Below are 119,991 nucleotides of genomic sequence, written 5' to 3' on the forward strand. Positions count from 1 at the left end.
AGGTTCCAAAAGCAATGGGTGTGTACGGCTACATTAAGCTGCATATATGGACAATGCCCTCGTTGACCAAGTCGTCATCCTCTCCTCTTCTTCTCTTGCTTTATTGTCTCAACTTAAACCTGGATCAATTTACTGTGGATATATATTCAAATATTTACTTTAACTCCGAAATGCCTCTTTCATTAAAAATTATCACATGATTGTCACATAATTAACTTTAAACCTTCTTAAGACTATTTTACCTCGATTTTAGATGAAAAAAAAGAGAGACTTTTGAAAATGAGTTACTTGAAGTCTTCAGTCTAACACCTAATTCACACTATGTGAGAGATATGGTTGCAAATAGCAAAATATCACAACAGGTAAATAAGGTGGTCTATGCAAAGATTGACTACAATTCAAGGGGTTTAGTTATAGTTAACCCCATTTAATAACTTTTAAAACTTTCTAATATCACAGATTAATGAAGCAGACAGGAATAAAGGGACGTCCTATGGAAGAATCTACAAAGCAACACACATAAATTCCTTATTCATTCTTATTCTCTCTTCTCTGGTAAGAGGAGAATTTTGCATGCACTCGCGAAGTTGTGCATCGGAAACCATTCCATGACCCACGCACATAAGCATATTTTTTATCTGATATGTCAGAGATAAAAATATAAAATAAAAAAATTTATTTAGATGGCAGATTATCGGCATGACTTAAAAGACTCATTCTTGAGATATATCCCACATATATCAAGAGATCATACTACAATTAATGGAAGAAAAAAGAAGAAGAGAGGAGCAAATCAACAAAAGTACCAACTGTTGCGTCCAATTTTGAGACATATATCATGTCTATAACTATTGCTCATTCTTGGAAAGGTTCTTTAACTAGTCCACTCTGTAGTTATTACAATTTTGAAGACCTGCGAACTGTGTTTATATTGGCTGATCCTAATTAATAGGTATTTGTTTCTCAACATGATATCAGAGGTAGCTATACAATGTGTCTTAACTAAACCCAGAGAGCACCAGCATTTCGAAGCATAGGAATTAGATCGCCACTGAGGTGAAGGGACATGATCTTATCGGTGGAACCAATCAGCTTCCCACCGATGAACACCGCGGGCACCGGTGGGCTGTGACCGAGAAGCTTTACGAGTGCCCTCTCCATCTCTCTCCCCTTTGGATCCTCATCAAGCTCATAGACACTGGGGTTGACACCAAGCTCATGGAAGAGCCTGATCACAGTGTGGCACATGCAGCATGAGCTCATGCTGAAGATCACCACCGCCCGTTGTGCCGCTAACTTCATCACCTTATCCATCACAATTCTATCTTGGATAAGCTAAAAGTTTGAGATGAAGTAGTTGAGAAGATTTTTTTTATGAAGAAAAGTGAAGGGAGACTTAGAGAAGTGGTGGTCTTGGAGTTGTGGGGATGACTTGCCTATATAGTGATCAAGAGGATATGTTCTCTCCTATCATTGCTTTGAGAGTGACATGAATGGAACTTTAGTACTGTGTATATTTGTCACACACATTTGAATAAAGTTGGTGTAGTAATTGGATAATCTTGAATTATATATCTTTTTCAGCTGTGGACAGAGATAAGAGCTATGGAATAAGGAATATATATTTGCATGCATGCCAACCCACAGCTAGCATCAAGTTGATTCCAAACAGTGATCCTTACACTCTGATAAGATTTGAATCTTTTTATAAGTCTTTTTTTCTTAAAGTCAGTGTAGGAAATCATCTAAACATCGACTTCTAATTCTTTTTTACATGGATTAATTATATATTACTTCTTTTAAAAAATGGGGTACCCTTGAAGATTTGAAGTAGACCCTAGTTGATATCTCTCTCTCTCTCTCTCTCTCTCTCTCTCTCTCTCTCTCTCTCTCTATCTCTCTATCACACAACCCCCACTTGTGCATAGCATAAAATTCTCCCGAAACTAGAGGAGGAGGAGGAGGAGGAGGAGGAGGAGGAGGAGGAGTATAGTAGGATTTGATCCCAAAGTTTGTGATAGTTGCTAATCTAGCATAAGACTTTTCTATGTATGGTATCTTGACAAATTGATAAGTGATTCCAAAGCAACAGTATAAAATGCCGCACTACATGCATGCATGACCCATGGAGTCAATAAAATGACATAGATTTCCTCTCTAGCTAGCTCTTTTCCTTGAGCTAAAGCTTGGAATTAATCTCTAAAATGGGTGAGGAAAAGGAAAAGATCATCCATTTCTGCACATTTATATTGCATCATTAGGATCATGTGATGCTGCAATCCGACTATGAATTCTATCTACATTTCTTCAAATTGGATAAGAAGCACTTAGGAATATGACACGATCATCGTTATTGCCAGAGAAGCAAAGAATAATATTAAAGAAGCACGCACTTGAGTGGTAATAGAAATCAATGCATCATTTCTGTGGGTATTTTTCATAGAATTATTGTGATGCAATAATTAATTAAGTCCCGAGCTGCGACCTGGCATCATTTATATCCCATAAAGAAAAAAAATTGTAACATTAATACTCTATAAACTATTCAAATATTTGAAAATGATCATTTGTTAACTTATCGTTTGTTTTTCCATCTAAATTAACTCGTGCAAGGCAAGGCATATGACTAATTTTTGCTCACATTTATACTGAAATTATCCTCGTCTTCCTCTCTAAACATGTACTAATATATTTATACTTTAAAACTTTTGAATTGAGTTGTATTTCAAAGTTTATATCAAACGCCCCACCTCTCCAATTATTGATATCGGAGTCTATGGTTCGACAACCCTGAACTATACATTTCATACAGCAGTTCATCTGAGGTGTTCAGCATGAGAAGAATTCCATCTTCTTAAGTACAATAATTAAACCTTTTTTTGTGCAGAAGCAGACAGTGGAAATGATGGTGGCTTCTCCTTGTGTGGAACTTTTAGAGATACCCATCAGCTAGTGGATGAGAGAGAGAGAGAGAGAGAGAGAGAGAGAGAGAGAGAGAGAGCGGGGGAATTAAACCAGAGATTATTCAACATGCGTAGCTTCCACTTGGTGAAGTTTTTATTGGATCAATCTCTTATCTCCTTATGGTAGGATGAAGATTCCAATGACATAATATGCTTGATTTGCCATGTTATTCCTCTATTCTCTTGCTTTTATATGGACTTAGGATTTAGAGCCGTAGACTAATTTATTTGTTGTATTTTATCTATGCTCTCTGGTATAATACTTTGCTTTTCTAATGTTTGCCATAATATAAGACTTATATCAAAAGGATCATCACTCTATTCCCTCTCTCTTTTCACGTATTAAGTCCTACGGACCTGTCCTAAATAAAACTTAGAACTTAGAAACTACTACGTAGCTTCGGATGCCCATTGTACGTTGCAGTGATCATTGACGTTTGACATGATAAGAGAGATCGAGATATATATATATATATATATATTCTTCTGCATGATTTGATCAGAATGAGAGATAATCCGGAAAAGCTAAGAAAATCGATCTCAAAACAGGCGAATTTAACGTATATCATACAAGGATATGTGCATGCATTAATGCATGCTATATATCACGTATGCGTAGATACTTAAATATAAAAATTAAAGCCATTAGTTTACGTTGACGTATACAATACGATCCAAAAGTGGGAGAAGGTTGCATGGTCGGATCGCGGCATCCCACAGATGCTTGTGATAGGTGATGAGGTGAGACTTGATGACGTGGTCCAAATGTGGACGCACGATGACCCTTTTCTCCTTTATTCCTCCTAATGTCTCTTTTTTTTTTGCATAAAGATTCGGATTCCCATATCACATTAATATGTTTTTTTAAACTTTTATAGCATGTATGGCCATACATATCCAAGTTTTTTTTTAATTTTTTTTATAGCAAAGTAGGCTTCCTTATAAAATTTATCTAACAAATTGGTTCGCTCACAAAATTTTAATATAAAAAAAGGCCTTCTCCGACTATATCAGCGGTCATATCATAAGTTGTCCAATAAACCTCTGAATTAAAATGGAGATTATCTCGAAATTATGTCAAAAGTAATCAAGAGAGTATGTCTCTATGCTTGTCATATTCTACTTCTTTCTAATTTCCGGCCATAGTTATTCTTAAGATTATTACCCATTTTCACATAAATTTTTCTTTTCTTTTATTTTTTATGATATTTTGATTCTCTCAAACTATCTAATATCGCTCTAATGTTGTTGATGGGAAATGTCAAATGATCTTCTAAATCTCAACTTTTTTTCTTTTCCTTTTCTCTAAAATAAGAGCAAAATGGCCATGAGAAGATTTAAAATTAACCACATGATAGTCATATAATATTTCCTAAAGGAAAATCCACATATATAATTAATGGGATGGACATTTCAAAAATTTTACATACTTAAAAAAAAATCAATAAATAAGGGTCCATGTAAAATTGGGCAATTATTCATATTTCTAGGTTTAATTATCACCTGAAAAATCTAGCTAGTGAGTTCACAAGCCTGGCATCCAATATAGGTTTCTCTCTCTCTCTCTCTCTTGGTAGGCATGCATGACATGAAAAAGGGAATATGATTGAGTAATCCTCAAGTAATCATGCATTCATTGCTCTACAAGATTTTGACCAAACTAAGTTTGTAGATCAAAATATGCACTCAAGTTGAAGTTAAAACTTATTTACCTGCTGATTAAGCATTATTTTAGCTGATATGGATGCTCAGTTTTATGAGTCCATCCAAACTACTTTTATAGTTTGCAATTTAATTTCATAAAAGTAGTTTTATGAGTACTTATATGAGTACAATTATGGCCATCCAAACTACTTTTATGAGTACCTATAATTATAATGCAGTAGTTTTGATTTATGGAGAGGATATGTGGTGTTACCTTTATTTATAAAGGATTTTCTATGTAAAGATCTCGTGGTCTTTGTTGTGATCACCATGATTTTTTATATTTACTTTATTATTTATTTTACACTGTAATTTGTGTAGATTGACTTGGGAAATTGTATTCTAGGTCCACCTATTTCTAAATTTGCTTTTTTAATTGATATCAAAGTAGATCTCTCTTATCTTATAGAGACATCCTTTTTGGAGACAAATCTTTTGAGAAAACCAATCTACTAATAAATCTCACATGATTTTTAGAGTGGATAGGAAGAGAGAATCTTTCACCACTGTAGTTGATTTTGAGAAGAGGAGAGGACCAACTCCCAAGCAAACCACCTATGGAGCCATTAGTGTCCAGCCAGGCCCAAAAATCTAAATGATCTAACGCCAAGGGAGGTGAAGAAAGCTTGCTATAGGCTGGAGAGTTTAGATTCCTAGATACACAAAATATTACAATGAGAGTTTAAAATCAAGTTTTTGATGCGAATCAAGTTAGATCAGATCGCATCATGAGGGCATTGAGCTCGATAGATCGAGCCTATTTATCTTTTAATTATTTCATGCTTATGTAAACTTTTAAGACAAGTCTAGTTAAGTCAAATAAGTCTTTAAAGCAAGTCCAATTGAGTCATGTAAGTTTTTAAGACAAATTCTAATTCGAGTCATGTCAGCCTTTAAAGCTAATCTCAGTAGGACTCGTTGTAACTTACCTTTATATATAGAGGGATTGGGCTCCTTGTTAAGAATCCAAGCATCTAAGCATTGAGAATTAATTGAGTTTAGTTTTTTTTATTACCGTATTTATCGTTTTATCATAGCCGTTAGATTGTCTTTACCTTTCTAGGAGTAGATCATATTCGTAAAACCTCCAAAGCTTCCAAACCCTAGCCACCACCTTACTCCAGCAACCACCCTACCCTACGGTCGTCTACCACTACCTAAATTTTTATAATTTTCTTACGTCCGAATCAGTTCAGATCTGGTTCGTAACATTGGTATTAGAGCTGACGTTTGTTAGACAATGCTGAACATGTGATCCAAAGCTGACCCAGGGGAGATCGCTGCCATGGAGGACCAAGAACTCGTCTCCATTCCTGTGGAGAGTTCCTTGTCACCACTAGCAACCCCCGATGACGAGCCACCAGCATAGGCGAAGGTGTTATTCAAAGAACTTTTGGCCAAATTGACGAGCCACCAGCAACTGCCAGTGCCGTTGGCCACAGTGAAACCAATCTCCCCACGGCATAAAAGTCCAAACCATGAGGGAGGGGAAGTGCCAGCTGTAATAACGACCAAAGCACCACCTCTGGTTGTGGTGGAGCTCCTACCATCTCTACAAACTGTTTCCACCACTGACGTGATCCCGATCGCGGTGAAAATGAAGGTCGAAATCCTAGTCTTCCACCGATGATGATCCAAGAACTTTCGATCCAAGCCACCACTGTCGGCACCTTCCTTGGACCATCCACACCCGAGCCATGGCCTAAACCACATGTACTAATACCTTAGCTCAAATCGCTCATGGCTAGCATTTGGTCCAAGTCAATCATGACTAGGGCAAATTATGGCTCGAATAAGTGGGCCATAGAGTAGAACCTACCATGGGGTCCTCCTCCTCGTTTTAAACAAGACCCATAGGGAGATTGAGGACATGCAGTTCGAGAGCGGTGAAAGGTATGAAAACCACCATGGGCACCTTGAGGATAAGGTTGTCAGAAATGTAGTGGATTGATGCAAACTGGGTTAGATCGGATCACATCATGAGGGCATTGGGCTCGATAGATCGAGCCTATTTATCTTTTAACTGATTCATGCTTATGTAAGCCCTTAAGGCAAGTCTAGTTAAGTCAAGTAAGCCTTTAAGACAAGTCCAATTAAGTTATGTAAGCCTTTAAAATAAGTTGTAATCCGAGTCGTGTTAGCCTTTAGACCTAGTCCTAGTGGGACTCATTATAACCTACCCGTATATATAGAGGGGTTGGGCTCCTTGTTAAAAATCCAAGCATCTAAGAATTAAAAATTAATTCAGTTTAGTTATTTTTTTATTATCATATTTATCGTTTTATATAGCTGTTAGATCATCTTTACCTTTCTAGGATTATATCATATCCGTAGAACCTCCAAAGCTTCCAAACCCTAATCACCACCTTACTACAGCAGCCATCCAATCCTACAGCAGTCTACCACAACATAAATTTTCATAATTTTTTTATGCCCGGATCTATTCAGATCTAGTTCGTAACATTGGTATCAGAGCCGACATTCCTCGAACAATGGTGAACACGTGATCCAAAGCTAACCCAAGGGAGATTGTGGCCTCGACATTCCTCGAACAATGGAGCACTCCCCGTCGCCGTCGAGCCCTCCTCCCCTCTTTCTTTTTTCTTTGCCTTTTTTTTCTTACCCCTCTCGGTCGCCGTGCCTTACCTAGTCTCGTGGCTGCGCCGCCGGCACCGCGACCTCGTGGGCCCTTCCCTTTCCCCCTTTTCTCTCCTCCCTTGGAATGAGATAGTGAGGAAGGGTGGGGGTTTGTTTAACCCCCACCCATCCCTTGGTGGGCTGCGGTTCAGACCGCAGACGACAGGCCCTCCCTTGGTGGGCTGCGGTCCAGACCGCGGCCCACTAGGCCTGGGTTGGGTGGGCTGCAGACCGCAGCTCACCAACCAAGCCTTGGTGGGCCATGGTAGGACCCCTAGCCCACCTTAGCCAACCTTGTGGGCTGCAGTTGGACTACAGCCCACCAAAGCCTTCCTTGCCTATTGGGTTAGGTTTGAGCTCAACCCAACATCCTAGCCTAGCTTATTTGGGAGCATTTTGACCCTATAGCCTAATTTCTTTATTCCACCTGATTTATTAGCCTAACCACTCCCTAAAGATAATTTATTATCATCTAAATAGTGTAAATTTTATGATGACATAGAACTCACCCTAGGGGACCCTTGACTCATGTATATGTCTAAACCTAAATTATCTAATAAGGTAATTAAATATATTAATTTGCTAATTTTACGTATGACTTTACTTGCGTGAATTAATAGGATCGATACTGCGTGAGGAGAATTTTGGGATTCCAGAAGAGCCGGCTAGCTGAGGGAACTAAAGTACTATGGAGACCCCCTAAGAGAGTAGAGTTTATACAAGTATAGAATAATGTAGTTACAGCTATTATACCTCCCATGACACTGTAGAAAATGTTAGTATTAATATATGCATCTAGTGTACCATGATATATCTTGACATGTGCAGTTATTGATAGTTTACTTATCATGATATTATGATAATGTTAATATTAGCATATGCATTAGTGTAACAATGCTCTACGTGTATCATGTATAATAAACTCTTGCATGAATATCTATTATGAATATAGAATATAACGATCATGATGACTATCACATGACTTATACACTCATAGACACTGCACCACTTCTACTTATCATTAGTAGTCGGGTTCTAGTAGTCGGGTTCTGACTAGGCAGTACCTCTACTCACTTAGTCTGAGGTTATGGGTAGAGTGTATCATATATGATTATACTATTAGTGGCGTACATCTGAGGTCAGAAGCCTGTGTGGCGTTCAGGTAATTATATTACATAGTCAAAACTAGATTATGATGATAGAAAAATATGATTGTGAGGCAAAAATATATCTCTAGCGGTACCCGACGACGCAGGGTTAGGACGTCTATTGATAAGCCGAGGGCTCCCAATTCTCCCGCTGAGGGCGGTGATGATTTAGAGAGAGTGAGATATGGGCTCACGACCGGGGTCCTTAGTCTGATTGCCAAAAATAATCGGTTACATGTAGTGTCGCCATATATGTTTGGGTGGCATTACCGCTAGATGTGTATATATTCCTTCTCGATATATGAGATGATGGATGGTTATGTGATGAATACTTTTTTTTTGAAAATATCTACACTGTGTAGTGAATAGCTCGATGAGCTATGATAAAACATGATTAATGAGCATGAAATGACAAAACTACTCTTTTATTTCTAAGCATAACATGTAAACACTATGATTGAGATTTGTATAAATAAAAGATTGTATCAAACTTTATACCTGTGTAGACTTGTTCTGATATGATTAGGAGTTGGCATATTCAAGGATAGTGACGTGTAGTTTTTATTGATTGCATTGATTTAGTAACTCATAATAAGTTATTTAAACAAGCATATTATTATTGCTAGCAACTATAGACATGCATTGGAGATGCACTCTTGGTGGCATCATTTCAGAGCTAGGGGAAGCAGGTGCAGGTAGCGAGGAGTAGCTGCCTTTTTATTTCAGTTATGTCTATGTCTATTAGTTGTATTGAGCCCTACGAAAGCGTTATGATTGGCATTATATTTTGGACTTTAGAGTTGTATTTTGGAGGTTTGGGTGTTTCATCAATGATGAGCCGCCAGCGTGAGCAAAAATATTTTTTGAAGAATTTTTTGTCTAGTCGAAGGAGATCCAAATTGCCCTCAAGGACTCAATCCAAACCATCCTCAAGGACTCATTTCATGCCTTGATAGAAGTTCTCCTAGCCGACTACGACTAGCCCGCACCACTTGTGTCGTCGGCTATCGTGGAATAGGCACCACCTCCACTTTCAAGTACTAATAATGGTGAAATCGTGAAGACCATCCAAACCGCGGCAAATATCCCTTCTCTGGTTGCGGTGGAGCACCCTCCATCCTTGCAGACCAAACCCTTCATTGTAGCAACACCAGAGCAGCCCCCAACAACAGCCCTATCATCATCTTCCCTAGTCGAGATGTAAAATAAAGGTCGAAACCCTAGTTTTCCACCGATGGTGATCCAGACACTTTCGGTTCAACCCACCACCGTCAGCACCTTCCTTGGATCAGCCACACCCAAACCATGGCCTAAACCGCATGCATTAAGACCTTAGCTTGAACCACCCGTGGCTACAATTTGTTCCGAGCCAACAACAGATAGGGCGAACTATGGCTCAAACCAGCGAGTCATGGAGAAGAAACCACCATGGGGCCCCCTTCCACATGGTAGAGGGGACGCATAAGGAGTTTGAGGACATAAAATTTGAGAGCGAACACCACCATGGACACCTTGAGGACAAGGTGATCGGAAGCGTGGTAGATTGATGCGAACCGAGTAGATCGGATCGCATCATGAGGGCATTGGGCTCGATAGATCAAGCCGATTTATTTTTAATTAATTCATGCTTATGTAAGCCCTTAAGGTAAATCTAGTTAAGTCAAGTAAGCCTTTAAGGCAAGTCCAATTAAGTCATGTAAGCCTTTAAGGCAAATCCTAATTTGAGTCGTGTCAGCCTTTAGGGCTAAGTCCAAGTAGAACTCATTGTACCCGACCTCTATATATAGAGGGGTTGCGCTCCTTATTAAGTATCGAAGCATTGAGAATTAATTGAATTTAGTTATTTTTTTATTACCACATTTATCGTTTTATCGTAGCCGTTAGATCGCCTTTATTTTCCTAGGAGTAGATCTAAGTTAGAAACCCTAATTCTACCTCCAACCCATTGCCACCATCACCTCTAGTAGCCACTGTACCCTATGGCTGTCCATCACCACCCTTGGCTGTTCGTCACCCTCTGATGACCGTCGCAAAAAAATTATCGTTCTTTACCGTTCTGCCCCGTTCTGACCTATCTCCACTATTCATCTTGACTTCCAATTTAGGTAAAACTAAAGTCATTAGAACCCTAACTCACGAGGCTATCACAATTAAATTTTTAAAAAAATTCTTAAGTCTGGATCTGTCAAGATCTGGTTCGTAATAATTTTTTAAGGAATATTTTTCAAAGGAGAATCTGAGGCCTCTAACTTTCTAGGATTTAATAATCATATACCAAAAGAGACACTAAAACCTTGTAGATTGAGATCATTAGAGCTCCCCAAAATTGGAGCTTCTAAGTTTGAAATCATCTTCCATAAGGTGGAGCTCCTTGTGGGACACAGATATCTACCAACTCCTTCAGTGTATTGATTAATAGATAGTGGGAATTCAGGAGAGACCAAGTCGAAGAAGGGATCTATAGGCGTAGGGAGGGCGATTGGAGAAAGTTGAGCTCTTCTAACCATAGTCGGAGTGCGAGCTCATCTATTGTAGACAATGGTGGGCTGAGCTTGCTTCTCCAACAAAGCCCCAAGTCCAAAGGGATCTAGAGACAATGGCTACTATCTGAGGGCCCCTAATGAATAAAAGTTTGGAGGGCTCAAGAACTAGAGGGGTTTGACCAAAGCAATGAGCAGCTTACATCATGAGTTAGAGAGTAAATGAGGGCAAGGGTCAAATGGGTAGAAATAGAGCTTGATCCCCTGGCAAGCGACAGTTGGTCGAAGATAGCCCCAAAGAGGGGGATCATGGTAGATCAAAAGCCCAGAGGATCGTTATCTATCAAGTCTCCTTGAATAAGAGGGTTGATGAATCATAGAACTGGCAATAATAAAAAAAAAAGGAATGAGATATAGCATAAATTCAATATGATGGGGTTCACTTAGCTCAAGAAGGAAGCATATGATTCTCATGCAGAATCAGAGACATGGAGCTTCAAGTGAGCATATCCATTTGGAGACTATTGTCATTGCTCATGGAAAGACCCTCATGCAAGGTGGTTGCAATAAAGGAGGTGACAGCCTCATTCCTATTCGGGTCGATAGCTTGGGCATTACATTCTCTAGCAGCTTATGTTTTCGCCTTTGTGGTCTCTTTGTACTCAACATAATCACCCCAAACACTATAACAATTAGCCAAATTGATGTGAGGGTTTTGATGCGAGTGATGACTAAGGGGATAGAGCCCTACATCTAGAAAGTGATGATAATATCTATTGGATGATTGTGACCTCTCGCCCTGTATCTAAGAAGTGATGACAATATCTACTAGATGCTTGTAACCTCTTGCCACCACCAAGATACACTAGGGTTAGATCGGATTACATCATGAAGACATTTGGCTCAATGGGTTGAGTTTATTTATCTTATCTGCTTAAATAACTTAGTTAAGAGTCTTAGTATGTTATAATTTTATTTAATTAGCTAAATATAGCTCGGCACAGTTTTAGAAAATTATTTAGAAGATATTTGTTAAATATCTAAATATTATGAATTGAATAAGATTAATAACCTCAAGATTTGCAACTTTCATATTCAAAATTTCTCTAAATTCAGACTCTATCTGCGGCAAAATAAAGGAATAATCCGAGAAGATAAGGAAGACTAGTTTAGTTAAGTTTATTTAGGGCTTTTTGATTTAATATCTAAATAGGGCCTTATGGCTTGTATCTAAGGATTAATAAATAATTAATGAATGATTATTTCTTTGCTGCCCCCTATCTCTCTGTATCTGTAGGCCGCTGATCACCATCTTCCTCCTCCCTCCTTGCCAATGGCACCACCATCTTCTGTTGGATCGATCTATACTAGCCTCTTGTCTCCCTTTTCTTATCCTCTACTTCTCCTTCAATCTATATTCCCTAATATTCATTAAAGAGCGAATTAATCTCTGCACTAATCCATCCATTAAGGGAAACAAGGTGCAATAGATCCAAGTAGATGTGATCTCAATTAATCGGGTTGTATCACCGTCGATCTTTGTCCACTATTCCAACAATATCTTTCAATTTAACCATCCGATTGGCGTGAAATTAGATTTATTGGAAAGATCTCTCTAAGGGCTAAAACATCATAATTTCACGTAAATCTAATGGCTAGATCCATTGTAGAATCTTTCGAAACTTTTGTGCTTAATTCTGTCTAGAACCTGATTTGAATTGGGTCAAAGCCGGTTTGTATTAGGTTTTGGGGAGTTTGGCATAGGTGTTCTCATTGTCGGGGAAAAGGGGCAGAGAGGAAGATAGTGGGTTCCTTTGCTCATTTTAGGGTGGAGAAGCTAGAATGGGAAGTCATTCTACAAGACTAACTGTGATGATATACTAAAAGCTCTATAGTTGGAGTACCCATAGCAAAAATAATATTTTACTCAAACGGGAGAATGGAGGAGGAAGGGGAGAAGAAAAAGGATGAGGAGAGGGAGTGTCTTCCGCCTTCCATTTCTCATAGAAGAAATAACTTGTGAAACTGCAGGGAGGCAAGAGAGACGAAGGGTACATGGTCTGCGAAAGAGAGCTTCTTTGAAGGAAATGGGGAAAGGAAGCAATACTACTGAGTGGTTGGTTGGATGTCCCGTTAGACTAGTGAGAAGTGACGGTTATGATTCTTCATTGCGTTTTGAGTCCTACTAGAAACGATATCCCAAACTTCCTTATCAAAATGATTATGCCACTCAATTGTAGGAGGAGAGCGAGCTACTCCATAGTTGGTAGCTTGAGAGAGCCAAGCCTTCTGCTAATCAGTGACAGACTTCTAGAAAAGAGAGCTGCTCTTTGAGGGCATGGCATCTTGTTTTGACCAAGCACACCCCAGGTAGGTCACCGAGGCAGAGAGACACTGAGACACGGTTTGCTGCAAGTTTTTGACCAAACTAGCCTTGTTACAATTTATTTTTACTGAAAATAGACTAATCTTTTAACTTATTATGAAATGAGGTCTAATTTACTGTAGCCCTAATAAAAATGTTAAACTAAATAATGTTTTATCTCTAATTTATCTCTAAGCAAAAATGAATAAGTTTAATATTTTTGTCCGATCCTAAAATGCTGAACTGATTAGTGTTTTATGTATATAAATCCTTTTAAATTAATCTTTCGACAGAATTATCTAGTGATAAAAATGCTAAACTGATTAGCGTTTTAAAGAATATTAATTAGTTTAGTATTTTTATTAGGGCTATAATAAATTAAATTTGATTTGGTAATAAGTTTGAGAGATAGTCTATTTCGGTAAAAAAAAATATAGTTTGATCAAAAACTCGCTTACCGCTGCCCCAAGCCATTCCTAATGTATTATTGAAAAAAAATTCTCTATTTCATCGGCTATTATTAGATGAGAAAAAAAACCTAGTAACAAGGGAAGAATGAAGGGTGTTTATAACAAATTTCTCAAAAAAGTTAAATACCCCCTCAAATTAGCATATGTTAGAGGTGATCTAAAAAAGATAGTGGCTTATCCATTTGCCCACTGCATTTATACAAGTGTGAAGTGATAGGACATGCGAAGGAAGAGATGTATCTTCTTACATGCATGAGTTTATTCTTCTTTGGCTGGAGTTGATCACAATGAATAATTGATCATCTCATGTGAAAATTGGATTCAGTTTGGCCCCACCATATCACAATCTCAACATATTCCATGTTTTGATCATCTCTAAGCTTTTCCTTTTTCAACACATACTCTCAATGATCTAATCACTTGACATGAACTAAGCCTCGACAGAATTGCAACATTTGATCCCTATCACTATCAAAGTTACTATAAGGAGTACAAATATTCATAGAGAGCAAGCATTCCTTTCCCCCAGTCGATTCCATTAAACAGTTGTAACATCACACTCTCTTCATCTTTTAGGCCTATATAAAGGGGTTGCTATGAACTTTTTAAGCTCATCAAAATCTAAGCCTTTCTTCGTATATATTTTCTCTCTACTTTCTAAGAACTGATCTAGATGGAGACTGTGATGAGACTAGCGTCAGAGCATGCTGTGGTGATATATAGCTTGACCTCGTGTTGTATGTGCCACACCATCAAGAGGCTATTCTTGGAACTCGGTGTCAACCCCTCAATCTGTGAACTAGATGAGAACCCTAAGGGGAAGGAGATGGAGAGAGCACTCGTCCAGCTCCTCGGTCGTCGGACCCCTGTGCCGGTTGTGTTCATCGGTGGCAAACTAGTCGGATCCACCGACAGGATTATGTCCCTTCACCTTGCTGGTAGCTTAGTCCCTTTGCTTCGCAATGCTGGTGCTCTATGGCTCTGAGCATGACTACTATCCCCCTGCTGTGATACCATGAACAAGGTTTTGTGTAGCAAAATTATAAGAAAATCTGGCAAGCTAAACATATGCAATGTCCTTATGTGTCATTGTCTTTTATGGGATTTGTTTTTCTCTTTTGTGTGAGAATAAAATGTATCAGATCTCATAATAGACTTCAGTGCTAAGTACAACAAAGAATAACAAACATGATTGAGCTTGTTTGATACACATGCAATACAGAATGGCTGCTGTGATAAAATCTAGATCATTTCGTTTTACTTTATAGATGAATATGATTGATGGGTATATGCATGCTATTCTTCCTAAACTATTCAGGTCATCCACAAAATGATACATTAATTCAAGAGCATATTTGATGATCTCCCAATAGAATTCTAATAAGTGAATGGTGGAATGCGTTTTCATGTTGCAATAAGTTGAGCTATTCATGAACAGCTTGGGACAAAGCATAAAGTTTATTAAAAAAAATTCTTTAGAAAGAAAGCATAAAGTTTAAACTTTCAATTTTTATGTCCAAAAACTTGGAAAGTAAACTCGAATGGAGTCAATTTGAATTCCCGAACAAGTATACATCGATTTTCTGACATAAATACGTGACATACATAACAAATACATACCAAATTACAAGATACTTGACAAATTTTAGGTTTGTTCCTTTCCTTTTCCTGCATTCCAAGCATTAGTCAGGCTAATGATGAAGTATATAGTTGCTCTTTTCCTGTTAAGAGACTTCATTTATCTCATATTTAATTTCCAACTTTTGACTTGGAACCATATCATCCCTTAAGAGGGAGAAGCTGCAGATTTAATTCATAAGCTGCAATTCACACACATTTGACCTACAACATTTAGTGACTGCAGGTATAAAAGAATCGCAGCAGTTTAACAAGAACAATTGTTAACACTATTATCACATGCTGTAAAGAAATTATTTTCACTTATTTGAGAATCAAACTCTTCTTTAGTATGTTCATATTAATCAAGGCCTGAACCTGGACAAACTAAGTCGACTCTAATAAAATATACTTGACAAAGATGAATTCTCCAAGTACACAGGGTTTACACTCAAATCATTTACTCCCTACAGAAAACATGCAGAGATGTAGGAAACAAGTTTAGATAAAATCTAAGCAGACTAATCATTGGGTAACTGGGTCTTTTTCTATATATATCAGGTGCCAAAAATCAGGTTATTCAATACAGTTACATTGTTCAGATCCATACCAGACATCCCTCTCACTCTTCAACTGGTTCTTCCTCTTCCTGGAGGAGGTTCTCTCTGTTGTCGTGGGCCCAAAAGCCGCGTACATCTATCAGCATACTGGCAATGGTACCACCTTGCTTGCAGGAAAGAAGATCAGCAAGTGTTATCCTCAGAGAGTCAGCTGGTTTGACCATGTCCCAGATTTCATCCCTCACATCTTCGATACAAAGTTCATAGTTACCACCCTCGATCCATTTCTGATGTACATCTCTGCACAAAGAAAAACAAGGAAGATACTGGTCACGAGATGCGTGTAAAGACAGGTAGAAATCATACTGTTACTACAGTCAGTGCACTACAATATGACAGCAAAGAGCTTGGCATGCTGATTATATACTGGTCAAACTAACAAATCAAGAAACCTGACATCAGAACAAGCAACGTCCATAGGTATATTCAAAGATAATATGCAGCTGTATGATCGGTTCAAGCCATTTGGAAGGAAGTTCTATTTGTACATGATCCTATCCAAATATGGGGGCAATATTGTATCATATCCATAGTCTAAGCAGATAAAATCAGAGATGAGAGAAGATTGCGTGAACGGTGATACAAACAGGACTGGCACACAATAATTGCAGTTACGATTGCACATAACAGTGGCTGATTAGAATCATGCAACTAGACATGCTGTTAAAAGTAATACTTCACTGTGCAGCATCAATCTTATTCAATATTTTCATATTATAAGCTGCAATTAACATGAGATATTCCACTGGCAATTATTGGATAGGGGCCCTGCCAATTCAGGATTTGTGGAGACACCGATGTACTTAAGCTCGCCCCTCTTACTTAAGAAGCTCCTTTTCAACTCAAATGACAATTAAAAGAGATATTCAACTCACTGAACATCTTCAAAAATGTATTAGTTAATCTCAAAAGTTTTCATATCTCATATAGAAGAGTGGCTATGGTTTGAGTATAATATGGAAACACTTCTTAATGTCTTGTCTCTTGAGACCTGCAGCATGTTCTAGTAGCACCACAAGCAGGAATTGACAAATTTAGTGTAGGAAGACTGTATCGGGTTTACATACTGGCTCTCATATGTCACCCTTCTTTTCTTCCAAATGAAGATTAGTTAAAGAATAGGATAGCAAAAGAACACAGAATAATTTTTTATAAACTTCCTGATAAAATTCAAGAGTGGAAAAGGAGTTCAAAAATTAAAAAGGAAAAAGCATGTTTAGGTCAAAGTGAGGGAATCCACTCGAGACTTGAACAATTTTCATTCTTGATCCTTTCCTTTTCTTTATAACATGTTTATCTCAGTAAATTTAGGAGAAATCACTCACCCCAGGCAAGGCCAGGTCTTGATAGTGCCAATATTTTTAGGCCAAGCTGGACCAAACTTATTGGCTCAGGCCAAGGTTCTTAGGGTCAAGCTAACCAAACAATTTGGGCCAGTCCAGCCACTTGACACTCCTAAGCAAACTAGAACAAGATATCGATAAAGAGATCCTAGAAAATTAGAGACAACATCTGCTAAAGAAGCAATAGATGGCATAAGACTTATACAGGGAGGAAGAGAAAGAAAACTTAAACAGCAGTCAGTTATCAAATTTCCCAAATGCCCAAACCTCATCTCATTTAATCATCATTATCAGTTCAACACCTTCATTGCTAGCCTAACTCTGTCCCCATATCTAACAATGAGAATACCTCATCTCATTAAGTCATCATTATCAGTTTAAGACCTTCATTGATAACCTAACTTCTGCAAGCTAACTACTATATTCTCAGTCATGCATTTAAACTTTTTATACAACACTGAGGACATATATACCTATGACTGATTGACTGGCTTGTACAGGCACATGCAGATCCAAATTTAAGTGTATGCATGATAGCATGTAGATGCCTAAATGTATACAAGTGCTTGTAAACCCAACATGTCATTATCAGACTATCTCTCAGCATCAACCTATCAAAAATTAATTATCAAAAGTTTACCTAAATAGGGTATGAATATCAGCTGTCGTAAGAAAACCCCTTCCATGAAGATCAAGGCATCTGAATAAGTATGTCAAGCCTTCCGGAGTGTCCTTGTTTTCTAGAGCTAAAACAAAGTCAAGAAAGCTTTCGAAGTCCATCTCACGAGCTTTTCCACCTCCCACTTTACTCCGACGCACGTGCTCATCAAAAACTGAAGATGAAATCATATTTGAACAATTGTTAGAAGCCAAGCACAAAATTAAGATGCCATGTAGCTAAGAAGTTAGATGTGGCATATGGTATGGGATAATAGACTAACTCTAAGTTGTACCTCGATTAAGTACTATGTAATGCAGAAGGCACTTCGAAACTTGATGAAAGATGAAAGGGATGGACGTAACAGTATAAAACTTTAGGAGTATTGAAGAAATAATATTGCAACTACAGTATATCATGAAGAATGATGACTGAGTAGGGGTTCTGTTGTCTGTATACAGAAGTACCTTAATCAAACATATAAATAAAATTACAGGCCATAGACATAAAGATTGATTATATGACTAACATTTACAATGAAAACTTTCATCGGGCTGGCAGAATTTTAGGAATGAACCAGATTATAATTTGATCAGAAAATCGTTGTCAATACTAAAATGAGTGAGAAGTTTATGCTAAATGCTCAAGTGTTCCTCATATTAAGTATTAGCTTATACTATTGATATGTCAAAATAAACTGACTAATTAAATGCTTTCATTTACCTTATTTAAGTTGATAGACATGATCAATTAGGATAGGTCAATAGCTGGACATTCAATTACTACAAAAATTTGAGGATCTAAATGCTAATCCTATTCCATTTCACCTCTCCCACAGCTACTGTTCATCAAAATCAGCATTGCTCAAAGTGGCTATGCTTGTTTACAAATTATATACCACCACAGATACTACAACACAGTCTTGACACAAGCACATTTTACTTTCCTAATCCTTTAAGTTTTTTTTTTTATTTCTTGACATTTCTTTTACAAAAAGCCCAAAGAGGATCCACACTTCCTTTTCTCCATGTTTACAGCTTTTCTCTCAGATAATTGGATGTAGGAATAGCCATTACCAAATAAAAAAATTTGCCAAAATCCTTCCTTCCCCTCTTCACCCATGGCAAAGTTATCAATACATGATGTATACCAAGAAATTAAGATCATCTAGAGCCCAAGGTAAAGGTGCAAAGTGTGATTCATTCCATCAAAAGTTCAAAACACACATTGTCAAGAAGTTGTTAAAACAATATAAAAAGTAAATGTTGGCTCAATTGAATAAAATAAATATGGATGCATGGAGAGTGAGCTTGCTTTAACTAAATAAAAACTAGATATTGGATGCTAAAGAATACTAAATAGAGAAGTAAAGGAAGAAGATGCAATAGCATGTCATCAGCTCCAGATGAGAAGAAGAAAAGCAGGATTAAAAAGCAAGCGAAAGAAGCACAGCAGCAATTAGAGACAATTAAGTATTCTTAATGCTGAGAGTATGATGCAAGGCATGCACCTAAATACACATTTTCAGACCATTTTCCATGTCAATGAACCTTCTAAGTCTAATATTAAAAAGTCGGCCTTGTTGTACCTTTTGGCACCCTTCAATATAAAAGATCGGACACATTCCCAAGTGTTATTTTTGGCTTGTTTATATTTAGGTCAATGTAATCATGAGCTTTGAGGAGCTTCTTTTTATCATTCCCTCTATGTAATGATAATAATTGCTGGGTTAGAAAGGCTGATCTTTTACTCTCCTTGATAATTCAAGTGACAAAGTCCTCTACATGCCTGATCCCTCCCTCTGTCCTCTTAATTCAGGGAGGATACAGTCAATGGTAAATAGACAGCGCTGCCTACACATGAATTAGCTTCCGATTATCCTCTAATCGAAATACAAGAAAGATGCTAGCATTAATACACTTATGAGCAGCATGGTTGTGGATGTTTAAGGAAACTAAGCAGATCTCCTTAAATCAATAGCACACATTGACATACTTCCCTCATTGGCCCACCTCCCTCCTTTGTCTAGGCGCAGTTGTGGATTGGTTAGAGTATGGAAAGTGGAAGAACCACTATACAAGAAAAGTTTCTAGTCAGGTTCAAGGTAAAAGGTAATCATTGAGCGGGCCGAGCCTATCGGGCCAACCGAGTTGAGTAGTCTATTCCAGCTAGCCCACAAGTGGATTGGACCAAGCTGGGTTCGAGCCAGTCTAGAATAGTCTAGTCCGTTACCACCCACCGGCCCATGAGAGAGTGGGCTTAGGCTGGGCGGGCCGGATCGGGCTTAATGGGGACAATTGGGCAAGATGTTAAACGACAGAATAAACCATCCTCTGTCTTCGTTTCTAGGCTTCCCAGCCTTGCCACAAAGACCAAATAGGGAAACAGGCTGGGCGCCAACGATAGTGGAGCCCACGTGGTCACACCTCATCAGTGACGAAGATCCCTTCCACCTGACCGTATTCATCACCACGTAGCCCACATGGTCGCACCTCGTCAACAACGAAGATCCCTTCCACCTGACCGGGTTCATCACTACCTTCCCCACTTGGTCCCTCAAGTCCACCCCCGTCTTCCCTCTCTCATACTCCTCCACACACCTCATCGAGCTCGAGCTCACCCTCAGTTGCAACCCTAATTCGTCCTTCACAAATTTGTCCGGGCCTCATGTTTCTATCAACAATTTGAGGGCTTACCTCCAAATCCTTGATGTGGTGTCTATTCTTGGCTTGGACCATGGCATCGCTGACCATACTTTTGAGCTATTTGAGGATTCATTCATCCACTATTTGTTTGAGGAATAAGAGTGTTGAGGCGATTGCTACACCAGTGCTCGTGCAGGCTATTCATGAGGTGCAAGAGCCAAGGACTCTTTCTGCTATTGTCCATGAGTGGTGGAGATAATTTCACATCCTATGAGCGGTGGAGATCAAATTCTATTTATTTTTTTCAAAATAGGAGTTGGTGGAGTACTAGAGTTAGTGGAGTTTGAGGAGATTAAAAGAAAAATAAGGAAGAAAGCAATACCAATCGAACGTTGTTGATCAAAGGAGTGGGTGGAGATCAAATGAGTTATATAAAAAATATATAAAAAAAATGTGGGCTTCATGTTGGGCTTTCGAATAGGGCCCATTGGCAATTTGGCTTCGGGCTGGGCCGACCTCAAACCAGGTCCTAGCCAGACCGGGCTGGGCATAGGCGGGTTCGGCCATATGATCACATCTACTCAGGGTTGGACTTTGATCAAGTTAAGACCGACCTAATTATGTCTCCTTCACATTCGTTCTGCGAAGCACTGACATACATTGTCCACACCTCTCCCTCTCCCTCATTCCCACCCTCCCTCCAACACCTTCCCTCTGCTCCACCTCTTATTGAACCATCATCGTATCGTTATGTCAGCAAAGCACATATGCCTAGCGATCAATTGACCCTGTCAAGACATCACAATTGGCATGACCCAAAATGTCACTGTGCCATGATCTTTAAAACTTTTCTCTAGAGTAAAACAGCCACAATTTCATCTTCGATTAAAATAATGCAACAATAACTTCCAATAAGACTGATAAATCGGAAGACAACATAAATGCATGAAAGAACTGCACAAATAAGGGAACTATAATAGTTAGTATATTTAAGGATTAATTACTAACCTCTCTCAATAAAGATTTCAGTCAATGTCCCATCTGCATATTCTTTAAGCTCTTGCTTGCTCAATGTCCCATTTGTATCTTTATCTAGTGCAAGAAACATATCTGCACAAAAGTAATATAATAAGCAAAACTCCAATAATAAAACTTGTGTAGATTGCCTTCATCTCTTAGGAACTTCGAACTTATTCGAGAAGAAATATTGGACATTAACATTACATTATGCAGGCTCTTTTTCATGGCAAATATTTGGTCCCTTTGAAACCTGCACATCCTAGATCAATATATTTTTGAAATCAGGAGAACAGGAAGCTAGACCATACACACATAAGCAGAAGAAACGTGTGACTACTGACACACTTCTTGCTTTAGAAACCAACATGATAATCTGACAGCAGGAGGGAAACATATTTGCTATCATCACCCAAGAAAACACATGCATCAGCAGCATCACAGTCAACAATAAGGAAAACATTCTTTTGGATGAACTTCCTAATGATCACCAAAAGTTGAGCAACTAGTTGAAGAAGTGCAACAAATATGACACTATAACAAATGTGTTGCTTCATACTATTTTATCCAACTGATACCAAAAAAGGTTCCAAGTCTGGTTCCTTCTCTAGAAAATTCATTGTGAAGCTATCACTCATCACATCACAGGCAAAATATAAGTGCATGTAGTTTTACCTCATACAGCAGAAGTTAGGTACCTTTTGCCTCAAGAAGCAAGTTAAAATACCAAGCCGGAAATAACTATTGCAAAGTGAGGCATCATTCCCTCGTAAACAAAAGATACAGATGCTTGCAATCTATACCCTCTTGGGAGGAGTTGAAATGAGAGGGAGCCCAAGATGGATATCTAGATGGGATAGCCTAGGGAAAAATATTTGCTATCATCCCCCAAGAAAACACATGCATCACAGTCAACAATAAGGAAAACATTCTTATGGATGAACCTCCTAGTAATCACCAAAAGTTGAGCAACTAGTTCAAGAAGTGCAACAGATCTGATACTATAACAAATTTGATACGTTGTACTATTTTATCCAACTGACAACAAAAAAAGAAAATCCAAGTCTGGTTCCGACTCTGGAAAATTAATTTTTGTGTTGTCACTCACTAATCAACATCTCAATTACCTTTAAGTATTGGGCCACAAATGTTTGATTCCAATACCAAAGGCAAAAAATAATGTTCAATTAGATAGGAAACCCACTTTTGCATACAAGCACAAGAAAACGTAACTTGAAATTGAGAAAGTAGACTATAAATTATCAACAACAACAAAAATTCAACATACCACATATACGTTGGGCAGAAGTCAAAGAGAACCAATTCTCTGCCTGCTCAGTATCGGTGACTTCTTCCTCACTTTCCTGAAAATAAATACATGTTAACCACTATCAAAGGATTTTGTTGATTTAAAGAAATAAAAATTCACATTGTCACATGTCGTGTCGATCCCCAGTTGGTACACCTTTTGCACACCTCTAATATACTTTTTAGGGTATTTACTATCTAGATAAGTTTTCTGCTTAAACATATGTATTAAAACCTATATTAGAGTTTTTATCTTTAAATAATATTATGAAAGACCTATTTTAAAAAGCAATAGCAATAGTCAAGTAGAAATACAATTCAAAACATAGTACGATCAAATGTATTCACTAATTGACAATAGTTCAATAATTAATATCAAAACTTAGTTGAATATAGAATGAAGATATGGATCAAAAAGTTCATTTACCAACACACGGATGATACAAGAAACTTGCATCAAATGCTATTGATAATTATCAAAACACATTCATTGATAGTAATACTCGTATCGTCTCACATACATATGAGAATTAGAATTTTATTTTATTTTTATTTTTTCATATGTATTTTTATTTACAAATTTTGGTTTGATTTTAGAGTATCCAATTTGGTTAAAACTCTTAAAAATCTAGGAGATTTGATTCTTAGTTTGTTTTAACGTAAGTTAATTAGGATTTGATTGCTTTTTAAGTTAAAAGAGTCTAATTTAGCTATATATTAAATTAGGTAAGATCTGAATAAAATCAATTTGTGATTTGATGTAATTTCATCATCCCTATCTATAGAGGTGATAGGAATTCCGAAAAATAAAGAAGAAATGCTGAAAATTTAAGAAATAATCTTTTGTGGAGGATTCCATATTTATCCTTCTTTGCCTTCTCCTCTCTTTTCTCATTCTCCCTTCTTCTCTCTTTTATGGTGGATTTCACGCTTTGATTGTCCTCCACAATCTACATGGGTTTGATTTTCTTTCCCCCATGATTTGGTAGGTTATCTTCTATCTTTCCTATCTATTTAGCTATGCTAGTACAAAATAGTACTTTGAGGCAGATAAAGAAATTCACAGAGACCCTATCTTTTCTACTTGAGAGTGAATCTAGGAACCTCCTTATCTTTCTTCATATCGGCATGTTTTTTCATCCCTAGGCCACAAGAGATACTCTTCATATAAATATAGAGTTTATAATTCTTGTGTCACGTGATATGCATATTAAATATGCACGGGAATGACTAGCATAGCCATACCATAGCCATATGCAGGTTATGGATATCAAAATTTTCCTTTGATCTGTATATTCTAAAGAATATATTTCATTGATAAACTAGCAACAAAATGATAGATCTTTGTAGAAAGATTTACAAATAATAGCTCTAGTAAAATTAAGCTAGGTAAATCATTTGTAAAAGTGTAAAAAGAAAAAAACATAAGAGAATTTGGGGGAAATCAAAAATTTTTTTTGATTCCTACATTTTAAAGAGCATTTTCATAAATATAGCACTAAATATTAAATCTATATAGAAAGATCCTTACAAATGGCAGACCTAGCAAAATTAAACTATATTTGTTGTTTGTATACCCCAAACTAGGTTTTAAAGTGTAAAACAAAATGGTTGTTAAATGTAAGATTCTTTGTGATATGGATCCCTTTCATCTATTCAGCTCCCTTTAATGTAAGATTCTTTGTTAACTGGAGCGTCATCATGTCTATTCTTATTACTTCCTTCGACATCAATTTGGTCTTCTTCTCCCTCTTAAAGGCACCTTCACTATTGATAAAATCACATATCCTTACTGGTGTATTTTACAGTCTCCATTGAACTTGCCCGAGCAATTTCAATGGAAATAAAGGTGGTTTTGTCCTCTCAAGAAGAACGTCAAAAAGAGTGGAGACAGGGTGCTAAAATATCTCTTGCCGAAATTTTTTCTAGATACAGGAGACAGATGGTAAAAAAAGAAAAAGTAATTCCGTATGCAGCTGCAAACTTGCAATGTTTCAATTTCAACAGTTAATCCTAGGGAGAGTATTGAATAAACACAAACTTTTAAGGTTACTTAAGGCCCCTGATATAATAGCTTAGCCTATTCTCAGAATAGCTTTTGGTTCAAGTTCAATACCTCGGTATAGGTTTCAGGTCCACAATAAAAAAAAAGTGAGCATGGCATCTCACCAACACGAAACATGCCACCAAACATACATAGTGCCCAGGGACATAAATCCTTGATACCAGTTATAGCAACATAAATGTAACACAACAGATATACAATATACAATAAGAATAGAATGACGACACAAATATTTGTAGGTCAGCTGCATAAATCATTATTTCTCCAAACGTTGGGTCAACCAAGAATTTACCTGGTGCAGTTCCATCAGTTCCTGGAGACAGTTGCTAAGTAACACCTTCTTTATGCATGCTTTGCCTATGAACAGTAAACATAGTGAACGGTCAGTCATTCTCTCTCCAACTGCCTCACAAGAAAATCTCAAAAATAGCTTTAGTCCTTTTCCATATGTCAAAACTCTTAATGGTTTATCTAATTTAGCCTGAGTTTAGTGGCATACCTCGTCTATGAGGATCACAAAAGAAAAAGAACTTGTGAGCAGCTATCCGACAATACATCTGAACAAACGCTGCAGGCATATCACGTAGCTGTGCCAAATTAGGAATAAGGCCCCTTATATATGCTTCCATTTCCTGCAGTTACATAGTACACCTTATTTCAAAGTACTATAGTTTTAATAGCGCAAAGTGTAAAAGGAGTTCCTACATGAGGTTGAAGGAAGCCATCGGAGTCCTCATCAAGCTCACTCATATCAATTCTTGCTTGAGTAAGAGAAACCTGATGAAGACAGAAAATCATACTGAGCAGACCAGCAAGTAGATGACACTTTTAAGAGATACAAATTGGACTAAAAGTATTATCCAAGTATAAAGAGATGAGTGCTAATTACATAATTACATTACAATTCAATTCACTAAACTGAAAAGTGTAAACATGTCATACAAGACTGATTCAAAAAATCCATATAGACACATTACCACAGGCATAATCCTGTGCATTATCAATACCTATGACAAATGAAAGACTGTCTGACAGGTTGAACTACTATCTTTCCAAGAGCTTTTGTAACCGCATACCACAAAACTATTGAATTTTTAAGCTTGAAGCTTTAATATTGACAAGAATAGGGCCATTGTGACATGTCATTTTCTTAACCCAACTCACATAAAAATGATATCAGAAAATGTGATGAGAAAATAAGAATTTTATGGAATGTCAGTCTTGAAGTCTTCAGTTTAGAACAAGTTAAGAATTTTAAATTGCAGAAAACATTTACTAAAAACAATGCATCATCAATTTCTAATTTATCCACTATATCCAACAAAAATTTGAAATGGCCTATGTAGGAATACAACCCCTTTCATTAAATACGAATGCCAGCATGTTAGTACTTACAGAATCACCAGTGCGTAATTTATAAAAATTATGGATAATAAAAGAAAAGGGATGTTAACAGAATTTGTGAGTTAGGGACACCTCCTCTTGTGGTTGCAAATGTAGGAAAGCAGATAGTTTTCAAATAATATAAAATTACAACCGACACATATTCCATGTTCAGGATCAATGATCTGAGGCAAATGTCAAATGTACTTGGCTCTTTGCTGCAGACTATTTTGGTATAATAAGCGTGTAAGCGTGTCTGCTACATATAGGAAACTGAAGCTTAATGTGTCTGTTAAAACTTGGAAAATGCTTAAGGACAGGTAAATACAGAAAACCTATAATGTGAGGGATTCTTGCAAATATTGAAGAATGCAACATTACAGATTTCCTAGAAGTGCATAATGCAAAGAACTCATGATACTTCACAGTAAAAACTTTAAAGATTTATAATAGACAACTAGCACAAATCTACTTGATACCTTTAATTTCTTTTTATGTGATTATAAATCAAATTAGTCTCTAGTTTAAACTTTAAAGATTAACGATCAATGACTTCCGTCAGATACCCATGTATCAGCTGGGTGTAATATGGATGAAAACAAATAGCTACAAGACAATGACTTAGATATGCATAAACAGTAGAAGTCATGCATGTCATCATTCACAATCAAAAGAAAACAAACTAAAAGAGGTTGTTTATTGGCAGGAAAGAAAACATACCGTTCTCATCACATAGAGGTAGAATGGTAGGATAGCTATTCTTCCCGATTCATCCTTCTCAAACTTCATAAAATTTGAAGGACTGAAAAAGCGGCGACATTTTGGTCCGATTTGCTCTGCACAGACGGATGCAATGTGGCAAAAATCTTCATAGTTCATCTGTAGTAGTTCATGTTAAGTTAATGAGCAAAATACCTTAACAAAAACAAATAAATAAATAAAAGGCAACATGCTTCCAAAATGCACAAGGATCCCAACAATGTGGGATAAGCGGGGGGCCCTGTGAATGCAGCATTTTAATGAGAGAAATGAATACTCCAAACCCCAAACAACAGTAGCATCAGAGACCAGGACACCCTACTATGAGCACCCACAAGGAAAGGAACCAATCACATCACAATTAAGCTAATGATATCAAAGTTCAGCATGATGTGAGTCCTGCACCAATAATGTTCCATTAATAATAAATCTGCTATAACATATTGAACAATAAGATTGCTTCCACCATGTGTTCAAAATATCCAATAGGTTCTTTTCATTAGTAAAGCATATCAAAGTATCAAATTATCTGAGTTGGCATCAGGATCAGTGGGGTTAAGACATGAAGAATTATATAACCAATAAAGACTTAGTCAGGTAATTATTTCCAGGTATGTACTGCCTTACTGGACAAACCCAAGACTAAGTCCAGAAAATAGCACATGGCATAACAAACTAGATGGAACAGATGCATACAAACCTTTTCAGCACCAGTGGCGTCATCAATAACACAATTCTCCCTCAGACAAACCCACATAGCATCTAGATCATCAGCATTAAGTAAAAGCTCTGATTGTTTCTGCAGTTTGTTTAGGTGAGTGCATATAAGACAACATAGTCAGCAAAAGAGAATAGAGAACTGAAAATATAAGAGCAACTCCTGGAAATTGACAACCACAAGTCAAAAGATTCAGTTATGCTCATCCCAATACCTTTAGAAATCTGTATTTCGCCAACCTTTGAACCCTATGACTGATTGATCCTTCGTCAGGTTTCTGGTTGACAAATAAAAAATACTCAGAAAAATTATTCGAGAATCATTAATAACTGCTTGCTGAAAGTACGGACAAAATAAAAGGTAGTAGGCATCACTTGCCAAACAAAAGCAGCTCCCAGTGGCATGAAGTAATTTAACAAAGACCATCCTTGAGGTCATGTGTAAAGTCTTTTACTTAAGGTTGAAAAATATGGAACAAACACATATACCCCCAAGCAATGAAGATAGTAACATGCCTTTTTATAGAAGCTAGGAATGGAACCAGCTTGAGAATTTTTCTGTTGCCGTTCCTTAAATATCTCAAGCAAAATCCTTTTTGTCTCAAGCTCTGCAAATTTTAAACATCACATTAAAGGATGAAGCAGAAGTAGTAAAACCAATACATCAAAATACACAAAGAGAAGATAGATAATCTCAACAAATAAACCTGGACAAAACAAATTCTATAGTTCTATTACCTCCAGGAACAAGCACAAAAACAGACAGACTTTAATCTATATGAATTTCTTCATTTGAACTTTCTTATTATTCATCATGCTTCATGTAATAACTCAGAATTTCAAAAATAAATGAATAAATAAATAGAAATAATTATTTAGATAATGACGGATTTAGTTTTATCCTATATATTTTAGGATTTGGATTAAATCGAATTAATTTTTTAGGTATATCTTCAACTAAGAAAAGATATTAGAATCTTTATTCTAATAGGACTCTTATTATATTTTTTTTAGCTATAAAAAAGGAGGCCTAGTAGAAAACTGTAGCAAGGCTATAGTACCAAGAAGGAAAAAAAAGAGATCGTACCTAAGAGAGATTAGAGGAAAGAGAAAAGGAAAGAAAAAGAAAACAAAAGAAAGGGCATCAGTATTGTAGCGATAAAAAGAGCTAGGTTTTATGAGCAGTATTGTAGAGATGGTAGTACCGATATACTACAGGGTCATCTCCTACTTCCTCTTAATCTTTTATTTCTACACCCTTACCTCGTCAGAGCCACCATCATCAGATCTAAACATTGAGTAGTCATTGGAGTGAGAGAACAACACCAAAAGCATCGCATGAGTGATTTTTTATTAGCACGTAGAGTAGAGATTTCAATTATTTAATCTAGACTCAGGTGAGTGGATTTACTCATGCATTTATTTTATTTATTCGTTTTGTATTTCTTGCTTTTTATCAAATCACGTATAATTTAGTGTAAATACATTATTATATTTTTGTGTGCAAAATATAAGACTGAGTGCATTGCTATACTTAGTGCATATAGTCATTTATATAATCATGAATATTAATAGAAAAACAAAATTGGTATATAGTAGGACTTTGAGAAGACACATGCTAGATATTCTTCGTGCATCTCTCTGTGGTGACTCAAGACTATATTAAAGTCCAGGAGACAGGCCTATTCATGATCAACATATGATCCGTTTAGGTGACTCTGATATAGTTAGAAAACAGTTCATGAGACAAACCTATTTTTGATTAGTATATGATCAATTTATGTGACTCTGGCGCGATTAGAGAATAATAGATCATGAATCTCTCTGAGATGTATATTTCTCTATGATTAGTAGGAGAGACATGTTGCATTTATCACATAGTGACACCTCCTACTGACTCTTAGAAGAAGAGACATGGTGTGTTTATCATGTAGTGACACATCCTAGTAACTCTAACTGGATTATCTATAAAAAAAATACTCGAGCACATCTTGTGGTAACTTTTAATGGATATGGATCCTCGGGCACAGTCCCAAATTAAGACATTTGACATTAATATTAACATTGAAAGAAATTCAGCATATTGACACAAAGCATATTATGAGTTATGATTTACGTTATTATTACTGTTGCTATGAATATGCTTAGTGAGATTGTCATTTTATATTGCTAAATTTGGATTTATTTAAAGTTATAAATTTCATATTTATTTGACTTTTAAGTGGATTATACTCACTGAGTTATTGTTGTGGACTCATGAAATTTCTCTTCTGATATTTTAGATTCTGGTCAACATGGCAACTTGAGCTAGATGCACCGAGACCCCACGTCCACTTAGGATTTTACTATTTTATTAATCGGTTATATTAGACATTCTATTCTAAATCATATGTTATTTTAGTTTAATTGGAGATACATTAATGATGACATTGATCTTTTCTTTATTGTTGGATTATATTTATTTGAGTTAGTTGTTCATAATTAAATTCTTGTCATTTTGAGACTTAGAAAAATATTAGTTAAGGCTTCTTGTATCTCAATTATATTGAGATACATGGCCAATCATGATTCTAATTTTATATCGTGACACCCTATACTATCAATACATTTATTTTGTCCATAATGTTCCTGGGTTAGCCTTTCGAGGTTTACTAAATTCTCAAAATAAAAACTAGGACTTGTCTACTATTCACATGTAGGTATACCAAACAACCCTTTTGTGGTTCTTGACGGGCTATTGATTACAAGGAAGACAAATATTGTCATGAGAAATCCTACCACTACATGTCATGTCAGCAAGGGATGAGTGGTGCATGATTATTGAAAATGGTTTGGATCCCTCAAACTGCCTAAAATGAGGTCTTGCCACCCTAACAAGGTCTGCCAATATGGGTTTCCTACAAGGGTAATGCAAGAACAAAAAACAAAGAGGGGCTACACATGTAGTGCACGTGCACCCCCTTCTTTCTCCTTCGCAGTTACACAACGAGAGGAGTGGCTGTGAGATTTTCGGCCACTCCAAATCTGAGTTCATCCCAAATAAAGATTCAAAACTCATATGTAAATCAAAACCCTAACCCTATTATTTTCCTCTTATGCCTCTCTCTCTCCCCTTTCAGTCGGAGTACCTATTGCGCTGGAACACTGCCGGATCAATTGGAGGCCACTCTATGACTCACCAATCAGTCATCTCCCATCCTTCATAATCAATTTAAAGTTTAATAACTTAGAATTGAAATACCTATTTTTAGGTGAAGCGGCATCATTGGTGGATCAAGCCGATCGGCGACTTCGGGTTGCTGCTGCTTGTGTGCTGGAGTTTCACGATGTTGGCCTTGTGCCACGATTGCCTTCAGGGAGAGCCCTCGTGGCTCAGATTGCCATGGCCAAGGGATAAGATCATTGATCTTCGTCGGTAGCCTCTCCACCTCGTGTGGTCGATGTGGTCGCGTGGGTGACGGGAAGCTTGGGGGTGTGGCTGGTGGACCGCCGACGACGGTTGTCACCAATGGACTCTCTTTCATTTTTTTTCTTTTTCTCTTCCTCGTGTCGATCTCCTCGAGGAAGAAGAGTTGGTTGGGCTCGGGTTAACCCGCACTAAATGAATAAATGGTGGGTTGTGCAATTCTATTAGTCAAACATATTCCCGAAATCTAGAAGTAGCAAATGTTCAAGTATGCATCAATCAGGTATCAAACTACTGAAATTATCAAGTATTCACACTAATTTCCCCCTCTTTACTATTAATTTCTAACCAAGCCCTAATTGGATCAGAGATGAAAATCTCATTGCATTTGAAAGACCAGTAGAACTGCTAGAATTAACAGATGGAATGAAGGAGAAAAGAATAGACCTTATCACATATCTTAGCAAGTTTATATCTATCATATCATTCACTATACTCAACTTGGAATAGACATTATTATATGTCTTAAATCTAGCTTAACACCTTTTGGGCCAAGCTCGCAGCCCAGTCTATCGCCTATTACTAGAATTGAATGGGTTGTGAGCCAACCATAGCCCAGCCCAATTCAATGGGCTTAAATCAACTCATTTTAGTCATTTATTTAGTTTTAAAATTCAAAAAATTTATTAGTGATTAAATTGAAATTATGTTATTTCTTTATTATTTAAAGGTGGTGTTTTGTAGCACGTAGACTAGAGATTAAATATTTCAGCTGTTTTACCTAGACTCAGGTGAGTGGGTTTACTCAGATATTTATTTCATACTTTTTATCAGACCACGTATTTCTTTATGTGCAAATTTATTATTATATTTTTGTATGCAAAATATATGATTCAATGCATTGCTATATTTCATTCAAATAACAATTTTTAATAAACAAAAATATTAGTGGATATTCTTGAAAAAAATATAACTGATATTTGATATGACTTAGAGAACAGTCCCGATATAGATCACCTGCCACTTTCCGTAATGACTCAAATCTGCCTAGAAGTCCAAGAGAAAGTCATATTTTAGATCATTGTAGTGACTTTCTTATATGACTCCGGCAGGATTATAGAACAATCCCAAGTTAAATCGAAAAATTTCCTAAGATGACTTTAATCTCTCTCAACGATTAGTGAAAAATACAGAATGCGTTTATCACATAATGACACATCCTGGTGATTCTAACCGGATCAGCTATGAGGAAAAGATCTGAGCACCATCTCGAAATGACTCCTACTTGATGTGAATCCACAGGGCATTGACCCAATTGAGACAAATTGCATTATTATTATTAAAAAAAATTTAGTATGTTGGAACTGAACATGCTATTATGAGATATGACTTACTCTGTTATTATTTATGTCATTATTATTGTTACTATAAGCATGCTTAGTGAAATTATCATCTTTATATTGTTGGACTTGAATTTAATTCAAGTTCTGTTTATGGATTCAAATTTATTTAATTTTTGAGTGGATTCTACTCACTAAGCTATAGTTGTTGGCTCATGGGATTCCCCTTATAATATTTTAGGTATTGATCAACGTGACGACAGAGCAAGATGCACCAAAACCCCACCTCTACTTAGGATCTACTATGTTTACCTTTCAATTCTTTTAGTCTTTATGTTTTAAACTATCTGTTTATTCAGTTTGATTAGAGGCACATTAGTGATGACATTGTTTATTCCATTCTTATTGGATTAAATTTATCAAAGTCAAATTTTCCCATTAATTTTTGTTATTGTGGACTTAGAAAATATGCTTCATGTATCTTAAGTGTATTAAGGTACATAGCCGATCATGATTCCAATTTCGGATTGTGACAGACAATATAAAGTTTGTAGGCTCAAATAGAGACAAAAGGAGATTGCTCACAAGAACCATTTCTACCTGTTATCATTCTAAAGTTCATCAAGTAATACAGGGCCTAAACCTGTCATTAGTCATGCAGAGACGATTGATTTTTATAACACTAAGCTTAACTGGATAGATGATACTACAACCAGCTTTTAGACGCACTGAGAAATCTACCAGAACCAATGTCCTTGAAGTTTTCCCTAGATAGTATAACAGGTTGCACCACTGCAGTGAACTAGAGGATATGTCTCTACTCCATGAGATAATAAAAGTAACCCAACACCAAGGTATGTCCATATGAATGGTATAAAATGCACTCCCCCTTTACCATGAAGGTAGTAGCCACAATTATTACCAAATGGAGATCTGTAAATTCGATCCATTGAGTGTTTACTATTTAAGACCACATATTTACAGAAATCAAACTTAGGTTTCAACAATGACAAAACCTCAGTGACTCTTGGTGATCTAAATCAGAGCAAAATGTTAGGTTTGACCACCAATCTTATCTATTTTCTTATACTCAAAATCTCTGACGGATTGCACTCCAACTTCGCCTAAAAGATTTTCTTTTTTCCCACTCCTAAGCGTTACAAGAAATTACACAAAAATTTAAGAATAAAACGATGAAAAAACGAAGAGAAAGAACCAGTATAGAACGGAAGAGGAAAGGGGAAAGAAGGGAACTGACCCATGAGAGCTTCGGATCCGAGTCCGGCGCCGGATCCGACAAAGCGGCGGAGATTCCTGACCCAGGGCATGGACGACGCCGGCGGGATCTTCTTGGGGGCGGCAGCGGAGGCGGCATCGTGGCCGGACTCGCCGTCGCTGGAGGCTCCGTTCATCGGCTCCGGCAGGACGAGACGAGCAGATCCAAGAACAGGGAAGGATCGAAACCCTAGGTTCTACAAATGGGAGAGCTTTCTCCTCGAAGCTGGGTCGCTTTCGAATCAGAGACTCGGAGAGGAGGAGAGCAGAGAGATGAAAAGTAAAAAAGTAGAATACTACTACTACATACCACGCGAACTAATGTCTCTCTTGGAGCTGAGATAAGAAGGAATGGACGGTCGTGATTTCATCCTATATAAACATTTAATGTGAAGCACGAGCAGTTCACAACTGTTCGATCAAATGTCCCTATGCCCGAAAACCTTAGACGAGTACTCTATCTCCAAATCCCTCAAGGCCGCTGCCTCCCTCCGATCCCCAACCAACTTCAAATCTCTCCATGCAACCATCATCAAATTGGGCTTCTCCCGCTTCACCATTCTCATGACAGGATTGGTCGATCTGGTGCTCAAATGTGGTTTCTTGGCCGACGCCCAGAAGATGTTTGACGAAATTCCTGACAGAGATGTTGTTACTTGGACTTCCATGATAGTTGGCCATGCCCATCAAGGATTCTACCATGAATCGCTCTCTTTGTTTCGGAGAATGGTTTTATCAGGTATAGTGCCAAACGGGTTCTCCTTTTCTGGTACATTAATAGCTTGTTCGGGCCTCGGCATGCTGAGTTATGGCAAAGAAATTCATACCCAGGTGGTAAAATCAAGTGCAGTAAGGCCTTTCGATAATGTTGTGCAGAATGGGTTGCTTGATATGTATGCTAGATGTGGTAGTCTTGTCTCTGCTCGGAGACTATTTGATTTGATGCCTGCAAAAGGCATCATCTCTTGGAATGAGATAATGTCAGGATATGTCTATTGCGGCCAAGCTGAAGAAGCTTTGATGCTCTTTTCATCAATGGTGTCTAGTATGTTGGGGCCTGATGGATTTTCTTACGCTATATGCATTGATGCATGTGCTGCTTTGGCCTCATTGAAGCAGGGAATCCAGGTTCATGCTTGCATTATTAAAAATGGGTTTGACTCAGATTTTGTCATTATGAATGCTTTAGTGGACATGTATGCGAAGTGTGGGAGTATTGATTCAGCAGAACTTGTCTTCAGGTTGTTGCATTCACGAGACGTGGTTCTCTGGACAACCATGATTTCAGCATATGGGAAGTCTGGGTGGGTTTGCAATGCAGTTGAGATGTTTGAGAAGATGATTAAGTTGAAGATGAAGTGCGACGAGGTAACTTATCTTGCTGTTTTATCTGCTTGTAGCCATGGTGGTCTTGTGAGGGAAGGTTGGCATTATTTCAGATTGATGTTTGATGAAAAACAGAGAGTTGCAGTGAAACCTGAACACTATGGATGTATTGTAGATCTCTTATGCAGGAGTGGTCATTTAGAAGAAGCTCTTCATTTCATTGAACAGATGCCCTTAAAGCCGAGCATTGCTATTTGGAGTGCGTTCCTTAATTCATGTCGGATCTATGGTAATACTGAATTTGGTCAACTTGCAGCATTTAAGCTTCTTGAGCTTGATCCAGATAATCATAGTAATTGGGTTGCTCTCTCAAGAATGCATGCAACAGAGAGCAAGTGGCATGAAACATGGAAGATCAGGGAGACTATGAAAGTTGAAAATGTGAAGAAGGAGCCTGGATGTAGTTGGATTGAATTGAATGATGGTGTGCACATCTTTCTTACAGCTGACATATCGCATCCTGAGTTGTTTGAGATCCTCCAAACTCTTGATGCATCAAAGAAGGATTTATAAATAATGCCTTCTAAGGATCATCAGAAAAATTAACTGTCACTTGATTCAATGCTATTCAAATTGTCCTCAGAACAGCTTCATGATTGAAGATAATACTCGATAACATCATCTCAGATTCAGGAGTAATCCTACTCAAGGTTGTGAGCTCGCAGATTTTTCATTTTTCTGAATGTGAATAGTTGAATAGAATAATTGATAAGGGTCTGATAATTGGAAGAGCTATCCTTATTGTTAAAAGCATGGTGTTGGAAGTGAAGTTATCCAATTCAGTTATTCCTAATCACATATCTGCTATCGGAAGCTGACATTTAGGTGTGTCCATGATTATCCTTATTCTGATTGCTTGGAAATATTTTGTAAAATTCTTTTTGATTAAATATATTTCTCACCAGAAGTAAAATAGCATGCAATTTTTTTCTGAATGAATAGCATTCTTTTGCTTATCCTATTCATGTTTCATTGGAACATTGTAGTACATGCCACTTCTCAATTGTTTTTATGTCAGCTACACTTGGTTAATCAAGACTTGCATGAGTATATTATGTTTCTTAGTCATTGCCTGCTTGAAGAAGAATGAGGAAACAATAGAGACTGATATGCTGATATTCTGATCAATTTCCTTTATCTTGTTGAATGAAACTCTGGAATCTGTTGTTGAGCTATAACTATAAATATTTATTTGTAGCTGATCAAATGTCTTGTATTGGATCAACAGACTGCTCATTTCCCAGTCTTTTCTGAATGTAATGAAAACATATGTAGCACTCTCATCTGAGAGTATTTTATCATCACATACATTTCAAATTTTCAATCTTTCTAGCTCAAGTATTACTCCACTGTCTTTTCACTATGATGGACAACTTACTAATTTGGATAACTTTGTATGTACAGAAGGTGGAAGCGAAACAAGATTGGCATGCCATATTTCATCTTGAACAGTAACTGTTCTTTACACACAATGGATGTGAAGTAATCTGATTAATTCTTCTAAGGAAAGTGGTATACTCTATGGCCTTTCTCTTCAGTAGGAGCAATAACTAAACAACACAGAGCTTGATAGATCTGGAAAACTTATCATCTAAAGATTGCAGCCCATTTCTTTTAGCAAAACCATTTTTGCCATTCACTTTAGACTTATGCCGAAGGGAATATCGCGTACTGTGGCAGTTAGGGCTTACCCATCCATGCTGTTAGCATGGATTTGAGTTGAAAAAGATTTCTCTAGTAATGAATAATGCTGCACTATCTTGCTAAGACCATGCAGATGCTTGTGCACTTAGATGCTTCTTTTTCACCTTTGCTATAAGTTAGTAAAAGGAATGTCATCAAGTGTATTGTGCTGTTCTATATTAGGAAATAAACGGGTGTCAAATATTCCCCTTAAATGTAGATATGCTGATCTACTATCTTTGTATAGCTTTATGCTTACCTTGAATAGATCTAGCCTCTAGGGGACCTCTTATTTAACATGGGCTAGTCAATCAATGAAGTCAAGCTTTGAATGCAGAGCGACCTTGTTTTTAAACATGGTATCAAAGTTTTCTTGATCTCTTTGCTCTTGCAAAATTCTTGGTCTTGGAGATTTTTTTTTTCCTGTGCTGGGTTTTTTTTTTTTTTGGTTTGTTGGTGCTTCTCTATTCATGGGTTACTGTCTTGGTTATCTTACTCTTAGATCGGTGCTTTCAAATCTGTTTTCTTGTTTCATTACTCTTAGATTTGTGTTTCTTGATATCTCTTCTGTTCCTTATCATGTCTGACAAGGGTGGTTCATTTTCTGTTTGATTTACTGGGAAGAATTACTCAGCTCAAGAGTTTCAAATGAAAAATGTTTGTAAATAGGGAGCTTTGGGGTCACCTTGATGGTTTTACCAAATATTAGGGTGTCGAGACTCATAATTATTAAAACTCGATTAGATATTGATCCGATTAAGGGTTGGGTCACTGGATTATTGGTTCAATCGGTAGTTTACTTGGGTAGATCGCTGGTTTTTAAAAATTACTTAATAACATATAGATGGATTTAAACAATTCTAAAAGTAAAAAAAAAAAATTTATAAAAATAGTATAATTATATGTATACCCCTCAAAACGTATGTTACTTATACTGATGCCCTCATGGTTATTTTCAAGTTAAGTCATTTAAGATAAGAATACTATTAATTAAGAGAAATACTTGAAAACAAAATTAAGAATATTTTTATCTTTTTATGTTTAAATTGCTCAAATTTTAATGGTAGTTTACTCCAAGTGGTATTCATGCAAAAAATAAGGATTATAAAAGGTATATGTGCAAATTTTTTATATTTTGAGATATATACATATATGTGTGTGTGTGTGGAAATAAACGACTTTTTAAGGGTATATCCGGAAAAAAAAACTAATTTTAAAACACCAAATATGTTATAAACTAAATAATTTTAAAATTATAGAACTAAAATAACATTAGGAGATAGAATAATTAAATATTAAGGATAATTATGTAACTTCGCAAAAATAATTAACCTGATTGGTTTGCTAAAAACTAGTCGGGTTGCACTGTTCATTAATTCAACCGTTGATTAGTCGGTTTTTACTAGGTTGATTACTTATCCGGTCTGATAATAAAATCAAACCGGTTTAGTGGTTGGTTCACCGGTCTGACCACTCGATCCAGTTCAGTTTTGATTATTACGCTAAGACTAGCAAGGCCTCATGAGAGATCAAAGATGCTAGGGTTGTTAGCTGAATCTTGAATTCTATGGAGCCTCATGTTACTCTTAGTCAGCATTCTTCTAAGGGCATGTGGGCCTATCTGAAGAGGGTCTATAACCAAGAAAACTATGCTCATCATTTTCAATTGGAATTCGAATCTGTAGGGTTCTCACATGGAGATCTCCATTCAAAATTTTTATTCTAGTATTTTTAATCTTTGGACTGAATATTCATACATCGCCACCAGCAAGTATTAGGTGAATCATTTGTTGTTGTTCAAGCGATACATGAGATTAGCAACTGTGATCAATTATTGACAAAGTTATTGATAGATTTCAGGGAATAATTTTTTATCAACGTTCCTTTATTTGTTATGAAATATCATATACAAAGTTAGTTGTAAGAACGAGAAAAAAAAAAGTTAGGGGTTGAGAGAGGAGGGTGCACATGCAGCCCCTCCCCTCCTCTCCCTCTTCGACACGTGACGAGGTACAGAGAGAAATCACGCCTAATCCGAATCAGATTAGATCTGGATTTTTCTTTAATCTATAAATTAAAACCCTAATCATCTCTCTTTCTGCTTAACTACCTCAGCCCCCTTCTCTCTCTCTTCTTCCTTCTCTCTCTCTCACTTTCTTCTTCCTTACTATCGGAATCGCAACGTGGGTTCGGCCCGTCGGAGCTTCGCCGGAGAAAATTGGGACCACCACACTCCTCCTTAGTGAGCCATCTCTCATCCCTCTAGTTTAATTTCGATTTAATTAAGTAAATTAAAAATACCTAATTTGGGGGTTCTTCGGCTTCGCCGGCAAATTAGGTCGGCCGGCAGCTTCGGGTCGCTGCCGCTCCATCTGGAAGCATTTTGCTGTTGGCCTCGTGCCGTGTGCGTTCACCGTTGGAGCCCTCGTGGCTCCGGTCGCCATCGACCATGGGATCGATCGCCGTTCACGGGTTCTCCTCCACCTCGCGAGGATGGCGGCACCGTGTGGGTGTTGAGGAGCTGAGGGTGCGATCAGCCAACCGTCACCGCGGTGGCCGCCGGCGTCTTCCTCTTTCTCTTTTCCTCTCTCTCTTTTCCTTTGTCTTCCTCTCTCTCTCTCTCTCTTCCTTTGTCTTTCTCTCTCTCTCTCTCTCTCTCTCTCTCTCTCTCTCTCTCTCTCTCTCTCTCTCGGCTTGGAGAAGACAAACTCGGGCAACCCGAGTCTAGCCTTCTCCCATCAAGTGGTTGGATTCGAGTCGGGTTGGATCCGAATCCAAGGAACCCGACCCGGTTCCATTAGTTAATTGGATTGGGCCTTAGGCCCACTCCATTTAAGTGTGGGTTGGTTGGGTTGCAAGCCAATTACAGCCTAGCCTAACTGATCTGGGCTTATTTTGGCCCAAATTATTAATTTTTTTTAGTTAAATTCTATTAATTTTTTATATACTTTTTTAATTAAAAATATTATTATTATTTATTATTAAAGGTGGTGATTTTTAGCACGTGAGTTAGGGATTTGAGATTTAACTGTCTTGCCTAGACTTAGGTGAGTGGGTTCACTCACATATTTATTTTATTATATTTCTTATTTTTGTCGGACCATGTAAATTTTCTGTGTGCAAAATTATTATTTTTATCTGTACGTGCAAATTTAATTGTTACATTTTTCTGTGTGTATTTAATCATTATAATCAGTGCAACACCATACTTTGTGCAAATATTGAAATTTGTGAAAAAAAAATGAGACTAGCATTTGTACGACTTTGAGAACAGTCCCGATATAAATCACTTGCGATTTTCTATGGTGACTCAAGTCTATCCGGAAATCCAGAGAAAAATCCTAAATCAGATCACTATGGTGACTTTCTTAGGTGACTCTGGCGGGGTTAGGGAACAGTCCTAGGATTAATGAGAAATTCTTAGGTGACTCTAACTTTTCTCAATGGTTAGTGGAAAAGATAGAATGTGTTGATCACATAGTGATACCATCTGATGACCCTAACCGGATTAGCTATGAAGAAAATTCTCCAGCGTCATCTCGAGGTGACTTCTAGTTGATGTGGATCCATAGGGTTTAGACACATTGAGACATTTGACAGTATAAATATTGAAAAGATGTTAATATATTGAAATCGTGCAAGGTTACAAGTTGTGATTCTCTCTATTATTATCATTGTTATTATTTAAAGAGCATGCCTATTGCATATTGCTATGGATATTATTGTTTTTAGTTTAATTTTATTCAGCATTAATATAATTTAAAATTTATTTAGTTTTCGAGTGGATTCCACTCACCGAGCTATAGTTGTTGGCTCATGGATTTTTTTTTTGTATTTATTTATCTATCTCAGGTAATAGTCAGCGGGGCAAGTGAGCGAGATGTACCCGGACTCCACCTCCACTTAGGATTCACCTATTTACTTTTCCGCTCTTTTAGATTTTATGCTTTAGATTAGAAGATTTATTTATTTCGTTAGAGACTCAAAAACAATAACATTATTTTATCTTTATTGTAATTAGTTTTAAATTTTAACAAAGCAAATATTCATTTTTAAATTTTAACAAAGCAAATATTCATTTTATTTATTTAATTGCCATCGTACTCGTAGAAAGTATTATTAAGACTTCGTATATCTCAAGTATATTGAGATGCATGGCCGGTCATAATTCCTATTTCGATCGTTACCATGATTTATGGGCTGCTCCATAGGGGAAACTAACTGAATTAATCTAATTCTAGGTAACAGAATTAGTCAAATTCTAGGGATACAAGTTATTACAAAACTTCCTAAACATCTAACTATATATTACTATGAAACATTAATGTTCATCATTCACAGCTTGGATACAATACTATGAAATATTGACTTAATCTTTTAGTAAGCACATCCACAAGCTGGTCATGTGTGGAAACATACTGCATACAAATCAACGCCCTCTCTAACTTCTCCTTAAAGAAGTGTCTGTCAATTTTTTGATGTGTTTCATTCGATCGTGTTGTATTGGATTGTGAGCTATGCTGATTACGGATTTATTATCACAATAAAGTCTCATTGGGCCATCTCATTTAATCTTCAAGTCTCCTAAGATAATATTTAACCAAAGTAGTTCACACATACCTTCAGCCATTGCTCAAAATTCTGTCTTGCACTAGATCATGCTACCACGTTCTGTATCTTCTCCAAGTTACTAGATTATCACCAAGAAAGGTATAATATCCAAAGATTAATTTTCTGTCAACTATAAACCCAACATAATCAGCATCTGTGTACACCTCTAGTACCAAACCTCCATTCCTTTTGAACATAATACCCTTTCTTGGTAATCATTTTAAATATTGTAATACTCGCTAAGCTACCTACAAATGAACTTCTTTTGGGCTCTGCATGATAACTAATCACGCTCACTACATATGCTATGTTTGGTCACGTATAAGACAAATAAATGAGTCTTCCTACCAGTTGTTAATATATCTCTCTATCTAATGCCATATCTTCCTTTGCCTTTCTTAGTTTGAAGTTTGGGTTTATTGGTGTACTTGCTTTGCTGGTTTACAAGCTGGCATGCATGTTTTCTTAACCAGATCTATAACATAGTTGTGTTAAGAGATAATAATTTTCTCCCTAGGATGAGCCACCTCAATCCCAAGAAAATACTTCAGCCTCCTAATGCTTTGATCTCAAAGTCACTATCCAAACATCGACTTAGAGACTGTCTCCCGTTGTCGTCATTCTCAGTCACTATTATGTCATCAACATAAATCGAGTGTTCTGACTCCTCCTAAAGATGTGTGTTTAACAATGTATAATCCCCTTGGCTTTATTTATACCTCATAGCAATTATAACTCATGCAAATCTGTCAAACCATGCTCGTGGGTTTGTTTAAATCCATACAAGGTTTTTTCAACTTACAGACAATTTGATCGATCATATATTATTCCCATAACTTGGTGGAATCGCCATATAAATTTCTTCATTTAACTCGCCATGCAAAAAGACATTCTTCACATCAAATTATTGTAACTCCCAACTAGTTGTTAATGACAATAGGATTCTGACACTATTTATCCAAGTAATCGATCATATAAGTCTAAACTATAGACCTTGGCTACCAACCTTGCCTTGTATCTCTCTCTATCGATCCATATACTCTATAGACACATTTACAACCCACAAGTTCCTTCCATGTTGGCAAATTCATCAACTCCTAAGTTTTGTTTTTCTCCAATGCTTTTATTTCCACACTTATAGCTTGCTTCTCTTTCTCATTGGACAAACCCTAGGATAAAGTGGTAGGAGTAGGAATAGTATTTAAACTAATAAGAAAAACTCCATGGGAACGCGAAAAACAGTTGAATGATAAAAAATGAGTAAGATGATATAAAGGTCATTTGCCACTCTCTAGTTCCTTTCCTAATAGAAATAAGAATATTTTGGTGATTATTAGTCTCATGAGATTCATATTTAGATTGCAATGAAGAGTCACACATTGTTACCTCAATCTCAGGATCCGAGGCTATTTCTATTATTTTTACTAAGCCAATTGATGTCCCAATTCTCGCAGTTACCTCCCTAGCTTCCACCACGGCTTGCCTAGGTCCTATATGTAAGAACCAGAAAAAAAATATATTTAGGGGTTGAGAGAGGAGGGTGCACGTGCTCTGCACGTGCAGCCCCTCCCCTCTCCCTCTCTGGCACGCGACGAGGCGCAGAAAGGATTTTATCTAATCCGAATCGGATTAGATTTGATCCTCTCTTAATCTATAAATTAAATCCTAAAAATTTGTCTCTCTCTGCTTAATCACCTCAGCCTCTTCTCTCTCTCTTCTTCCTCCCCTCTTTCGCCTTCTTCTTCCTCACCGACGGAGTCATGCCGTGGAATCGGCCTACCGGAGTGCCGCCAGAGCCAGCGGAGATTTTTAGTATGTGAGCTAAAGATTTGAAATTTCGGTTGTCTTGCCTAGACTCAAGTGAGTGGGTTCACTCACATATTTATTTTATTATATTTCGTACATTTGTTGGACCATATAAATTTTCTGTGTGTAAAATTATTATCATTTTTATCCGTACATGCAAAAATTTAATTGTTACATTTTCTGTGTGCATTTAATTATTATACTCAGTGCATCACCATACTTTGTGCAAATATTAAAATTAGTGAAAAGAGAAACGAGATTAGTATTGGTACGACTTAGAGAACAGTCCCGGTATAAATAGCTTGCAATTTTCTATGGTGACTCAAGTCTATCTGGAAGTCCAGGGGAAAGTCCTAAATCAGATCACTACGGTGACTTTCTTAGATGACTCTGGCGGGGTTAGGGAACAGTCTTAGGATTAATGAGAAATTCCTAGGTGACTCTAACTTCTCTCAACGGTTAGTGGAAAAGACTGAATGTGTTGATCACATAGTGATACCATCTGATGACCCTAACCGGATCAGCTATGAAGAAAATTCCCCAGCGTCATCTCGAGGTGACTTCTAGTTGATGTGGATCCATAGGGTTTAGACCCATTGAGACATTTGACAGTATAAATATTAAAAAGATGTTAATATATTGAAATCGTGCAAGGTTACAAGTTGTGATTCTCTCTATTGTTATCATTGTTATTATTTAAAGAGAATGTCTATTGCATATTGTTATGGATATTGTTGCTTTTAGTTTAATTTTATTCAGCATTAATAAAATTTAAAATTTGTTTGGTTTTCGAGTGGATTCCACTTACTGAGCTATAGTTGTTGGCTCATGAATTTTTTTTGTATTTATATATCTATCTCAGGTAATAGTCAGCGGGGCGACTGAGCGAGATGTACCCGAACTTCACCTCAACTTAGGATTCATCTATTTACTTTTCCACTCTTTTAGATTTCATGCTTTAGATTAGAAGATTTATTTATTTCGTTAGAGACTCAAAAACAATAACATTGTTTTATTTTTATTGCAATTAGTTTTAAATTTTAATAAAACAAATATTCATTTTATTTATTTAATTGCCATCGTACTCGTAGAAAGTATTATTAAGGCTTTGTGTATCTCAAGCATATTGAGATGCATGGCCGGTCATGATTCGTATTTGGGGTCGTGACAACGTTGGTATTAGAGCCTAAAATTTTGTCATCCTAAATCACCCTTAGAGTTGTGTGGAGGTCCGGTGGCATAAGCTTAGGTTCGTTATGAAATTTTTATTATATTTAGTAAAATTATTCTTATCTCATTTATAAATTTTGAAGGGGCAATATGTATACGTGTCGTCGTCAACGAGGAGCTGCGGCCCAAAGTTTATCTCCTGACATGAGTAGGGAGCAAGAGCCAGCTCCTGCTCAAGCGCCAGCTCTTGCACCAACTGCTATTCGTAGTTCGGGATCAGAAACTGCTCCTACCCAAGCTCTTACTCCTATCTAGACTCCTACCCCTGCCTAGATCCGCACTCCTGCCCTAGTTCCTGCTACTCATACAGTGGTATCAGTGCTACAGACCTTCTTCAGACCATTGGAAGACAGTCATCGCAGACTCCGACTACATCAGAGTCAAGGCCCCTTAGTCTAGATAAGGGTACAGTGTTTGAAATTTTTTTGAAGGCATCTCCACTTGCCTTTAGAGGGACTACTGATCTGATTGAAGTAGAGGCATGGCTACTGCGAATCGAGAAGATATTGCGAGTATTGAATTATTTAGAGGATCAAAGGGTTGCCTTGACAACCTATATGTTTGAGGATCGGGCAGAGCATTGGTGGCAGATAATTGAGCGCCAGTACATTGGAAGAGAGAAGGAGCTGTCCTGGGGAAACTTCAAGAGGATTTTCTTCGAGAAGTACTATCCTCGGGCTTTAAAGAAAAAGAAACATGATGAGTTCTTTGAGCTGAGACAGGGAGGCATGTTTGTGGTGGACTTTGAGGCGAGGTTCACCGAGCTGTTGCGATTTGTTCCACATATAGCAGCGAGCGAAGAAGAGAAAGTTAGCTTCTTTGAGGGTAAGTTGCGGCCAGCCATCAGAGATAGGATATCACTATTCCAGTGTTAGACACTTCTAGAAATGGTGTCTAAGGCACTCCTCGCCGAGAGAAATATTGGGGAGTTTCGCCAAGAACGAGAATAGCAGCATCCATAGAAGAAGCCGAAGAGGTACCAGGAGCAAAACAGAGGAGGTGGTCAGTCATCTGGACAGCCCTTGAGGGTCGGGAGTGGACCAAATCCTTCTTGGGGAAGTACCAAACAAAGTCAGCTCAAAAATTATACGAGGTGTGGACGCCCCCATTCGTCTAGTGTTGGGTGCAATGGAGTACCCCGAAGCTGCTACAACTATGGAAGACCCGGCCACTTGGCGAGAGATTGTAGAGCACCACGTGGGGGATGGCGTCCGACTTCTCAGCATGATCAACAACATCGACCGTTCCAGTCTGGCACAGCGAATAATAGGCCTCCAGCAAGTAGCGGAAATCTAGGAGCGAGGCCAGAGAATAAAGGAAGAATTTATACTTTGACGCAAGAAGAGGCTGAGCACTCACCATTCGTGGTGCAAGGTACATTATCTATTTCTTTCGTTCCAGCTAAAGTCCTTATAGACTCTGGAGCCTCACACTCTTTTGGTTCACCTGATTTTCTTTCCTTATTACCTATTGCACCTGAGATTATGGAATCATATTTAGCAATGACTACACCCATAAGGAGGACCATACTTTTAAATCTTATTTGCAGATCTTGTTTAGTAGAGATAGACGATCAGAAACTTCCAGTAGATCTTATTTGTCTAGACATGCATGATTTTAATGTTATACTGGGTATGGATTGGCTATCTGCACATCATGCTATAGTAGATTGTAGAATGAAAAGGGTTACATTTTCTATCCCGGAGAAGCCAGAATTTTTCTTCCAGGGTGAGCGAAAGATTCCTACGACCAGTATTATCTTAACACTTCAAGCAAATCGATTAATGAAGAAAGGATGCTCAGGCTTTTTGGCATCGGTAGTGGGCGTGGAGCGCACAGTGCAGGAGATTCATGAACTTTAAGTGGTAAATGAATTTTCAGATGTTTTTCCTGAAGATCTACCTGGTCTTCCACCCGATAGAGAGATAGACTTCACCATAGATCTGCTCCCTAGCACTGAACCAATATCAAAGGCACCCTACAGGATGGCACCAGCAGAACTTAGAGAGCTGCAGACCCAACTTTAAGAGTTGCTAGATTTGGGTTTTACTCGTCCGAGTGTATCACCTTGGGGAGAACCAGTTCTATTTGTAAAGAAGAAAGATGGATCGATGCGTCTTTACATTAATTATCGGGAGTTAAATAAAGTCACTGTGAAGAACAGGTATCCACTACCCTAGATCGATGATCTCTTTGATCAGCTGCAAGGCTCTCAGGTCTTCTCAAAAATCAATTTGAGATCTAGTTATCACCAATTGAAGATCAAGAATGAAGATATTGCAAAGACAGCATTTAGGACTCGCTATGGCCATTATGAGTTCTTAGTGATGCCTTTCGGCTTTACAAATGCACCTGTAGCTTTTATGGACTTAATGAACCGGGTCTTCAAAACCTTCTTGGACTAATTTGTTGTGATATTCATTGACGATATATTGATCTATTCCAAGAGCAGGGAAAAGCATAAGGAACATCTGAGGACAATACTTTAAACTCTTCGTGAGGAAAAGCTTTATGCAAAGTTTAAGAAGTGTGAGTTTTGGTTGGATAAGGTGACTTTCTTAGGACATATAATCAACAATGATGGAGTCAAGGTAGATCAAAAGAAGATCGAGGCTATTAGCAAATGGCCGAGGCCCACTTCAGTATCTGAAGTACACAATTTCCTTGGATTAGCAGGCTACTATAGAAGGTTTCTGAAAGGATTTTCATAAATTGCCTTGCCACTTACTCACCTCACCAAAAAGGGGGTGAGATTTGAGTGGTCAGATGATTGTGAAAATGGCTTCCAAGAGCTCAAGCAGAGATTGATTTCAGCTCCCATCCTTTCACTTCCGACAGAGGGCGGCAACTTTATAATTTACAGTGATGCATCCCGACAGGGTCTCGGTTGTGTTTTGATGTAGCATGGAAAGGTACTCGGGCTCCACCTCCACTTAGGATTCACCTATTTACTTTTTCGCTCTTTTAAATTTTATGCTTTAGATTAGAAGATTTATTTATTTCGTTAGAGATTCAAAAACAATAACGTTGTTTTATCTTTATTACAATTAGTTTTAAATTTTAATAAAGCAGATATTCATTTTATTTATTTAATTGTCATCGTACTCGTAGAAAGTATTATTAAGGCTTCGTGTATCTCAAGCATATTGAGATGCATGGCCGATCATGATTCCTATTTCGGATCGTGACACTATAACTCTTGAGATGATTCAGCAAATGATAAGTTCTGCCTTTTTTTGCTTTAGGCATCTCAGGTAATCATAAACCTTGGTACTTTGATTCTAGTGTATCTAATCATATGACATTTTCATCTTCGTTTCTCGCATGTCAAACCTTATAATGGTAACTTTCTTATTCAAAATGCCAATGGGAGTGTTGTGCTCATTATTGTTGTTGAAAATCTAACTCTTGTGTTAGACAATATTTTTGTCTCTCTCGACTCCTGACTTGTCAACTAATCTTATATCAGCAAGCAAATTAGTTAAAGATAATTGAAATATTCACTTTTCTTGTGTTGGTTCCCTTGTGTAGGATCGAATGTCTAAGATAGTAATCGCGAAGAGACCTAAAATGGGTAGTTTGTTTCCATTATGCACTATCATTCTTCATTTCCTATCACTAATGATGGTGTTAATCAGTTGTGCATAACTGTCTTGGTTACCTAAATTTTTATTTTTACTTGATTTACTTAAATGTGCTTTTTGGCATTAAAATTTATGGTTCTATTTCTAATGTGTCTTTTGATTGCACTACTTGTAATAGGGCAAAAGTAAGGGCCTTTGTTCCTTACTTCAATATCATTTATAGTTATTTTGATATTATTTATTATGATGTGTGGATGTATTGCTCTGATAGTATCCTATGGACAATACATAATTTTTTCTGACATTTATTGATGACTCAATCATTTTAGTTGACTTTACCTCCCTAAAATCTAAAGTCAATGTGTTTGATGCTTTCTAAAAATTCTTAGCTCTTATCGAAAATCAATTCTCCCTTACTATTAAGGTTTTATAATTTAATGATGATAGTGAATACATCTTTAATGAGTTTCTCGAGTGCAAGAGATTTAATTCTCAAAAGTTCGTCCTTAGACTCAACTGAGCGAAATAATATATACATCTTTTAGATATCGTTCGAAACGTTACTTTGGGAATTTAATCCTCTACATTTTTGGGGTAAGGCTCTTTCTACAATAATTAATTTAATTAATTATTTTTCTTCACCCATTTTGCAGCATGTTTCCCCTTTCATGTATATAATGACCGTCCTAATTATACACATCTTCGTAAAGTCTAATTATACTAGACTTACTGCTCAGGAGTCAGGAGGTCAAATATGCTTTCTTAGTTATTCAATGGCTCAAAAGTTCTTTCTTTGCTTTGATCTATCTTCACGTCTTAGTGTCTCATAATATTATTTTATTTGAATCTCAATTTCTTTCAATCACATATTGAATCGTTCCCTCTTTTAGTTTCCTCGCCTGACTTCTTAGAATTTGAGTGCTTTAAGGCTTGTTATATATGTGCAACGTCGCCTAGAGAACACTCATGATGTTCCTCCTCAGTCTTTTCCTAATCCCCAACCGGTGCCAGAACTTTCTCAATGCTCCACTCGCCCTCTCAACTACCTGAATGTTTGGTTTTCATTTCACCTCTTCTAAAGTGCCTCATGTTCTCTCTCTACTATGTTAGCTACCACTACTATTCCTACTTGTCATAACTCAGCAGTGCATCATAAGGGTTGGCAGTATGTTATGCAAGATGAGTTGCGTAATTTTGAGGAGAATCAAACTTGGAATATTGTGTCTCGCCATCCAAATGTTAAGTCTATTTGTAACAAATATGTATACTCACTAAAACTATGCTCTAATAGGTCTTAGACCGTATAAGACTTATCTTATTGCTCTCAACAATAAATAAGAGTATGGGACTGATCATGAAACTTTTGCTCATCTCACCAAAATGATCATGGTTCTCACTCTTTGGCTATTGCTACCTCTTGATCATGATCTCTTCATCAGATGGATGTGAAGAATGTCTTTTCTCATGATGATCTCTAGTCCTTCTCTAGATTATGTTTCTCGCTTGATACATTCCTATTTTGGACTGAAACAAGCATCTCGTACTTTGGTTTATGAAATTTCCTAGTACATCACAAACCTTTCAATTTATACAAGGTAGTTATGATTTATTAATTTGTCAGACTTTGTAGGTTATGTGTTTTCATTGGTTTATGTGGATGATATCATTCTTATAAGGATGGACAATCATGATTGGTCATCCTTATAAGAAAGATCTGGGTCCTCTTCAATATTTCTTGGGTTTGGAATGGAAGTTCACATACTGTTGATCTTATTACCATAGCACTCTTACTCATGCTAAGTTAATATGCCTATGAAAATGAATCTTAAATTGCGCAAATATGAAGAGGCGCTTCCTCGGGAGTCCAAAGGTGTAGGACTTGAAAGGTTTATCACTTAGTACAGGTTCAAGAAAATTGGAAGCCATTACGTGTCAAAGGCAAATGTTGTGGAGTCCACAAAGGACAAAAAAAGGAAGCATACCGGTGAAGGCTCTAAAAATGGCAATGTAAAAAAATTCAAAGGCAAATGTTATGTCTGTGACAAGCAAGGGCATCGTGCTCAGGACTGCCGCTTGAGAAAAAAGAAGGAGAACTCAAAGAAGGACCTTCGTTCTGATGTTGACGACATGCATCTCTTTGCTATTGTCTCGAAAGTAAACCTATTGGTGGTAATCCTAAAGAATGGTGGGTAGACACTAGAGCTACTCGACACATTTGTGCCAATAGGTGGATGTTTTCGTCTTATCAAACTGCAATAGATGAAAAACTTTACATGGGCAATTCAGCAACTTCCAAGGTGGAAGGAATAGGGAAGGTTGTGTTAAAATTGACTTCAGGAAAAAAACTTACTCTTAATGATGTAATGCATGTGCCCGACATTCGAAAGAATCTAGTTTCAGGATCATTATTGAGTAAGAAATGTTTTAAGTTTGTGTTTGAGTCTGATAAGTTTGTACTTATCAAAAATGGCATGTATATTGGAAGGGGCTACTTGTCAAATGGCCTCTTTAAGATGAATGTAATGAATGTAATGAATTTAATGACTGTAATGAGTGTAACTCCAAAAATAAATAAAGAGGAATCTTCTTCTTACTTGCTTGAGTCTTGTGAAACTTGGCATGGTAGATTAGGACATGTTAATTATGGTACAATGCGTAAATTAATTAATCTTAACATGTTGCCTAATTTTCAAATTGATTTAAATAAAAAATGTGGAATATGTGTTAAAGCCAAATTGGCTAAGACTTCGTTTCATTCTATCGAACGAAGTACAGAACCTCTAGAACTTATACATACCGATGTATGTGATTTGAAATTTGTTCAAACCAGAGGTGGAAAAAATTATTTTATTACTTTTATTGACGATTGCACAAGATATTGTTATGTGTATTTGCTAAGAAGCAAAGATGAGGCATTAGAAATGTTTATACATTTCAAAATAGAGGTTGAGAATCAACTTAGCAGAAAGATTAAAATGCTAAGAAGTGATAGAGGTGGTGAATATGAGTCACCATTTGCACAAATATGTGCAGAAAATGGAATTATTCATCAAACAACGGCTCCTTACGCTCCACAGCAAAATGGTATTGCTGAACGTAAAAATAGAACTCTGAAAGAGATGATGAATGCCATGTTAATAAGTTCTGGTTTACCCCAGAATTTGTGGGGGAAAGATTTGCTTTCTACAAATTACATTCTCAACTGGTTACCCCATAAGAAATTGGATAAAACACCTTATGAGTTATGGAAAGGTCGAGAACCTAGCTATAAATTCTTAAGAGTGTGGGGGTGCCTAGCAAAGGTTGCAATTCCAGTTCCTAAAAGAACAAAAATTAGACCTAAAATAATTGATTGTATATTCATTGATTATGCTCATAATAGTAGTGCATATCGATTCCTGGTTCACAAATCAGATAATTCTGAGGTACATGAGAATACAATTATTGAGTCTAGGAATGCATCATTCTTTGAGAATATATTTCCATATAAATTTACATCTGAAATAAGTTTTCTCAAAAGAACTTATGAAAATAAGCAGGACCAAGAGTCCATGCAAGAAGGAAATGATAATGAACCTAGACGACGTAAGAGGGCAAGGACTTCTATGTCTTTTGGTCCAGATTTTCTAACATATTTGTTAGAAAAAGAACCTCAGAGTTATAAGGAAGCAATGTCTACTCCTGAAGCTCCTTTATGGAAAGAAGCCATTGATAGTGAAGTTGAATCCATTTTGCAAAATCATACCTAGGAATTAGTGGATCTTCCACCAGGGTGTAAATCTTTGGGTTACAAATGGATATTCAAAAGAAAGATGAAAGCAGATGGTTCAATCGACAAATACAAGGCGAAACTTGTAGTCAAAGGATATAGACAGACAGAGGGAATAGATTATTTTGATACATATTCACCTGTAACAAGAATAACGTCTATCTGATTAATAATTGCTCTTGCGGCATTATATAATCTGGAAATACATCGATGGATGTGGCGCATTCTTGAATGGTGAATTAAATGAAGAAATCTATATGGAACAACCCGGAGGGTTTGTGGCTCCAGGACAAGAGAGAAAAGTGTGCAAATTAGTTAAGTCTCTTTATGGGCTTAAACAAGCACCTAAACAATGGCATGAAAAATTTGACTTAGTTATGATGTCAAATGGTTTACACATTAATGAATGTGGTAAATGCGTTTATATGAAATGCACTTCAGATAATTATGTCATTGTATGTCTATATGTGGATGACATGATAATAACTGGTAGCAATATTAATGTAATTAAAGCTACTAAGAACATGTTGGCTAACAAGTTCGATATGAAAGATATGGGAGTTGCAGATGTGATTCTCGGTATAAAGATCACTAAGGCAACTGAAGGGTATGTTATATCTCAATCACATTATATTGAGAAATTACTCGATAAATTTGATAAAAATAATAACAATATAGCCAAAACACCTGTAGATGTGAATCTTCATCTCACAAAGAATACAGGTGAATGTATATCTCAGTTAGAATATTCTCGAATAATAGACAGTTTGATGTACGTCATGAATTGCACTCGTCCGAATATTGCCTACTCCGTGAGTAAACTGAGTTGATATACGAGTAATCCAGGCAGTGATCACTGGAAGGCGATAGTTAGGGTACTCAGATATTTGAGATACACCACTAACTATGGAGTGCACTATTCAAAATATCCAGCAGTACTTGAAGGGTACAATGATGCAAACTGAATTTCTGATACAAAAGATACCAAATTCACAAGCGGATATGTCTTTACACTTGGAGGTGCATCTATTTCATGGAAATCTTTTAAACAAACATGTATAGCTAGATCTACTATGGAATCTGAATTCATAGCATTAGATAAGGCTGGAGAAGAAGCAGAATGGCTTCAAAATTTCTTAGAAGATATTCCTATGTGGCCAAAACCTGTGTCCGCAATTTGCATACATTGCGATAGTCAATCGGCTATAAAAAGGGCACAGAGTCAAATGTATAACGGTAAGTCATGACATCTACGTCGTAGGCATAATACGGTGCGACAATTGATCTCAAATGATATAATATCCATTGATTATGTAAAATCAAAGGATAACATCGCGGATCCATTAACTAAGGGTTTAACAAGAGATCAAGTATATTGTTTATCGAGGGGAATGGGTTTGAAGCCTATCAACTAGAGTAATGACATAACGGCAACCCAACCTAGTTGACTGGAGATCCCAAGATCTAGGTTCAAAGGGACAACCGAGTTGTGGGGGCGTTCTCTGAAATCACTAAGGAATTAAATGACAGGGTGTTATATATAAATTTTCATAATTTTTTGTAAATCACTAGTGGTGTGTCCCTTCGATAAACAGTTAATCAATCAGTTAGTTGGTTGAACCCGACCCAAATGGTGCATCTCTTCATAGTGTAACTATTAATTAGTTTCAGACCCAAAATGGTGTATCCATTCAGTGACTTTTTGCATCTTTTCGTCGAGTCTGTTTAATTCTATAAATAGGCTGTCAGTCAGCATAATTAAATATAGAAAACTTGGTTCATTCCTTCTAGAGTCGAGTCTTTAAGTTTGAGTCTGCATCCGAAAGAAAGTACAGCACGGTTTAGATTCAATCAAGGCATTAGAAAGCTGCTTCCTTTCCAGTGCAAGACAGTCGTTGTATCCTGGGAGATCGACGTCTATTGTTCCAGAAGCAATCAGTGGAGGACGAATTGGTCTTAAGGAGATAGTGTCCAACACTAGACTCGACTATTCAGAATTTTATATTCTGTAATCTGTAAGTTTATTTTGATTGGATTTTTTTTTTGTGACTATTTGGAATCAAATTGTTACCGCCAACAGGAACACTAGAGAATCATGGAAGAAAGCCGGGCATTTTGCACCCAAAAAAAAAAAATTGTTTAGTTTTTAAAATAGTAAAAATAGTTTTTGTGTGTATCTCTTATATATAAATTATCTATATTTTATTATAAAAATATATGCATCTAAGTATAAAATGTAGAAAAATTTGTATATAATACTCTGTTTTATAACGTTATTATGATTTACATCCTACATTTTTATTATTTTCAAATCGAGCTTTATAATTTAGCGAATAAGTGTAAAAAATACTCGAATTAGATTTGAACTAACTCTATGAATATTCCGTTAAGTAAAACTATTTTATTTCTAAAATAACTAAAATACTCTTATTTCAAAAATAACTAAAATGCCCTTAGTATGATTTGGTTGAGGATATTTTCATAATTTTCTGTAAATATTTGCTAAATCATAGGGCTCGATTTATAAATACTGAAAATATAAGGTATAAACTATAATTTCATTAAAAGACAGGGTGTTATATATAAATTTTCCTAAGAACATAAATTAAGAGCCCAATTTTAATATTACTAAAATCTAAAGACTTTTTTCAGCGAATAGTCCAGAAGGAAGCTCTTATTGCGAAAGTTTTTCTCAGTGAACTTTCCTTTCTCCACCATATATAATTTGGAATTTGAATCTACACCCATCATTGCAGACACAAACGAAGACAAAAGTACAAATGAAGGTTATCAATCTCCTCGTAATTAATTCTAATGTTGCTATCCTTGAGATCAAAGGTAAACAAGTTAACTACCAAAAGCCATATCCTCCAGTTAACCCCTAAAGAATATGGTTGTTCAAGTTTAATTATTGTACAATTAAGCATAAACTGGACTATTACGATTGAACTAAGAAGGGAACTACCAATCATTAAAGTAATGCAACAAAAAAAAGGATAAAATGTCACTGCCAAAGATGTAGAAATTAGATGGCAAACTCTGGAAACTCTGGACTACATTAGGTAATTTAGTTGGTACAGGAGTTCAGAATGTGTGCAAATCCACTCTGTTCCACTTATCTATATCCTTCCAGTGACACATAGAGCCCATGTATCAATTCTTGGGAGCTTACAGAAAAGGAAAAGAAGAAAAGGAAAAGGAAAAAACTCAGACAACTTTTAGAGAAGCTTCTGTTTAAAGACTGGAATACTCTTCCTCAACGGAATGAGAAAAAGGTAGCATACGAAGATAAAAGGAATCGAGTAGAAAGTGTTCATATATTTATAAGATTACAAGAGAGGAATTTAGCTCTCTGATGAATCTTCCATGTGATTACCATTCATGTCGATATGACCAAGAAAAATCTGCAGCTTAGTTAGATAATGGATTACAACAGCCAATTTTCTCACACTAGACAACTGAAAATTTTAGTAGTTTGACTTCACAAATTTCCACTCCCTATATCTAGTTAGAGGTATATTCATCTTTTCCATAAATAGCATACACCCGAGGAAATTAAGTTGCATACGAAGAACTTCATAAATAGTGAGAATTGATTATTACCAAAATGAAAGAAGTGAAAAAGTTGAACATTCTTCTATCCATGACCCTCTCATCCAAAGAATTCATCATGAAACCTGCAAGCATTGTGGGGAATTCTTAAATATTTTGATTAAACTTGTAGGAAAATTGAAAATATCTTCATCCCCCGAATATTGAAACAGAGGAAAATTTTCCCTAATAAATGAAGGGAAAATTTGAACTATTTACATCATAAAATAACTAATATATAGAAACTGACTCTCAGACTCGAGGCAAAATGAGCTCCAAAGTGGAAAAGCACAACACAAGCACTTATACTACCTGCCTTGTCTGCATATCTTGCATGCCACTGGATATTTTATGCTGGCCCGCCATTGACTTTTTTCTACAATCGTTGCTAGGTGGAGGGAGAGTGCATGGTTTAGTAGGTGAAGGTGAGGCATATGATCTTTCGAGGAACTGCCTCTGCTTACTGTTCGCAACACATAGAAGTGAGTCAACACAAACTTCTTGGGCAGTTGAAGGTGGGTTCGGCTTGAAGTCCTGCAATTTTGAGTACTCCATGATGAGGTGATACATGTACTCGTACACCTGATCCATGTTCAGGTCTTGCATTAATGTCTGACCCCTTTTTCCTATAGCCTCTGCCTGTTGTGTTTTCATCCAAGCAATACATCAAAATTGGTATAGCATTTCAAAAATAAGATAAAAGAAGCTACTTCAATGAACCAAATGTGTGTGTGTGTTGTGTTGGGGCGGGGATGAAATTTAGCTTCTAACAAAAAGCAAAGCATGATGCAACTCAAATCAACTTGAAACAAAGAAATTCATTAAGAGCGCCCCCTCCAACAGCCTACGAGAAGTGGACGAGACTGCAAAATGCGGAACAGCTACGAGTTTAACATGTGTTACCTCAGATGGGTGTTCATTTCCCCAGTCTACTGCCGATTTTATAGATTGGCACAAGTTGGTAGAATTGATGGGCCAATAGTTGTGTTTTGGAATGAGACCACGGCTGAAGAAGTCTTCATACTGTGGATCTACTATGAAGGCTAGAGATCCACAAGACAAAATATATTTCAAGCTAACTGACCATGCAAAACCCTCAGCATATATCTTATAACTACAAAAAGACCATAAACAAATAAGATCAGCCATAAAAATGTTAATGAAATTTGTACATCAGTATAGTTCTATGAATTATCTATAACCAACCGGTGGTTGCACTGACTTGAAAGGTTGGAGTTCTGAAAACCAGAGCTTGATTCTTCTACCCAGTTCTGTGAAGCAAGACAAAGACACAAATATGTCAACATATAGAATGATCAAGTAGGTCAGCTTCTACAAAACATTGTAGTTACAATAACATATTAAGATACAGTTTTAATACCTGACGTATAATTTGCGCTCCCCATTTCTTAGAATCATTACAACTTAACAGTGCCATCCTGATTGGAGAATCAACATCTGGATTTCCCTTCCAGTATGCAGTTTTAGTTTTCCTCTTCCATTTCACAGCCTGAGCACCTAATTTGATGCTTCGAAACTCTTCAGCCCAGGGCTTTATGTTTATCTCAGGCCTGCAGTATATATATCAGATGAGTACAAAATATTTTCCTACTTTGTAGCTGGCGAAAGATATATTGTGTAAAAATGGATCAAAGGACTGATCCAGGATAACTTTCTAGGCCTGTTATTTTTAAGGACGAGATATTATTGGAATGAGCAATAAGAAAATGCTTAAATTCTAGGTTACTTATCGATTAAATCTAAATCATCTAAAGTAGAGTAGAAAACATACATGAGTAATCAACTTAGTTGTTTTCCTTTGCCTTGTGACCTTGTCCAGACAAGACTATTCTGCTACAGTTTTCCTATTAGAATACCTGAGAAACCCAATGTAAGCATCACGATACAGAGCATTTCACAACTTGGCATGCATCTGCTGTTATTGACTCATTTTCGCTTACCAATTGCCAAGTTATATTAACCAACACCAATATGCCTAATTCCCCAAATCATCAGAAAGGTGAGACACCAATCATTCACCACCACGATACATAATTTCCTTAATCACTGCATCATTTAATATACCTCAATCTTTTAATGGACAAATGATATACAGGTATAATATCAATCCATTTTTCATAGCAAACAGCTACATATCCAGTCAAGCTATAATATCAATAATTTCAATTGAATACACTCAAAACATTCGATCAAGAATTAGAGAATCTTACCAACCCCAGAAGGACCAATCCGGGAAAGGTATATCCCAGTGTTCCTTCGTCGTACAATACCGGAACAACGGCGGCGGCGGCGTCATCCCCTCCCCGTAATCCGATCGATTAATCGCCGGCCGATCCATACAGTCGAAGACAAGATCCACGTCGGGGATCATCCCCGGATACCTCCGCATCAGCTGCAGGATCCCCCACACCGTGAACAACGCCCTACTCTGGACGCACGCGTAGTACAGGTCCACGAACAGCCGCGTCCCGCCGCCGGAGACGATGACCCTCATAGCGGCGTGGCGCGCCGCCGCCTCCGCGACGAGGGAGGCGGAGATTCGGGAGCGCCGCCACGGGGCGAGGTCTCGGTGGATGGAGGAGAAGAAGGAGGGGCATGAGGACCGCGTCTCCGCGAATTCCGAGGCGGGGAAGGGATGGAGGTTAGGGTTTGGGCGACGGCGGCGGAGGAGGGGGCAGGAGAGGTAGGTGCAGCGGAAGACGGCGAGGACGGGGGTGTGGGAGTTTGGGTGCGGGAATCGGTGCCACGGGGTGGGATCTAAATTGTGGCCCACCAGGGTGCGGGTTCGAATCACCGCGTCCCAGATCGCCTGCAAGGAACTTTACGGTTTACACCCTCTAATTTAATATTTAACATTTGGCTCAGCTTAGCCGAGGTGCTTTTTCGAAGATGCAAGTTAAAAGATAGTTTTGCAAATAACTACCTATATTTTAACCCAAATATACGAATCCACCTGTTGCTCTCACAGTTGTATTTACGGATTTTAACCAACTTTGTGAAAATATATTTTCTCAGAGAAAAAAAATATGTTCAAATTATTTCTTATGAGCTAATCAGAGAGTCCGTAATTAACAAATATAGAAAATTTTATAAATCACACTCAATATCATACCATTTTATAATTCACATCCTATTTTTAAGAATTCGTAATCTAATCTTTTTTTTCTATAATTTTTATTTAATATCTTAGGTTAACGTAAACGTAAAAAAATGTATATTATAAAGTACTAAATATTTTATAAAATACTCAGAGTCATTTATCCACTTATTCTCTTTCATCTTCTCTATAGGATAAATGAAAGAGGGAGACGGGGAAGAAGAGAAGAGGGAAGATTAGGAAAGATAATAGAGGGGAAGATTAAAAAAATATTAGAGTGTTAAATAAATATTATAGGAAATATATAACAGTTGGGTTATAAAATTTTCATAGCTGAAATGTAAATAAATAAAATATAGGGTGTGTTTTATAAAACTCTCATAAATATATCCATCCATAATAATAGGAGGCATCGATTTACATATATCTAAAAGAAACGAGGTATGTCGCAATAAATTTAAAAAAAAGTATGTGATTACTTGCAAATAAAACCTTGTTTTAATTAAAGATGGAAACTAATTACCTGAAGAAAATAACAAATTAATGTAAAAGAGGGTTGAAGATTTATGTGCTATGAGACTTTTTATCCTTTAAATTTATTCATTTTAGTACAATTTCATAGATCGAATTAGATTACTATTAAAAATTTCACTTTAAAAATACTTCTAAGTGATTAAAGAAATTAACCAACTTTTAATTTCAAACTAACCACCGCTCGAAATTTAACGTTTCTTCATATCTGATGGTATTATATTAATCTCAACTTTTAAGATGAAAAAAAAAAAGGGACTTGATCATCGGGAAATACCGTATGGAGGCCGATGAACACGAGGAGGGTGAAGGAGAAGACGGCGATGACAGCGAAGAGGGAGAAGAGCTTAGAGGGCAGGAGCCGGCGCCGGCTTCCGAAGTAGGCCGGGCTTTTCGGCGATGCAGCCGAAGCCATTGCCGGAGTTCACGAAGGTCCGCCGTAGATGGAGGAGAGCAGAAAGCCCCCACGTTTGTCGTGCTTTACCTTCCCCTCCCCCTCCCCTCCCCTTGAAGTCGTTAAAACGTACCCGTATATGCTCACCGACGAATAAATTACCGTTTTGCCCCTGCTCGTTGTGAAAGCGAGGGCAGTACTGGAGAAGAATTAGCCGCATAAACTGGGCCCAGGACTCGCAAGAAGAGTGCAGAATAAAAGGTAAATTTATATATATATATATATATATTTTTTAGAGGCATTTATCAGAAACACCCCTATCTTTTATCTTTATTATTATCCACACCTTACATTCTGAATATTTTTTATTTGAACCCTCCATAATGGAAATGACTTTAGTACCCTTAGTAAAGTTTTTTATGCTAAGATAGAGTTTAATTGATAAATTTATCCAACGGCTCGCTAACTGCCACGTCAGCATCTCTGCATCACGATGCGATTCGCATCATGGGCGACGTGGCAACTCGAGGGAACTGGAAAGGGGGTTGTCTATGCTTCATTGCATCGTCCGAGTTTGAGAGGAGAACCGGAAGATTAGAGAAAGGTGGAAATGGGACAGGCTTTGCGGCGAGCTTCGGGAAGGGTGCGGGCCACCCGGCCGGAGACTCCGGCGGCGGCGCGGCAAGCCGAGGTCAAGAGAGCGGCGGAGAGGCCGACGCCGGAGGCGGCCCAAACGGGCGCCGCCGCCGCGCAGGATCGAATCAACATTTCCGATTCAGGTGCGAGTCCATCGATCTCTTGTTATTCTTCTTTATCTCGTGGTGACGACTTCACCTGCTTTCCGATTGGGGTTGTATCTGCTCTTGATTTCTTGTTAACCTCGTAGGAATCCATCCAGGTAGCAAAATGATTAGTTGGGTTTGGGCTTTTTCGTTGTTTAGTTTGGAGATAAAAATGGAATCTTGGCGTCCGTAAGAGCTCATTAGTTTAAGAGATGGTGACATTGTGGAGAGAGCTGTGGAAATTACCTTCTAGGAAGACCAACAACATGAGTTCTTTGTAAGATAGGATCTTCCTTGAAGTGTCTATATGATGTTGTTGCAGTTGGTATATCTCGAAATGTCAAAGTTTAGGTCTGATAATTGAGTTTCAGTAACTTCAGCTGCAAATGGTCAAAGTTTAGGTCTGATAATTGGGTTTTAGTCACTTCAGCTGCAAATGGTCAAAGTTTAGGTCTGATAATTGGGTTTTAGTCACTTCAGCTGCAAATGTTCAAAGTTTAGGTCTAATATGTGGAAGTCTGAGTGATATCCACTAGTTAGCAGCTGATAGTTACAAGAGTTCTAGGAGTCCTTTTTAGAAAATCTATATATCTAACTCTTAAGTCTACGAAGAGTAAAATGGACTTAGAGGAAATAAAGCATGACTAGATAACTCATAACACCCAATTGCTGAAAATTACATGTATTAGTGGTTCTTTTGAAGTAAGAAGAAGGCTGTAGGGTTCTGCCTAAACCTATTCGCCACTCATTTATTCGAATGTTACCTTTTTCCTTTATCAACTTTTGTTTTCATTCTCTTTCTTTTATAATTCATACTTGCTGCTATAATTGCAATAACTTCCTAGGGATGATAATATAACAAATCTGCTGCCAGTGTTTCTTTTAAAAAGAATACTTAGGAAAAAAAAATTTCTTTTAAAAATGATACTTTGGAATTATTTTTCTTCCAGTTCATATCCTATTGAATTAGAGGGAGTTAGCTGGTGTGACAACAAGACTTGCTGCTACACCATTATATCATGGGTTTGGTTATCGAAACTGCCCTCCAACATTGGGATAAGCATGCTAAGGCTGCATATATCTTGCCTTCTCTTGCTCTCTAGATCCCAACTTGAGGGAGCCTTTTGCTAAGGCTGCATACTGTATGCAAGTTAACCCTATATGGATGGCCATAGGATTACAAATGCACATTTTGCTGCATAAGAGAGAAGTGCATATGACTATATGAGAAACATGCATAATTGCATAAGGATGCTTCTCAAACGTGATTATGAAGATCCAGAAGTACGTAAATTAATAAGAATTTGCATTTTCTTATAGGATTTCAATCAAAAGAATAGAAAACAAAAGAAACAATAATTTGCATTGAAAAAAAGACTTATGAAGTGTGCAAAGTGCAAACATGTTCATCTCTACATGTGCTGTAGGTTTCTGAGAATATTGTAGAAGGAACATTTACACTTAATAGAGTTACAGGTTATGAGACTCTTTCTAAGAATTCCTATTTTGTTGGATTTCTTATAAAATCAATGTCTTAAGTCATCATACTAGAGGTCATTTCTCAATTTAAATACTATATGGAAAAGATGTTCTGGTGCATTAGGCACTAGTCAATATGTATACAACTTTATCTGATGGAAAAGTTTCCAATGATTTGAACTTATGAGCACTTAGTGCAAGGCACCTGCCTTGCCTCTTGACTTGCACTCTTTTAAAACCTTGTTGCAAACATATTTGTATTTGAATAATTATAATAAACCCTAGGAGATCGGATCTACTATATGCTATCAATAATAAAATGCGGAATAATAAGCTTAGAAAGACAATTTTAAATTCAAAGATTTTTACATGGAAAAAACTCTAAAACTCGGGTAACAGATCATGAATCCAAACTCGGATTAAAACCAATCATTAATATTATTGTAGTAGTTACAAGAACAACATACAAATCACTCGCTGATACCCACAAATAAATTTGTAATGTCATGCTCACACGAACCCCACAATGTATTATTTTTTGTGATTAATTCCCAACGTAAGTAACTCTTGAGATTGATTATTCCATTCCAGTGATTCTCGAGATGTAGTTCTTCCAAATTTAATGTAGATACGATTAGTAGAAAGTTGATTCAGCACATTTCGTCCAAAGCTGTCAGATGTTTTTTAATAGACTCCAAAAGATAATCCAAAGAGACAAAAAAAAATGGCTGCATAGGTTTTGGTTAAAATCTACTTAAATATTTCTTTTAGATAAGGTACAATAAGCCCTCAAAGGTTCTCCACGAAAGTTGTAGGTTTGCAAAGATCAACACATGCGTTTGAACGCCAGACAACCAAAGTTCCCTTTGTTGTACATCTATTCCCAAGGTAGTTAGAATGCATTTTTAATGCATGTACACCAAAATGTCTCAAACTTTATAGTTAGAACCACTTTCTAGGTAGTTAGAATCATTATACCAAAACTAACAACGCTTTCTATATGTCTTGTTTTTGCAAACCAATGTTATAAATTGAAATCCTTGACTTCAAAGTCAATTTTTCACTTTAATATTTTTCACCAAACATCTCATAACTTGTGCTAAAACTCATATATAAAATCTAGACTCATAATATGAATACAATTTTGTTTGAAGCATAATTTTTTCAACTGCATAAATACAAATAAAAATTTACAGTTTTGATTGTTCCGTTCTAATTAACATCATCTTTTCTTATTGCTACAGAGGTGGCAAGTGCAGCTAAAGATGATGAGCGATTACTTGAGGAACGAGACCTAAAATATGATGATATGCTCAAACAGATGGCTGGAAGAATCACGTCAAAACCTGGAGGGAAGCTAGAAATGGGTGAGGTAAGACTCAGAAGTTGATGGATAATGAATTTACTAGGAAGCCTTTTCTTCTCATGAGTTGTATGTTGAACTTAAGTTCCCAAATGTTTTAGATTGAGACCTGGGGGATTATGATATTATAATATCTATTTTGATGGATAATTAATCCAGTGGTCTTTTTTGTTATTCTAACTCTTGGATGTCTTTGCAATTTTTCTTCTTTCATTCTTATGCATCCAATGATTTTGTTATTAGTTATTACCTTACTATGGTACTTATTTTCTTGGAAAGTTTATACTTTCAATGCTCATTGTCTCTTCTGATTTTATTTTTTTACAATAGAAATACTGGTATAGTACTGAAAGCATCTTCTATATCTACTTACCCTTTGTGCATTCAATGAACTCACCTTCCCTTATTTTCAACTTTTAGTAGTTTCAAACTTTGATAAGATTCTATACAACTTGCTCACTTTGTGTTTGGATTTATAGGAGGTAAAGTTCACTCTAATAGGAAATTGTAGCTTGAAGCTATGTTGCTAGGGTTAGGGTTAAACTTAATTCTAGACAAAGATTGGGATTGAGATCCACATTAATTTTTAGTGAAGCTCTAGATAAGTGGAGATACAGAAAGTATTCCTGTTACTTTATCAGTGTAGGTGTCTGAAAGTATTAGTATTAGATAAACCAAATTATTTCATCCAATTTATTTGCCTTTGGGTTTTATATTGCAGGCCTTCATTGTAGAGCAATACAACAGGCCAATGCCAAAGCTTAGGAGTACAAAAGAAGATGGACACGGTGAACAGAGACCATTGCCTCCAGGAACTCTAAACGTCGAACAAGTTCATCAAATCATCCTTCTCTATCAGGGAAAGTCTGATGATCACCGGGGGAAAATGGATATTAACCACATTGCAGAAAAATTCAGAGTTGATGCTGCGCAGGTCCAAAAGATAGTGCAGTTTGTTTCATTGCACCAAGAGGATAATATCAAGAAAGCAGAAAATTAATAGCTTGTTGAATGACTTATTACTGAGGTTAGTCACCTTGATGGATGATAACATGGGAGATAATTCAATTCACTAATCGACGGCCATATCAATGGAGAATGCTATTATACTCAATATGTAAAAAGAGGCGAGCAAAGCCACAAATTCTAATTCTGGTCATGCTTGTAGACAAATTTTGCAAAGGGGTGAGGATATTCAGGAACTCTGCATGTCATGTGAAGTAGTTTTACCCTAAGATGGAGGAGCAGGAAGCTTTGTTGAGTTATTATCCCTTTAATAAAGAGGATCTTCTTTTCTCCATTTTTTAAATGAACTTGCATAAACGCACAGAGACAGGGATGCTTAGAGTTAGGTATTTGTGTACTAAAGAAAAATCATCCTTTTTGTGACCAAGATCTGTAGTTATTCTTTTGATCCCAACACACAGCCTGAGGCCCAAGCATGTTTTGATGGTGTTGATTTAGTTCCTTTTTTTTAGAACATTTCGCCAATTTGATTCCAAGTAAATTTGTAGTTTTGCAGAATTTAATCTGTTACCTGATGGTTTACTCATCTTTGCTTACAGTCGTACTAAGATATTTGGCTGCACAGAAGTTTGAACAAAGAGATGTCTGGATTTGACGAAGTGATCTGATAGCTTTATTGTATTTGATTTCTACTGTGCTTCAATAGTTTTTTTGGATTTAATTACATCCTGTCCAGCCATTAAAGTCTCGCCTCTCATGAATGAGTGCTCTTTTCCACTTTTCTTCTTTACTACATGCTTTGTTTGAACTCCATGCTGCAATTGTGCACACAATTGTGGAAGCTATCACCTCCTCCTGTTCAGAAAGCAATGTAGTTTGCTCTTGGGTAAAAGAGTGAGATTGATTGATACTATTTCCTATTTTTACGAAGCTAATATTTGATCCAAATTTTTAGGAAATTTATAATACCCTACAATTTCCTATTCCATTAGTTGTTGTTAGGGTAAAATTAACTTAAATAGTGTTTTTGAAACATAAAATGTAAAATGCAAGAGCTGATCCATAAATATCAATATATGTGAATAACAAAAAGAAAAGGTGGTTTTTTTAATAAGTTTTCCATAATTCTTCAGATTACATGGAAGAGGTAGCCAGAGAATCCTTTTGGAAATTGGTGTCGTAATATTATTTCTAAGTTGATTATCATTCATTCTATACTCATTGGATTCTTTTGTTCGAGGCAAGTGTTGTAACATTCCGTCTAGGTTTTCAAATGTTTCTACACTCTCTGCTCTACCCAAGATTTTATCATCTCTTTGTTAATTTTTAAGAATAAAATTATGTAGGATTATATATGCTATCACAATTTTTGCTTGCAAAAAGGTTACGATAGCATTAATTATAAGATTTTTTTTTTAAAAAAAATCTTAATTGTAAGATCTTCAACCATTCTTCCATATGCTAAAAGTCATTTCAATAACATTAAGAAGTTGGACATGACAATAATTAAATAGATCTCTAGGCCCAATATATGAACTATGTGCATATAGATGATCATTCAAATGATATCTGGTGCTTTTATCCGGTGCCAAAATCTGGGATGTATTTGCATAACCAATATCAACAAAATAAAATTTCCAAAATAATCAAAAAATAAATTAACTAGATATAATATATATATATATATATATATATATATATATATATATAAATTAACGACGATTGGTAGTTTCATATTTAATAGCTCGGTTACAATATGTGATCCTGCAATATTGGAAAATCCAGTAGGATGTCTCGTATTGACTTGACGGATAACAAGATGTCAAGCCTATCTTTCTAAAAACTATATATGAATATAACAGAATCCCACACAGGAAAGAAAAAAAAAATGTTACTCTTCTTGTTGTAATCAGCAAGCAGCATTATGACAACCTTCATCACATAAGTCTACCTAACTTGACTTTCTACACCACGAGTTTTGAATCTAGTGCTGCCGCAACATTTGCCTCTCCATTATCCTGTTTTTGAGATAGATAATCACCATCTTATGTATATTTAACTTGCAAAATCTTCAGGTTTTGTTCTAAATTACCTCCATCCCCCACTTGATGTAGTCTGGGGACTCAGATGCCTTGTATTCGTCAACTAAGCTCTCTATTATCTCTCGAGACTCGTCAAATTCAGAAAGATCATTATCCTGCTCAGGACAATAAGTAAATTAATGAGATCAGAACTCAAAGAAATAAGATAGCCAATAGTGGAAAGCAAGTGGAATAGCTGATGATATTAGAGAACTTACTGCAAACATAGGGAACTTCCGATAATTATCAAGAAAGGCCTGCTTTTTCCTCAGCTTCTCATATTGCCCAAGACATTTGCTGAAGAGATGGCGAATACTAGTATGGTTTGCTAGCATTAAACCACTGACCTACATGATTAAGTGGAAGAATTACGACACTGAGCTTTCACAAAAAAAACAAAACAAACAGAAAACTGAAAAACTATAGAGGCAAAAACCAAGAACGTGCTTCTGAAAATGAACTCCAGCAAGCAAATGAAAGAAAGAGCGAGAGAGCATGCTCATGTGTGCATACAAGTGTTTTGCCTCTGTGTGTGTGTGTGTGTGTGTGTGTGTGTGTGTGAGAGAGAGAGAGAGAGAGAGAGAGAGAGAGAGAGAGAGTCAGATTATAATAAGAGTACGTAAAGAAAATCCAAGAATCATATTATTCTCACCCTGTGAGTAGTTTGAACATATGGTGATTTCCTAGATAATGCAACCTGTGATGATTGTAATGAAATGTCAATGTAAGCAAAACCAAATGGAAACAAAAATCAAGCCTATCTTATGTAAACCTGAATGCTAGCTGGCCCCCACTCGATGAAATTAACAAGCTTTCTTTCACGTATTCTCTGTAAGCTTTCATGTACCTATAAAATATAGATATACAAGCATCAGTGTGCAGCAACCAAACTAGTGAAGCTATTAAAAAGAGTAAACTGAAAGGATGATCAGAGGAGTTAATTAATCTAAATTTCCTTGAATATAACATGAAAGAACAACAGTGCTATCTCAGTATCCCAAGTACCATGCCTTATATGTGCAAGTAAACTCCTCACTAAGACATTAACAGGTGCACCAACAGGGGTTCTTGAGCCTGTGGCATGGCATGGCCCATTGGGTCATCGCCCTTCACATCAGCTTTACCCACTTATGGATCCATTTATAGTGGAATATCTGTTCTAACTTCTAAGACAATCTCAGATCGCCTATAGGAGGAGGTGCGGCATGGCAACCCATGGCACCAAGTATTTATATTCTTCTAATACATGCAAGGGCTTAAGACCTGTACTCCTGTGAGACCCTTGATCTGTAAATCATGTGATTCATTCCACAAGGCTTGCAGATCATGGGGCTTTAAGTTTCTAACTAGCTACATGTTTGAAGCTCTAAGCATTGTGACCTGGCAAACGAAAAGTCTCCTGGTATCCAACACTAAAAATGTTACCATGAATGACAAATGATTGGAAAAAAAAAAAAGATGATGTCCTTCTGAACTTGTTCCAACTTTACAACAATACACCACCTCATATAGAAAATGGTTCAAGAAACAAGCATCTCTTGCTATATTTTAGTATCTTCAGCTATTTGTTTCTTATTGAGTTACTATCACAATGATACTTGAAAGTTTACCAAATTCATGTTTTTGAGTCCTTGGATCTTGCAAGAGGAAAGCCTCTAATTCCAGTTATACTGAAGGAACTGGATCCATCTGTCAGATTCTAGACTAGCTAGCACTAAGTTCATTGATGTGTAACTATAAAAAGAAAACTGAAAAGAAAGCCCTTATATGCCTAAGCACTACTATTTAAAGCCCTTGCGCTATAAGCACTATTAAAGCTCTTTCGCAACTAAGCACTTTTATTTTGGTAACAGACATCTCATTTTGTAATCAATGCTACTCTTTCAATTCAGAATGTGGGCAAATTCTCCGTATGAAAATTGCAAACAATGGTCAAAGTAGGCTAGATAAGTTTCTACAAGTTAAAAAAAGTAAGCTTCAATTCAAGTTTTAGTCCTAAATTGAATGGTAAAGATCAAGCATCAGTTACTATAACTTTGTGTCCACATGCGATTAGAGCTTGTCATCATATTACGGATTTGAATCAAAGGAGAAAGCATCAAAGTGTAGTCTAAGAACAATTCAAATATCTTTCTTGAGCATTAGACATTGGGAAGAACAACCATCATGTTATGATGGTATCTTATATCAAATATAATTTTAACTGTACAGTAAGATTTACAATAAGGATTTGAAATGTCAATATCAGCATCTAGCATGGGCCATAGATAATTTACTCATTCTATTATTTGTAGACAGATTTAAATTTCCAACTTCACCAATAACAATGTTGAAAAGTTGAAATTATATGGAACTACGAAAGTAAGAATAAAAGACAGTAAAGAATATGCAAGCTTCAAATTTTCAACAATGAGCATAAAATAAAATGAAGAAAAGAGAGGAAATAGGTTTGCATATGAAACTGCAAACTATGTAGTATAGTTTGATGAAGAAAGTCAAATAATTGCTGAGCTGGAAAGGAGAAAAACTCTATCCAGTCAGAATTGTTTCCTTGAAAAGCTTTCCATGCTATAACATAAAATTTGTAAAACAATTGTTACAACATGGAATTTTCTGCACTACAGTTACTTCTTGAACAATATACTACCTGAGTAGGGTCCACATCTCCTTGAATGATGTTTAGTATAGATATATATTTTGCTTGGCTAGCTTCTTTTGTGCGGGCATAAGAAGAGACCATTATATTTTTCGTCTGCAGGATACAAGAGACTTAGTTCAACTACAAGCAGAATAAACATTCTTAAATATCTCTATGCATACTTACTTGCAAAAGTCTTCTCATAACGTCTAGCACAGTAGTTTTACGAATCATGTTAACCTGCCCAGATAAAGGAGTCTTTGTATCACATATCTGCTATTAAGCCTAGTCAAATCACAATGCATATAAGTATATAAGTATATAACAACTCTGGTTAGATAAACTACAAGGTGAAGACTGGAAGCCATACATACATACATATATATATATATATATATATATGTACACACACATTGTGCTGATATCTAATATTAAACATCCCTTGACCCTTCTGTTAGAGATTAGAGAACATGTAGAGTCGTAGACATGCACCAACCAGCTGGACAGTTATTAGATACATAATGCACAGTTTTCGACATCATAGACATCTCTTGCACACATTGCTCACTGTATTTAACGATAGCGGGGAGCTGGCTTGATCACAAGTTCACAACTTTCTGAAGGCAAATCACATAATAATTAAGCAACAGTTTATATTGAGGTCGATGTGGAAGGTGAAAAGGTTATATAGCTTTCGACAAGTTTGGCTTGAATTACAAAGATTCTGGCCCTCTAAGAAAAATAAAATAGCATTCAGGAACAACAGAAAGAATCTCTTCTTTCTTTTCCTTTATGACCATTCAAATCTGCTCCTATTATAGATCCTCCCACATTCGAGTATCATTTTAATTATGACATTCATGTATCCTGATAATTCCTTTCATATGTGATCAAAAAAAAATTTGTATGGGGTGTGGGTGCATAAGCTCTACTATAAGAATCTCAATATATTTTTTGTTGCTAATGCACTATCTTTTATTTTTTTAATAACCTGCGACATTCTCTAGGTTCTTATCTACAAATATGTTTTACTCATTTTAGTATTTTCTCTTTCAATGTACCAAAGTTTATTTTAGTATTTTAATTTTCTCTATTTTCTTTTTTTATTCACTTAATTTCTTGCAAACAAATTACGTCTACAATCTATCAACTCCAATCTTCTCCTTAGAATTGTTCCTAAAGTTTCACGCCTAACTTTACCCTCTGACCATTGTTGTATACATGTGATTAAGACACAACTCATAGCATGAGAGAAAAACCTAAGGTTTCTGATTCTATAGTGATTCAGTTTCCTTGTTTCCTTGACGGATTTCTTGTATTGGTTTTCAAGCAGCAATCTTCCTTTATCTAGGTCTAGGGTCATGTGTTGAAAGATATAGTAAGGACCACACAGGTGGACTTAGCTTCAGTATGGCATGCAACACTGAAACCCTCAAATGCAATAATGCAAGAAAAAAAAAAAGAACATCTTAATGTCATTGGAGGATAAGATGGACACAACCTTTGCTGCTATTACTTGACACACTGCATGACCACCTTGGTGGATAACTTCTCAAATTCAATAATGCTATATTCCAAAGCAGTTATCCCAATAGATTATTAAATAGCACGTCTTCATGAGATTCCTTCAGTTCTTGTCTTGTCATCATATCTTCTAAAATTTACTAAAAGACATTAAGTGGCATCTTATCATGAAAGTGCTATATTTTAGAGAGGATATTATGCACTTGCAGGCACAAATAACAATCTTTTTACTAGATGATATTATGTTAAAAAAAAAACATAAGTATTAAACCACATAATAAAATTTATCCTCCGTGAGGTTTCTATACCTGGCGCTCTACAGTTAATGGAGTATAGCCTGTCATGAGAAAATGACACCTCGGAGTTGGAATCAGAGATGCTAGAAGGCCAACCAAATCGTTGTTCATGTATCCTGGGTATCGCAGAGTTGTAGTGCTTGCAGACATAACAGTAGACACTAATGAGTTTGTCTGTGCAAAGGTAGGATTTGCTAGATGAAGACGCTCTACGGCAATCCTATTCAGTGCCGTATTATCAAGAACAACTACACAATCAGCATTCACTGTCAAGCGTTTCAGAGTGAGGAGTGAGTTGTAAGGCTGGACAACCACATCACTCGTTTCCATTTGGTTTGGAAATACACTGTAGGTTTGCACAAGCTTTTTGCTATAACGTTCATTTAGAGTCTCCAGCAGATATGAACCCATACCTGCACTAGAGCAAAATAAACCACAAAGATCAGCAGAGTGCAAATAAGAACTGCTGTATGTATGAAGAATTGAAGTAATAAATAGATGAAGATGAATAAAGATAAGAATAATCTATTATTAAGAAAAAAAAAGACAGAAAAAGACAGACCTGAACCCGTTCCACCAGCAATTGAATGACAGAGAACAAAACCTTCTAAGCTATCACTTCCATCTGCTTCTCTATCAATCATGTCCATGATATCATCTACAACTTGTTCTCCCTAATTTTAGGAAACAATTGCAAGAATCAATGTAAAAACCCATCTCATATAGTGTTTCTTAGCATTATCAGGGATAATGGCAAACAGAAGGAAGAATAACCAAGAACATAAGAATCAGGAACCAGCATTATCTATTATTAACCAATACTTATCTACCCAATGAAACATAAAAGATGAACAACCAGAATGTTGAGTTTGAAAGCAATTAAGTATATTATTAAGTAATCCCAAATATGGTAACAGAATATCATAAACAAACAGGATTTTCAGCATATTATACCAACATCAGCATGTCCCTATGAGAACGAGCATCTAGTAGCAAAAATATCCTACTTTTGTGATGTCAGCAAGAAGAGAGACAGCTTTCTGATGAGATGCTCAATAAATAAGGTTCATTTTAAAAAGGCTCATATATGACATACCTTTAGGACAATAAAAGAAGTTCAGAGACAAATTAAATCATAAAAATCGTATACAAAAGCTCCACAAAAAGAATGTAGTCAGAGACATCTGTTAACTGATCAAACATCAAATTCTATGTGCAGAATCTAACACAAGAAACCTGAAATTAATAAATGACCTATCAGATCACTATATATAGGAAATGAATGGTTTAAACATGTACATCTGCAACTTCTATAGTTACAAAAATATATGGATTAAATTTATAATCTCCTCATGATGTATCTGAAATTTGGTTTCACAAATAATACATCAAAAGAGAATACACCACAAGACTTGGGAGATATATTGACTTGCTCACATGCTAACTGGAAGTGGTGTAAGATTGAGATTTCTTTTGAATGTAGAACAGGGTGAAAATTTACAAAATGATGACGTCCATTCAGGGAGATCTTGTTCCTTTCCTTTTATAGCTACACCAAGCATCACAATGAAGCTAGTCATGGTAGTTTATTAGCTATTAGCCTATGATCTAGTTGAAGTGGAGGTAAAATGACAGGAATGTCAAACAAATGCATGATGGAAACCTCTTTGGCGAATATTTTAATAACACTTTGTTGTCCACAAAGTTTGGATGGTAGCAACCGCTCAAGTAGCAAATTTAAGACAATATGAATACAAAGTTGCCATGACAACAGTAAGTACACAACTAAAACTGAGGTCTTCTTTATTAGCACTTTCTATAAGAATGATGTTGGAAGAACTGAAAAAAATGGAAAGAAATTTCCGTTTAACTACATGTTGGAAAAATATTGGTGGTCTAGAGTATCTCAAGTTTAAAGGGGACCGTATAAGTTTGTCCAGAAAGGTGAAACTAAACTGCTCAACTGACCAGGCGAAAATTATAGCGGACAACAGAGCATAGAAGTTACAGGCAATAGCTAAATTGAACAAATAAAGTTTGACAACATAGATTCATTTGGTGGTTAAGTTTTGTTTATTACCATTGCCTTGCCTTTTTTTTCTTATATCAGTAAAAATAAGAAATGTGCATCCACTACTATAAGAACTCTAGTTAGATTTAATCATTCAATAATACTAATTCTAGGACAGTTGGTAAATGATGTCAGGGAAGCCTGAAAGAAAAACTGAAGGGCTTAAGTTTAGCACTAGTAATATGTTGGACAAAACTATAGATTAGAACATATCAAGAGAACCGCATAGGTTCATTCAGCAACATGAAATCTAAGCTGCCCATGAAAAAGCAATAATAGGAGAAAAGGCACTTACAATAGATCAAAGCAATTAAGAAATAAAATTTGGAAGAACAGCATTCAATTACATATTTACATCACTGCTTCCCCTTATACCAGAAAGTATTCAGTGAGGTTTATATCTTTCATTATTCCAGAAAGTATTCAGTGAGGTTTATATCTTTCAATTACATATTTACATCACTGCTTCCCCTTATACCAGAAATTATTCAGTGAGGTTTATATCTTTCATTACATCCACAGAAGTAGATAGACTGGAAAAGTTCAGGTTGTAAGACATTCTTTTGGTTTACCAGATATATCTGGCCCAAAAGACATGAAAGTCCATAAGATAGACTGATCATAGTACACATAATAACTAAGGAACACATTTATCAGCTAAGAGAAATGAAGGATAGCTCTAATAATATTTATGTTGAATACAGCATAGATGAAAAATTAAACCTATGATTTCATCTAAAACTAGAACCTGATGATATCCACTAGCCCAGTTATTTCCAGCACCACCTCCATGTTCTGAGACAAATATGTTTTCATGGTTGTAAAGGTTTCTATACTCGCTGTTTTGTATTCCATTAATGACTCTTGGTTCTAGGTCCATAAGAAGAGCTCTTGGTATATAGTGTTGATCATCAGCCTGGTAGAAGAAAACATCCTTCCTGTCACCTCCCTGCAGTAGCAAAATATTTTCTAAGTAAACATGATGGTTTATTCTTAAGCTAGTCTAGACAAATACAAATTCCCTAACCATTTCAGAACATCTTTTCTCACATTATTATTCTCATGAATTATTTTCTACGAGTTGTATCGTAGTCATATTAATCTCAAAACATGTAACATCCTTCAAAAAAATTCCAAAGAAAACTTCAAATAATAGGAAAACCAGTAATTAAATGAAATTGGTTTTTGATGAAAGACATGTAAGTACTTAAACTTGCATAAAGCCTTTTGTAAGACAAGAAAAGGACTAGGCACTGAAAATAATGAGTTAAAGAGCCTCATATTTCGGACAACATGTAAGTGGTAATAGAGCTTTTGCCAGGTCAGTGATGCTTAATTGCTTGCCTTAATTTTCCTCCACGCGACACAAATGTAGAAAGATCATAATATCACGTCAGCGAATCTTCTGAAGCCAAAATCCACCAAAAGAAACACAGGAGGCATAATGACAACTATAATACAAGCATAATTTTGCAAGTTTCAAATATCATGCTTATTTTCTTAATATGCCACAAAAGGTGCTCCAAGTTTTCTACATTTAAAGTATAGATATCATTAAAATCCTTACGCAATCACGGAAAATGTACACTTCAGATGTAGTTCAGATTCGCGGCTGAAAGCTAATAACCAGTTCAATGTTGCAATTTGATTTAAATGATTTGCCTAGGAGATTAGTCTAGGTAAGTAGAGGCATCAAGAGGAGATGAGGTTTGACCTGGGTGGCGAAGTCTTCGAGGAGGCCGTCCTTGCCGATGCCGTGCTCGAGGCAGAGCTGCTTCCAGAACTCCATCCCGATCTGATTCCCGCATTGCCCCACCTGGATCGTGATGATCTCTCGCGGCATCTCTCTCTAGGGTTTTGGATCCGGGATTTAGGATTCCTTCTCCTTCTCTCTACTCGCTCGCTCCCTATGACAAGATAGAAGAGGGAAGAGGGAAACGGAGAGAGTTTTTGAATAGAACCGGAACGGTGGAATCTTTGATCTACGGAGAGAGAGGAAATTGCGACAGATTACTAACATAATTCGTTGATTCTAATGTGTTTTACCTCTCTTCGGTCGTGATCATTAAGCTCGACCCATCCAAACTTGGCTCGAATTCATCTAGTTTTAATCAGGCTAAGCTTCGCCGACTCGAGCTCGAGATGGTAGTAGACGACGTAGCCTAAGCCCAGTTTTAGTTGGTCTCAATTTTAGTTTTGATTTATGTACTTTTAATTAGAATAAGAAAATATAGTGTCTAACTACGAACTGAGCTTTAGTATAATTATTGTTTTTAATATGATATAAAAAAAATGAACAATGTATTAATATTGGAGGGATCAAAATGGCTTTTCACTTTACTAATAATATTTCTAATAGAGCAATCACAATTATGAATCAAATAGCCCTAACCTGCTTGTCAACCCTTCCTTTCCCACCCAATAGATTGGGCGTGAACATCTTCGTCCCCTTCTATAGGCAATAGGGATCCCTGAGCGATATGCTGAGAGAGGGCAGTGATAGCTTGAGCTCGAATCACGGAAGAAGCAAGCCTTTCTTAGTCTTTGACCTAGCCTTGATATAATCCCGCAGCCCCGGTCTTTGAATACTTAGCTTGGCAATTTCTCGTGGGCAAACAAAGCAATAGAATTTTGAAAAAGTGATAGATTTAAATTATGCCAACGATTAAATTAGAATTAATTTAAATTTATATTATACATTTTATTATATATATTGGAAAGTGAATTTAATTAGGAATAAAAAAAGATAAAAAAGAAATATTTAGTCAGTCAACTTGAATAGGGTGACCGACCGAGTTCACAGACTCCATGAACTTAAAGCAAACAAGAGCTTAAGAAGTAAGTCAAATTTTTTTATGGAATTAGACCTTTATATAATCCTATCTTTATAAGATAGATTCAATCCAATGATTATGATTTAACCATCATAGAGATAAAACCATATCACACCCTTGTTCTCATTTCACCAAAATCCTATTTGGTAGGGAAAATGGAACAAGGGGGATCTAGAAGGGTGAAATGAAACTTTTCAATCATCCACTACACTTTGTGTGTAGGGATTGACAACTATGGAGATATAGGGTGTAAAATCTATTCTCACAAAACCACTGCATAGTGGCAGGTGAGAGCAGCTCTGAATTGAAAAAAGAAAAGAAGAAGGCAAGCTTAAAGCTAAAGCCAAAAGGTATTATTATTATAATGTGAAGCTTCTAGAGGAGTAGGAGGAGTAGGTTATCAGTGAGGCATTTATTTAATAAAAAGATGAAAAAAAAGTGATGCATTCCCATAATGAGTTTTTATGTATACCCTTGGAAAATATCTTATTTATATATAAGATATTTATGCATATAAAAACTCTTCTTTTTTTTTTCTAATGGGTACTCATGCAAACCATCAGTTAAAAAATATAATTGGTTTAAAGGGTTATATATAAAAATATGGATTAACCTTATGTGATTTGACTCCATTATATAAAATATTCGTGTATTTTTAACTTAAACGCTTAACTGAGTGTAGTTATTACTCTTCTTATCTTATTTAAAAAAATTAGATGTCAAATTTGAATATCTTCGTTAAAAAAATAAAATTTTAGAAGATTTAATAAACTTTCTAATCTAATTAAAATAATACTTATTAAATTTTAGACGATAAAAATATAATAAAAATATATAAATATTTAATAAATTTATTATATCACTGTCATATGAAATTCGATAAGTATTATTTTAGATATCCTAAAGAAAATTTATAATTTTATTTTTAATAAAGTATAATTAAAAAAAAGTAAGGTACAACCTTTAGTCGAGTTGAATACTTAAATTAAAAGTAGAGAGTTCGGTGAAATCAGGCCAAACCAAAGCATAGGGATAAATAAATTATAATTTCTCCTAAAAATATAAAATTTGGAAGGGGGTATCCATGCAAATGAGAAGCTAATAAGCTTTTTAGAGGGTATTTTACATGCAAAAAATTAAATAAAAAACTTCTATAATTAGCCTTCTTCTCTCCTCCATTTCTATAAGAACCCCTTCAAAGCTCCACCCCCTCTTCCCCATCCACAGAGAGAGAGAGAGAGAGAGAGAGAGAGAGAGAGAGAGAGAGAGAGAGAGAGAGAGAGAGAGAGAGAGATGGTGATGAAGGTATACGGATCGCTGGTGTCCAGCAACGTGGTACGTGTCCTCGTGTGCTTGGAGGAGGCCGGAGCCGAGTACGAGCTGGTGCCGATCGACTTCGCCGCCGGCGAGCATAAGAGCCCCGCTCACCTCGCCAGAAATGTAATTTTCTCCAAACTTTTATTTATGGCGACTTTTTTTAATGGGAAAATATGCAAATAAATCTCTGAATTATGGGGTTTTTATAGTTCAAGCCTTACTTTATTATTTTTTTTTCAAAAAAACCCTTTTTTATAAAAAAAAATATTCAGAAAAGTTCTGAGTTAATTTATGCTCATATTAGCTTATCAGAATAGGAATATTCTACTTTTATTTAGATTAATATTTTTAAAATTATAGAGATAAAATTACAATCTTATTACGTAGAAAGTCTTAAATAAAATGTTGAGAATAAAATTTAAAAATTTTAAATTATTAATTTAAATAAAATATATTCTCTTAATGTAAGGCTGTTGAACCACGAAAATCTCATATTATAGGGGTTTTTTTGCAAATTTCCCTATATATATATATATATATATATATATATATTAAGATTTTAATTGTTGGTTTTCTTTGCAGCCCTTTGGTCAGGTCCCTGTTCTTCAAGATGGAGACCTGATACTCTTTGGTTAGTATATTTTCAAGTATACCCTTGTAAAAAAAAACTCTTATTTGCATTTAGATCCCTTTAAGATGACATTTTAGATATTTAAAACACTTTAGCTTCTTTTTTTGCATGGAAATATTTAGTTTTTAATTGTATAAAGACAGAAAATACTTTTATTATTGCTTGTATTCATTTAATTTAACTTTTTGTATGTTAAATTATTAAAATCACTTTGTGTTGTTATCGTTCACACTCTACCATATAAATATCACTATATCTTGCTTTTAATGCCTAAAGATGTGATTAGTTGTTCTTCATCTAATAACTGCATTAAGACTATTCCATTACTTTAAAAATTAAAATTAAAAAGTAAACTAAAATAATATCATTCAATTATTCGCCTTTAGAATATTGTTTCCCTTTTACTTTACTTTTAGTTTAACAATAAAAAATTTACTCAGATATTAATGTTGTTTTATATTTATAGTTAAGTTGAATCATATATATATATATATATTCTAAACTAACGCTAGTATGGTTTTAGGCTTAAAAGTAAGATGGCTTAATTAAATTTTACCCCTTACTATAAAAGTATATAAATATTTTTTTATACTTTTGAAAAGCTGCAACTAAACTCATCTGTTAGCCTTCCATGAATTAAAATTGACGTGCTAAGTACGTTAACAGTACATCATTTTCAGATAAACGAAATTACCTTCATAATTGTCAAAAAAAAAAATTAGACAATTTTATTCTCATCTAATTCGTTAGGATGAACTATAAAAAGACATTCTCCACTCTTCTTTTTCAACCCATCTCCTTCCCAATCCTTAATAATTTTTTTCATCCATCCTACCTCTTTATATTTTCCCCGCATGACTTCTAGCACACCAACATCAAAGAGGAAGAAGAATAGGTTTCTCTCAATCAGATAAGAATAGATAAGTAATTTTATATTATCAGCTAATAAATCCTACTATTTTTCTCCAACAACAAAGAGATAGAAACGTAGCGTTTAGGGGTTGTAGATTTTGAAAGTCTAAAAAAATATTTGTACGATTTTATAGTATAGAAGGCAAAATAAAAGAAGGGTCAAAGTGTAATTAAGCCTGGGGTTGTAGATTTTGAAAGTCTAAAAAAATATTTATACGATTTTATAGTATAGAAGGCAAAATAAAAGAAGGGTCAAAGTGTAATTAAGCCTGAGTATAAAATACATGGATGTTAGTATCACTGGGTGTGTTTGATAAATTTCTCTCAGTTTTAACTGGTAAAGTTATTAGATTATCTAGGTGAAATTATGAATCCTAAAAGATAGGATGAAAAATATAAAGTTTAGAAAGCATACTTATAAATAAAGAGGCACATCCATTTGGTCAATCTACTCCCTTATTATTATTAAATTATCTGATACTTGAAATCAAAACTCCCCGACAACCAGAATCGCGAGCAATCTCAAGGTACATCCTCCGCAAGCACAAGTCAACCTGCGTTGACCTCCTAAAAGTGGTCAACCTACAAGAGTCAGCTCTAGTGGACCAGTGGTTAGAGGTGGAAGCCCAAAAGTACGACCCCGCCGTCTCCCCCATCGTCTTCCAGCTCCTGGTGCTCCCCATGCTCGGCGGCGTCTGCGACCAGGCCGTCGTCGACGCCGCCTTGCCGAAGCTCGAGAAGGTGTTGGACGTCTACGAAGCTCGCCTCTCGAAGTCGAAGTACTTGGCCGGCGACTCCGTCACCCTCGCCGACCTCAGCCACGTCCCTCTGACCTACTACTTCATGGGAACTCCGTACGCGTCCATCATGGAGTCGTACCCGAACGTGAAGAAGTGGTGGGAGGCGTTAATGGCGAGGCCGGCGATGAAGAAGGTGGCTGCTACTTTGTCCACGTCTGCATGAGAGACTATTTACATGCATGCATGTGGACGTTGTCATGGAAATGTTACCGTTGTGTGTTTGGATGCACGCACATAGATGTGCTTATGTTGCAGTATGGATGATTCAATAATGAAGGTCTCTAAGGTTGTCATAAGAAAAATCTTGAACTATTGCCCACTATAAACTATAAAAAATTTCTCACCCCAACTGTGTTACTAAAAAAATATCAAAGCATAATTTCACCCTCAATTTTTCTCTTTTTCTTTGCTTTAAAATAAAAATAAAACAGTCCTTAAAATACCTAAAATTACTCACGTTACACTTAATGATATGTTTAACAAAAAAAATACTTTCAAAGATATCGCTTTAGTTTATAAATTATAAGTATCATCTAAAGTTAACGAAGAAAAAATAAGAAAAGTCTTTAAACATCGCACTATAATTATCGCTGTCTCTAGGCGATTTGTAATACAGAACCTCTCCTATTTATCTATAAATTTCATATCACACATTGACTTAATTTAACGTTAATCATAGAATCACTAAAATATAATGCTACTTAAAATTTTCCAAAAATAAATGCAGCCATATATATAATAAGCGATTTGAATGACCAAACCACTGTATTATAATTAAAACTTAAGCTTTGGGAATTCGTATCACAAACACTATTCCTATTATGATTGAAATGTGTATCAAAGAAGTAATAAAATTACAGCATTTGGCTTTTCAAGTATCACAAAAATATCAATCTATATTCTAAAAAAAAATGCTAGATTATAAATTTATCAAGTTACTGAAAGTCCTGCCTTTCCGGTAATAATTATGTTTAATTTTCAGCCCTCTGATGTGACAATCATGACTCCCTCTTCTTTCTTTCTTTCTTTTATTATTTATTTTTAAGGGCAGAGCTTGTAGGCCATCATCTGACTCTTTCAAAGGGAGGAAAGCACACTTTCTCCGGGACAAGGATTTTCCTAGGATTAAGACTGACTTGAATGTTTTGAGGATTCATTTACTTGTGTAATAAGTTCTATACTAATATAATTATACTTATTTTTTATACGATATTTTACAAATCACTTTCTATATTTTATCTATTTTGTGATTCACATATTGTCTTTAAAATTTTTTATAACTCGACCCTTCTTTTGCTCTATAATTTTTATTTAACATCCTAAGTTAATTTGACCAGTACCAACAAAAAAATATTTCGTTATCATATACTGAATAATTTATAGAATACATAAATTACCACTGTCTTCTTCATTCTCTTCTTCGCTCTCATTTTCCCATCATTCATCCACACCCACCTCATCATGCCAAGTGGGAGGTTTTGATCTCCAAATCGGAGTCGGTCAAGATGTTCAGTTTGCTCAATCTTTTTCGACGAACCCTTACTTGGAGCAACGATAGATAGAAGAGGATAAATAGGAAAGAAAAAGAAGAAAAATATGAGGAAGATGGTGGAGGGGAGGGGATGGTGTGAGTATATTAGTAATTTAATTAATGTCAGTTAGTTAAAATAACGTTATGATGTTGTATATAAATTATAGAAAAAAAAATGAAGAGTCGAATTATAAAATTCTCAAAAATATGAATCACAAAATAGGTAAATTATACGGCGTGATTTGTAATATTCTATTTCTTATACTTACATAAGAGAGGTTATACCGATTTAAGTTATTCTTGTGTTTCTTATTAACTTATTCTATTTCAATCCAAGAGAAAGCCAAAGGCTAAATAATAAAACATCTTAACAAACTCTAACAACTTACTAGCTATGCACTAATAATAAAGCTAACAAACTCTAACAACTTACTAGCTATACACTAATGATAAAGCTAACAAACTCTAACAACCTACCAACTATAATATGTGGCTAAGTAAAACTAATTACAAAATATACTATAATACTCACCCTCAAGATGGAGCTAGGATATGAATATCAGGGAACAACCATCTTGGATAGCAAAGGAAAGAGAAAAGAAGTTGGTAATGCTTTAGCAAAAACATCTGCTAACTAATGTTGAGTTCGAATTGGTAGAAGCTTGATGGCGCCATAAGTAAGCTTGTCACACACAAATGGCAGTCTATTTCAATATGTTTGGTGCGTTCATAGAAGATGGGATTACTGGCAATATGAACAACGGCTTGATTATCACAAAAAAAAAAAAAAAAAAAAAAAATCAAAGCAGGTTCTTTAGAATCAATTCGAAAATTTTTGAGCAACTATCAAAGCCAGACAAGCTCACTGGTTGAGGAAGCCAAAGCACGATATTCAGCCTCAGTAGATGAACAAGATAGTGTAGTTTATTTCTTGGCTTTCCAAGATACTATAGAATTGTTAAGAAATATGTAAAAGCCACTTACAAATTTCTTCGAATCTAGTCAAGAACGTCAGTCAGTACCGACAAAAGTTCGAAGCTAAAATGAAGAAGAGGAAGAGAAAAGAAGTCCTTGTCGAAGAGTGGATTTGAGCTATTGCAAAAGGTGACGAGGAGCATTAAGGTGGGATTGATGAGGTTGAGAAACAAACTGACTCAATTTGTAGACAGCAAAGGTAACATCAAGTCTGGAAATAGTCAAGTACAATAATCGTCCAACAAGCCTTCGATAGCTACAAGCATATTCAAGTAAGTCACCTTCAAAAGACTTTAGCTTAATCTTAGAATCTATTGGTAATGCGGTGAGCTTACAACCAAGAAACCCTGTGTCTTCCAACAACTATAAAGTAAATTGCATCTGGAAAAGAAAAATTCCTTTAGAAGAATGAGCTATCTCCAACCCCAAAAAGGAGCTAAGATCCTTCAATTTAAACTGACTATGAAGAAAGTGTTTGAGAGAATCAATTTCAGAGGGATTAGTACTTGTAATAATAATATCATCAACATAGACAAGAAGAGCAACAAAGAACCACCACTTCTCTTAGTGAACAAAGAATAAATTGACTTGAATTGAATAAAGCTATGATAAATAAGAATTTGAGAGAACTTTGAAAACCATTGTCGGGAAGCGTATTTCAAACCATATATCAATTTATGTAACTTGCAGACAAGTTTCTCCCCATGAGTAGTAGACTGCTGTGATGGAGAATAACCCATGAGGAAAGCATTATTAACATCTAATTGAACTAAAGGCCAGTTGTTAATAGAGGCAATAGCAAGAAGGATTTTAACAATGACAAGTTTAGCCACAGAAGAAAAGGTCTGAAAAAAAAATCAAGACCCTCTTGTTGAGTATACCCGTTAGCCACTAAATGAGTTTTATATCTTTCTCTATAGCCATTTGATTTATGTTTAATCTTGTATATCCATTTACAACCTATGAAATATTTTCCCTTTGGAAGAGATATAACAGACCAAGTTTTATTTGCTTCCCTATCTTGAAGCTCAGAATTTATAGCATCTTTCTAATGAACGAATTTAATAGCTTGATGGAAAAGTTATGGTTCATAATTAGAGGAAATGGACATAAGAAAAACACTAAGAGATGGAGACAAAGCATCATAAGCTAGGTAATTGGACAAGGGTATAGAGAAGAAGTAGGTGGAAAAGTTTTGCTAACAACTTGCAATGAAAATCTGTCAAGTAAGATGAGGTTTAATATGTCTGGCACTCTGCAAAGAGGAACCAAATCGAAGATAAGTTCTTGAGGCAATTAAGGATAAAATTAATCAAGAGAAATATGATTATCTAGAGTAACAATATCAATGTTAAAACTAGGAATAAAAGAAGAAAGACTAAGGAGATAAGGTACTGGTTTGGGCAACACTATTGTGGTTTAGCTAGACCAAGACTAGACAACCCATGATATGACTGGGGTTGGATCTAATTGTCTCGAGCGGAATCACTTTTCCTTTCATAGAATAAAAAATTCTAGTCGTTGCGTTTGAATGTAGGCAAGTCGGGTTCGAACGCCTCGTTTGAACGTTTGCATACATTCACAGATATACAGAACGCGAATTGTCCGTTCGAACAGTTTCAACCCCGTTCGAACACTTCCATTCAAATGCCTATATACATTCACAGATACAGAGAACATATTTTGCCCGTTCGAATGCGCTCGATAAGAATGCATTGTTTTTAGGGTTATTTTTATTATTTTGTTTGTTATGTTAGCCTCTACATATGTGGAAGATAATCTTATGGAGATCAATGAATGAATGAACTTGTCTTCTTTCTCCCTCTTTCAACCTAGCTCCTCCCTCCTTCTCTCTCATCCCAGGTGAGGATAACCATTGCTGGTAACCAAGCTATGTACCCCTTTGTCTAGTCGCCCCTCTTATCTCGGAGAAACGACCCACTTCCCCATCCTCTTCTCTGCTTTGCACAGCAGTAGTACTTTCATCACATCATCATTACTGCATCTCCACCTTCATCACCTCCACCTATCATCAACACCTCCACTAGAACTTTTCCTATTTTTGCCTTAGCTACAATCTAAATCTGCGAAGGGCGTAAATACCAAAAACATAGATCGATCAGGAAAATACGAAATGATCCCATCTGGTTCCGTAATTTTATGGCTACGAAAGAACATCTAACGAATATATTCTCCTAACTGCGTGGACTATCTTCCTACACCTAAGTTTGATCGGGTAGTCAAGATCAAACTCTATCATTTGGTGTTAGTGCAAGTCGGGCCTCGGACCTCCATTAATGGTGAATACAAAGTCTATGGCTGCAAGGAAACAACCTGAAGATACACCATTACACGGAGAGGACGTGACCATCGGAACCTCAAACCATGGTATCGAACCAACCAATGCGATCGCGGATAGCCCTAGTTGGCCTACGCCGAATGGAGGAGATCTTGTGATGGCTTTGGCACGCAATTATGCCATGCTTGAGATGGTGATGATGCAGTAGGTAGGTAACATGCAGACGGGTGGGTCAAGTTTAAGGAGATAATGCTGAACCGGTCAACCGCATTAGAGACGGGATATGCAAGATCGTCCGTCAGTGATTCCATCATCAACAGAGGTGCCACCTATCCAAGTGCAAAACTAGCGGCATGATGACCTATTGCTGCCCCTTCCTGATGAATTCAAACCAGCACTAGTGGTAACTCCAAGACCGGTGCACCATTCCAATTTGGTATGTCGACGAGGAAGACATGATTCAAAAATAATCTTGAGCATGTGAGAGGCTACCCAAAAGCTGAACCACGCCCTCATAGATTTAGACCCGAACCAAGGCCAAATATGAACGAAGACATAATTCATGGCTGCACTGCATGGTTGGAATTTCCGAAATTTAAAGATGGCGATCTAGCAGATTGGTTATTCCAAGTGGAGCAATATTTTAATTGTCAAGGAAACCTTGAGGAGTCAAAGGTATGCCTAGCAAGTTTCCATCTTCAAGAAGCGGCTCTTCATTGGTATTAATCCTTGATTAGCTGATGTGAGATCTGTGGGTGGGCTAATTTTTCCACTAGTATTACTCATTGGTTTGGGACAACAAACCACGAAGACTTTCTTGCTATCCTTAGCAAGATGATACAGGAACATCCGTGTCGGAGTACCAACTGGAGTTTGAGAGAGTGCAAAGTCACTACATACCGCCATGGCCCAAGATCACCTTGAGAAGCACTTTTATTTTGGGGCTGCAGGAGGAGATTCAGACAGACGTCCAAGCACTCAATCCTCTAACCTTGGAAAAGGACTTTGAGAAAGCCGTATGGATGGATAAAAAGCACAAGGCGCTACGGAGTGTGTCAAGAGCAAACTAGGCCGACCAAGAGGGTCGTTTTGCGCCATGAGTGACAAGTGGTTCTACTGCAGGTTCGAGGGTAGTAATTATTGCATCTGGTTCGAAGATCCCTTTTAGACCATCTTTAAATGTTAGGGGAGGCACACGCTCTCCTGTTTGAACTCTCACACTTGCCCAAGTAGAGGAATGAAGAGCGAAAGGGTTGTGCTTTTGTTGCAATGAATGCTTCACCCCCGAGCATCAATGCTCGAAACCAACGGGGAGTATAATGCTCATTGATAGCCTCGAGGATGCTGAGGATGAGATTGTACGTGAAGTGATCATAGCGGAGCCTCAAGAGGAAGCCTTGGACAAATGCGCGGAGGAGGATGTGCAAGCGGAGATTCCTTGCACGCGTATTCAAGAACTGCTTCGCCGAAGACCCTATTGGTGGACAACCTTAGAAAATGTTGTGTGCATATCTTAATCGACTCCAAGAGCACATAATTTTCTAGATGAGCGGCTGGTTCGAGTCATTGGATTGGAAGTGGAAGTGACGATTGGGTTTGACGTCGCCATTGGAGACGGCACCAAGTTGAGGGCGGACAACTTATACCGTCAGGTCGGTATCTGAGTCCAAGGTCATGAGTTGACCGTGGATTTGTATCCTCTTACATTGCGTGGTGTTGATGTGGTCCTAGGCACGCAATGGCTACAAGGTTTGGGCCCCGACAAGTTCGATTTTAACAATATGTGGATGACTTTTCGGAGAAACAACAAGGTGGTGCGTTTTGATAGAGTGAAGTCCCAACCGATCCCAACATTGCAACCTATGGTGGGGCTGCTGGGTGCACGTGGTAAGGCCTACCTTTTTTAGATGGGACCAGCTGAACTTGAGCCAAAACTCGAGCTTAAATACACCTATTACATTGCTGGACTTACTTGTTGAATATTCAGATCTATTTGAGGACCTGAAGGGGCTGCAGCCGGTTAGAGAAGCTGATTGTCGTATAGAGATCATTTCAGGAGCTGAACCGGAGAAGGTGAGGCCTTACCAATACCCTCATGTGCAAAAGGAGATTATATCAAAGATGGTTACTGAAATACTAAAGCAGCAAATTATCGAAGTAAGTTTTGGGCCCCGTCAGATTCAAATTGCCCGTTTGAACACCTGCATACGTTCGCAGATACAGAGACGTGAATTGTCCATTCGAACGTTTTTGACCCCGTTCAAACATGCCTGTTCAAATGCCTGCATACATTCTCAGATACAGGGAACGTATTTTGCCCTTTCGAACGTGCCCAATCTCGTTTGAATGTGCTCAGAAAGAATGCATTATTTTTAGGATTATTTTTGTTGTTTTGCTTGTTATGTTAGACTCTAAATATATAGAAGGCAACCTTATGGAGATCAATGAATGAATGAACTTATTTTCTTTCTCCCTATTTCGACCTAGCTTATCCCTCCTCTCTCAAGCTAGGTGAGGATAATCGTTGCTAGCTACCGAGCCACCTATCCCTTCATATGGTCGCCCCTCTCATCTTAGAGAAATGACCCACTTTCCCCTTCTCTTCTCTGCCTTGCACAGCACCAATACCTTCATCACATCATCATTACTCCATCTCCACCTTCATCACCTCCACTAGAACTTTGCTCAATTTTGCCCTAGCTACAGTCCGAATCTGCGAAGGGCATAAATACTAAAAATGCAAACAAGGAAGATACAGAATGATCCAATCTAGTTTCATTATTTTATGGATATGGAAGAATATTTGACGAATATTTTCTCTTGACTGTGCGGACTGTTTTCCTACACCCAAGCTTGATTAGGTAGTCGAGATCGGATCGGACTATATCAAACACTAAATCAAAAAATGGATCAACAAGAGTATCAAAGGAGAAATATTGTGAAAAGGAAAAATATGTTCATAAAAAGTCACATCACGAAAAACAAAGAAAGGCTTAGATTGAATATCATAAAGTCTATAACCTTTAGGCTTCATTTACTTTAGGAATAAGGTCAATTCTATAATAGGTATTTCTTTGTGTTATTCCCTAAATAAAGTCTTTATTTCAGGAATAACCATTCTTATTTTTACTTATATTCTAGAATAAGGATGTAATAATTATCTTTGATGTAATATAGAATAAAAAAATATGAATTTTTTTTTATAAAATTACCATTAATGCCCTAAGTTGATGAGATAGATATCACAAGTAAATTAGTAACTAGGTCAGTGTGTGGTATAAGATATAATTTTGATAAATAATATTTATATTTTATAATAAGATTATTATGATGTTTAGCTATTATATGATAGAGCGAACATCTGGCTTTTGCTTCATGGGAAAAAAAAGCAAAAGCACTTAAATTGTTATTGGAAACAAATAAAAGTTTTGTCTGCTTAGCTAAAGGGCATATAGAATAAGAAAACAACTTGTATTTGTTGCAAACAGAAGATAAACTTTCTTTCAACAACTCAAGGTTCTTAAATGATATATGCCCAAGTCTATCATGCCAAGTGCTGGTATTGACATTGTTAACAAAATTATACGTAGAATTTTAGATATTATGATCATCAACATCCATGAGATATAAGCCTTCAATCATTTTATCTTTGCCAATCATCTTCATTATTGCAGATCCTGAACAACACAATAATCAGTAAATAATCTGACAATAACCATGGAATCCTTGCACTCACTGAAATTAGATTGAACTTAAATTCAGAAACAAATAGAATATCTTGAAGCACCAAAGAAGAAGAAATCTTCATAATCCCAATTAAGAACACGTAAATTCTCTTATGATTAGGTAAGATAATATATTGTTGCAATCGCCCTCGAGGAAGATAATTGTGATCCGGGTCGCAGTGTTGGACAAAACTGAACTATGAAATTTTCAAAGGCAATAGAGATTGATCTAAACTATTGGAATGACTTAAGATTTCGATATGTTATTCCTCAAGAAGTCAAAAATCTAACGCAACTAAAATCTCGACTATCGGATTGGTAGATCAAAAGTTATAGTGGATATACTGACCAAAAGCCAGGGTATAACATAATGGACGTGGATGATGAAAGTTGGTGATGTGGTTAGGGTTATGGAAGGGAATAATAGCTAAGGTGGGTTGAATAGTATCTTGACAAGATGAGCGAGGAGAAGGGAGTTTTCAGATATGGCTGGTGGCTGGAGTGAGGAGGGAGAAGTGACAAAGAGTTAACCTTGGCCATGAAAGGAAGCTTCGGGTGGATACTGAGAAGGAGGAAGAAGGTCAGCTCAAATTTAGATGCAAAATAAATGTTCCAACAATTAATAATACTAAAGTGGTTGTTATCCTAAATATTTGGAGGCTAGTCAATCGTTCAAAAAATCATAAACAAACCCTAAAAAAAACAACTCAACTGACAGTTTGAACACCCCTTGACCTTGTTCGAACGGCCAAAAATAGTACTCTGGATGTGCAAACGTTGTGCAGGCATTCTAACGCACTCGCCAAATTTTTTTATTTTTATCCAAAAATAAATATAAAAATTGATCCAATTCGAGATGGATTGGTCATGTTCAATCCATATCATAATCAAGAACTGCAAACATATGCATTATGAACATGTTTCATAGATTGAAGACTTAGTAAAGCAGATGTGGCTTGTTGCTCTAGAATCAATAATCCAGTATATAGGGGAATTCAAAACTGGGTTGATAGAGACAGAAAAACAAGTACCTGATGTATGAGAGATAGAAGCATCAGTATTTGCTCCTATTTTAGCAGCAGTGAGATGAGTACTTAGCATTGCTATAAGATGTTGATACTAGTTGGGATTAAGCATTTGAACAAAGTTGTCTACACCTCCTTGAGACACAGCAAGATCATAAGTGGAATTAGAAAGTTGATTAGCAGTGGCTGAAGTATGAGAACTTGAATTAGACTTGTCTTGGTTTGTAACCAAGAGGGTAATCATGAAGCTTGTAACATTTGTCAATGGTGTGTCAATTATAACCACAGTGAGTACAAAGTGGTCTCTCTTTCCTTTAATTCTTGGTATGACTAGGGCCGTTAGACTTATAAATAGAAGCAGAAATGGCCATAGAATTAGGATTAGAGAGAGTTCCCGTTATTACATTGGCATTCCTTTGATTCCTCTTGAGAGACAAGAGTGAACTCTTTGTTGATAGGGGGAATAGGATCCATTAACTTGGCCACGGACTTAAAGCATAAGAGTCATGTAGCCTCATCAAAATAGGCATCACTGATAATTATCAACAAGAGCCTTAGTCCCTGCACAAACATATTTTCCACATGAATACATAGGCTTGTAAATACTAAGCTCCTCCCAAATACTTTTCAATTTAGTGAAATAAGCATTAAGATTAAGTTGACCTTGAGTATGATTCATAAGTTCCCTTCCGATAAACAGCCGCGACAATCACATATCATAATGTATTAAACCATGAATAGCCCCTATTATAGATAAATAAAGTAAAGAGTCCAAAGTAAATAAAATGCATTAAAAATTAATCATATTCATTAAGCTTTCGTCTCTCTCTCTCGAATTAGATCATAGTTATGCTCTATATAGAATTAGATTCCAACTGCAAAAAATATGGATCATGATGTCATGAATCTAATCTATCTAATTATTCGGACTTCGTATGAATATTTGTCGGTAATTCTCCCTAAACTACACAGATTATAAATTTCTGCAATTCAGAGACTTCAAAGCTAACTCGGACATGAATCTATCATTCCATCTAGCTAAAGTTGTATCAAAAACCACTTTTGAGTTGTAATCCCGAAGAAAACTAAGTTTCAAGCACTCGTGTGTTTGAATTTGTTACGTGCAAACTGAAGTATATAATTATGCTGAAATGAAACTTGACTCTCGAATTATAAATTACTATTTTATTTTATTGTCACTCTCACAACACTATTCAACCAACACATCAAAGAAGCATTCATGCATAATTTCCCCTTGGTTTTACATGTCCCTTCGTCTTCTTAACTCTTAAAAACTTCTAGAATAGTAATTGATTACAAATTAACTTCACAAGAAGAAGAGAACGGCGCCCAGGAATCCCAGTACTCCTCCGCCTATAATATATCTTACGAAGGCGGAGGAAGGCTGTTGGTTATTGCAAATAGTTAAGATGATTTCCTGATGGCGATTAATATTCTGAAACCTCCTCGTCATCCTATCCAGCTCACATGTGTCAACGCCCCGAAAGAGACACCAACACCTCCGGGTTTCGGAATCTATAATGCCATTGTCGTGATCCATAAACCTCGCGAGTAATGTATCGCAGTCGCCAATAACTTCTCTAGCTTTATTCATCCACTTCTCGATGAAAGGGTTGTTGGGCCTTGCCCTCTCAATGTGATACACGATGGCTTTGGTGGTGTTCACATCTCCTTGCAGCATCTCAAGATTCTCTCTCAAGTTAACCGCCTGCGCTAAGAGAAGCGCAATCCTTCCGACAAGCAAGTCGATGACTGGAGATAGAACAGCAGCTTCCATAGTTGCAGAAGCACAAAAGCAGGCACATAGAGAGACAGCCATTCTAGTATGCAGATAGATGGTATGCACAGCAATTCTAGCATATATATATGTATAGCTATAAGTGGATGGATCATGGATGGTTTGGTTTGAGTTGGTCGTTGCTTCATACACAGACGCAAGAAGACGAGATATAATTGAGAAAGCTGACACCAGTAATATTGACAGTTAATTGAACACCACTACGTACATCATTTAGGATAATACAAGTAGCATTCAAAGTATTCAAGTCTTATCCCCCTCTTTCCTTCTAAATTTCTAATTCGTACTTACACGCATTATTCAATAAATTTAATTGCTATTGACCAGATATCTAAGTTTAAATAGTACAAATAGGGAGCAAAACAAAACATATAGACAACCACAAACAAGGTTTGGTGGAGGGGAGAGCTTGTCAAACCCTAGCAGCACGATCTACTAGGGTCTAGGGTTGGCCCTGTACAAGCCTCAAATCTTAGTTATTAAATAAGTTTCACAATTGGATAATTAATAATTTACTCAAATAATAGAACTATTTATTCCATAGGGGTATTATGGTAATTTAAATTTTTTTTAATATTAAGTTTCGATGAATATGTTACAATTTCATATTAGTCTAAACCATAGAGCGGCAAAGTGATGCAAATAAAAGTTTACAATGGCTAATTTGTAGTTTACCATATCTAAAAACGATTATAGAATCTCCCAAAATAGTAAATGCATTAAGCATCTCTAGTGAAAGACAAATAATAAAAGGAAGGTGATGTCACTGTTCAAATGAGATTAGAAGGGAATTGGTTAGTTGTATTTTATAATAATATTTTTATTAAATGGGTGTTATAATAGGGTTTTTTTAATAATTGCCACCGTAAATTTTTAAATATTTATATTGCTACTACATTCTTTAAAATATTAAAATTATTATTAAAATATTTTGATTCTTGTAGAATTGTTATTATGGCTGTTTTCTTAACAGAATTTTTCAAACAGATTATTATTGAAGTTAATAAACACATATAAATAACTGAATTACCCGCTTTTCTTTAAGTTGATGGTTAGAATATTTCCCAAAAGAATTATTATTGTTTGCAAATTAAATCCTTGATACCAGAACACAAATGTGGTAGGGATTTTAAAAATCATCTTGTTAACTCCTATTATTTGTTACAAATATATATTAACAAGTTTAGAGATGATCCTGATTAAAAGATTAGCTCAATGCAAAAGTTTGTTTAGAGAGATTTACTAAGGGAGCAAAAAGAAAAGCTAGAGAGATAGTGGATGGTGATAGTAGAGCTCAATTTGCAAAACTAAGGGAGTATTGTGTAAACGTAAAACAATATAACTCAAACAGTGCTATATTATTGAAAGTGGAAAGACCAAGCATAGAGCTTCCACCTATATTTCAAAAATTATATGTCAAATATGAGGCACAAAAGATTGGTTTTTTGACTACTGCAGACCTATTATTGGACTTGATGGTTACCACCTCAAAGGAACATATGGTGGTCAATTATTGTCAGCAGTAGGAAGAGATGGGAATGACAACATGTTCCCAATTGCCATTGTAGTTGTAAAGGCAGAAACAAAAGACTCCTACCTCTAGTTTTTAGGTGAGTTGATGAGTAACTTGGAGTTTGATAGTGAAAGTGGTTTGGTATTCATATCTGATAGACAAAAAAGTTGGGTCCTTACATTTAAAGAGTTAATGCCAAATGTTAAACACAGATTTTGTTTGAGACACTTGTACAATAACTTCAAGATTAAATTCAAAGGAAAATTATTGAAAGACAAGTTATGTGGCTGCCTCAGCAAGGACAATAAAGGAGTTTGAGTATCATTTGGGGGTGTTCAAGCAATTAGAACCTGAGGGCAAAGCTTATTAGTGGCTAAAGAGAATTCCAGCTTTCTTATGGTCAAAATCACATTTCATTCCGAGTAGATGTGATATATTGGTGAATAACTTAAGTGAGTTATTTAATAGCTACACTTTAGAAGTAAGAGACAAACCTATCATAAGCATGTTGGAATGGATTAAAAGAAAATTGATGAATAGAATCCAAATTAAGAAGCAAGGCATACAAAAGTTTAATGGTCAAGTCTGTCCTAATATTTATGCAAAGCTTGAGAAAGTCAACATAGAAGCAAGGAATTGTTTTCCAACATATGCTGGTTTAAAAATATTTGAAGTGGATTTTTATGATACTAGGTATACTGTTGACCTAGAAGCAAAAACTTGTGGGTGTAGAATCTGAGATTTAACTGGAATCCCATGTAAACATGTTGTTAGTTGTATATATGTGCCAAAAAACTTACTGAGAGTTATGTTCATCTTCATTACTTGAAGCACACATGTATGCAAGAATATAGTTCCATGATACACCCTGTGCCAGGGCAACATGACTGGGTGAGCAGTATTGATGAATCAATAGCTCCACCAATTTATAGGAAAGCACCTGGGAGACCAAAAAAACTGAGGAGGAGGGAATCAGATGAACTAGCAAGTCATATTTTAATTTCTAAAAGGAATAAATATATGGTTTGTGCAAGATGCTTACAAAAAGGTCATAACAAAAGAGAGTGTAAAGGTCCAGTGCACCCTAATTCAAAATTGATGAAGAAGAATAATATTCAACCATCAACTCAGCTTACTTCATCATCAACATCTCAACCTACTTTGTCATCTCAGGCTCCAACAACGGTATTTGATAAACTAATGTTTTGTTAAATTTTTCTTTGTTTTGTTTGGTCTCTGTTAATTTCTTAGTCACTAATTTTATGTTACACTTGTAGCCTCCTAATTTTATGTTACACCAACATCAAGTCGATACATTACTAATATCAAATTATCCATTACAAGCTGATATATTGGTAACATTAATTATTGTCATACAATCATATAGAGTATCAAAATGATAAACAGTTTAACCCATATCCCAACTAAAGCTTTGAAAATAAAAGCTCCCTTTCTTCTTAGCTGTAGCTAATTTCATATCTAATTTATTAATTTTTTGCATCATCCTTGGTAACACTTCTCTTCCACGTTGGCATAATGGTGGATCAAGCCATTCGAAATAGCCACAATGTGTATTATTGCCCTAAAAATTGCACCATTAGATGTAATCTAACTACTAATTAAGTTTCATAAAAAATTAGGTTTAAAAATACTTACCATATAATTAGCACAACCTAGAAACCTTCTCCCCATGTTACCATATGTCCAAGCTGTTTTAATTGGAGCTCTTTGACCACAATAGCATTACCTTAACAGATTATCTATAATTAATGGTTGGGAAGAGACCATGAAAGAGGCCGTTAGTGGGAAAAAAAAAGTAAAATGAAGAAAGAAAATAGGTAAAAAGAGAAAGAATAGTCTTACACAAGAGGAAAGGTAATTTTGTCTTTAAAAAACTAGAAATGAAGGGAAATAATCTCACCAACTAGCTTTAATAGTAATTTAGCCGCGCTTTATTAAGTTAGACAGTAAATCTAATAGTATCACTTTAGTAAGTACAATAACTAATTTGAAACTTTTTAAAGTACAGAGCGGTAAAATAATTTAACATAAATAGAGAGGAATAAAATATATTTAACCTAAAAAATAATTAAAAAATAGAAAAAGAAACAAAATGATAAAAACTGCAATGTCACTATTGAAATACGGATTACAAGTTGGTTTTCAACTTATGCCAGTCCTAATTAAGAAGCCTCGGGGTTACCTGATGATCTCTTGCCAACTAGCCACTTAATTTACTCTTTTATTATGCTAATTTTATTGTCTTATTAAAAATATTCGGAAATTTATCAAAAACAAAATCATACAATTTGCATACTATTTGAATAGCCAAATCACTGTATGATAATTATAACTTTAGTTTTAGGGAATTCGTATCACAGACTCTAGTAAAACACTAGTAAATATCAAAAAGTTAGAAAAAACACTAGTAGATATGAGATACCAAGACATAAATAGCTCCCATTGGGATATGTTCACCAAAGTTTTCAGAAGAATATTAGGTCAAAAATCAGGATAACTGGGTATAGAATGCCATCTCCATTTGCTTGATGTAGAAGTAGAAGAGATCTTCAGAGATCAGCCTTCCCTGGGTATCTAGGGAAGGGGATGACATCTCTGATGTTATCAAGGCCAGTGGCGAAAAGGATCATTCGCTCAAAACCCAAACCAAATCCACTGTGCTTGACGGTCCCGTAACGGCGAAGGTCCAAGTACCATTCATATGGCTCTAGAGGCAACCCAGAATCCAATATCCTGATAAGAGGAGAGCACACAGATAATAACTATGCAGTAGTCAACTATTAGCATCATAACAATAAATAATCCAAGCTCATGAGAGATCAAGTATGATTCATGAACAAGCAGAACACAAAATTCAAACCCTGTTAAAGAGCAATTGGGACTCTTATCCTTTCTTTCGGATTTCCTCAAATTCCAGAGGCTTAATTCAGGTCAGCTCAGATGCCTTTCGATAATAAAGGATAGCTTGCTTCTTATTGCTCAGGTCAAGACAGCTATCAAGTTGCTGAGTCAATGTTGGTATAATAACTCATTGATTGGAATCAGCTAAAATAGCATAAGATATCATAGGAACAATGGCTTTCTAATTGTTTGAAAAATTGATGTTGACGGGAATGGATTCCTAAACTATATCGACATGGCAACAAACCTTTTCCATACAAGCAAACAGGAGCCGGACAGCAAGTTATTGGGCCTTGTTTGTTTTGAGTTCAAAGGGGTCCTTGAACTTGATCAAAAACCCCTAACCTAGTTCAGTAACTAGACACCTTTTTAATTTTTTTTTCCTAATCAAATTCAATCCCCAGTAAATAAATAATACATAAATTCTAATATTCTTTCAAATTTATTTCAATTTCACCTTTAATATGACTTAAATCTATCAATTTCATGTCTTGCCAATATTCTCTCTCCCTCGCTCTCTCTTCCAAAAAATATATAATTTTTTATTCAAAAAGAGCTCATCTTTAATCATGGCTCACAAAAAATAACACTAAAAAAAATTTGTATAAACAAATGAAAAAAAATTATTATTTAATATAATTTTGTGAAAGGTTTAGTGAGTTTAAAATGGATAACCTGCCTTTATATTTTATAAATTAATAATAATATTTTCATACTATTTGCATGACACATACTCAATTTCTCTAAAAAGATAAATATATTTCACTTTTTCATGTCACGTCAAGTAGGGGTGCATGTTGTCTCATTCTTTTTTACTATCGTCCTCGTAATATTATATTATTATTTAAAATAAAATATTAATCTTACATTATCTTAATAAATAAATAAAAATAATATGTAAGCCCATTTGCAGCCATTTAAGCATGCAAATCAGTATTAAAAAGCTTTTAACTGATTAAATAAATAATAGTTTTAAATTTTAGTATTAAAGTCAAAGGGCAGTTTGGTCCATAAATTTTATATATCATTTGTTCCTATCAAAATCAATACATTTTTCACTTTTTCACATCGCATCAAAAGTAATAATTATATTTTAACCTAGTTCACAACAAAACACCATATCTTCTTAGCATAATTTAAGATACCTAAATCAAGACTAAAAAATAGGGCCAACTAATCAAATTCAGAACTTAGCCTCAAACCAAATAAGGTTTAGTTATTAGCTATTCAGTTATACAAGATAAAAACAACTGACAAATCACTGTTACTTATACATTAGAATATTGGGTTTTTTTGTGTGCACCCTTAAAAAATCTCTTGTTTGCTTTTATGCCTTTCTAAAATTAATATTTACATGTATATTCCTCAAACATATGTTATTTGTATATATAACCTCCTAATTACTTCTTAAGTGAAGTCTAAATAATTTAACAGAAAAAATACAAAATACCCTTAACTAAGATACTTGAAAACTAGAATAAGAATATTTGTCTTTCATATTTAGATTGTTCAAATTTTAACAATCAGTTAACTCTAGAAGATATTCATGCAAAAAGTAATGGTTTTAAAGGTTATACATGCAAAAACCATGTGTTAAAGGGTATATATGCAAATATCAACTTTAAAGGGGCATACAAGTTAACAAGAAATTTTTGAAGTATATATATGCAATTTGTATTATCAAAATTTGTATGTCTACCACATGCAAGCCCATTAACAGTTTAACACTTCCTAGCAACCAAACATTTGCACCCACTAGCACCATGGTTGCTGCTGCCTGATAGCTGCTGGGGCGGTTCCAACTGACAGCCCTACAGGCGCAGATGTCCAGAGGTAGTGAAGATAAGTCGATGGGTTGGATTATGCAAAAAGCTATTGAATTTGGATTAGATTCAATTAGATTGAACCAAGACCATCTATGAACTTGGTAGAGTTAATTCAACATGCAAAAGTAGACAATGTCCATGAAAAGGAAAAAGTAGTTAGATATTACATACCTTTGTTTAAGATTTTCTAACCTCTCTTCTCTTTGGCTTCCTCCAATCAGTTCACCAACCTAGGGAACAGAATAAGATGTTATAATCCACATATAGCTAGATAACCGAAAGCAATTAATTTACTATGCCACTAAGTGAAGGCTCAATTATTAGCCATCCAAAGGTAAGAAATCAAATATCTACATATTTACTAGCTGCAAATCATGCATATTAGAAGACATACCTTCGGTACAAGAACATCCATAGCAGCCACAGTCTTCCCATCATCATTAAGCCTCATATAGAATGCCTTTATTCCTTTGGGATAATTATAAACAATGACTGGCTTCTTAAATATCACCTCAGTCAAGTACCTTTGCAATTGAAGAAAGCATCACCCACTTATATGTAGTTCAGAAAGTTGGTAATAAAATCGACATTGCAGTTTCTGAGTTGCATACCTTTCATGCTCAGATGCCAAATCAATTCCCCATTCTACCTTGTTCTCAAACTTCTTGTCAGTGACATTCTCCAACAGCTGCACAGCCTTTGTGTATGAAATGCGCTCGAATGGCGTCGAGGCAACAAGCTTCAGGCGTTCAATGGCTGTCTTATCATAATGTTTTACCATAAACTCCATATCTTCAAGACAGTGATCAAGTAACCACTGACAAAGGAATTGCACAAAACTCTCCGCATAATTCATATCATCCTGCAGTACAATGTAACCAACTAACCATGTAAACTTTTAATAGATTAAAAATTGAGCCTCATGTTTTGAATACTCCTACTTTCTACTTCCTTTAAGAACAATAAGATGAAATCACATCCCATTCTTAGAAGACATAAGCATGAATTTATACTTCTGCCGGTTCAACAAGTATGCCCATTGTAACACATTTCAGAATTAGTGTACCTGCAAGTTTGCAAATGCCATCTCTGGCTCAACCATCCAAAACTCTGCCAAATGCCGCGATGTGTGTGAATTTTCAGCACGAAAAGTTGGTCCAAAGGTGTAAACATTACCCAGAGCACAAGCATAAGTCTCCACCTGAAGTTGCCCCGATACAGTAAGGAAAGCTTGGCGTTTAAAGAAGTCAGAATCAAAAGCTATTCCTCCATCATCCTTCCGAGGAATGCCAGGTTTCAACTTAAATCTCTCTTCTAGCCTAGATAGATTTTCCTTGGCTTTTGTTAGTTCAGATACGGAGGCACCAATCTCTTCCTTGCTAGCTTTTGATGATTTTAACTGAGAAACTTTCTCTCCCTTCTCCTTCACAAGAAGCTTAGCAGCCTCTACCTCAGACTCTGATGGTGGAGGGTTCAGCTTTAATTCTTTCTCCACCTTTTCGGCAAGGCTAAAAAGTGTTGTAACTTGAAACATCTCACCAGCACCCTCACAATCACTAGTAGTGATAATAGGTGTGTGCACATAGCGAAAACCATTTTTCCTGAAAAATGTGTGTGTTGCATAAGCCAACTCATCTCTGATCCTACCAACTGCAGATATCTGTGAAAGTGAAACATTAGAAATAGATGAGATGATACTGGTTTTATAGATAATGATACAATCTTAAAAACTATGAAGCATGTCAAAAAGATCATTATGATACTGCTACAGCTAGAGGTATCAAAATTAAGGTAAAATCATGTATATAGATAAAGTCATGAAGAACAATGAAATATAGATGAAAAGGAAAACACTAATACTAAATACAAATGAAAGAAATAAATTCATGGAAAGCTCTGTTTGAAATGTATATCTATGCAGTAATAAAATTACAGCATTTGGGTTTTCAAGTATCACAAAAATATCAATATATATTCTACAAAAGAAAATTGCTAGATAGCAATTTTATCAGGTTACTGAAAGTCCAGACATTCAGATAATAATTATGTTTAATTTTCAGCCTTTGATGCGACAATAATTTTTCTCTCTTTTTTTTTTTTGTTGAGGGGAAACCTGTAGGCAATCATTTGACTCTTTCAGAGGCAATAGAGCACACTTTCTAGAGGACAAGGATTTTTCCAGGATTAAGAATGACTTGAACGTCTAACTACATATGGCATAGTGACCTCATCACTGGTTGCCAGTTAGAAAGAAGAAAAAGAGAATATTGACTTGGACATTGGCTTCAACCAAAGATGAAACATGTCTAGAAATGAAAATTTTCCAAAATAATGTTTTATCATATTCTATAAACAATTAGAAAATTCAGCATGCAACAAATATACAACAGTTCCATTTGGTAATGTTGCATATGAAAATGCAGGCTGCTTTCCTGGTTGATTTTTCATTGCTACATCAAACAAGCATACATGTTTAGCATACCAAAGCAACATAAACATTACCTTGGGATAAACAGCCAAGACAAATAATGCATTAAACCGTGAACAGATTGCAAACAACTTCACTCATCACAAAATTTGCTCATGATAGGAAAGATACTTGAAAAAGGCAGTCAAATAGGTAAAAGTATGAAGGAATCGATAAATATTTGAAGCGCATCGACAAGAAGAGGTATCAAGAAGGTCAAATTTGTCTACTTTGCAAAATTCCATCCTCCCATCGTCAGAATTTCCCCAAGACGAATCATTTAACAACTGGGGAGCAGGAAAACCAACTAGACATGCCAAAAACAAAAACATATTAATTCAGAATTGGTTCTTTTCATACCATTTACCAAAAAGCATCCACTTTTAATTGAATTAGAAGGAAAATAAAAGAATATCCCTCCATACAACGTCAAGCTCTCATCTTTCGAGATGGCTAAGAAAGATCGTACCGTATTGGTCCGAGCCCGGAGGTGAACGACCTCCCGTAGATTCTCCAGCGTAAGCTTGGTCTTCGGAAGCGGGTACTTGGCGTCTACAGGACCAACCTCGATCACCTTCTCGACGCGGAGCTCGATGCGTTGCTTCGCCCCCTCGGGCGGCTTCTTAAGCTCGCCCTCGACGAGCACGCAAGTGCCAGTGGGCACGAGCTCCGAGAGGCAGTAAACGGCCGCGTCGACGAGGACCTGGAGATTGGCGAGGCAGGATCCGTCGTTGAGCTCGAGGAAGGCGAAGGTGCCCTTGCCTTGCTCTCTCCCAGTCTTCACCCATCCTCCCACCACCACCTTCCGGCCGACCAGATCCACTGCCGCGTCGCCGGCGAGGATCGACTTGATGAGCGTGCGATGGAACGACGGCTCGAGTACCGGCTCCGCCGCCATTGGAGAGAGGAGAGGAGTGGGAAATGCGAGGGATTTAGGGCTACGGTTCGACTTTGTGCTTGGCTAAAAATGTCTCCTTTGAGGGATGGTAAATTGTACGCGCGTGCGAAGTCGCGTAGTAGTAGTTTGACAGCGTGGCGACCAAGTCATCGCCTTGATGGAATTTGGACCATTCTTACCTTAATTTTTAGTGGAGACCCATTGAAGCCTTCAGCCTTGCAATATGAAATAGGGTTTTTTTCAAATTCCCACTGAAAACTTTTGAAATATCATAATTTTTACTATATTATTTTGACTATTTTAGAATATAATTAATAAATTTATATAAATAAATAAAATACCTTCTTCTTTTTTAAGTTTAGAATGTAAAATATTTATCAATAAATTTAATGTCATGAAATAAGATATAATTTGTTATATATTGGGTAGCTTTTACTAATTTATGTAAGGATAAAATATTTTTTTCAATCCAAATTGTGTTTTAATCCTGATAAGTTGTTAAATTTAAAATTTTGATAGTAATTACGATATTTTAAAAAGTTTTCGGTGGCAATATGTAAAATTTCCTAGTTTATAATACTCCTTCCCTCCCTCCGGCTTCAGCTTCGAGCTTCGGGGAGGGAAAATTTCTCCTGATTCCTCTCAAAGACAGCAAAGAAAATTTCTCCTCCCCTTCCCCCGCCCCCAAGATCCAAATTTTTTATCCACTTATCAAACCGAATCGATTCGGGACCAGGGAGGGAGTCCATCCAGGAGCTTGGATCTTTCCGATCTGGTGGGCGAATATCTTTTAGATTTTGATCCCAATTGTCGAAATCTTCGTCTCAGAGCATTTCTTTTGCAATGAGCATCTCACAGACTTAAAATATTCGATCTTTCTCCTATTCTTGGAATTTTATATTTTTTTTAGCGTTTTCTTTGTCAAACCTCAGTTTTTGGGATGATTGAGAGAGTCATGGGGGTGGATTTGGGAACCACGATGTCGAAATTAGGGTTAACCTTGAACTCCGATTACGCTTCCATAGTTTCGATCACTATGTTCGTCGCGCTCCTCTGCGTGTGCATCGTGATCGGCCACCTTCTGGAGGAGAGCCGATGGATGAACGAATCCATTATTGCTCTTCTCATTGTGAGTTCTTTGGCATAGACATCTAGTGTTTGATAGTGTTTGTTCAGCTAAATGGGTTGAATTGGGGTGTTATTGATTGCAGGGACTGTGCACTGGAGTAGTTATTCTTTTGACCACAGCAAGGAAAAGCTCGCACATTTTTGAGTTCAGTGAAGACCTTTTCTTCATTTACTTGCTCCCGCCGATCATTTTTAATGCTGGGTAAACTTCTACATGATGTTTTGTATCTAATTCCTGATTTCCACTTGAGAAGGCTTTGCTGTATTTCGTCATCTAATATTTATTGAAGAATGCTGCGCCGGGTTTCAAGTAAAAAAGAAGCAGTTCTTCCGCAACTTTGTGACAATTATGCTGTTTGGTGCAGTTGGAACATTGATCTCATTCATTGTGATCTCCCTTGGTGAGTTCTGAATCAGTTCATACTTATTATATGTGACTTCTTCCATGGTGGCATATGAAAATGCATGAACCTTTCTATTGTGAAACTAATGAATCTGGGGGGATCATATCTTGCAGCAGTTTTGCTGTTTCGAAATTCACTTTCTGCAAGACAGAAATTGATCATATTAACTTAGTGACTATGTGGTTGGGTAGTAAGTTTGAGTGCTATCATGAAAATAGATGTAGCCCTTCCATTTGACCTGCTCCTTTCCCTTGTCAGTGGGTGAAATAAAAAGCTATTGCACAATGCCCTTGGTTCCATTATACCTTCTCTTCAAGTTCGATGTGATATGTAGATCAATTTGATGTAAACAACTTAATGTTTTCTCTCTTGGTTCATCAGGTGCTATAGAATTGTTTAGAAAGCTTGATATTGGTGCACTGGATGTTGGTGATTTTCTTAGTAACCCCTCTAACTCTCTACCATTTCTTGTTATGATCTCTACATCCAGTGGTCATCATATTCCATCTTTTCAAATTTTCTTTGTTTCTTGACTCAGCAATTGGGGCAATCTTTTCGGCAACAAACTCTGTTTGCACCTTGCAGGTTGTGAAAAAATTTCGGATTAACACATCAAGTCATAGCCAATGAAATGACAGCTCACTCTGTTTGTAAATTATGTTGGCTAAGCAGGTGTTAAATCAAGACGAAACACCTTTACTATATAGCTTGGTCTTTGGTGAAGGTATTGTTAATGATGCCACATCAATAGTGCTCTTCAATGCACTTGAGAGCCTTGATCTAGGCCGCTTAGATGCTATGGTTCTATTAAAGTTTGTAGGCAACTTTCTTTATCTATTCTCTACAAGCACCTTGCTTGGAGTATCTGTAAGTTTTTACTTCGCAAGTTGCATAATGACTCACAACATTCCCCCTCTCTTCCTCCCCATCCCTTTTTAGTTTTCACCCTGACTAGACTTTTCTCTTTAATTTGAGTAAATTCCTTTCTCCAACTGAAATTTCTAATTTTTGCAGGCTGGATTGCTTAGCGCTTACATTATCAAGACATTGTATTTCGGCAGGTCTGTGAAGGAACAACTTAAGATTCATTCTCTTCCACCATGCTGGTTTCGCATAAACATTAGAAATGGCAGCTGTGTTACCTACTTTTTTTCATATATATATATATATATATATATATATATATATATATATATATATATCTACAAACAAAAACAAGTTGCCATGCTCATTTACTATTTCTTAGTTCTTTTAGTAAATAAAATGTGAAGAGCCAAAAATTAGTTAGCTTCTTCTTTTGTAGAGAATTTTATTGCTTCCTTTTGCCTTTTTACTAGGCATTCCACTGATCGAGAAGTTTCTCTTATGATACTCATGGCTTATCTTTCCTATATGTTGGCAGAAGTAAGTAATTTGTCCAAATACTACCTATGGAAATAATTCTTCTTTTCGCATCTCAATAATGCTACATGCTTTGGTACTCATTTATGCTGACCTATTTCTTGCTAACAACTTAATCTGTTTTGCAGTTGTTAGACTTGAGTGGTATTCTCACAGTATTTTTTTGTGGAATTGTAATGTCACATTATACCTGGCATAATGTGACAAAAAATTCTAGGGTTACAACAAAGTATGTAATTGATCAACTTTGTCTTGACATAATTTTCTTCTATTCAAGAAAAAGACGCATTATTTACTAGCTTTCTATCTTTTTATTGTCTGCTTATTCTCAGGCATACTTTTGCCACATTGTCGTTTATTGCCGATGTTTTTCTGTTTCTGTATGTCGGCATGGATGCGTTGGATATTGAAAGGTGGAAATTTGCTAGTAACAGGTATTTTGTTTCTTACTACTGAATATTAATTTTATAGGGGAGAACAAAATGGGTTCCTTTCAATTACAGTAGTTTGTCCAGTGATGAAGATGGTGGCAAATTTTAATGTTAAACTAGTTAGGTTTTGAATTTTGTCTATCTTGATATTTTCCTTTCTGTTTGGCATCCTTGTTTGCATAAAAAAAAATATACGTCCTAGTTCATGACGCTAACAACCACCTCTGCGATAGAGATGAGCATGGGGGCGGTTTAAGGAAAGGTAAAAAAGGGTAGTGTGAAGAGAAAAAGTGACAAGAAGGAAAAGAAAGAAAAGATGGAAGGAAACACAAACAGGGTTCGAGACATTTAGACATCAATAATTGATATCCCAAGTTGGATTCATATTAGATTCAACTAATGATCCGACCCACATCTAGTCCTTATAATATGAAAATAAAAATTATATGTTTCCAAATTACAACCAATATTGGGCCCACGAGAGGCCGATATGGCTCACACCAATTTTGGCCCATAGCAATACATATCAGCCAATATATATCAGTATCAACTGATATTTCAAATATAAGATTGGGAGAAGGCAGATTTTCTCAGTTGACTATGTAGTGGCAGGCTTAATTAATAGGTGATACTTGCCCTTATCTGACATGAATACTTTAGTAAAATAAGTTTTAATTACTTTAGTTACTAACAAGCTAGTGTACAAAACATGCCAACATCGACATCTCCGCACAATCTAGTACATTTATTTTATTAGGAAAGCAGCTATACAAAGTTTTTTAGCAAGATTTTTGTCTATGCTATATTTCATTAAAAACTTGAGTATGTTTACTTTTGAACTCCAAATATTTACTACTAGCTGAACCTTGATATCTCCTATATTTTTAGCTTTTAGTATTTTGTTATTTCTGATTAATTTGACTTCTCAGATTACCCATAATTTTTTTCCTTTCTTATGCAGTCCTGGAAAATCAATTTTTTTGAGCTCAATTCTGTTGGGCCTGGTACTGATCGGCAAGGCTGCTTTTGTTTTCCCAATCTCCTTCCTGTCTAACTTAAGTGTAAGGAATCCAGAAGATAAGATCACCTTCAATCAGCAGGTAAATTTGCTTGGTCATTGCATTTCTGTTCCCATAATACAGCCAATTGTCAGCATGTTAACCTTCAAATTTTCTTCATCAAGTCGCAATATGGTGGTCAGGTCTCATGAGAGGAGCAGTATCAATTGCACTTGCTTACAATAAGGTTAATAATTAATTTGATCTACAGAATCTGACTTCTCTTAGATGGCTAAAATGTGACTTACAGTTCTGGCAGTTCTCCTAACTTAAAAATTAACTGGTAAATGTTATCTAAGTTCCAATGACCATTTCGAAAGTTGATTCACATGACAAGTGTTCTTTCTATATTTTATCATCACCGTAGATGCAGCTCTTTTGTGTGAAACTTGCTACTCTACTTTATTTATATTTCAATACCATGATGAGTAGAAATATATTTGCTCCTTGTATGCTAATTTTGGTTTTCTTGTTTAGGTTTTAGAAGAAAATGGTGGTCATTGGTATGTATTATTGTTATAGTTGATTGTGTAGATAAGCAACCTGAAAACTAAGTTTCTAAGGGCAAACCACTTAAAATTAAATTTAGTGGGGTATAAGAAATTTAATATGTATTGATGCACTGAAATGGAGCTCTTCAAGCACTTGTTTGGAAAGCCATGACTTGTCTGATGTATGGAAATTGTTGTCATATTGCAGTTTAGTAGATCTGATCTCACCCAACTGCCTAGCCATGCTATCATGATTACCAGTACAATAACAGTTGTTCTGTTCAGCACAGTGGTAAGAATCCTGTACCTGCTTATTTCGAGACTATTGCTATTCCCGTACCTGCTTATTCCCAGACTATTGCTCTATCATCAGGCTATGCGTATTTTTCTTAATTTGTCAAAAGTAAAATTGTTTTAATCTAAAGCTGTGTTTAGTATTACTGAATTTTAGCATTACATCGCTGTTACTGTATGCACAATCTCTTTAGTTATGTCTTCTACAAGAAATATATTTTCAATGGTTTCTATAGATGAAATTCCAAGTAGTGTTACTGAGATCACATTAAACTTATGATTAGAACGAAAAGTGATGTTGACCATTAGTGCTAAGCCAAACCCAATTCAGGTTATTTTGGTCTTATCCAATTCTAATATTCTAGCGTTTTTGTTTCAATTGGACTCAATTCTGAGTCGATTGGCATTGTTTTCTTGGGGCATAGTTTGATTAGTCAGTTGGACTACCCAACTTTCAATTTGGGAAATTTTTTCAGATATGTGTTTTCCATATCGATTAGATTGAGTCACCGGATAGGCCATGGCTTGCATTTGAGCTTTCTCTTGTCTCCAAGGTGAAAAAAGAACAACTCCTAACATCAAAGCTACCATATATCCTCCATCTGGATGTTTTCCATCTCTAAAAGGAATTTTCAACGTTGCTCCCGCTCCCTGATTGCATGAGCCAAAATTGCAGAACCTAAGGTTACTAACTCCGCATCATGGCAAGTCCTATCTTGAGATCTTTCTTTTGTCAGGATTTGGCTCCTTTCAGATGGTTGGCATTGAGTGAAGAGCTGGTCATAGAAGTTTGTGGATTCTTCTAGTAGCTTTCCTCGGCTTTGAGTTGTACTCTAGTTGACACCTTATATTATTGTGATGAAGATATTTTCTTAGGAATGTCCTCTGACATGCCATGGCAAGAATGTATCATTGTGGCCTTGCTCAATGTTTTGATTATTATAATCATCATTGTGCTCACATAATAGCATTTCTGTAGGTTTTCGGGATGATGACTAAGCCTTTGATGATGCTATTACTACCAACAAGGCATCTCAGCACATCATCTGAGCCTTCCAGTTCATTCTTCGAGTCGCTACTGGGAAATTCACAGGGTTCTGAGATTGGTGCTGTGCAAAGTGTCCCTAACCCGTCCGGCTTCCATATGCTTTTCTCTGCACCATCTCGCGCAGTTCACCGTTATTGGCGCAAATTCGATGATGCCTTCATGCGACCAGTGTTTGGCGGTCGTGGCTTTGTTCCATTTGTGCCTGGTTCACCAACTGAACGTAGTCTCCATATAGGAGGCGAGCCCCAGGACACAGAAAGCTGAGAAAATATACTGCAGGATTCTCACATTCATGTGTGTTCTAGCAGCAAAGATTGATCACGAGGCTTTTGGAGGTTTTGGAAATGCATGTAAAGCAAATCTTTTTGAGCCTTTTCTTTTCTTATTCCATTTTCTTCAGCAAATTCCGTAGATTATTACCACCATGCATGGAAAGGAAAATAAGCTCTTGTGAGACATTCCTACTATAGAGCCTCTCATAGTTGTAGTGTATCTGTGTTCATGTGTATGCAAATTATTTCATTTGGAAATTTGTATTTATGTTTATATTACCAAATGGACTGATGATTGATAGGAACTTCTATGTTGTTTCTTATACGCTCAAGGAACAGTAAGCTATAAATAAGTCTCTGTTCATTGTGAAATATGAATAGTTTTTTTTTAAGATTAAGTCTCCTTATGCTGGTATAATAACTAAATAATAACTTAATTTCTTCTAGTATATTAATTTGTCATTCTTTTTCATCTTACTCGATATTACTTTTGAAAAATAATTTAGTAATAATTTAAAATTACTATTTTGCCCTTAGATTAGATAGCACCTAATTAACGGTCACTTTAGGTACCGTTGAAATTTTTTTTCTCCTCAGTCTCTTCTCTTGAAAGGTAGTATTTTAAGTTGAGAAATATGAGAAAAGTTTTTATTAAATGCAATATAATATGAGTATATAGAGCATTTTAAGTCCCCAATTGTAATAAAAAATATATATTATAATTTTAGATAAATATATATATTACTACTATTATTTTACATCCAATCAGGGGTATTTTCATCATTCTAAAAATAGTTTAAAACTCTATAAGAGCATCTCCAATGCTTGTTCCATATTTGGAGCCTTTGGGCTCCAAATATGGAGCCAAAAATGGAGCAAGAGCCCGGTGCACTCCAATGCACCAGGCTCCATATATATTATAATAATAATATAATATATATTATTATATTAGCTATTTTTAATTGCTTAATATATCATCTTAGTATTATTATTTTTTATTAAAAAATATATGGTTAGAAAACTCTCATCGAGATCTTTAAAATAAGATTAATATTCAATAGTTTTATAAGTAATTTATAAATTACTAATTTTTTAATCAAACACTTCGAAATTACATTACACGAAATAAACATCAAAATAAGTATTACATGTCATTAACTAAAAATATCAAAATTATATTACCTAAAATAAGCAGAAATTAACTAAATATAATAAAAGCAATAAATGTTTAATATTCTGGTAAGTCATCTCCGTAGCCACCGGTTCTGGTTCCGTAGCCACCGGTTCTGGTTCCGTAGCCACCTTCTCTTTCTTGACTGTGTTCATCTTCTTGCGATGAACCTCCGACTTGAAAATGAAAATGAATATTGCTTATGGAAGAGTCACGGGAATGAAGGAATATAAATTTTAATATAATTTTTATTTGATGTATTTCATTTTTAATTTATTTCATGTTTGATGTATTTCATATCTAATGTATTTTAATTTTTAATATTTACATTGGGGATAATTTTGAGTAATTATATTTTAGGATACATAATTTATTAGACTCATTTTTATAAATAATAAAAAAAATAAAATTAAAATTAACTCAAAAATAATTTAATATTAGACTCATTTTAAAGGTCTCGATGAGACCTTTCCAATGGCATTATTTTTGTTAAAAACCGATTAGTAAAACTAATTATATACTTAGCTTAATTAACTAAATTATTTAATAAATAATATAAATGGAATTAAAATTATTGAATATAATACTTATTGGGCACTTTTGACATTTTTAAAAAGTTGATGTGACAAATGGAGCCTGGCTCCATTTTCACGGTGGGGCTCCAAATTTGGAGCCCCACTATTCGTGGCTCCAAATTTGGAGCCCCATATAGAGCCTGGTTGGAGCTCCATCGGGCTCCAAATTTGGAGTTTTGGAGTCCGGTTGGAGATGCTCTAAAGTAGCTTTCTCCTTTGGTGATTTAGTATTAATTTTAACTTAGCAAAATTATTATCCACCTACAATTTAATATGTCCATTAAAAAGAAAATTATAGAAAATTGGATAATACTGATAGTATTTTAATGTTAAAAATGCGATAATATATATATATATATATATATATATATATATATATATATATTCAATATATTTATTATATTTTTATAATTTAAAATCTGATCGGTATTATTTTAAATGTATTGAAAAGCTTATTCAATCATCTATCATTTTGTTTCTAACGAATATCTTAAGACATTTAAGAGTTAAATATTTAAGTTAAAAATAAATTGAGCCAAAACCACAGCGAGAAAAACTATAATTTCTCCGGAATAATTTTGACCAGCGCATACAAACACCTAGAAATCAATATCTACAGTAAATTTTGAAAGCAAAACAAGGGCATTTGAGTCTTTTCAATGAAGCGTCTTCTCCTTCCGTGCTTTCGATACTAACGAAGCCAACAGAGCACTGCGCTTATTAAACAACGAAGCTCTCTCTCTCTCTCTCTACAATCACACTTCCTCCCTCTCGATCTCTCGATTCATGGCTTCCATCACCGGATCGGCAATCTCGATTTCTGCCAGGCCGCGGCAGCAGAGCCGGGTAACGATTCGATCGCGTCTGATTTGTGGTTCTTGATTTCTGCTCCGCTCCTTTTTAGGCTTTTTTTTTGTGTGTTTTTCTTTTCTAGCAATGGATTTGAAGAGTGATGATACATTTTTAGTTGTTCTTAGATGTGGTGGATATTTGAGTGTATCATTTGAACAAAAGGTTCCATTTTTATGGTACTATATTGGCAAATAAGGTGATCCTTGGGAGTATTCGTACGATGGACTCTCAATAAGAAAGCTCATTGCTTTTTTAGGTAATCTACAATATTAATATAAAAAAAAATCTGATCAACCTCTTAGAGAAGGTCCACAATTTAAAGAAGCTAGTCAACAAAGTTTAGTACTTTTAGTACTTTAACTATACTTGATATGTGTCATCATAATGGGAAATCATCTCTATAAGGTGAGCATTGTGAAGGTATATTAGTTGGTTCTTGAATGGGTGGTACGCCTGTTTTCGGAATCAGTAGATTGGCCGCTCCAACTATGGCATAGGTATTATGGACTTTCATTCTCGTATTTGTTACTCTTTGAATCTTCGCATGCCAAGTATCGATTTAGATGGACTAAGCTGCACTTTATTTCACTTAGTTTATTTGTCATGATGAAGGAACAATGCAATGAGCTAGCATGTATTTGGCAACAAAATGGTAATGCATATGTGAGTCATATGACTGGTGATAGTTTGGAATCATGCTGGCCACTTATTCTCTCTTGCTGCTATACTTTTCCAATGGTTTCAGAAATGCAGAGTTATTGACTTATTGTGTATTATGCACCATTCAATGAACTGTAATGTTAGTTAGGTAAATGTCAAGGATGAGAGTGGTTTTCTGCATCTACTATATGTTCAAAGAACACTGCGTGAATGGTTTGAAATGATTGTTCCTGTAATGTCAAAAGGTCTACCATTTTGGAGGTCAACATCAGCTCAGCACATTTCTGTGTGAAAGCTTTCTTCAATAGTAGTATAGCAGTTGAAACACTTCCTTTAGCAGGCATCAGCAGACAAGATATTATTTAGAGCTTTTGTGTTTTAAAACACATCTTTGTATCCCATCATTAAATTTTATTTGTTTGCAACATAAACTAAGTCTGTGCATGATCTGCAGGGAATTAATGGGATTTCAAATTTGAAATCTGTATCTTTCTCTACCCTAAGAATGAGACATCCTTCTATCCATTTGCAGCAGGCTCCATTGCGATTTCGAATTTCTTGTGCTGTATGTATCTCTCAACTCTCTTGTGTAACTCATATATGTTCTCATTCAGTATGTCTTTCAAAGTTAATCGGGTCTTTCCTAGCTGTCAATGACTATAATAGCGACTCATCTTCTTGGGGAATATTCTAAAATTTAAATTTTATAGATAACTGCAGATGATTACAAATGACACCCTTCTTGTGGATGCCAACAGACCACATGACTTTGTAATTCTTTTTTCCTTGTATTATTTCCCTCCTGAATACATGAGTTTTCATGTATATATCTCTACTAAAGATAGTGATTCCCAGGGATTCTTTTTCAATGCAGCACTTTGAATATCTTATTGTAGACTTGTACTCATCAAATTCTTGGCCTTGGCATTAATTAAGTAGGCAAGGGATAAAATAAAAAATTTCTTATCTTCACCGGAGCTGCCTTGCTTTCCTTTTCTCTTCACTACTAGTAAATGATGATTAAGGGCCTCTTCTGATTCCAATTTAGGCTCATGCAGCCAAGAAGCATTCCCTTCAGTAAGTCCTATATACATTGAAATATTTTATGAGGGAGGAAGATGGCAACCTTCTATCTATGGATTTGCTTGTCTTCAAGACACTATAAAGCTAAGGAGCCAAATGAAGCATATCCCACATGTTAATCTCATTGCAAAGTTAGAATACGATCTTCTAGGCTTTATAATAATCTAGTTTCTGGCTCTGACACAAGAAGATTTTAAGGACAAGATGATTTATTTCTTATGTTCATCAGAACAAAGGTCAATCCCAAAAACTGAAAATAAGACCCTATTACTATTGCAGCATTTCATATTATTGATACCATGATCTTTAACACTTGTAAGATCTTTCAGCAGTCGTGATGTTGCATATGTTCATGCTGCTTCATTTTAATAGTGTGATGGTGATATTAATAGTGATAATGTCACCTTTATCCTTGATCAGGCCAAAGAAGAGACAGTGGAGAAGGTATGCACAATAGTGAAGAAGCAATTAGCACTTTCTGAGGACACAACTGTTTCTGGGAATTCAAAATTCTCTGAACTCGGTGCTGATTCACTAGATACGGTAATCTTCATTTCTTTTCTCCAGTAATATTTCGTGCTGTACGGAATTCCTCATACTAGGAGAAGGCTTCAATTATCTTGAAATGTCTAGAATTTGATGGCTTTGTCCTTGACACCATCTAGGAGCAATATTGACAAAAATTTTAAGAGTTTCCTCAGCTATTTTTTGGTGCAATATGCTTGTTGTCAAAATGAAGCAGAGATTGTCATGCCAGCTTTTTGGATAAACAGCAGCTTTTTTTCCTTTCTTGAGGATATTGATATATGAGTTTGTTATTGTAGGTTGAGATTGTGATGGGGCTTGAAGAGGCATTTGAGATCACCGTGGATGAAGGAAGCGCCCAGGACATCACAACGGTGCAGGATGCAGCTGATCTTATTGAGAAGCTGGTTTCAGAGAAGTGATTGTCTTAGGTCAATAAAATGTTAGCAAAACTGAAATGCTTTATGCCTTAATCCATATAGTTTTGCCATCTTATTTCACTACTTTCAGATGTTAGATGTGTTGGACATCTTGTTTCCTTGCCTGTTCTCTTATCTGCTTTTCTTTAAGAAAAGAAAACTAGTTTGAAGTTAAAACTATTTAGAAGTACCTCAAGTGAAGTAGATAAATATCTTCTGCATTGGAAATCTTGTAATTTGATTATAATTTAGGAACTAACATTTGATCGTATCCATCACCAGCCTTACTCTCTGAGATTTATTGTGGAGATATGGGATTCTACCCAGTAAACAAGCCCTTCAGAAAACTCGGGGTGATTTCATTAATAAATTGGACACGTTACAGTTTAACCCCATTTTGGCGTAATTTTAATTAACCCGAATGTACTTTAAAACTTAAACTATAACCTCTGTGGTTGAGATTTAATTACCACTTCTAGATTTTGGTGGCCAATAAGTTGCAATATAACCGAACTTGCACTACTATCATCAAATCAAACTATATTTTTATAGGGACTGTTAAGTTTTGTTATGTTCATAGTCATTGACTAACAGTTAGATAGTCTAAACCAAAGAGAAGTTAAGTGCTGAAGTTTAAATCATCAAAGGGGTTTATTTTGTGAAAAATATCTAAAAGGGTAAGTTAAAATCAGGCCAAACATAGGAGAAGTAAATTGTAATTTCTCCATAATAAATTACAATTTTTTAGGCTTTAATGTTGATCTTAATTCTTCCATTATAGGTTCTTATTCTATGAAACAAACTATATTCCTTAGTCAGTCAACAGATAAATGCACACAGAATTCATCTAACAACTTCACTACCAAAAGCTACTCTTCAATGCAATGTTTACCTTCGACAGCCAACATCTGTTGAATGTATACACTACAAGTGTAAGTGAAAACTGATCAATTTTGACAAAAAAGCTTTTGGATATAAAGAAGATAAACTTCCAACCTGTGTGCATATTTATCTATAACCCTGCTAAATGGTGACCACAGCCCTGAATGGTGCAATCTATATCAAAACGTTCTGAAGTCACATTGTCACCACACCTTCGACCAAAAGAGAATTTCGTACCACCAGTACAGTAAACATAATATCTACTGATATTGCAAAATTCACAATTTAGCGTCAAATGGCGAGAGATGCGACCCCCTTCTATTGAGTTCATTCAATTACCATTGGACTTGCATAGGATCACAAATGTGAAGTTAAATCCTAGAAGTCTCAATTATGAAAGTAAACACAAAAGAGCAAAGGAAAAGAAGGGAACAACGACATAATTATTTGTTGCGCTTGACAGCACGCCTTCCCTGGCCCTTCTTTGGTGGACCCTTCCCACGTCGCTTCAACATTTCCAATTTAGCCAATCTCCTGAAAAAGGAAGAAAAAGTTCTTGGTTTGAGTGGCATGATGGCTATTAAAACAAGAAACTTGGGAACAAAAAAGTATTCTAGGAGATAACACCATTTACAAATACAAATACATAAATTTTTTGACTGTTATCACCTTAGGACTTCCCATATAGAGCGAAGATGAAAAAAGGAAAGACACGAAACAAACTACCATAAGGAAATTGGCCTGTCATTAACATACTATGCAAGATAAATGGCACTGAATTTCTACTGATTGCTACTGTTATTCAGTAACTTCTGTTTAGTTTCTATCTTGTCCAACAGCAGTTCAATCAACTTAGCTATTTTATTTGCATCCACAAGTTAATGACATCAACATCTAAGAAGTCGGCACAATGTCAAGCAAACAAACATAAAAACATGGCATTTCCATTGATAGCTGGAAGTTGGAACTATTATTTGTCCACAACAAATACAAACCAAAGTGTAACAAAATAAAGCAAAGGTGTAAAAACAACTATGGATGGCCTGAACAAGCAAAGATGGGACGAAGATTAGAGTATGAAGGGTGTAATTTTGCCCTACTTTTCAATAGGACAAAATCTGAGCTTCGCATAGTTTACTTACTAATGGACCACATTACTGCTTTCTGAGTGCAATCCAGCCAACTGTGGCAACGTGCAACCTCCCAACTATACAACCAGAAATGGGTTATGAACTCCTTCCATTACAATAATAAGACTGCGCAGGGGGTTTCAAAATCCTAAATGACTCGGTAAGAGAATGATGACCCTATCAAGTTGGATAGTAAGCAAACTATGGAAGCATATCCTTTTTACTCCTGGGTAAGAAGTGGAGATATATCAGAGGTCTATGAATGAATAGCTGCACTGCAACCTTTTCTTAAGAAGTCAAGGTCAAAAGAAAGGTTATTGATGATTCCAAATAAAATAAACCACAAAATTTCTGCAATTGCAAAATTTATGATATGTGGGAGATCTGACTCAAGGATTCAAGTAGTTCAATAATTTAACAAAACCAGGATTATAATACTTTAGGTCGAGAGAATTGGGGGAAAATTGGGCAGGTTAACCAAAGGAGAAAGAGAGTGATAAGAAAAAGGAGCAAGGAAAGCAAACACATAAGAGAGCAACAACAAAGATTGGATAACCTTGGCCAACTATCCAATTTCTACTCAAGAATACGGGCCCTAGTTATTCTATCATGTGCAGCAGTACACACGTAAACTCTTTAATTTGGCCCACGAGTTGAAGATTCAAGATCGGCAATACCCTTGCACAATTAAGAACTATAATTATGTTTTGGTGTCCAATGCGTTTTATTAGGTCGAAATAATATCTTTCGAACCATAGTTACTACATGTTAACTCACCAACTATCTAAAAGCTCAAGCTATTAAAGAAGTGTGGATCTTATATTTTATACTCTAACACCAAACAAATATGATAGTAGAGAGTACGGATTCTACAAAGACACTTACAAATGGTGGTTTTTATATTTTTCTAATTTCTCTCCTGTTCTCTTCTTTTCTCTCTTAAATTTAAACAAGAGGAGAAATTTTTTTCTTTCTTTCATATTCTCTGCACCCAAACATAGCCTTAGCGTGATGGCAATATAATTATGTTATCACATCTAGTCATGGAAACAACCTTCCTAGCGATAAGTGTGAAACCACATATATCTTACCCTTCCTAGTGATAAGTGTGAAACCATTGGGTCCATAGATGCTTGAACTATCTGCACGAGTAGTCTTCTTGCTCTCTGTTGTTTGCCACTCAGGAATGGAAGTTTTAGTTTCTTCCCAAGTTTACAGCTCTCAAAGACAAGGTCTGGTCCTTCGATCTTTATCAGACCTTCAATCCTCTTAGTTTTGTATAGTAGCTTTGGGGCACCACTGATATTAAGATTGCCTATGCACATTTGGGGACCCATTATGCAATCAAATGCATTTGATCAACTTCCAGTTTCTAGAAGTCTTATTGACCATTGCTACTTTTCTTGTATTTAGACAAGGGCTAGAATTTATGAACTTTTAATTTTCAAATACAGCAACACAGGAGTACATTCACCCCATGCCTGAATTTGATAAATAGTTTATGCTGCAGATATAAAAAGAACTTGTTATACAAAGTAATCTCCTTTGTAATATTTATGGAAGGAAATAACCCTCTTCATGATAAATGAATAAGTGCACCTATTTGAAGCGAGAAGCAGCATATTAACTACTAAAAAGATTGACATATAACAGATCTTCCATAGCCTAATATTTAAGAGATCATGCCATATTGCTGAGCTCAAGAAAATCAAAGCTACTAACACCCTAAAATTTTTCAGCAACTCAGAAAGACCAGTTAGATGGCATCTAATAAGCAGCACCAGTTAATTTATGGTTAAGAAACTGATAAACCACCAAATATCATAGTGCTCTTACTATAAGTTAGTCATCAAAAAGGAACCAGAAATGGTACTTTTCTCTTGTCTCAGTAACAAACAAGAATCAAGTACCACATAATTTCCAGCTCTTACGATCTAATGTTGCCTGAAATAAAAGATAACTATTTAGGATATCAAATATGTATCCAAGGAATCCAAAATTTCTATCTTGTGCAGTTCTTTTTTTACATAGCCTTTTCACCTCAAAAATATAATAGCACTTGCCACCACAACAGCAGCTAGTTAAATCACCCTTCCGGACTCAAACTTTAGCCTACTACCAAAACCTTTTATAGCTCTTAACAAACATAGAATCAAGAAAATTTCGACAATGCATTCACCAAAACCAAATTTTTATCTAATTTTCAACCAATCTAATTCCTGACAAACCCATTTATCCATACTCCTACAGCTTCAGAATATGTCAGAGTCCTTCCAAATACCCATGAAGACATCAACAGCATGCGAACCCCCCCAAAAAAAACTCCAGATTAAATCGATCATCCGTTCCGTTGGAATTTTTAGACCGAGAAAGAGCAATTAAGATTAGAGAAAAAGAGAGAGTTCTCCTCCTCTTCATGGGCCTTCACTGATCCGGTTCCTAAGAAAATCCATTTGTTCCTACGCCTAATGTGCGCCCTTGCAGATAACCTCTATGACATAACAACAAACAGTTGGTAGGCATACACAAATCTATGAATTCTTATATCGATTTAGGAGCAAGAAAGAGTAGAGATTAGATTAGAATAGAGTAGAGCGAGAGAGCGAGAGCAAGGAAGAATATATTACTCCTTCTCTTCGCGGGCTTGGACTAGGGGGTCGTCGTTCTTGATGTCGTAGGGATACCACTGCGCCACCTGCTCCCCTATCAGCTTCTTGCGCAGGATCTTATGCGGCGACCGCTTCCCCGTGGGATTCAGCACGTGCCCGAAGATCGCAGCACGTGCCTCCGTCACCCCCTTCACCGCAGCCGCCGTCAGAAGGCTCCGAAGCGAGCTCATCCCGACTCCCTCTCTTCTCTCTCTCGCTCTAATATTTAAAACCCAAACCGAATAGATTTTCTCGGCATTTGGAAAAACTATATATTTTAGTTTTAAAAAACATAGCAAAAATTATCTTTCATTATAAAAAAAAAAGTATATGTAAATATCAAAAAAAAATCTATTTAATTTTAAGAGCCCTATCTTATTATTACTAAAATAATATAAAGATTTTTTTTTATAAATTAGCCCTATTTAGCACCTAATTAGTATAACAATTTTAATTCAGAATTCTCTGCTTTGAGCTTTTTTTAAAGACAAGTAGTATTTTTGCACTAATGTTTAACAAATATCTTTCTTTGATATTTTTATTAATTTTAACTTCGACTAGTATCATTTTAAATATATTGAAAAGTTTATTCAATTCTCTATAATTTATTTGTTATAAGCATCTTTAAACTAAAATATCTTAAATGGTTAAAGACTTTGTTATGACTAAATTGCCCTTAAAGGACACTGAGGTAATTTAGATAGGCACTAAGTAATTAATAGGGGCATTAAGTTCTCTACCCTAGACACTTTATATTATAAGCTGAAATACTTAATTTGAAGAAGAGCAGCTTACCTTGACTTCCAACTTTATATACTTTGTATAGAGTTCCTTGGCTTACTAGTTAAGAGGTTTACATCTTTGTTGATTAAGGAACACTTAGATTTTAAGCTTATTAGTCGTTAGACTAATGTTGCACTACTACTGGACAATGACGGTAATATGGATGGACAAAGCTACTTGCAATAACTTTCTTTAATTTTAGCAAGCACTAATTAGCAAGTTAAAGTTTTCTCTAACTTAGAAAGTGACTTTACTGTTAGAGTGAACCTATAGAAGCTTGCTTTGAGTATAGAGTGCTGCCTACTCCATATTTTATGTATGTATGACTGCTATAATAGATATATGAAAATTTTGGATAGTAGGACAAACATCTACTTTGATCCATCCATTATTCATTTCATACCTCTATCCTGCATCACCTTCATTTCTGTATAAAAAAATATATCTCTCATTGTAAATGATTCTAATTTCTAAGAACTAGTCTTGTAATAAACTTATGTGAGTTGAGAGCTAAGGAATAGAAGAGAATTATATTATAGTTCATATTTTATTTTATTTTCTCCTCTTATCATTGTTGTATTTAAATTTAAAAGAAGATTGTCCCTACCTCCCAAAGAAGATAGAGTCATACGGACTTGCAATCGATAAAAAGCTAAATTCACGACAATTAGTATCAGCCGCTAGGGTCGACAAATGTGACTTATTATTATAATGTCATCTTCCAAAGCAATAATTATTAATGTGGCTTCTAAAAAAGTTTTTCAAGCATGACAAGAGCAAAGAGTATATACGGAAATTGTGTGCTTAGATAATCGCGCGTCCTCACTTGAAAATAACTTTAGGTGCACGAACAATAAGCTAGAATTGCTAGACAACCACTATATAGGTTTTGAAAAGTGCACACAACATATGGATGCAAGCATCAAAGCTATCATGGGCACCTTCAAAACCCAATTTTATGAATTCAAGGTGAAGCTTGAGCAATTAATCTAAAATTCACTCTCTTTCAGAGTGTTATTGTGCATAGATATGATATTGTGAAGAAGACATTTATGTCACATATCTCAAAGTCGTAAGGATTCAAAGGTGTACATAACGCAAAGAAGATTTTTTTTATTGAGAACTTTCTTTGGAGCATAAATTATTACCCCAAGATGTTGAGTGCAAGCTAAAAATGTAATTCTATACTATGAATGTTGAGTTTCTTATTAGGAAGAACTTGCAAAAGCTAAAATATAATGAGACACTTATCGACTATATTAAAGAATTAACTCATTTAATGTTGTCCATCTTGAACGTGTTAAAAGATGACCAAATATTCTGCTTTTTAATATATTACAAAAGTGAGCACATCAAAAGTTGGTAGCATAAAATATTATTGATATCAATACTTATCACCATCATGAAAACTTGCCTGAATATGAACAAAATAGTTGTCATCTTATCAAATTAAAGCCGTTAATATTTAACCACGGTAATAATTGGAAAAATATCTGCAAAAAATATACTAAGAAAATCTTCAAGAGACATAACTAAGATGCGATGTCTCAGTCCAAAACTAATAAACTTCTTTCTACATCTATAGGAAAAACTATTGGGGCGTTGTCCACATCATAGAGGATGAGAAAGCAAAGAAAAACTTATGATTAGAGATTTTTAATCAGTTAGTACTATCTAGAGACAAACCTATAACGGTAAGTCCCTCGATAAAAGAAAATTTATGTTCATTGACATGATAACAAATAGTACAAGCACTCATGCAATAATCTACACCAGTGTAACCCACAACTTCATGTCTCATGCGATGATCAAATGACTTAATCTCAAGCTAGATAACGAGGACAATCGCACAAAGGTGGGTAACTTTAATACTCGCTCGATCTTGAGTGTGGCTAAAGAGATTGAAGTCAACCTTGAAGTATAAAAAGGATGAACCAATATAACAGTAATGAGCTTGAAGATTTCTAGTTGATCCTTGGCCTAGAGCTCCTTATTACTACCAAAGCCGCACATATGTCTTGCCTTGAGGCAATGAGTATCATGGGGAGATGAAGACGAATGTGTTGACAGTCATGTAACTAAATAAGATAGAGAGTCAAGATAAAAACATGTGCCTTGTTATCTACAACTTTAAAAATAGAAACCCTTATGATGATTGTCTCGACGGAGTGTAGTCATTTTTAAAGAGTATAAAGATATGAGGTTGAAAAAATTATCCAAATAAAGGCCGTCTAGGTGAAATGGTGGACCGTGTCATCAAGGCAGATTTCGATGCATAATCAACAATGAAGACATTCCACTAAACTACATCTCTAGAGCTCGAGGAGATGTGGAGAACATGGAAGCTACTATGAGATGTAAGCCTTATTCAACCATCAAAGGCATCATATGAGATGACGGTGTGAGTCCAAAAACTGGC

The 119,991-nt window shown here is 36.0% G+C and overlaps 12 protein-coding genes and 1 non-coding gene across 15 annotated transcripts; 6 read left to right on the forward strand and 7 right to left on the reverse strand.

Moving 5' to 3' along the window:
• Positions 1 to 812: 812 nt before the first annotated feature.
• Positions 813 to 1,395, reverse strand: LOC140799112 (glutaredoxin-C1-like). The gene has a single exon (XM_073153262.1). The coding sequence runs from the start codon at positions 1,312 to 1,314 to the stop codon at positions 1,003 to 1,005; it is 312 nt and encodes a 103-aa protein (XP_073009363.1). The 5' UTR covers positions 1,315 to 1,395; the 3' UTR covers positions 813 to 1,002.
• A 13,045-nt stretch (positions 1,396 to 14,440) lies between these two features.
• On the forward strand, positions 14,441 to 14,857 carry LOC140798699 (glutaredoxin-C1-like). Its single transcript, XM_073152701.1, has one exon. The coding sequence runs from the start codon at positions 14,441 to 14,443 to the stop codon at positions 14,750 to 14,752; it is 312 nt and encodes a 103-aa protein (XP_073008802.1). The 3' UTR covers positions 14,753 to 14,857.
• An 828-nt stretch (positions 14,858 to 15,685) lies between these two features.
• On the reverse strand, positions 15,686 to 34,403 carry LOC140798698 (probable serine/threonine-protein phosphatase 2A regulatory subunit B'' subunit TON2). Its single transcript, XM_073152700.1, has 12 exons — positions 33,904 to 34,403; positions 28,416 to 28,507; positions 28,115 to 28,177; positions 27,883 to 27,981; positions 27,144 to 27,302; positions 25,746 to 25,817; positions 25,540 to 25,672; positions 25,333 to 25,397; positions 22,956 to 23,031; positions 21,659 to 21,760; positions 17,988 to 18,180; positions 15,686 to 16,244 (listed from the first exon to the last, which is right to left on the reverse strand). The coding sequence occupies exons 1-12, from the start codon at positions 34,055 to 34,057 to the stop codon at positions 16,007 to 16,009; spliced, it is 1,446 nt and encodes a 481-aa protein (XP_073008801.1). The 5' UTR covers positions 34,058 to 34,403; the 3' UTR covers positions 15,686 to 16,006.
• Positions 16,973 to 17,090, reverse strand: LOC140799473 (small nucleolar RNA snoR104). Its single transcript, XR_012111006.1, has one exon. It is a non-coding gene; the product is annotated as a small nucleolar RNA snoR104 (small nucleolar RNA).
• Positions 34,296 to 37,073, forward strand: LOC140798697 (pentatricopeptide repeat-containing protein At2g13600-like). Its single transcript, XM_073152699.1, has 2 exons — positions 34,296 to 36,131; positions 36,711 to 37,073. Exon 1 carries the CDS (start codon positions 34,344 to 34,346, stop codon positions 35,817 to 35,819), a length of 1,476 nt encoding a protein of 491 aa, XP_073008800.1. The 5' UTR covers positions 34,296 to 34,343; the 3' UTR covers positions 35,820 to 36,131; positions 36,711 to 37,073.
• An 18,214-nt stretch (positions 37,074 to 55,287) lies between these two features.
• On the reverse strand, positions 55,288 to 59,724 carry LOC140799337 (uncharacterized). 2 transcript variants are annotated; one of them, XM_073153637.1, is made up of 7 exons: positions 59,507 to 59,724; positions 57,812 to 58,410; positions 56,962 to 57,151; positions 56,787 to 56,851; positions 56,484 to 56,694; positions 55,897 to 56,219; positions 55,288 to 55,666 (listed from the first exon to the last, which is right to left on the reverse strand). In XM_073153637.1, the coding sequence occupies exons 1-7, from the start codon at positions 59,642 to 59,644 to the stop codon at positions 55,642 to 55,644; spliced, it is 1,551 nt and encodes a 516-aa protein (XP_073009738.1). In that variant the 5' UTR covers positions 59,645 to 59,724; the 3' UTR covers positions 55,288 to 55,641. The 2 variants fall into 2 exon arrangements, with proteins under 2 accessions (XP_073009738.1, XP_073009739.1); XM_073153638.1 differs by having other exon boundaries at positions 55,893 to 56,219.
• Positions 59,725 to 60,163: 439 nt separating this feature from the next.
• Positions 60,164 to 64,747, forward strand: LOC140799338 (uncharacterized). Its single transcript, XM_073153640.1, has 3 exons — positions 60,164 to 60,402; positions 63,129 to 63,256; positions 63,969 to 64,747. The coding sequence occupies exons 1-3, from the start codon at positions 60,234 to 60,236 to the stop codon at positions 64,245 to 64,247; spliced, it is 576 nt and encodes a 191-aa protein (XP_073009741.1). The 5' UTR covers positions 60,164 to 60,233; the 3' UTR covers positions 64,248 to 64,747.
• A 1,174-nt stretch (positions 64,748 to 65,921) lies between these two features.
• Positions 65,922 to 74,830, reverse strand: LOC140798427 (tubulin gamma-2 chain-like). Of its 2 annotated transcripts, XM_073152243.1 has the most exons (11): positions 74,538 to 74,830; positions 73,572 to 73,772; positions 71,315 to 71,426; positions 70,765 to 71,165; positions 69,119 to 69,172; positions 68,942 to 69,046; positions 67,067 to 67,141; positions 66,947 to 66,991; positions 66,513 to 66,641; positions 66,306 to 66,410; positions 65,922 to 66,231 (listed from the first exon to the last, which is right to left on the reverse strand). In XM_073152243.1, the coding sequence occupies exons 1-11, from the start codon at positions 74,664 to 74,666 to the stop codon at positions 66,178 to 66,180; spliced, it is 1,410 nt and encodes a 469-aa protein (XP_073008344.1). In that variant the 5' UTR covers positions 74,667 to 74,830; the 3' UTR covers positions 65,922 to 66,177. The 2 variants fall into 2 exon arrangements, 1 of the variants encoding a protein (XP_073008344.1); XR_012110833.1 differs by lacking the exon at positions 65,922 to 66,231 and having other exon boundaries at positions 66,513 to 66,636; positions 74,538 to 74,807.
• Positions 74,831 to 76,727: 1,897 nt separating this feature from the next.
• On the forward strand, positions 76,728 to 79,619 carry LOC140798476 (probable glutathione S-transferase GSTF1). The gene is made up of 3 exons (XM_073152317.1): positions 76,728 to 77,097; positions 77,557 to 77,605; positions 79,026 to 79,619. Exons 1-3 carry the CDS (start codon positions 76,951 to 76,953, stop codon positions 79,478 to 79,480), a joined length of 651 nt encoding a protein of 216 aa, XP_073008418.1. The 5' UTR covers positions 76,728 to 76,950; the 3' UTR covers positions 79,481 to 79,619.
• Positions 79,620 to 94,523: 14,904 nt separating this feature from the next.
• On the reverse strand, positions 94,524 to 100,425 carry LOC140798506 (asparagine--tRNA ligase, cytoplasmic 1-like). The gene is made up of 6 exons (XM_073152356.1): positions 99,889 to 100,425; positions 98,019 to 98,612; positions 97,564 to 97,814; positions 97,347 to 97,476; positions 97,124 to 97,182; positions 94,524 to 94,958 (listed from the first exon to the last, which is right to left on the reverse strand). The coding sequence occupies exons 1-6, from the start codon at positions 100,315 to 100,317 to the stop codon at positions 94,775 to 94,777; spliced, it is 1,647 nt and encodes a 548-aa protein (XP_073008457.1). The 5' UTR covers positions 100,318 to 100,425; the 3' UTR covers positions 94,524 to 94,774.
• A 1,117-nt stretch (positions 100,426 to 101,542) lies between these two features.
• On the forward strand, positions 101,543 to 107,102 carry LOC140798507 (sodium/hydrogen exchanger 1-like). Its single transcript, XM_073152357.1, has 12 exons — positions 101,543 to 101,647; positions 101,736 to 101,846; positions 102,231 to 102,290; positions 102,388 to 102,434; positions 102,522 to 102,716; positions 102,864 to 102,910; positions 103,187 to 103,253; positions 103,379 to 103,479; positions 103,583 to 103,684; positions 104,643 to 104,781; positions 105,439 to 105,522; positions 106,504 to 107,102. Exons 1-12 carry the CDS (start codon positions 101,641 to 101,643, stop codon positions 106,834 to 106,836), a joined length of 1,293 nt encoding a protein of 430 aa, XP_073008458.1. The 5' UTR covers positions 101,543 to 101,640; the 3' UTR covers positions 106,837 to 107,102.
• A 2,121-nt stretch (positions 107,103 to 109,223) lies between these two features.
• Positions 109,224 to 112,306, forward strand: LOC140798879 (acyl carrier protein 2, chloroplastic-like). The gene is made up of 4 exons (XM_073152964.1): positions 109,224 to 109,436; positions 110,557 to 110,667; positions 111,606 to 111,728; positions 112,010 to 112,306. Exons 1-4 carry the CDS (start codon positions 109,377 to 109,379, stop codon positions 112,130 to 112,132), a joined length of 417 nt encoding a protein of 138 aa, XP_073009065.1. The 5' UTR covers positions 109,224 to 109,376; the 3' UTR covers positions 112,133 to 112,306.
• Positions 112,307 to 113,254: 948 nt separating this feature from the next.
• LOC140798973 (uncharacterized) lies at positions 113,255 to 117,997 on the reverse strand. The gene is made up of 3 exons (XM_073153066.1): positions 117,976 to 117,997; positions 116,769 to 117,057; positions 113,255 to 113,545 (listed from the first exon to the last, which is right to left on the reverse strand). The coding sequence occupies exons 1-3, from the start codon at positions 117,995 to 117,997 to the stop codon at positions 113,455 to 113,457; spliced, it is 402 nt and encodes a 133-aa protein (XP_073009167.1). The 3' UTR covers positions 113,255 to 113,454.
• Positions 117,998 to 119,991: the final 1,994 nt, after the last annotated feature.

Source organism: Typha latifolia, chromosome 12, assembly GCF_019914945.1.
Source record: "Typha latifolia isolate L0001 chromosome 12, TyphaL0001v2, whole genome shotgun sequence".
Taxonomy (NCBI): Eukaryota; Viridiplantae; Streptophyta; class Magnoliopsida; order Poales; family Typhaceae; genus Typha; species Typha latifolia.

Coding starts and splice junctions, on each gene's coding strand:
- LOC140798507 (XM_073152357.1), top strand. Junction 103,254..103,378: donor TTTCCTATATGTTGGCAGAA/GTAAGTAATTTG, acceptor TCTGTTTTGCAG/TTGTTAGACTTGAGTGGTAT. Junction 105,523..106,503: donor TTGTTCTGTTCAGCACAGTG/GTAAGAATCCTG, acceptor GCATTTCTGTAG/GTTTTCGGGATGATGACTAA.
- LOC140798427 (XM_073152243.1), bottom strand. CDS start 74,666: ATGCCGCGAGAGATCATCACGATCCAGGTGGGGCAATGCGGGAATCAG. Junction 67,142..68,941: donor GAGATGTGGACCCTACTCAG/GTAGTATATTGT, acceptor TATATTTTATAG/GTACATGAAAGCTTACAGAG. Junction 66,232..66,305: donor ACATCAAGTGGGGGATGGAG/GTAATTTAGAAC, acceptor TCTCAAAAACAG/GATAATGGAGAGGCAAATGT.
- LOC140799112 (XM_073153262.1), bottom strand. CDS start 1,314: ATGGATAAGGTGATGAAGTTAGCGGCACAACGGGCGGTGGTGATCTTC.
- LOC140799337 (XM_073153637.1), bottom strand. CDS start 59,644: ATGGCTTCGGCTGCATCGCCGAAAAGCCCGGCCTACTTCGGAAGCCGG. Junction 58,411..59,506: donor TGTTCATCGGCCTCCATACG/GTATTTCCCGAT, acceptor AGTTCCTTGCAG/GCGATCTGGGACGCGGTGAT. Junction 55,667..55,896: donor ATGCAAGATATGCAGACAAG/GCAGGTAGTATA, acceptor CAATGCTTGCAG/GTTTCATGATGAATTCTTTG.
- LOC140798973 (XM_073153066.1), bottom strand. CDS start 117,997: ATGAAGGTGATGCAGGATAGAG. Junction 117,058..117,975: donor GAAGGTGATGCAGGATAGAG/GTATGAAATGAA, acceptor TAAAATATATAG/TTTTTCCAAATGCCGAGAAA. Junction 113,546..116,768: donor CAAGCCCGCGAAGAGAAGGA/GTAATATATTCT, acceptor TTCCTTTTTCAG/GAGATTGGCTAAATTGGAAA.
- LOC140798697 (XM_073152699.1), top strand. CDS start 34,344: ATGTCCCTATGCCCGAAAACCTTAGACGAGTACTCTATCTCCAAATCC.
- LOC140798699 (XM_073152701.1), top strand. CDS start 14,441: ATGGAGACTGTGATGAGACTAGCGTCAGAGCATGCTGTGGTGATATAT.
- LOC140798506 (XM_073152356.1), bottom strand. CDS start 100,317: ATGGCGGCGGAGCCGGTACTCGAGCCGTCGTTCCATCGCACGCTCATC. Junction 97,477..97,563: donor TTGGCATCTGAGCATGAAAG/GTATGCAACTCA, acceptor TCAATTGCAAAG/GTACTTGACTGAGGTGATAT. Junction 94,959..97,123: donor TTAGAAAATCTTAAACAAAG/GTATGTAATATC, acceptor TCCTCTTATCAG/GATATTGGATTCTGGGTTGC.
- LOC140799338 (XM_073153640.1), top strand. CDS start 60,234: ATGGGACAGGCTTTGCGGCGAGCTTCGGGAAGGGTGCGGGCCACCCGG. Junction 60,403..63,128: donor AATCAACATTTCCGATTCAG/GTGCGAGTCCAT, acceptor TTATTGCTACAG/AGGTGGCAAGTGCAGCTAAA. Junction 63,257..63,968: donor GGAAGCTAGAAATGGGTGAG/GTAAGACTCAGA, acceptor TTTATATTGCAG/GCCTTCATTGTAGAGCAATA.
- LOC140798698 (XM_073152700.1), bottom strand. CDS start 34,057: ATGAACGGAGCCTCCAGCGACGGCGAGTCCGGCCACGATGCCGCCTCC. Junction 28,508..33,903: donor CGGATCCGAAGCTCTCATGG/GTCAGTTCCCTT, acceptor TAAAATTTGCAG/AGCTTGAGACAAAAAGGATT. Junction 16,245..17,987: donor GATATTCATACCCTATTTAG/GTAAACTTTTGA, acceptor TTCTTTGTGCAG/AGATGTACATCAGAAATGGA.
- LOC140798476 (XM_073152317.1), top strand. CDS start 76,951: ATGGTGATGAAGGTATACGGATCGCTGGTGTCCAGCAACGTGGTACGT. Junction 77,098..77,556: donor CCGCTCACCTCGCCAGAAAT/GTAATTTTCTCC, acceptor TTTTCTTTGCAG/CCCTTTGGTCAGGTCCCTGT. Junction 77,606..79,025: donor TGGAGACCTGATACTCTTTG/GTTAGTATATTT, acceptor CCCGACAACCAG/AATCGCGAGCAATCTCAAGG.
- LOC140798879 (XM_073152964.1), top strand. CDS start 109,377: ATGGCTTCCATCACCGGATCGGCAATCTCGATTTCTGCCAGGCCGCGG. Junction 109,437..110,556: donor GGCCGCGGCAGCAGAGCCGG/GTAACGATTCGA, acceptor CATGATCTGCAG/GGAATTAATGGGATTTCAAA. Junction 111,729..112,009: donor GTGCTGATTCACTAGATACG/GTAATCTTCATT, acceptor TTGTTATTGTAG/GTTGAGATTGTGATGGGGCT.